We start from the raw sequence: 107,366 nt of genomic DNA, 5'->3' as shown, positions 1-107,366 counted from the left end.
ACAGCCAGTTCACCTAGTCTCACCCTCTGAACTCCCTTGCACTGCTTTACATGCTTCCACCTCACCCTCATCCCTGTTGCTGACTTCTTCCCACTTCTCTAAATGCTTGTATCAATGTATCAATATAGTAATAACAGAGAGTTGGCTTGTGCAAAGGAACAGCACAAGCAGAGTTTATTTCTGGCTCCACCCACCTGCCCTGCTCTGCTTCTACTCTCCCTGATGATTGGGAGAGCATTTTTACTTTCTTTCAGACAAGCTTCTGTTTTAAAAAGAAGCCTCTCTCTCTTGCAGCAGCAGCAAGAAAGAGATTGTATTGTGAGAAGGGAGGGGAAGAGAATATCAGCGAGATCTGGGTCTTTAAGGCTGTTGATGAATGGAGTTAAGAAAAGCAGCAAAACGAGCAGTCTGTTGAGACTTCAGCAAGCAGCTGCGGGGCAGGCACTAGACTGCCTCCTAATGTATAAACAGTGAATGTGAGGAGAACTTTCTGCAAGCCCACTGCACAGAGAAGAGTCCTAGGAAAGTGTTCTCTGCATAATGGGCCGTAGATTTCAGAAAATGCTTTCAGAGCAATTTAGATCACTCACCGTGAAGTCAGCACTATTAGAGTAATTCTGTTCAGGATTACACTGCCACTTAGCATCTGGATGACTAGCTAACCTGACCTGATTGAAAATTCTTTCTCACCCTCAATACTACAAAGACTTGGTATGTCAGCAAAACTCACCTACTGTCATTTCAAAGGTAATTATTTTGGCCGCTGCCTTCACGATGCCATCAACATCCTGCCTCTAGTTGTGAAAGTACTTAATGACTCAAATAAGTTGGAGTCTGATTCTCTTAAGATCACATGATCTTACAAGCTTCATTGATCCACAACTGAGAAATCAGAACAGAAATCTGTAACATGGAATGAAAAATGCAGTTTCACAGTTAAGAAACATGCACTGTGATTCCTATTAGAGCCGCTGACGGCACAGCCTTGACAAAGGAACGTGGCGCTCTTGTGAGATGAGAGAAAAGCTGCCCAGTAATGTGAGCTGCCCAATGGCTACCCAAACAGAAGCACTGGGTGCAGCTGAGCACATAACACTGCATGTGCCGTGAGCAAAAGCAACAACTGCTCTTAGGTTATAGGGCTGCAGGAGGCAGCCATTGTGAACTCCCTACCTCATGGGCACATTTAGGGCTTGGTGCCAAACACCTGTTGGGGCAGAAGTGCACCAGCATTGAACCTACTGAAAGGTGGGATTTGAACTTTGTGTTGATGGAATGGAGTGGATGCCAGGAATGTCCCTTCTTTGTGAATGGGACATAGGAGGTTGGGTGACACACTAGCAGTAGCTTCTCAGCACTGGAGAAATAGATGGAGGAATTTGGGAGAACAGGATCCCAGCTATAGGGGGCAGATTTGTTTTTGTGTGGACCTTCTCTCTACCCTGCTAATAACAGCTGACAAGCAATGATGCCAAGAGTGAAGGGTCCTTTGGTTCTTGCCCCTGGACCACTCCCAACTTCAATACCTGCCACAGAGCAGGAACAGAAACTCTGTCCAGTCCTCATATAGTTGACACAAAGATGTTGCCAGCCTTCTTCCCCTGCCAGTACAGAAAGTGAATGTGTGAAAATGCAGAAATTGAGGCATAGAGCAATGGCATGACAGGCCCACCATCACAGTGAGGCAGGTAATCAGTTGCAAGGTGAAAGAATGAAAGTGTGCCCTTTTTAGGCCCAGAAGACCATTCTTGGCCAAAGGAAATTCTTATCTTTAGATTTCTTTCCTCCCATGTTCATCAGCCTTTCTAAAGTGGGAAGGGACTGTGGCTCAATTGTAGTACTCTGTTGGTAGCAGATCCCAGGTTCAGTCCCTGGAAGTTCCAGTTAGAGGTAGCAGACGGTCAAACCAACATTTATCTGCTTGAGAAACACTAGAGACCCACGGTTAGAGCAGGCCATGAGCTAGATCAGGGGTAGGGAACCTGCGGCTCTCCAGATGTTCAGGAACTACAATTCCCATCAGCCTCTGTCAGCATGGCCAATTGGCCATGCTGGTAGGGGCTGATGGGAATTGTAGTTCCTGAACATCTGGAGAGCCGCAGGTTCCCTACCCCTGAGCTAGATGGACCAATGAGCATAAAGCAGATTTCACTGAAAGTTGCTTAACTGGGTGTTGGATGCTTCTCTCTCAGCTCACAAAATATTCAATACCACTTAAAACTAGTATAAATGCAATAAGAATATATAAATCAGTATCAATACAGATCAAACATTTAATATCATTCCAGATTGAATGGCACCAGTATATACGTATTTTAAGGGGTGCAGGGAGGCTAGACTGATGGAAAACCCATAGCCGCCTCAACCACATGACAAAAAACATGGTGTAAACCATAGTAGTCAATTGTACTAAAAATCAATCCCCACCCCCACCCCCCGTTGTGGCCATTCCTATAAGGGTCTGTGCAGTTTAGGATGTTGACTATAGGCATAACCAATCCCACCCCTCCCTTGCAATCCCTCTCCAGCACCAATCACATCTCCCCCTCCCCCAGCCCTACATAACCCCTGGCCAGAGCACCCCACAATTCGTGCGGCACATGACACAGGTCAGTGTCTCTTAGTTGCACTTTGATGGTGGGAAAAGCACTGTGAGGACACTTAGCACTTCTGAGCGAACGCTTTATACTAACATCCAACGGGTAAAGTGAAGTCCATACTCTGCGGCTTACCTTTCTCATTTCAGAACCTAACAAGTACCCATCACTGGAGGCTAAATCCAGAAGGGTGCCCATGCACCAACAGATAGATGAGGCCTGTGTCCCAAACCCTATTCCCTTTGCTTGTGACAGGGAGATGCTGTGGCCATGACTCCTCCCACAGGCAACCATGACACTAGGGGGAATTGGTGCACTGTAAGTGCTGTGAAAGAGATGCTGCAGGGAGGGATTCCACTTTTTCAGCTCCTCACTGGGCTTTAAGCGCATTTCTTTGGCAGGCTTCCCCACAGACAGGATGCTTTGTTGTGTGGGGGGAGCCCTATTCTAAGAGGAATAGGCTGCTGCACAACCCTTGAACTCATTCTCTTGCAGGAACAGAGCCTTATGCAGCAGCTCCCATGGTGGTTGGATTGTTAAGATCTGGTGCCATGTGGTTTGGATGGCATCAGCCTGTGCTGGTTGCAGTGGAGTTCTGCCCCATGGGCCATGGAGTAGAGTCCTTGGTGGGCCATGATGGACATCGCTACACTTAGCAAGGCAGGTCACTTGTCACTGCATCAATTCCTATTTTGCTTTCCTGCAAGGGAGGGGGGATTCAACAGGGAGACACCAGGGTGTGGCTAGTGCCACCCCCCCCCCCCACACACACACACATACTCTGCTCAGTCTGCTGTCCCACTCTGCCTCCTGGAGTAAAGTGTTGCACCCAGCCAGCACTTCCAAATTCCACCTGAGAGTGCACCCCACTTAGACGCATGCCATCCCAGGGAAGGCTCAGTCATTTTCACATGGCCCCAGGGAGGTGGCAACTTGAGTTTTGAGACCTCACCATGATAGCAGTTCAATAAAGTCTACCATGTGCCGCAACTGCACCTCTGTCTCTTTGGTTCTGACTGCATGTCAGGAGCTCCATTCTTCTCCCCAGTTCATCTGTGACTCACCCTGAGGGATGCTCAATTACATACCCAAGAGGGAGGGCTCTTGGGTGCTTTGGGTGACTGGGGATGGTAGTGCCAGTGCCATCATGGTCATCTGGCAAACACAGCAGGGGTCCAGCAGCACCTACAAGGCCATTCTCATACCTCGCTGGCAGCTGTGTAAAGGGGAATGGGCCAGGGGGTGGTCTGGGTGAAAGAACCACTGTGGCATGGTGGTCAGAGTGCCAGACTAGGATCTGGGACCCTTGGGTTCAAATCCCCACTTGTTCCACAGAGGCTAGCTGTGTGGCCTTGGACCAAATAAACAGGCTTCGCCTAACCTATTTCACAGAGTTGGTGTGAAGATAGACTGGACGAGAGGGGAATGATGTAACATTGGATTCCCATCGGGGACAAAGGCTGGCAATTAATACTGTAAATGAATGAAGTAAATGGAAGGGGGGGCTCTGCCACCTGGGGAAAGATATCTAGGGAGGTACCTGTGGGGAGGCAGACATGATGTCTCTGGAGGGTGTGTATGGATGTCACTGGTAGAGGAGGCAGGCAGGTTGTGGAAGCTGTAGCAGGGCAGTCAGAGCCCATGCTGGGGCCCTGGGATGATAACTGAGCAGGAGTGGCTGGAGACCTGCCATGAGGGGAGGGATGCATTCACCCAGGACATGGAGGGGTTGGAAGTGTCTGTGGCTATAGCTGCCAGGAGCCTGAAGAGGCTGCTGGATGTCACAAGGGACATCCAGGACAGCCAGATGTGTATCAAGAGGGGATGTATTAAAATAAGTGACAAATTTTCCCTTTGGGGATAATGGGACATATACTGGGAGCCAGGAATGCCAACTGACTTGCATGGGCTCTACTGAAATATATTACTGCATGCAAAAGTTACAGTGAGCACAGAATGGATTCATAATGATAGTTTCTGGATTCAAATAGATTACTGTGAAACTGGAATGACAGCACCCAGAGCAGAATAATGGTCATTCCCGTCCCAGAACACTTCTGCTCCACTGAGGAGGCTATTGGAGGATTTGTTGCCAGTACTGCGTGCCACCATATCTGAGCACACTCCAGTGGCCTCCTCTCTTGCTCCACCACTGGCAGAGATGGCCGGATATGGCCTAGGGTGCCTTTGGCAGCAAGGCTGGGTTGCCAGGAGGAGCTCCTGTAGGTGAGTGGTGGAGGGTCTTGACTGGGCATACTGTCCTTGTCCTTTCCCTGTTGAAGTCCTGTGTGGCTGCAGGGAACCCGAATTGGGTCTAGGGAACTTAAAACTCTGTTGTGGGTTTTTTTGGCTATGGCTGTAGTTAGGTGGTTTTTGCTCCTAATGTTTCACCCACATCTGTGGCTGGCACCTTCAGAGGTATGTCACCGTGAGATGTGTTTCTCTCAATGGCACAGAAACACACCTTGCTTCGACATATCCCTGAAGATGCCATCCATCGATTGGGGCAAAATGTGAGGAGCAAAAACTACCGGACCATGACTACGTAGCCTAGTAAACTCACAACATTCAGCTGATTCTGGCCGTGACAATACATTGGACCCAATTCTTTAAAACCTAAATACATAGTTTGGCCCTGAGAGAACAATGAAAGCTATGACTCATTAAAAAACTCATACTCTGCCAGAAATGTTGTTAAGTCTTTAAGGTGCTACTAGACTCTTGCTCTTTTCTACCACTGGAAAGGAAGTCAAGGTATAATGAAATAAAGGGTTAAGAGCTATTAAAAGCAAAAATACCATGTTACAATTAATCTCCTACTCAGTAGTGTAGTCCTGTAAATTTTGGACTCATGCTGGCAGAGTGTATTTCACTCATGAGGCCACTTAGAGTTCCAATTACCTTGATGTATGTTTGTGTCACAGTTTCAGCACTGACAAGCTGAACATGGATCTCTTTGAGCCCCCTCTCTCTCCCTTCCCTTGAAGTGCAGTCAATCCCAGGGCTTTAGATCCCAGATATAGAAAGCTGTTTTTGCTTGTGTGGGAATGATACCCGAGGCCTGGTTAAATCCTTGCCAGCAAATCCTCTGCCTAATAGGATAAAATCTAGTGTTTGACTTCTATCCCAGCCTTCATCTAGTCAGTGTGGTGAGTGATGATTATAGTCCACCTCCCTACTTCTTACGGCTGGCTCCATCTGCTTGGCCTCCATCTGTAGAAAAGCAGCTCAAAAGGACCAGGCCAGGTGGCTCTATAGTAGCCATGTGGCTGATTTTAATGTCCCCCTCCTCCATCTGTTTACATTGGCCATTAGTGTAGTTATCCCTTGGGTGTTTAAAAGAATCCATTTCTGCAACAACTTGAGAGTGAGCTGGCTTTTTTCTATCTTAAACTATAGAAAAAAATAGACAATCTAATCCCATTTCTCAGGGGAGAACAGAGAATGAGAAGAATCAGTGTGGTTATGATACAGGAAAGAAAATGAACAGAAGGCAGAAGGCATTTGGACCTGTATACTGCACGGGTCAAAAAAAGGGCTGTGAAAATATTTACTGACCCCTCGCATCCTGGACATAAACTGTTTCAACTCTTACCCTCTAAACGTCGCTACAGAGCACTGCACACCAAGACAACTAGACATAAGAACAGTTTTTTCCCGAATGCCATCACTCTGTTAAACAAATAATTCCCTCGATAATGTTAAACTATTTATTATATACTTATTATATAATTACTGCACTACTTTTTTCATCATTCCTATTACCCATCTCCTCCCACTTATGACTGTATGACTATAGCCTGTGCTGACATTTTATTTTATTTTATGATTTTACATTTTATGTTTTCATTACTACTGATTGTTTCCTGATTGCTTACTAGACCTATATGACAATCATTAAGTGCTGTACCTTATGATTCTTGACAAATGTATTTTTCTTTTATGTACACTGAGAGCATATGCACCGGAGACAAATTCCTTGTGTGTCCAATCACACTTGGCCAATAAAGATTCTATTCTATTCTATTCTATTCTATTCTATTCTATTCTATTCTATTCTATTCTATTCTATTCTATTCTGTAGGTGTACATGGAAGCAGCTTAGAAGACAAACTCCCTGTGTGAAAGAAAGTATCATAGAAATCCACTTTCCCCCAACACCTGCTCCGTGAATTAACCTCATTCTGCTTGTAATGTCATAAACCAGTCCCTTCAATATGTGGGTCATGTCAGTGCAGTGTGGTATAATGGTTATAATGTTGGAGTAGAACGTGGGAGATCTGGGTTCAAGTCTCTATTTTGCTATGAACTAACTAGTGATCTTAAGCCAGCTGTTCTCTCTTCGGCTAAACAACCTCACTGGGTTGTTGAGAAGATAAATGAAGACAGACCTGTCTACGCTGCTCTGAGTTCCTCATAGGACGAATAAGATAAAAAATGAAATATAGGTGAATATAAAATTGACTGTTTTTCTTGCTTGGTATTTCAAATCTTTCCTATTTCAAACCATACTTATTTTCATTTATTTTCTTCATTTTAACTCCTGCAGGGGACCCACAGTAACTTGCATAAATTTTCCCACCTCCATTTCTTTTTTACAACAACAACCTGTGAAAAAGGTTAGGTTGAGAATGTGTGACTAGGCCAAGGTTACCCAGCAAGCTCCTGTATGGCAGATTTGGGGCTTGAACCTGGGTCTGCCAGATCCTAGTCCAACAGTCTAACCACTATACTACACTGACTCTCTGAAGCCCATTCGAATTCTACAGTCAGTACACTTCTGGGAAGCGGGGGCTTAACCTGAATTATTAATTATATGGTACTCTGTAGCCTTCAGAAGATCTAAAGCAGGGACTCCAACCTATGGCCCTCCAGATGTTAATGAACTACAATTCCCATCAGCTCTGCCAATTGGCCTTGCTGGCAGGAGCTGATGGAAATCATAGTCCATGAACATCTGGAGGGCAATAGGTTAGAGACCCCTGATCTAAGGCATTTCGGCTAAGGAGTTATGTAGCACACTGCATTAGCACATCAGCACAAGACAAGTTTATAGAACAGTAAGGGAAGTTGCAAGAAAGATAGAAATGTGATCATATTCTGGACACATGCAGTTGAATCCAGGAGTGATAATTTGCATACACTCCTCACAACTGACTATTAGTCAATTACCTCTTGCTCTTCACAGCGGAATGTATGACACCCATTCTGCTGCTGCAAATCATGAGGCTATGCCACCTTCCAGCACTAAAATCAAAACCAGTTCTGTGATCTGTAGCTGCAGACTGAATTCTCTCCCATGCTGTGCACCACGTTTCCATGAGTTAGCAGTGAGAACATTTCAGTTCCTCTCACAACATTCCCAGTTCCTCTCACAACATAAATCAGCCAAGCAGCAAAAGGAATCAAAGGAAGCTTGAGCAGTAGAGTGCAAGGAAAAGGATGTCTCACAGTGTTCTGCTCCAGCTCCCCTGGAAAAGAATGCCACATTAGTAAACAGTTCATTGATAAAAATCGAAGCTTCATTTGAACACAATTTATTTCTTTTGATGAAGAACTGATCATTCGGCAGGAACTCACATGGATCACCTACTGTGTACATAACCCACTGTCCTGCACAGCTGATTTCATTATTTTTCTTTCTCCCCAGCTCACAGCTGATTTTATTAGTTTTTTTTTATTCTTCAACTCTATTTTTAAAAGCCTGCCCTCTCTGTATTAACCCAAAGGATTCTTTCATTATACCCAAGAGAAAATGGTTTGAGTACGAAGCAGCAATGGAATGTTATCCTTTCTGTTTTGAAGTGGATGAGCAATGCTTCTTCTCCAGAGTGCCCTGACCTTTCACTTTCCTTGGCAAGACTATAGAGAGTTTCCTCTCCTTTTTTCTCTATTTTTGCAACTACAGTCAAACAGTAATCAGGATATGTCCCATTAACCAGTCATTACACATCTTAGATGGTTCCTTCAACTACCTAATTTACTGCATGAAAGACAATGATCACTGTAACCATGAAATTCAAGAGCACCACACAGTAAGCCCTCACAAATCTTGGATGGTCCAGTCTGCGGAAGGAGAGTGTCATTTAACATATACACATCGTTGAGGAACTCAGGATGGGGTGCTTTAAGATGTTAAGGATTCTGTCACACAAAACAAGAGTCTCTAAAGCCAGTGAGGGTGAAGTCAGCATTAGCTGCACTCTCTGATGGCTGTTCATCACAAACGAAACACTCGTCTGCTGCTGCTGGCTCTTCGTTTCAGACTTACACAGTTTTGCTGCGCCAAGGCAAGAAGCAACATGATCTGACACACATGTGTGTGAAAAACACAACGAAGAGGCTGAAAGTTCTGTTGTCAAGGGAGAAGTGCACCAGGAGAAATGAGAGGCAATGTTAAGGACTAACAGCCAAGGCCAAGAGGGACTGACTCAGAACGGCTATTCAGTTAGGGAAATGTCATGCCCCCACAGAGGCTTTTGTTATTTCCCCATTAAACTTCAGTTTTCCCATAGTTAGCATGGTTTTAGTTCATTGTTAAGTCTTCTAAGGGAGGGTATTTTAGTTAGCCCCTGTCCCTTTAAGACATTTCCCAATAGGCAGTTTCCTTTCTTCACCCAGCAATCCCCTGTTTTAGTTCCAGCCAGTCAGTCAGAGTGAGGCGCCAAGGGTAGTTGGAGACTGGAATGTTCAGAGTACTGATTATTATATGTACATATTAATATATGGTGGTCCACAGAGCACAAGTTAAGTTTAACAGCAGTTAGAACTAGACAAAGACGAACGCAGATTCCGCACAGACCAAAAACAGCAGCGTGAAAATGGTGTGAAACTGGTATAAAATGGTTTAAAATGGTGTAAAAGGGTTTACACTGTTTTCACACCATTTTCACACCACTCTTTTTGGCCCATGCGGAATCTGCCTGAGAGAACTGAAAGGAAGCAAGACACAGTGGACTTTCTTGAAAGCAGCCAAGAGAAGACACAGTCTACAGCTTCAAACCTGCTCAAGACAAGCAAGTACTCTGATTTAGATAGACCCAAGGGAGGAGTTAGGGTCTTAATTATCTCAAGCAATAAACCTATTGTTGAACTGTTGAACCTGGCTTGTGTCTCCCCCACTCTGTCCTAGCCAAGTACAGGGCACCAAAAATAGATTCACTTGGGGGGCAGAACAGGAAACATACCTTGCTCTTTGTTACATCAATCTTAGCCACTTTAAAAATAAATAAGGAGAAACATGCCACAGTCATGGCTAAGAGTTGGGAACAAAGATGAGACTGATTTCATGACTAGCAAAAATTACAGCACTAGTCCCAATAGATGTACAGGGCAAATTCTAACATCTTAATATGCAAAAAAAAAAGTGACCTAGTGCATCTCATGGCCAAAAGAGAGAACAGTATACTCACTTAGTCTACTCACTTAGTCTACATCTACATAGCCAAAAATTAGGCAGCAAGCACACTTTGGTTGTAACATCGTGCATTTGCTAATCCACTTCATTCTGGGATTACTGCATGGTCCAAAAAGGCTGCTGACTGAATTGCAAAGAGAGAGTGGTCCCAATCATCTAAAAGCACGCACCAAAGAGACAGATGTGGAAGTGGACTGATGATGGCTCAGAAAGCACAGAGCCAGTTTATTCTTCACTCCAAGCTCTTTAGGAAGTTTAGCAGACCAAGGTGCCACTCTTCTGGCTTGTCAAGGTAACAAGCGTGGCCTGCCCCTTCCATCAGCATCACCTTGTGATTGGGTATGTTCTTCAAGTTGTTCAGGCTGACCTCTCCCAGCTGGACATCCTGGTCCCCATATACAATGAGAGTTGGTGTCTAGTGTGGGGGGAACAGAGAAATCAACTGAGGTCAAATCAATCAAAATAAAAGTTTGTCTTCAAATGCTACCAGTCTAGAAGACCTTAAGTAGAGAACCATAGCAAAGGCTTTGCTTGCAAATTTTACTGACTAGGGATGGCAACTTTTTTGTGGGGGGTAATTGTTGGGTTTGGCTTTGAAAGACCTGAACATTTTCAGGGTTTTAAAGCCAAACCTGAGAAATATAAGCCCTGCAAAGCTGAATGCTGGGATTGGCTGAGCCAGCTTCACAAATGGGGAGGAAGGGTTGCCAGTGGAGACTGGGGTTTCTGATCTCTGCAGGCAGCCATGATGGCCCCCTCCAACCAGCAAGGTTAGAATCGGCTTTGCAAGCAGAGAGAGAGGGCTTCCTGCAAGATCAGGAATCTCCCAACGCTGTAGGCAGTTAGGAAAGCCATAATCTATTTGGCTTTTTTGGAGGGGTTTTTTTTTTTTTGGGGGGGGGGGGGGGCGACAAAACTCCCTAGAAAAGCTGAAATGGCTTTTTGGGGTTTTTGGGGTCATCTGGATTTACCAAATAATCAGTCCTATTACAATTATATAAACAGAGCTGGAAGGGACCTTAAGGGTCATCTCGTCCAAATCCCTGTAAATGTAGGACATTTACAGCTACTCCCCCGATGACCTGTGCTCTATGCCCAGAGGAAGCAAAAAAACTCCAGGATCCCTGGCCAATTAGAAGTGATGCAGCTGCCAGCTGCCTCTCTGATAGTTGTTGCTGTTATTATTATTATTTAGTTATTTATAGTCTGCCTTTCTCACTGAGACTCAAGGCAGATCCCATAGGGCAGTGATGGCGAATCTTTTTGAGACCGAGTCCCCAAATTGCAACTGAAAACCCACTTATTTATCGCAAAGTGCCAACACGGCAATTTAACCTGAATACTGAGGTTTCAGTTTAGAAAAAATGGTTGGCTCTGAGGCATGCGTTACTCAGGAGTAAGCTTGGTGGTAGTGGCTTTGCTTTGAAGCAACAGTGCAACTCTTTGAACGGGTGAATCATGACCCTAGGAGGGTTTACTCAGAAGCAAGCCCCATTGCAAGCAACTGTAAAGGTACTCTCAAGTAAAGGAGCGCACTTTAGTTCTTCCCATGAAAATCAGTGGGGTTTAACAGTGCTTCCCCCCCCACACACACACACACACGACGCACTCTGTGTGCACGTGCCCACAGAGAAGGCTCTGAGTGCCACCTCTGGCACCCGTGCCATAGGTTCGCCACCACTGCCATAGGGCAAGTCAAGTACAATCAACAGACTGGACAATGAACAGTACAATACACTTGGGACTACAGATACCTAAAAACAAATAAAAATCTAAAATGGAGTTGATACAAAATATGAACTTTTAAACATGATAAAGTGATGCAGAAGTACTTACTTAGGAGCCTACTTACAGCGATAGGAAGCAATACAATAGTGTAGGCCACAATCCTTCTCCCTTTATCAATGCAACTTCGTTTATCATTTCATTGCAATATCTATCTGTGCAAAAGCCCTTTTGAATAATTCCATTTTGCATAGTTTGTGGAAAGTCAGGTGTGTGTGAGCCTTCCTGACCTCATTAGGATAACCATTCCATAAAGCGGGAGCCACTACAGAGAATGCATGACTACAAGCAGTTCTCGATTTTGCCCATTTGTGGGATGGTACCTGCAGAAGATCCTGCAGGCATGATCCTGCAGTTGGCACGGCAGAGCACAGAGAGACAGGTGGTCCTGAAGAGAAGAAGGACCAAGGCCATGAAGAGCTTTACATATGTGATAGTACCTTAAACTGAGCCTAGTAATTGATGGGATTGATTGCAGAATGGGAGTGATATGGCTAGCTCCCAATAACAACCTAGCTGCAGAGTTTTGATCTAACTGGAGTCTCTGAATCAATTTTGAGGAGAGACCCTCGTAGGGTGCATTACAGTAGTCCAATCTCAAAGGCTGCTGATAGATCCAGGGAGAGCAACAAAGAAGCATGACCTCTGTCTACCTTCTGATATGTCAGAGGTTAGATATCTGGAATTTTTTTTCTCTGCATGTTTCCAGATAGTGATGTGGAAGAGGGACACAATATCCAATACTTCCATAGGAGAAAAAATTTGGGCACTGATCTCCTCTGTGTCTAGAAGACAGGCAATAGTGAGTGCAAAATCAATGTCAACTGCACAAAAATAAAAAAATATACCTAAATGTTGCTGTTCTTGCTTTGCTCATGTCCCTCCAAACTTGACCTCTTTGCCTCACAATGGATTGCTTAGTGATTACCTCTGTTAAGGTTATGAACATGTTCAAATTAGTGGCTTGGATCCCACTTAAACATTTCTTCCATCCACTCAATGTGACTTCTCTCCCCTGCAGCCCCTGAAGTACTGCTCGTGGGGGATGGTGGATCCCTAAAACAACTTAGAAGGGAAGTGCCATGCCACAGGAGGGGGGAATTAGTGAAAATCACTAGCACTTCCATCCACAGAACTTTTAGGCAAGCTCCAACCCACTGGCATGTATCTTATCTTAGTTCTCAGGAAGTTCCTCCAGGATAAGGAGTCTTCCTGCAGCCTAAATGGCTCTTCCATTGAAAGAAGGCTTCAGTCTTTGCTCAGTGGAGTGGTAAGGTACATGTAGTATTTTCCTAGTAGTAATACAGAAAGAAATCTTTTTCCAAAGGAGAAAAAAAACCCTTTTGTATTTGCAGAGGCTCTGTAATTTCTGCAGCTAAAACACTCAGGATTAATAGAAGTACAGGGAATTCTCACTGCTGTCAAAGCTACAGCTTTGGAGTGTCACACTGGCTAAAAAATCTTGGCAGGTCACATTTGCAAGGGCAATGGTATGTGATACAGGATACTAATATTAGGAAAAGGCTAAAGTCCAAAGGCCAGGAATCTGGAGAAGGGTCAGATTGTGCTCCCTACATTTGCAAGAGACATTATAAGGGCAGTAATACACAATCATATTGGGATGTATCATGACAGCATGTATCATACTCTCAGTGGCCTGGTAGCTGCATCGAAGAGCACATTTAATCCCCCTTTGCACATATTGTTGATTAGGCAAAAAGGGACTAGTTGTGGGTGTGCTATCTAGCAACATGTGTTGCTTGGTTGTGGAAGATCTGACATGTTGAAAATTAAGATGCAGTTCCCCCAATACCATGGAGATTTTAGTGTAGATGGGCTCACTGTTCATTTATTGCCTGAGAAGTACTGTCTCATATCACAAGTGACAAAGGACTTAGAAGTTCGTTAATGTCCAGGAATTTACTGCAATTGGAACTCACATATCTCCACCTATAATGCTACAATTTCTGATAAAGAAGCTGGCACTTGGAGCAAACAACAATGGAACTTGTGTCATTAGTCCAGTAATGCAGAGAGGCCTGTCACAGGAATTCTCACATTTTTATAGTTCTTAATAAAGGGGAGTAATGAAGGAATTCCGGCTTCCTACTTTTTTTTTTACATTTTTTGACAGTCCCTAAGGTGCTACAGTTAGCCAACACAAACAGAAACATTCTACAGAGCCAGCGTGGTACAGTGGTTAAGACTAGATTCAGATCCCCACTCTGCCATGGAAACCTTGGACCAGTCACACACACTCAGTCCTAACCTTAGGTAGAATTTGGATGGGAGACCTTTGTGACTAGGGTCATGACAAGGAGGCAGATAATGGCAAACCACTTCTTAATGTCTCTTGCCCTGAAAACACTACCGAGTCGCCATACGCCAGCTGTGACTTGAGGGAAAAAAAGAAAAGAAAAAAGAAAGCTTGGATAGAAGCCTGTTCTGCCTCTTTTAGTGTGTCTGAGAATGAAGAGGTGGGCAGTGCCCTCTAGTGCTCAGCTGGGAAACCCCTCATTTTATTATAAATCTGTGCCTGCTGTGTACTGTCATAAACAGCTCCCTGTTCAGTTTCTCCCTCTCTCTTCTGAAGCCTTCGCAACTTCTCTCCGTTGGCTGTTATGGGTTTTCCAGGCTGTGTGTCCATGGTCTGATAGTTTCTGCTACTAACATTTAGTTCGCATCTATGGCTGGCATTTTTAGAGGCATGTCCAGTAAGATGTGTATCCATGACACAGAAACATATCTCACCGCAACATGCCTGTGAAGATGCCAGCCATAGATGTGGATGAAAGATTAGGAGCAAAAAACTACCAGACCACACCCACACAACCAGGAAAAACCCACAATAGCCAGTTGATTCTGGTTGTGAAAGCCTTCGACAGTACATTCTCTCTGGTTGTGAAAGCCTTGCAATTCTTCCTAATTATTACTTATTGAAATAAAATCTGTTCCTGTTTTAACCTTAGAATCCCTCTTCAAACCTAGGTGGCAGACATACCTTGACACCAGCATACTGTGTGGCTGAGAACTTCTCTGTACAGATGGGTGCCACTGGGATGTAGGCCTTCAGCAGCTCTTTGTGCTGGAAAAGGAATGGAAGGGAATACATCCCGCTGAGAGATGGGCTGATGACCACAGCCTGGTCTAACTGAAGGGCCTCAAATACGGACCTCAAGAAACTGCTGGGTGCTGGCTCTCCAACAGGAGCTGGAGCAGTAGCTTCTTTGGAATTACCCAGACCTGCACCACAAGAATTAAGACACTGAGTTTACAGTCAGTAGATGAACAATGATAACAAACGTCATATAGGGGCTCAAAGGCAGAAACCAGTCTGCAACAAGTAGCATTAATAACAAAACAACGACACTCCGAGACTTTCTCGGGGTGCAGTCAGTGGACCTGGCCTGCATCACTGAGACCTGGGTGCGAGAAGGCGAAACGGTCGCCTTGAATGAAGCCTCGCCCCCAGGTTTCGCTTGTGTCCACCAGCCTCGAACACAGGGCCGGGGGGGAGGTGTGGCGATGTTCATCCGGGAGTCTATCGCCTTCAGGGCAGTCCCTGCCCCTCAAATCTCCGGGTTCGAGTGTGCCGGACTGGAGTGGCTGTCTGGGGAGAGGTTGGCCGTTCTCCTGGTGTACCGGTCGCCTAGTGCACCCGGTGACGGCCTGCCACGGCTGCTGGAGGCGGTGGCTGAGTGGACGTTGCAATTCCCCCGACTTATTGTCTTGGGGGATTTCAACGTCCATGTGGACACCGCCTCATGTTCAGCAGCAGTGGACCTGGTGTCATCCATGGCGACGCTGGGTCTCTCCCTATTACATACTGGCGCCACTCATGAGGCCGGTCACACTTTAGACCTGGTTTTTGGGGCGGGAGTGAATATGGTCGTATCCTCTGTTAGCAGAGTGCCATGGTCCGACCACTTTGCCCTGAAGGTCCGGGTGGATTCGCCACGCCAACCCTGTCTAGGCGACGGACTTATTTATGTCCGCTCGCGGAGACTTATGGAACCGGATGGGTTCCTGAATGCTCTGCGGGACCCTGAGCCTCCTGGCACCCTCGATGAGCAGGTGACAGACTGGAATTCCAGGCTCTCTGATGCCATCGAGGAGATTGCTCCCAAGCGCCCTCTGCGCCCCCGCTTACGGCGGGCCCCTTGGTATACCGAGGAGCTGCGCCAAATGAAGCGGGAACTCAGATGGCTAGAGCGAGTGTGGAGGAAGCTCCGTGACGAAGGGACGCGAACAACTTATAGGACGTTTATAAAGGCCTATGAGTTGGCGACACGGAGGGCGAAGAATGCACATTTCTCGCCCTCCCTCGCATCTACTAGCTCCCACCCAGCACAACTTTTCCGGATTGTCCGATCCCTCACCTCTCTGGTGGAGGGGTCTACAAATTCTAAATTGGCAATTGGCTGTGAGGCATTCCAGAGCTTTTTTGTAGATAAAGTCGCGTCCCTCCGCCGGGACCTTCCGGCCACATTTGATACAGTAATGGAACTCAAGGCTCCCTCGCCGGCTTCAGGTCCTAGTTTGGACCGGTTTTCCCTACTCTGTGAGTCCGATGTTGACAGGGCCCTAGCTGCTGTTAGACCTACTACCTGTCCTCTGGATCCGTTCTTACTCCTGGCTGATTAAAGCCTGCCGGGGTGAGTTACTACCTCACCTATCGAATATAGCTAGCTGCTCCCTTGAGCAAGAGGAGTATTTCGAATTGGGTTGAAGGAGGCAGTGGTCCACCCACTCTTGAAAAGACCATCTTTAGATCCCGGAGATCTGGCCAATTACCGTCCCGTTTCGAACTTGTCGTTCCTCGGGAAGGTAATTGAGAGAGTGATGTTGGAGCAGCTTCAGGGCTTTCTGGAGGACACCTTGGCGCTCGATCCCTTCCAGTCCGGCTTCCGTGCTGGGCATGGGATGGAGACCGTTCTCATCGCTATCACAGATACACTCCGCATGCAGCTAGACCGAGGCGGATCGGCGCTGCTGGTGTTGCTCGATCTCACAGCAGCGTTTGATGTGGTTGACCATGACCTTTTGATCCACCGCCTGGCTGCCTCTGGAATACGAGGCACTGTCCTTAAATGGATTGCCTCGTTTCTCCAGGGTCGAGGCCAGCAGGTATGGTGCGGGGATGAGGCCTCCCACAGAGCCCCACTTAATTGTGGGGTTCCTCAGGGGGCCTTGCTTTCCCCGCTTTTATTTAACATCTACATGCGACCCCTTGCTCAGCTGGTGCGGAGTTTTGGGCTGGTTTGTCACCAATATGCGGATGACACCCAGCTCATTCTGCTGATGGAGGGGGGAGCGGACCTCCGCCCTTACAGCTCTGGCACTGTTTGGAGTCAGCTGCTGATTTGGATTTGAAGACGAAGTAGGTTAAAACTTAATCCAGCGAAGGCGGAGGTCCTTTGTGGCTGGGCCGGGAGGAGGGACCGAGGGAATTTCAGCCGCCCTATTTTGGAGGAAGTCGCGTTGACCCTAACATCCCTGGCTTCGCAGCCTGTAGGGGTCGCCCTAGACTCTTCACTATCAATGGAGAACCAGGTGGCCCATGTTACCCAGGTTGCGTTTTTCCATCTTCACCAGGAGCGGCATCCCTATCTCTCCCAGTCCGACCTGGCCACTGTGATCCATGCGGCGGTCACCTCGAGGCTGGATTATTGTAACTCGCTCTATGCAGGCCTTCCCGCTGCGACTGATCGAGGAAGCTGAAGCTGGTCCCAGAATGCAGCGGCGCGGCTTCTAACAGGTGGTGGTTATTCAGATCATATCGCATGCTGTAGCCGTCTGCACTGGCTTCCGGTGGAGTTCCGGATCGTTTTCAAGGTGCTGGTGTTAACCTTTAAGGCCTTACGCGGCATGGGGCCCACATACCTGCGGGACCGCATCACCCCTTATGTCCCACATAGACCGCTGTGCTCGGCAATGGCAGATCTGCTGGTGACCCCTGGTCCCGCGATGATACGGCTGGCCTCAACCCGGGCCAGGGCCTTTATGGCCCTGGCCCCGGCCTGGTGGAATGCTCTATCTCCGGCTGTGCGGGCCCTGCGGGACCTTAACGAGTTCCGCAGGGCCTGCAAGACGGAGCTTTTCCACCGGGCCTTTGGGGAGGCCGGCCGTGGACCTACTGCCCCCTACTGAAACTGTGATCGAAACTGAAATTGAGACTGCCGTTTTCATCTTATTATGGCCGGGCCTGATTTATTCATTGACTCCATCGCAGGCCCTGCCTACTTCCCTCCCTTTCTTTTCCTTTTCTTTTGGCCTTCGATTGGGCGCCTGTTTAAACTACTTGTTCCATAAATTGGGTTGTTTAATTTATAGCTTTTAATGTGGTAAACTGCTGTTTAGGTTTTAGGTTTTTAATGATTTTAGTGTTTATGCTGTTGATCTGCTGTCCGATTCAACAGCCATACTGTGAGCCGCCTTGAGCCCTTCGGGGATAAGGCGGCCTATAAGTCTAATAAAATAAATAAATAAATAAATAAATAAATAAATAAATAAATAAATAAATGATGTTTGGGTGCGGTGTGGTTTCCGGGCTGTATGGCCGTGTTCTAGCAGCATTCTCTCCTGACGTTTCGCCTGCATCTGTGGCTGGCATCTTCAGAGGATCTGATGTTGGGAAAGCAAGTGGAGTATATATACCTGTACATATATCCAAGTAGCATGATGTTTTGCAATGGAATAGTCCTCAAGGAACAAAGAGAATTCAGAAGAAGCAAAGAACCATTAGAGCCATTTGACATGAATAAGTATCAGAATAGTATGGATTCTGGCTCTGTCTAATGGTCATTTCTGCATTTTCAGATCCAAATATGAATATGAATGTCAGAAAAAAACCAACATGGTCTGAAAGTACATAATAATGTTGCATTATTAAAATTAAGCAAGCGTCATGCTGGCCAATGCTTGAATCAGAAACTGCCTGTGAACCGCACATACACTCCATTAAGTTTTCCAAAAGAAAAACAGGGTATAAGCACAATGAATAAATGCAAACCAAGAACACTGTGATAATGCATGAAACTTGCGTTGTAGTTATAAGTGTCAGGATGCTGTATATTCCAAACAAAGGGAAAGGAGAAAAGGCACTAGGTCCTCCCTGAATGCTCTACCTACAGGAATGCTATTACTGCTAGGTCCTAGCAGTTGCCACCCATGTAGGTGGCCATATTATCTGCCCATGGGCCTGAACAAACTGTCAGCCTGTACCAAATGCAGCAGACTCACCTCCATCCCTCACAGCTAACGAGAAACCATCTTCTGCATACTACATAGTTTGTGCCCATAGCTGGCCTGAACACAGGCCTGTTTTGCCCCTTGAAAGATATCCTAGAATGAAGTGGTTGGCATGACCTCCATTGATTAATTGAGGAATCCTCTCTAGTTTTATAGTCTGTTGAATGATAGCAATGATATCAACTTATTCAGTTTTGCTAGATGAGGCAAAATGGGCTAGTGCATCTCTGCCACAAGAAGTGGTGCCATTTGGAAAGGCACAGAAGGGCAAAGAAGGAAAATGGTGGAAGCAACTGAGGCATTATAATGACTGACCAGGCCCAGCCTGTAGAAAAGAGGTAAAAAGCCATGGTGTGAGAATAACATTGGTCAAAAGAGAACATAGGCATTGGTCTTGATTAGGCACCTAAGGGATATGGGCAATTTTGTTTAAAAAGTTTGTAACTAACAGGGCATGAATAAATAGCACAAGGATTTTTCTGCAACTTATTTCCAAAATCTGAGCAGTGAGGTGGTCTCCTCACCCACTGAGACGTACCTGGTAGGTCAATAGCTACAGCATGATATCCAGCTTCAGCTAGTTTAGACAAAGTCTGTAGTTTGAGCCAAGTTTCCGATGAAAAACGAATGCCATGCAACAGCAAGACAGAGAGACGAGGGGCCAGCTGAGCTGGTTTGGCCTGTCTATAGAACAGAGTCTGCCCACCCACTGTTATGGTACTCTCTGTCAGCTGCGTGGCAGCCATTTTGCTTGAGGATTGTATTTTCCAGCAAACCTGAAGGGAAGAGCAACAAAGAAGAAAGGAAAGAAAGTTAAAAGGTGAAAAAGACTCTGACCCACTAGCTATTTTTGGAGAAGGAAACTGGATTTTTTCATCCAATGCCATGAGTAAATGGTACTAATTCTCAGGTCCAATTCTTCAGTGTACATTTAGAACTCAGGAAGAGTCCTGAAAAATATTCACACCTTGTTGTCTATACTGAACGGCAGGTGTAAAAAATGCAGCTGTCCCATTAAAACAGACAGAAACTAAAAAAGAGCCAGATCTCCAGTTCTGAATATTTTTAAGAAATATGTGCCATCTTCTAAATGGCCCTTAGATTGGATGCATGTATCTTCTACCCGGATATCAAGTGTAAAAATGTAAAGTACACAAATATAAGAGAAAGTTGCTTGTGAAGAGCTTGGATTGGTCTCCAGACCAATGACAATAGAAAATTAGAACTTAAAAATGAGCCTTTCTATATTGTAAGCATACTCATAGGCATCTTCCTTAAAATAAAAGAACATTTACTGGATTTCTGGGGTCTGAAGCATGGAATACTTGTCAGCAGTGGTGGGATTAAATAATTTAACAACCCACCACTGCTTGTTAGGCTTTGCTTATCACTGTGAGATCTTTTTTCATTTTATAGTGCTCTTGCTGATGTTTCCTCTCCTAGAACATGTACCAGATATGTGTGTGAGTTGGGACCGCACTGCCTTCTGTATAACTGGTTCCTTTCCTTTCCTCTGCCTCTGTAGCCCTTATATGAGCTCTGAAACCCTGAGGGATGCAGCCTGGGGAATGAGACCAGGACACTCCCACCTTCAATTTGGGAGAAGACAACTGGCAACAGATAGCTTGTGGGACACACTCCTTCAGAATCCCAGACCTGTTAGGATTTGTAAGGGGGAGGTTATCAAAACAGTCCTAAGCAGAGGACACTCATAAATCCACTGAAGGCAACTGGCTTAGAAAGGTTAGCAGTTCACTGTAAATACGTTACAAAACACACTGGAATATGCCCCATTTTTGAGTGGAAGTCTTGCAGGCTCTGGCCTCCATGTGTTCTTGTGGAGTTCAGAAGTGACAGAGTGGAGAAGAAAAGGGTGATTTCCATAATTCTTCAGCTGCTCAGGTAAGTATGAACCATGACACTTGATGAATATAAACAAGTGAAAATCTGCCTGAGAATGGACTACCAGAATTGTGAAACTTCTATCACCTTTCACACAGGATGCTTTTTAATGGAGTCAGTTCACAGCTTCGCCTACTAGTGACCAATTACAAGTACTTATCCCCTGACTTTCTTGCAGAGAGGACCAGGTGCAAGTTAGATATAATATGTAATTAGGGCTGGAGGGCTTCAGACATGGAGTATGTGATCCATGGAACTCCTGTTGGTTCGCCCCATTATTTTCCTTTGAAAAGGTGACCAGTAAGAAGAGCCCATTTCAGCAACCACGGATTATATTTCCCTGAGAAAACACAACATAGTTAGAAATCAGGGAAATGCCTGTGAATTACAATGAGCCTTCTTTTCTCTTTAGTATAATCCTAAACAGATTGATCACTGAAGCCAAGGGGCTCAGAAGGAACAGCGCTGTTGATTATACACACAACCTCAGTACTTCGTCCATCTTTAATATAATGCTATATGCCCGTTCACCAGAACAGCAGGTTGCAATTGCCCAGACAACATTTCATAGCAGAAGGTTACAATCCTGGGTGTACCTCCCTCGGATCACACTACAACGGTGAAAACCTGAGAGCACTTTCTTCGTAGTAAACCACGAAGAGCACCATAGTGAGTAGGCCTGCTTCAATGGCTCTCTCAATTGAGGCACTGTAAGCAAGTCTATGCAAAAATGAGTCCCGTTGCAGCCTAAGCAGCTTCGGTGAAAAGTAAAGAAGCAGCATGATGCGAAGGAAAGTAAGTCTTACGAATTGCAGCAGTCAAATCGCGTTGGGGGATAGTTACAGTTGAACCTCGCATTTTGCTGCCACGACCCGTTCATCAGAATTGATGGAGAACTTTTTGGAATGTGCAGACCAGAAGAAAAGAAATAGCCAGAAAAGTCTACCGAAGTTGTTTCCTTTCCAAAGCAAAAAGGTGCAACGTGAAAGCGTTAGAGATACGCTACCTGATGGAAAGAGAACGCAAAACGAGTCCCGAACGATCTGCTGCCTGCTTCTCCGAGCTTCCGGGGTCCAAAGGTTCTCAAGGAAGAGTGAGGAGAGAAAGGGCAATAAAAACAAATAAGCGGAAAGTTACAACACTTCTAAGTAAAAGTTCACGTGAACACTAGGGACCCCTAGTGGACAGAAATACCTCTGTGCTGTAGGCACATCTTGAAGGGAATTTATTTTAGTGGAGTATACGGCTTAGAGATCATAATGAAAAATAATAAAAGACAGGAAGTTTAACCTGGACTTGATCGCGTTTTTTAAAATTAACATTAATTATTCCAAGGCAGACGCAAAAGACAGATGTCTTTTTTCAGTAAACCTTCGTCTTTTAACTAAGTGCCGGCATTTCTGTGCCACGTTCCTATGACCCAGGGAGGTGTTTATAATAATTCTGGGCACCTTGCCTGGAAGACAGCCTTTACCTTTGTAAAAGAGACCATCCCAGTCCAATCCAGGGAGGCGGGGGAAGGGGGGGTGAAGAGACTCCTGAAGGTGGGGGCAGGGCATCAGTGACAAATTTGCCCTCCCTGGGGACTTGCCTCAGTAAAGGGGCAAATCTGCCAGTGGACAGCCACAATGGCCCTCCAAGTCACGCAGAGTCATCTGGTACAACAGAGGCATTCCACAGGCGTGGCTAGGATTGATGCTGACAGCATTATCTCCAGGTACATGGGCGCCTTTTGGGTAGCGTAGTAAGTCCATTAAGCCCTATGGAGGGCTTTCTGGCAGCAGGTTTTTTTGGAGGGGGGGGGGTTACCCATCCACCCTGCGCATCCAGAAAGCTCTCTAGAGGCACAGGCCAGCACTGCAGCGGTGCCATTCTGCCCAGCACTCTGGATTGGGCTGTAAATCTCCCTAACCTTGTTTTATTTTACTTATAAATTACTTAGTTTTTGTTACAGTGAGTTCAGCTGACATCTATGCGAAAAGGTTGTTTTTGTTCCAGTACACTGAGCTATTGCAGGGCATGTCATATCCCAAAGGGATATGGCAGAACCTCTAGTGAGATTCTTTTTAATTGGTTCTGTTTATCTTGGTTAATAGTTATTGATTATGTGCAAATGTATTGATCTCTAAGTCACTATGTCACGACCTCATTGTGAAGTCAGACTTTCTATAATTTTCTAACCTGTATTTTGCTTTTAGGGACACCTTTGAGAGCACAGCTCTGGTCTCCATTTGACAATTCTCTGTAACAAAAAAATAAACCTCCTATATGTAATGCATTGTCGAAGGTTTTCACGGCCGGATTCAACTGGTTGTTGTGGGCTTCCTGGGCTGTGTGACCATGGTCTGGTAGATCTTGTTCCTAGTGTTTCACCTGCATCTGTGGCTGGCATCTTCAGAGGTGTATCACAGAGAGAAGTCTGTTATACACTGTGTCCAGTGAGAAAGGAATGTTTGTGTCTAGTGAGAAGAGACTCTGAGAATTAACAAAACTTGGCAACCAGTACTTAAAAACACCAGAATCAAAGGCCAAGGGCATGCTGGATTCATGGACAATGGACTCCACCCAGACACAGGAGTTGCATTCACCAATATTGCTGCTGCTGCAGGGAATGCAAAACTTCATCCACAGTCAACCACATCTTTGCATAGCAAGTCCCACTCAAACACTTGCTGGCCGATTTCCCACTTCAATTGAAAGCGGAAGTAGACCATGCTCATAAGAAACGGGTGTTCTTGAGCACGAGTTAATGCCTCCTCACCCCAGCCAGCCTCCAGCCTCCCTCCCTCCCCCAATCATTCTTCCCTCCTGCGCTCTCCAGCCCACAGCACCGGTGACTCAACCCAAGGGGGGGGGGCGGAGGGCAATCCACGCCCAGAGCCAGCAGAGGGGAAAGGCTCTGCGCGGGGTTTTGCAAAAGGCGCCCTTATGTGCAAAAGCGGAAAAGACGCGCGCTGAGGAGCCAGAAGAGCAGCAGAATCAGGGTGGCTGCATTGTCACCAGTGGTGCAGTGGGGAGTGCACCGCAACCCCGGGTTACTTGCCGTGAGTACCCCGCACCAAACAGTGAGTGGGGAAACGGCCAATGATTGGTTCCCTACCCTGGGACATGGACAATATATACCCCACTAAACATTCCCTTCTCACTGGACATAGTTTATAACAGACTTCTCTCTGTGATACACCTCTGAAGATGCCAGCCACAGATGCATGCGAAACGTTAGGAACAAGATCCACCAGATCACGGCCATACAGCCCGGAAAACCCACAACAACCACTCCTATATCTATTCCTTACTTATACTTCTTTATTCTCACAAACACCCTGATGAAGCAGGATCTAATCCTCAAAAAGTTTATACCACAATAAATCTGTTACTCTTTAAGAAGTCTCAAGCTAGTAAGGGGATTTTTTCTTAATTAACAAGTACATGCAATTTTCTTAATTAACAAGTACATGCAATGTTTCTTAATTAACAAGTACATGCAATATCAGCACTGTCTTCAAGCTTTCCTTGCATGAAGCTACTTTATACTGAGTCAGATTATTGATCGACCAAGTTCAGCACTGCCAACTGGCTGACTGATCAGTGCCTCTCAGGGTCTCAGGCAGAGGTCTTTTACATCACCGGCTACCTGATCCTTCAGCCTAGAGATGCTGGAGATTGAACTGGGAACCTTCTGTGTGCAAAGCAGATGGTCTACCATTGAGCTGTAGCAGCTCCCATCTTCTGAAATCATGAGAATTAGAAAATTGGCTGTTCAGTCATGTGTGTATTTTCTATAGAATCATAGAGTTGGAAGAGACTACAAGGGCCATCAAGTCCAACCCCCTGCCATGCAGGAACACACAATCAATGCATTTCTGACATAAGAGCATCCAGCCTCTGTTTAAAAACTTCCAAAGAAAATGACTGCACCACTCTCCAAGGCAGTGAATTCCACTGTTGAACAGCCCTGACAGTCAGAAAGTTCTTCCTAATGTTTAGGTGGATTCTCTTTTACTGCACCTTGAAACCATTACTCCAGTGGTTCCGGTGGGGTTTCCGGTGGGGGAAGATGCTCCGTAAGCGGCGGAGAGTCGGAGTTTGCCGTTCTCCTCCTTTTTGGGGCTCGAAACTGGAGCTTCTAAACTGGAGGGCTTCTAAACTCAAGTAAAAAAGGCAAGGCTCATCTGTGGGTCGGGTTGTGGCGAGACGGCAGGCGCGCTTGGGAGAGACGGCGGCCTTCTCCGTTTTCCAAAACTTGGGAGGGCGCAGCGCTCCACAGAGAAACGCGTGAGTCATCGTAGCCGGGAAACGCAGGAGTTTCAAACTTCAGCGAAGCGACAAGCGAGTCCCGGTTTCATCGGAGGACTCCCTCGGAGCACCGATGGCATCTCAACCCCCCCTGCGGTAACGTCTCAACTCTTCCAACTCAAGCCATTAGGTTTTAGCTTCCCGGTTCCCGGTCCCCAGGAAGGGATGGCTGCGCAGGGGAAAACCAAGCTCGCGACTGGTTGCTTTTCCCTACCGATGTAGTGTGGATGTTTTGTGTTTTGTGTTTTGGGCTGTGTTTTGTGCTTCTTAAACAATGCTTATGTCGGCGGAGCAAGGAGTTTTTATAGTCGGCAAGTCTTAATACAAAATTTGGACTACGAAATGTCGAAATGGCTATTACGGAAGATTTACATGCGCTCTTCACAATATACCGGGCAGAGGCAGCTAAGGACCACGGGGGAACCCTGGATTACAATTCCTGGTAGGAGGTTGAGACGGCTAGCGGATAAAAGGAGGAAGAGAGGGGGCCGGGCTGAAGTGTTTTACTAAGCTGGGAAGATTAATGTCGTTTCAAGTCTGCACTTCCAAGCATTTTTTCTTACTAATGCACAATCTCTTTATCAACAAAATGGATGAATTAAGGGCTACAGAGCGCTGTGAAGAGCAGGTTTGGCAAGAACAAGCTGTGTTTTATTAATTACACAGAAACCTGGCTTTACACTCACACACATTCCTGATGCAGCAGTTGAGCTTCTACCTGGTTTCACTTCTTTCCGGCAGGACAAGAAAGCAGTAAAGATACTGCGCAAGCAGAAAGGGGATTAAGTCTCTCTATGTGAACAAGAGCTGGTGCACTAATGCAGAAGCATCACAGGGGGTCACTGCTCAAAGGATTTGGAAAGTATGACTATTAGATGCAGACCCATATATCTGCCATACGCGGAGGTTTAGTGTGGTTATCATCTTTCGCGGTATACATTCCACCTGATGCTAATGCCTGCCATAACTTTGAGCTCTCTTGTATAACATTGTTGAAAACCAGCAGAAAAAGCATCCTGATGCTGTGCTCATTATAGAGGAGACTTTTAATCATACCTAATTTAAAAAACAGTGCTCCCCTAAACTCTACCAGCGGCATGTTAGGTGCCCTACTAGAGGAGCCAATACATTGGATAAGGAGGTGTAAACTAACATCAAGGATGCCTCTACAAGGTGATACAATTACCACACTTGGGTCCAGTCAGTACCATTTGTCACTTTGTTTCTGGCACCAGCATTATATTGTTGTTATTCCACTCTGGGTAGGCGTGGGTGTTGCCTGTAATAAAAGACTGTAAAATCCCTGGCCTGATGATGCCTCTAAATTACTTCAAAGATTGTTTTGAGACAACAAATTGGGATGTTTCTACCACCCAGATCATGGAGGAATATACCACCACTGCTGTTCTGGAGTTATATCACCTTACTGCTACAGTGACACTCTTACTGTGGATACCAGTGGGACTCCGGATTTACTCCAACCATAAACCCTGGATGACAAAGGAGGTTCAGCGAATTTCTTTGCATGACAGGAATTATTGCTTTCAGATCTGGTGATGAGGCAAAATATAGTGCGCGCAGAGCCAGCCAATCTCAAGAGAGGTAATATTACGACAAGCCAAGATGAGTTATAAGAGAAAATTGAGGGATTATTTTAATAACAACAAGCTTGCCCATGAGGCAGGTGTGGCAGGGGATTCAACAAATTACCAATCATAAACCAAACAATGACATTTCTGTGTAGATGGGGATTCTTCTCTGCAACCGCAGAGGAGCTAAATCACTTTTTTGCCCGCTTTGAAACAGGTCTATCAGAAGGAGATGACACACAGCCACTGGGTGATTGCAGCTCACACCTCGCACTGTGGAGGAACATGAGGTGAGACGCAGAGTTTTGAGGAGCTGTGAGATCCAAGAAAGGCTGCTGGACCGGATGGTATTCCGGTTAAGTGTTAAAGGATATGCTTAACCAACTGGCTGTGGAGGAATTGTTTTACTGGGATCTTTAATCGATCTTTATCCCAGTCCACCATCCCATCTTGTTTGAAAGCTTCCACCATTGTTCCACTACTAAAGAGATTTCCTGCTGACAATCTTCAGGATTATAGACCACTGGTACTCACCCCCATCATCATGAAGTGTTTTGAAAAACTGGTCCATAGGCATATTAGTTCTTGCCTTCCAGATACATTTGATAAACATCAGTTCGCATATCGGACTAATAGATCTACGGAGGACGCCATTGCCATTAGCCTCCACACTGCTTTGACGCATCTGGAACAACAGGGGAATTATGTGGTGGAATGCTCTGCTAGCGGACTTTTAGTTCCCAAGATTCTAATGGCCAATCTCGCCACAAAGACTGGTGACAAAACTTGTGGATCTTGGACTCTCACATTCAATCTTTTGCTGGATTAGGGGATCTCCTCTTTTGTCTGGGACGTTCCCAGAGGGGTTAGATCTGGGAAATCGGGTTTCCACCACCTCAGTTCTTACTCTTAAATATGGGAACGCATACACAGGTGGCTGTGTTGAGTCCTTTACTGTTCACCCTTTGCTATACATATGACTGTACTCCTGTCTATCATAGTAACACCATTATCAAATTTGCTGATGACTTTGCAACGGTGGTGGGGTTCATCTCTGGAGGGGATGGAAGGTCTGCCCTATCGGAATGAAGTGGACCCGGACTTCTAACTCTATATGGTGTGCAGGGAAAATAACCTGGTTCTAACACTAACCAGGGGTAGGGAACTATAGCGGCTCTCCAGATGTTCAGCTACTCCTATCAGTTTCGCACAGCATGGCCAATTGGCCATGCTGACAGAGGCTGATGGGAATTGTAGTTCCTGAACATCTGGAGAGCCGCAGGTTCCCTACCCCTGACACTAACAAGACAAAGAAGCTCATAGTGGACTATAGAAGGAATAGCTCAGAAATTCAGCCCTTGACTATAAATGGAGATCAAGTGGAGCGGGTGGCTAGTTTTAAATTTCTGGGCGTTATGATTAAAGAGGACTTGACCTGGGCGCATACAGACTGTCGCGGTGGTTAAGAAAGCCCAGCGCAAAGACTGTAATTCTCTGAGACTTTTAAAGCGAAGCCTTAACAACTGGATGGAAAAACTTCTGGTGTCGGCTTTTACACGCTGTGCTATAGAGAGTAGTCCTAACCTACTGCATCTGTGTATGGTTCTCCAGTTGCACAGTGGCCGACATGGGAAGGTGCTTCCCAAAGGGGTGATCACTACTGCACAGAAGGATTATCGGCTGCCCTCTTCCCTCCTTGGAAGAAATCTATAATTCCCGAAGCCTAAATAAAGCCCAAAAAGATATTCTAGAGGGGACCCGGCGCATCGTCGAAATCCAGCACACTTCTCTTTTTAAACTGTTACCATCTGGCAGGACGATACAGGGGCCCTCAAGAACTAGGACAAAGAGGCTTAGAGACAGCTTCTACTCTAGAGCTGTGGCTATGCTAAACTCCGCTGCTTCATATTGATGTATTTGGGGCTGTGTAGGGATGGGTGGAGGAAGGGGAAAGTGAGGATGATGTATGAGTCTGAAATTGTGTGCATCGAGGAATGCTGCTGTAAATTTCGTTGTGTGTGCACAATGACAATAAAATGCTTATGCTTATGCTTATGTCCTAGTCTCTGAGGCAGCAGAAAACAAGCTCGCTCCCTCTTCAACATGATGTCCCTTCAAATATTTAAACATAGCTATCATGTCCCCCTTAACCTTCACTAGACTAAACATTCCCAGTTCCCTAAGTCTCTTTTTGTAGGGCAGACTCCAGACCTTTTACCATTTTTGTTGCCCTCCTCTGGACCTGTTCCAGCTTGTCAATATCTTTCTTAAACTGTGATGCCCACAACTGAACACAGTACTCTAGGTGAGATCTGACCAATGCAGAGTAGAGTGGTACAATCACTTCCCTCGATCTAGATGCATACCAGATTTGCATTGGCTTTCTTGGCTGCCATATCACACTACTAACTCATGTTCAGTTTGTGGTCTACTAAGACTCCCAGATCCCTTTCACATATACTGTTGGCAAGCCATGCGTCACCCATCTTATATCTGTGCATTTCATTTTTTCTGCCTGAGTGTAGAATCTTACATTTATCTCTTTTGAAATTCATTTTGTTAGTTTTGGCCAGCTTTCTAATCTGTCCAGATCATTTTGAATCCTGCCCCTGTCCTCTAGGATATTAGCTACCCCTCTTCATTTGGTATCATCCACAAATTTGATTAACATGCCCTCTAATACATTATCCAAGTCATTGATTAAAATATTGAATAGCACTGGGCCCTGGACAGAACCCTGTAGCACTCCACTACTCACTTATCTCCAGGATGAAAATGAGCCAAAGATTATAGCAAGCAGTTTTCAAAGATTATAGTAAGCGGTTCTGAGATTACTTTTGCCAGTTCTTTTAAAAGCTTGGGATGTAGTTCATCAGGCCCCGGAGATTTAAATTCATTATTCCGGTATTCCTGTACTAGCTCTTTATTTATTCTGTGCTGAATTTCCCCTACTGTATCTTCTGATCCATTTCCCCCTGTTGAGCACTGTTTTTCTTTTGGGAGAAAACTGAGTCAAAGAAGGTGTTGAGTAGTTCTGCCTTTTCTCTGTCCCCTGTTAGAATTTTACCATCTTCTCCACACAGTGACCCTATCATATCCTTTTTCTTCCTTTTGCTATGAACATAACAAAAAAGCCCTTTTTATTGTTTTTAACATATCTTGCAATTCTGAGCTCATTGTGAGCTCAGATTTTCTGACTTTCTCCCTACAAGTCTTGACTATTTGTTTTAATTCCTCTTTAGTAATTTTCCCCCTTTTCCATTACTTGTACATGTCCCTTTTATATCTGAGCTCACTTGAGAGTTCTGTAGACATCCACCCTGGTTTCTTTAGACACCTCCCATTTTTTCTCCTCATTGGAACTGTTGGAAATTGTGCCTTCAAGATCTTACTTTTAAGAAACTCCCATCCATCTTGTACTGCCTTCTCTTTTAGTATTCTTAACCATGGGATCACTCCCAGTAGTTTCTTAAGTTTACTGAAATCAGCTTTCTTAAAGTCTAGAATGCGTGTCTGATTAGACTTGGCATCCCCTTTTCATTGTATAATGAACTCCAGGGGACATGGTCACTCCCACCTAAGGACCCTACCACTTCCACCCCTGTAATCAGGTTATCAGGAGGAGGAGATCTAAAATAGCCAATCCCCTTGTTGCCTCATCCACCTTCTGGACCATAAAAATGTCAACAAGGCAAGTGAGGAAATTGTTGGACCTGGTAGTCTTGGCAGAGTTTGAATCCAAGCAAATATCTGGATAATTTAAATCTCCCATTACTACTATTTCTCCTCTTTGTGAAAGTTTGGCCATCTGCTCCAGGAAGGCGTCATCCAAATCTTCAGTCTGGTTTGGGGGTTTGTAATAGATAGACCCTACTTTCTTGTGATACAGAATTGTTACATACTTTCTGCCATTGCATTTTGTTTTGGGTAGACTTTTAAAATGAGATACTATAAAATGGGTAGCTGAGTTAGCAGAACAAAATTCTCTAGTCCAATAGCACCTCAAAGAACAACAAAAAGTCCACTTTGTCAGATACAAATAAGAATGAAGTTCCATCAGCTCTGATTTCCAGGTCAGAAGTTGGGAGGGATGTTACAATGAAGGGTCAGCTGGAATCAGGATGCAGAGATAAAAAATATAAGCAGCTTGATTAGAACAAGGAGATATGTATAGAGATGGGAATGCAGAAAATTAGAATCCATAAATAAGAATCTCATGTCCCTATTCAGCCCTGGGGCTGTTCATTATCCCAAACTTCAGGTTTAGCAGTCTCATGTTGTAATCTCCCTTTGAAGTTTCTTGTAGGAGAACTGCCAATCACACCAGCAATAGAACATCTAGGAAGATTAAAATATCCTCCCACTGGTTTTCGAGTATTGTGATTTTTAATGCCAGATATATATCCATATATTCTTTTGCACAGCGACTAGCCTCCTTGTGTGATGTAGAGAGCAGAAGGGCATTGCTGAGACCTGATGTCATATATAATGTTGGAAGATGAGCCACTGAGATGGTTGTGGTGGTGGTGTTAGTTGTGGTGATTGTGTTGTTAAGAGTAAATATGCACACAATTGGTGTTTTGTTTTATTACAGCTCCTGGCTCCAGACTCTGTGTGTCCACATTAGGTAGTGCATTATTGTAAGTGAGAAGTGGTTTAAGACTGTGGGGTTCTCTGCATGCAAGAAAAGGTCTGCCTCCCAGGGCATGTGAGAGAAGTCTCTCTAGCATTGGCTGTACATCATTAATGATGCATTGAACTGGTGTTTTCATGAGAAACTCTCTGTTTTGACCAGCTAGAGGTCAGGAATCAATTCAAGAGATGTTCTTCTAACTTGATGCGGAAAGGCTGATGTTCGTGAAATTCTATTCACCAGTGCTTCAACTAAAGGCACAGAACCCTCATCAGGAAGAACGTCCTAATCTTGCTATTGTCTGTATGGATTGACTTAAGCCTCCATGTGTTCTGTTTAGTTCTGTGCGGGGCAAGAAATACATGAACAGCATCTTCTGTTACTATTTTCTTAATAAGCCAGCAGGTATTGATGGTAATTTCTAAAATATTGATGCCAAAATAAAATAATTTCATATCCCTGGGAAGGTTCTGAAATGTTCTAATGAGCTTTTGCAATGGAAACAAAACTGGTTGCCCAGGGAGCTAGGTTCACTTCCCTCGGGTCATCAGTGATCTGCGACAACTTTTGCCAGCTGGAAATATGGAACTTGGTTACTTATCTGTTATTTCACTCCCAGACTTGCAGAGAGATTAGAAAAAAATACTCCATTTTTGACAGCCAGTATGACATAGGACTTTTATGCATCTATACTTTTATGCATCTATCTACTTTGCATTGAGCAAACATTCCCTGTGGATTAGATTTTTGTTCGCGTATTCATTTTCCCTCCCTCCTGACTGTGCTTCAGATTCAAGAATCCTCATGTTTTCAGAAACTTCTTAAAATGCAACTTTTTTCCACTCCAAAGGAAAAGCAAACAATGATTTTGGTCCACTCCCACCTTTCCCCACACATACCACTGCCCACCTTCCTCCTAGGAATTCCTTTTTTAACATTGAAACCTCCAGTCTATCAGTGCTGCAGTGAACCCATCCAAGTTGACAAGGCTCAGGTAGTTGTAAAAGTGTAGCTGAGCCTCCTGAGTGCGGGAAAGCATACTGAAGGAGAAGGGGGAAGCAGCCAGGAGCCTTTTAACATTGGAGTAAGGGCCAATCGTGCAACCAGGGTCTGCAATTGGCCATGTTGGCAGGGGCTGATGGGAATTGTAGTCCATGAACATCTGGAGAGCCGCAGGTTGCAGATTCCTGGGCTAGACACACCTGCACACACCAGCCCCCACTCCAAACCTAATCCTGAACTCCACAGCCCCTCTGTTTTTTTCCCTGACAATTTTTTGAAGACAGGCAACCTCCCCTCATGAACAGGGAGGAAAAATGAGACTGGAAGGCAAAATGGCAGATTGGGCTTCAGTGGAGACAGAATTACCTGGGGAGTGGAGGCCTGTACGCAGGAAAATTTCATCGCGACAGGATTGCCTGCTTATCAACTGTGTCAAAAGCAGTAAATGCACAAAAGCCCTTAGTGGTTAAGAGTGTCATATCAGTATCTGGAAAACGCAGGTTTGAATCCGCACTTGTGCCATGGAAGCTTGCTGGGTAGCCTTGGCCCAGTCACATTCTTTTAGTCTAACCTACTTCACAGGGCTGTTGTGAAATGAAGAAGAGGAGAACGATGTAAGCTACTTTGGGTTAGGCAGGGTATAAACACATAAAATAAAATATGTAACAAATTTGCCCTTGAAAGCGATCATTAATTAAAATATCACACTGATCTGATGTTTCTACATAGACTCTCTTGATTCTAGCATCCAGTAGGAAATTATCATGAACCACTTAAGAAATTTCTGTTAAAGATTCAAACAGATGACTACATTCATAACTAAGCATATTCTATTGAGTAATGTACAAAGAGAGAAACGCTAAGCCTGTTTCCTCAGAATCCAATTCAGATCTAACCCTAAGCCGAAAACAAGTAGATATCAGAACTTCAGATTTACTATAGAACTGCAGATTCCTAGACATGCTCAACAAGTCCTATTCCAATCCAGCTGGCCTTGGTGGGCTCCCATCCAAGTAAACCAGGGTTGACACTGCTTACCTTCTGAGATCTAAGATCAGATCTCATTCCTCCAGGATTACTTTTTTAAAAATACCAACAGCACACATTTCCCTTTCCCAACTGTTTCCCTGATCGTACCTGCAGCCTCCAACAGCTAAAATCAGGAGATCTGTGGTCAGCTCTCCTTCATCACATGTGCTTGCTGACTTGATTCTTTTTCGCAACTTTCTTTCAAAAGACTGCAGCCACGAGAACTGTACTTTGAAGGGGAAGGCCAGAGTAGGTGATGTGGGGCTAATTCTCTTTCTCCTGCTAAAAATCTTTTTCAACTGAAAATCACCACTGAGCCAGTTATTACCCAGACTGAGGAAAATATAGACAAACCAATTAGAGAATTATATGCAACTTGTAGTTCCAACTGATTGAGATGAATTGTTAATTTCAGGCAGGTAAACATATTGGTCTGAAGTAGAAGAGCAAGATTCAAGTTCAGTAGTGCCATAAAGACCAACAAGATTTCCAGGGTATGAGCTGTGAAGAGTCAAGGCTGCCTTCATCAGATACAAGTAGGAATGGAAATCCTTGAGACCATTTATCAGTCAAAAGGTAGGAGGAGCGTCGCAAAGGAGGGAGACAGGATGCAAAGATACATTAGAACAGAGAAGAACTGTTTATGGGTGGGAAATGCACATGTAGTGAGATAATAACCTTATGTCCCTATCCAGCCTCTAGGGAGTCATTTACTTTGAATGCCACCCTTAGGTCAGCAGCGGGCTGTCTTGGAAGTTTACAATGTGAATTATATTGAACACATGAAACTACTTTGAGTCAGATCACTGATGTATCAAGGCCAGTATTCTTTACTTTGATTGGCAGTAAATCAGGTAGACAGGCTGACAGTGCAGGGAAATGGAAATGGACCTTCTGCAGGCAAAGGAGATGCTCTGCCACTGAGCTCAAATTCCCTTTGGTTGTGCAAAATTCAGAGTCTGAATTAGAAGATTGATGCGGGAGGGGAGAAAAGAGAAGGGCTTCTTCACTCTTTCTCTGGTTGCTTCGTTCTCCCGCTCACCATCGCCTTCCCCCACCTCTTGCAGGCCCTGACGTCAAGAGCTACGACCACGCCTCCTGCCTTCCTGCGGCCTGAGAGAAACGCAGTGCCTCCATCGGCCGGTAGGTGGGGATACGCGCTCGGATTGGTCGGCCGCGGAGGCTGCGGGGAGGGATTTGCTGTGTCGCCGCCCGCTCAGCGCCAAGAAGCAGGCAAGAGGGACAGGAGAGGGGCGGAGGGAGAGAGAGCGGCCGGATCCAGCTGTTGCGGCGGCGGCTGCTGCTGCTACTAAAGCGCAGGTACTATCGGCCGGCCGACCGGGCCCGCATTGCCTTGCTGGGAGGAGCTCAGTGTAGGGCGCGTTGTTGTCACTGGGATGGCCGACCCTCTGCAAAGTCAATGGCTGGTTGGCAGAGGCTACCTCGCATTGGCTGCAGAGGAGAAGGAGGTGGGCGAGATGTTTGGCGGCCTGGGTCTCGGGCTGGGGCTGGTCAGGTCAGCGGCCTGCCTTACGGGCGGGGGTGGAAAGCAAGGGCTGGGGAATTGCTCCTTCTCTGAGGCCCTGGTTCGAGGCTGAGAAAGGAAGCCAGGTGGCCAAGTGTCGTGTGCATACTTTATGTGGATATTACGTTTAGCTTTCTCCTCAGTGTTTAATGGGGGAAACGAGTATTTTAATCGGGCAGCGTAAAGGAAATATTACCCTTTTGTTCTTCCCCATAAATCTTTTTAGCAAGAATTCTCACTTCCAATTCCATTATGTTTCCTCTTCTTGAAATTCTGACCAAACATCATATTCTGAACCAGTGGTGACCGAGAGATGAAGAATTGGATGTATATATATGCAGAAAGAAAATTGGGTCCTTTGGGCTTCTGAGTACCAGTGGCTGGACCTGAATAGGATGGGTCTGCCAGCTAAAACTTGTGGCGGCGGCGGCGGGGTTGATGGTGCTGGAGGAGGGATGTATTATTGGTGTGGATCAGTGAGTTCTTAATGCACTCTTTTGCTCTTGCTTGTCAAATGGAGGAGCTTAAATGTTGTTCCATCCCATTGGAAGTAGCCTTTTTAAAGTGCCTGTGATGCTGTTGGAGGATGGAGAAAGGAAGGTGTGTACATAGTAAGGAGGCAAAACGGCTTGTAAACAAGGGTGCGTCCTGGTACATTTAAACCAGCCAAGAGCTCTGGGAAACCATGAGCTTGTCCCAGCAGGAATTGTACAGTCTCGGTTACTTGGTGGAGGTGTTAATGTCTCCTCTTTCCTGAGAGGGAATTAAAGAATGGCTGATTTTCAGAGATGTCCAAAGCCCAACACAGTAATGGAGATGTCAGACTGCAACCAACCTCGCCGTGTTTGCCTCTTGCCAAATGCAGCAAATTCAATAGAAGATTTGTTGGAACAAATTATAACTGAACAGGGTTCCTTTGGCCAAGACCTGATTTCTCTCTCATCTGAGTTGGCGAAGTTTGAGAAGCACCTGGAAGACACAGACCACAGGGTAGTATCTCTGGAAGCAAAGATGGTGTCCACCCAAGGTTGTGTAGTAAAGCACTCTACTCTGATGAGAGAGCTGGCAGCAGGACACCAGATGGTAGACTGCAGGCTGGAGACCCTAAAGAACAAAGTGCGAGCTCGGAACTTGAGGATCACTGGTGTCCCAGCAGCTGTCAAAGATGTAAATCTCATTCCATTCATAGAAAATCTAGTGCCAGCTGCCTTGGACTTAAATGGGATAGCAGCTCCTGTCTGTATAGAAAATGCATACCGTCTCCCAGCAAGGAATATCCAGGAGGGTAATGGCGGTACTGTACTAATAACGCTCTTTGATTTAAGGCATCGACTGAGAATACTGAAGGCTTCCCAGTCTGCAGACTTCCAGGGACATAAGATATCCTTCTTTCCTGACCTCAGCCCACCCACATCTGTGCTGTGTCATCTCAAGGAATGAGGGATTATTGGTCCCTTCTAGTATCAAGCAGTCTCTTGTTAATAGGATAATTTACCCAAATGGACAGGGCACCTAGTTCTCTATGCCAGTCTTGAGCCCTGAATATCCAGTCTTTTTTTTTTATTATTAATTAGGCTTTTATACCGTACCAAATGTCTTGTGTCTGGGCACACCTACTGTATCCAGTCCTCTTCCTGAATAGAGCCTCTACTTAAATTGTTGTCATTCCCTGTGCTTTTATGACAATATGGCAGCCGTCTGGTTTTTCCTCCTCAACAAAAGCTGTATATGGGATTCATGTCTGACAAGAAGGCCTGAGTGTTGATTTTCTTTTTTTGCTTTCCATAGGTTGATTATGCTAGTTCTTCATCTATGTATTTTTCTTGTATTGCTTTTCACTTAAGAACAGCCTAAGGCAACTTTGATGCAAGAGATACCACATATCTAGGGTGAAAGCCATGGTGATGGGAAAAATTTACTGGCCCTCTTTAAACAAAAGGCAATAGACCACATCCAAAATTCCATCCTTTTTATTGCTGAATCAGTTAATCTTTCATAAAATTAGTGACTTTGAGGAGAACATATTTGTGTTCAAAAGTGATTCTGTGTGAAGTAGAAACAGAAGTAGCCAACTATGCACTAAATAGTATTTGCTTCTACATTACCAGGTACTTCGCAACACAGAAAAAAAAGCACAGCTTTTGATACCTTAATGGCAGTTCAAATCTCTTGCAAATATAATTTTTTTAAAAAGGCATTAAATCACCCTTATGAAAAACTGAACGTGCTTTTGAATGTTTGGGGTCTTGGTAACCTCATCCGAAGCAAATGGCTGATTACCTGGTTTCATTTAATGATGTACAGTGTTGGTCTCAAGGCAGCTTATTGTTTCCTTGTTTGCAGGCCCTGAACATAACTGTGATAGTGGGGAAAACCTTCACTCTGATTGCCTTTTCCTCCTTGTTAATTTCAGGGCAGTGGAGAAACTGTGTCATTGTAAACCAGTGAAATACATCAAGACGGTAGTTCCTAATATATGTGAACATAAAAAGTAAGCAAGTGATGCTTACTGTCTTCAGATCAGCTCCTAGCCCAGATGCTTATCTAAGATGTTTTCAGGTAGTTGGAACTGATGTCCATAATGTGCAATACCTCTTTGCTCTCTAAGCAGGTTTTTCATGGATCCCCAAGGGCATGTCTTTAGCTATAACTAAGTAAGAATGGGGAATGGCTTTGGATAGAGAATCCAATTTACATCCCTGGCACCTGCAGTTAAAAGAATCAGATAGTAGGTGAGTACTTCAGACCCTGGAGAGCCACTGCCAGTGAGGGTAGTCAGTACTGACTTCAATAGTCAAAGGGTCTGATTCAGTGCAAGTTAGCTTCATAAGTTCATGTGCATCTTCTGTCCTCATCTCTGCAAGTAAAATCTGTATCTCTATCAAAAACAACAACAACAACCCAACAATGGATTTTGTTGTATGTGTTTTTTTTATAGTTTTAGGAGATGTGTGGGGTGGGTTTGATTATCTTTATTCTCCTACTGTGAGAATCAGACATATTTGGATATGTGAGAGGCCAATAAACCCAGCAGAGACTTCCCTCTTTTTAATGGTAACTGGGCTGCAGAGTCTAAGGACTTAAAAAAAAAAGTAGAAGTAAAAGAAGGAGTCTAAGTTTGTCCATACCTAACTTGGCTTTGGCACCAAAGGACCATAAAATGCATGTCAATTCTTGTCTTAGAATCAGCTGAGAGTGCTTTTGGTTTAGCTGCAGAAGCAGATACCAAAGGTGTGTGTGTGTGAACTTAAAGGAAAGTTGTGTCATCGTGAATGTCACTGGGGCCTAAAAAATGGAGCAGTTTGGAAAAAAGAAAATGCTAGGAAATTGCAGAAATTGCAGTCTTGTGTGTACTCTAGGTCATTGGGAAGGTCAGAAAAAAATAATGAACTTGACTTAGAAGTCTCCTGAGGCTTTAATATCTGCCTGACAAGCTTTACCTGTAGAATTTCTGTCTTTATTACCATGGAAATGTAGTAATTGGGATGGGGGAAATAATTCATTTCTGAATGCAGGGCACCCATGACTCAGGGATGGAGTATCTGCTTTGCACATAGTAATGGATGCAATTGCTGACATCTCTAGGCGAAAAGATCAGGCAGTGGACAATATCTAAAATATGTTCTGAAGTTCTGAAGAGCTGCTGTCAATCAGAACAGACAATGTTGACCTTGATAGACCCCTATCAGGCTGTCCGTTTTAGGCAGCTTCACGGGTTAATCAGCATTTTTACCTGTTATGCAGGAGCTTGATTCGATTCGAAAGCCTTTATTGGCATACAAAACAGACTAATTTAAAATACAGTTAAAATAGTAAAGATAACTTCACATTGATCAAGAGTTCAATTTACAGACTTCGGTCAGGAACTTTGCCACTGTGAGACAACCATTAAAATCACTACAGTTTAAAAGAAGAATTACTTTATCTGACTCTGGGAGGCCTAAAATGGGTGTGTGGTGGGGGTCAAGAGCTGGGGGGAGTATCAGTTCCTACTGTCACCTGAAATCAAGTGATGGATTATTTTTTTAAAACATACACTGTACTTGCAAAGTATCCCTTGACCATAGTCCTCTTAATACTTTGCATGTCTTGTCCTTTTGTGGATCCTGCAGTTTTTACTGGTGAATGGAATTCACTGGCCTTGTTGGTCTACCAGGCAGTCCCTGGTCAAGTTCTCTGATCCCAGTGGTTCTCTCTCTCAAACTCTTTCAGAAAAGATGACTGTGAATTTGATCCGGAACAGGCTGGGTCTTTTGGTACTCGGAGTTCTTGTTACTTTTGTCCTGTACCTCCTACTTCCTGTGATCCAACCCGAGAGATTTACGTCTTCCGTAGACATCCCCAAGCCACTAGCTGTGGAGGAAGATATGAAGAAAGGTCCAAGCATCAGCAATGTCACCATCCTGACAGGGACAGTCTTGCAGAACCCTTCTGTTTTCTTTAGAGAAGCTATACTGGTACAGAAAGACGGGGCTGCCAGCACTGAAAGGTAAGTTGCCCTCCGGCCTCCAGGTCTGAAGGACATAAAATAGACTTTGTGTTCTTCAAGTATACCTATTGTGATGGCCTGGATTGTCGTTCTGGTGAGTCTTTGGGAGTGTAAAGTCAGGGATGTCTGTGGCTGGGTAAGAAGATTACTAAGGGGAAACAAACATTGATAAACTTTTTTTGTATAGCCCAACAACACTACGCCAAAGGTTCACAGTTGGGGATGTGGTTTCTGATGATCTAGCACTTGGATGCTGGTCACTTTTAATGGCTAATATTTTTAATAAGCCAGTGCCCTAACTACTAGAAATGGCTCTGGTGGCATCTTATTTTCCCCCCTGATTCTTAGTGACTCCTAGAATTAGCTTACTTGAATTTTTCCCAAGTGACAGCATTTCACAGGTTACTGCAAAAGACCAATTGGTGAGCAGGTTAAATACACCTTACCTGTCCACTTATTATGCCAGGTTGAAATCTACCACTGACCTCTGGGTCAGTTGCTCCATATTATTTACCTTCACTGCAAAGAGGACAACAGTTGAAAACTGCAATAGCTTGGATTGAGTCTTGGTGATGCTGGAACTTCTCTCATCCTTCGTTATATTGACCTGTAGGCTTTTAAAGACACAAGTTTCTTTCACAATAAACGTGAAGTTCTGCTGAACTGTTGCAGGAGGTTTGAATATTTGACTGTTAGCATACATTGCAGAGAAGTCTTATTTTCCGAAAGGAAAGAATAATGTTTCCATCAATGGGAAAATTTAAAATTCCCCATCCCCCAAGTACCATTTATTAGCAATGGAAGGTTCTCTGTATTAGCTGTATGGGTGCCATGGGTTAATGTGGGTGAATGTCTGTGACATCATTGCGGACAATCCATGTGCTTCTTCCTCGTGCCCACATCATTTAAAATGCTGAATTTTTCCCCCTTGAATGTTTACTGCTGTACCAGTACAGCATGAGTGCTTGTATAACCTTCTAAAAATTGAAATGGAAAACTTGGAGAAAGCAAACAAGCCTTTCTTGTTCCACACAGCAATTTCCTGTAATCCTATGCCCTTTCCTTTCCCCATTATTGTTTTGTTCTAGACCAGGGGTAGGGAACCTGCGGCTCTCCAGATGTTCAGGAACTACAATTCCCATCAGCCTCTGTCAGCATGGCCAATTGGCCATGCTGGTAGGGGCTGATGGGAATTGTAGTTCCTGAACATCTGGAGAGCCGCAGGTTCCCTACCCCTGTTCTAGACTGTGTACTCCTTCTCTCTAGTATTGGAGTACACATCTATTTCCACTGCCAAGGACTGATCTGAGCTAATAATAATAATTTAATAATAATAACTTTATGTTGGGGGGATGGACCCTATTTTGTTTCTCTACAGGAGTCCACAGGCTTTCTCTGAATGTTCTGTTTTTCTTAGTAGGCTGGAGGTCATCTTCCTGCACGGCCAGTCCTTCACTTCCAAAACATGGGAGGAATTGGGGACATTGGCTTTGCTCTCTGGTAGTGGGCATCGTGCAATAGCCATTGATTTGCCTGGTAAGAATGAGCTGTTTGAAGCTCATGTTCAGTTGTATATGTTCTTAGACTGAAGTCAAGAATAACCAAGCAAAAACATAATGCAATTGCTTAGTTGGTACGTTAATTTTAACTGGGGCGTTGAGCAAGGGTTTATGGGCCAGCCACAGTAGCCATAGCCCACAAAATCATTTCTACCCCAATCAGGTCACACAGGCAAAGGGTTTTTTAACCTCCACCTTCCCAGTGTAACCCAACAGTAAGACGAGTCCAGCTTTGCCATTCATATTGGTGAGAAAGTGGCTGAGGTGTTTAATGAGAGGGACTCTGGAGAACCCCCTAAGCCTTCATTTGTCCTTTACTAGTCTGGCTGGCTTATTTCTTAGTACTGTGTTTTCTGGAGGCTGTGTGCCCAGCAGCATAATGAAGCACAGTACTGCCCATATTTCTTGGATATAATCCTCTTTCAGATTACACTTGGTGTTTACTAAGGGACAATACTCAGTCCCTGCTCAGGGATTCTTTGTCATAGTAACTCATTGCCTTGGAGACATGGTGGAACTAGACTATGAAGGTTTGGCTTGCATAACTGTATAAGATGGCTGCTAATTACCAATAAATGGGAACCAGGAAAAGACTCTCTAATGCCTAGCTGAGTCATTTGAGCTAAATGGCCAAGTCTACTCAGTCTGATTGTTAGGAGGTGCAGGTTAGAAGTGACTTTAAATAGCAACAGAGTCATGTCATTTTTCCTCTTGAATAATTAGAACCCTGCACCATCAGCTCCCTAGAGCCTTTGTTTCAAGGAACAAACCTTAGCTTTGCATTTTGCAGCAAATTCTGTGGCTCTGTGACTTGGAATAATTCCACTTCATGTTGGTGCTCTTTCTTTCCAATAGAACTGTAGTACTTAGTGTTATAACATCTTTTGAGCCAACAACAGTGCGACTACAAGACAGTGACTCTCCTAAGGCCACCTAGTGAATTCACAAACTGATATATGAAACAGAGATTTCCTGTCTTATGATTCACAGTCCTCACCACTAACCAAACCAGGTCTGCAGAATGTGAATAACTGGCAAAATAATAGTATATTGTAGTCACTGCCCCTCCTGTGTCCATGAACCAGCACTTCTGCCGCCTTCCTGAAACCATAAAATAAGAAAAAGGAAGTCCCACTCTATTCTTATTCTTTCCTTTAAATATAGTTTAAAGCAGGAAAGTAAGCATTTATGATGACTAAGGACATTAGTATGATGAACTTGTCCAAAGTATTGATTTCTTTACTTCTTGGGGCGGGAGTGAGTGAAAGTTAGCGCATAGAATCACTTTGCTGGTTCTTTGCTAGAATAATTCCGTTGTTTGTAGTTTCCTTGCCATCCAGTAACCCAGTTCCTTATGTTTCTCTCCAGGCTATGGAGACACCTCACGTTCAAGCACTTTGGAGACAGCACAGAGTCGTGTGGCCTTTCTGCAGCAAATCTTCAAAGAGCTAAAGTTGCAAAGGCCTGTTCTGATAAGTTCATCCATGAGCGGCCGCTATGCCATCCCATTCCTTCTGGCCAGTGGGGAGCAACTGAAGGGCTTTGTGCCCATTGCACCAGTGGGCACCAAGGACTTCACTACTCAACAGTATCAACAAGTCCAGGTATGCGGTTTAGAGCAGTGCCGTGGAGCCACTTGCTGCTGTAGTCCAGAGCTCATTTGATAAGAGTATTGCAGAGCCAGCTTTAGCCTGTAATTCTAGTGGGGAGGTGGGAAAGGGTGAACAGGGATATACTGCAGCTGTGGTGCCTGCACAGGGGAAAAAATCACCCATTCGCCATGGTGCACTATGAGTCCAGTATCTAGAATGTCATTCGGCATCTGGGAAAAGTAAAAAAAAACATACACAACTCAGAAGAACATTGGAATGTGTGGATAAGGGTTGAAAGACCAGAAATCAATGGAATTTTTTTATTCCCCACATTCAATGGCTTTGAACTGTAGCAAGGCTACTTTTTTCCCCCTCAGCTCTGTTTCTGGACAGCCAACATCTGTCCTTTCCATTCTTACTGTGCCCCCTGCCGTCCACTCTGAAGCCTTCAGTCCTTTAAATAAACAGTAACATCATGTAATGAAATGCATGCCAGCTTGTTTCATTTGTATAATTTTTTCTGCCTGAGTTTTAGAGGGAAACCCTGTTGTAGAGTACAGCAGGGACAGCATTGTTCTATCAGTCACGCTTATTCATCTCTTCCTTATAATCTTGCTTTTGTATATGTTTATATCTTTTCACTTGTCAACTGCTGCAGTGAAACCTTTTCCAAATTAAGTTCAAGTTTAGAATAAATCTGTAATCATGTGTTCCTGCTAGAGAGACCTGGTTCCCAGCACTCCTACCTCCCCCTGAATGAATGCTAGCATGTATATTTCTCAGCAGCAGGCATCTTCGTGTCACGTGACGTGGTCCCATGACACTGTACATTATGGTGAACTAGGAAAGAGAAACAGAACTGGAAGAAAGTAAGGCAAAAGCAGATGATTTGAGGAGCAGTTACTCTGTTCTTAAAACCCTGCAAGAGAGAAGCTGGTGGAGATGGACACTGTTGTAGTGCACTCATAGTTCATGCATTTGCTGGACCTAATCATTTCTCCTTGTGAGGGAGCTGCTATGTAATGTAATGGCTACATTCCAAATAATGAAGTTCTTGGATCAAATCCTTTCTGTGCCACAGGCTCTACAAGGTGGTTTTTGGGAAGCCACTCCTCAATTTCAGGACTCTCCCTTTCATCTGCAATATAGAGATAATACTGATTAGCTTTATATTACTAGAAGATTTGAATCTCATGAATGATGTACAGTGTTTATGTATAGGCTGGGCATATAAGCTGGGCATATAGGTGTTCCTGTAGGGTAGCAAAGCACTCTGTTCGCACAATCTCCACTGTCTCCCAGTGTGTGCTTTCCTGTGCCTTGATGTTATCTTTCTCTAAGATACAAACTAAGAGTGCATTGCAGGGTCTTTACAACTTTGGCCTTCCTTCTATGCAGCTCCCAACCAAGAAAACTCTCATTGTTTGTTTGCTGTCAGTACAAATCATATATTTTCTCAGTTTTTTAATGATGTTGGTTAGGTTTAAGTTTTGCTTATCTTTCCATTTCTGCTGGTTCCCAGCACTATATATTAGCTTAGTTTTAGTGTTGTCCCTATTTTATTTTATTTTATTTTCAACAGTCCCTGGACTGCTTTATTTGTTTTTATAGATGCTGGTTTGCATATTTCCATCATGGGAAAAAGGCACATTGAGTATATTCTGTGGGTCTTTCAAAAACCTGCCTGCAGGATCTGGTAAAAAACTGCTTGAGGATATTCCTAATGTATTAATGTTTTGATCTTTCTAGACTCCAACTTTGATTATTTATGGAGAGCATGATACTTCCCTGGGGCTTCAGTCTCTGCAAAGCCTTCAACAGATACCCAAGTCCAGAGTGGTCATGTTGCCCGGAGCTGGCCATGCCTGTTACCTTGATAAACCTCAAGAGTTCCACAAGGCGCTCCTGAATTTCCTGGGTGAACTCAATTGACTGTGTGGAGCCCTCTTTACCCTGCCATCTTCTTGAGGGGGCAGGCAGAAGACAGTCTGTACCTACATGACTGGGGTGCTGTGTGTTTGAATCTGTTACTCCATATTTAAAGGGCTGCGGGTTTTGACCACTGTTCATGGGAGGAGCTTTTCACTGCTTGCTTGAGGGGCTATTTCCAGTATGTCTGTTTCCAGGCTTGACTGGCTAAATCCTGCAGTCTTAAGCAGAAAAATTGGATCAAGGGGCAAATGGAGTAGAATGGCTCCTTTTTCCCTGAAGCTGTCTGTTACAAAGGAGTCTGGAGAATTCAGTATGTGCTTCAGGGTCAGCCTCTGATCCTGTTTAAGAGCTGATCTCTCTTGATGAAGATGTGGCTCCAGTGTCTTATTTCAGGAGCACAAGCCATTTTCGGAGTGCTGAGGTATCACTTCTCTATCATCAGCGGACTTCTACACTCCTGCTGTAAGGCTTAAGTTCTCATCTGCTTGTTAACTTACATCCCACCTTTTTCTTGGATGGCACCTTCTAGAACTCATCCATTGATGGAATGAGACCTGGTGTATTAATGATTGTCCCTGTGTGTGTATGTGTGTGAGAGGGAGAGAGAGAGAGCATATGCATGTGACTGACCTTATCTGGAATGTCTGGGCGTAAGGAAGTGGTTTTAGAATTGGCATGGATGCCTTTAGGGAATTCTTTTAAAAATCCATATTTAAATGTTTTTCTTCCAGCCCCTTCCCCCTCAAACAGACACACATACACAGAAATATTTATGTGTTTCTGAGGCTCCAGATCTAGTAAGGTGGTTGTTGAATGTGAATGGCTTTCTTTTTGGGGGATTGTTTGGGATTGTTAAATGAGCTATTGTTCAAAGTAGAGGGAGTGGGATATTAGGTGACTGAACTGATGAGTTGTCCAGAGAATGCAGCCTACATGTTGGGGAAGAGAATAATTTATCCTGCTCGCAAAGTCATAAGCTTTCTTAGGGTTTGAAGCATTGCAGAACTGTCAATAATTTCTGTATATGTGCTTGTTCTACACACTAAATGGAGCAAGGAAGCCTTGCTGGGCAGGACGCATAATTGGCAGTCATCTTCTGAAATGGATTTTCCTGTCACCCACTCATCTTGGAGTGGGCTTCCTCTCTGCTCATCCACATTAGAAGCACTGAATTGGCCATATGTGTCTCGCTCACTATCCTTTGCCATCAACATGATCCATTATCTTACAGTTCAGGCTGTTCAGCTTCTGAAGGCTGACCTGAACTGAGACTGTGGCTGACATCGTTGTGCCTGAAGACCTGAGGACACCTGTCATGAAGGACATTCGGCTTCACAATACCACTCTGAATAAGGCACCAATATGGATCTGGGGCATTCCCACAATGCTACAATAATACAACCAAGTTCGCCGGTACCCTTATTCCAGTGAAATGTCACATGGCTCATTGGGCAGGATGTTTCTTCTGTTGTTGTAAATATGCTTTCTGTTCTTCTCAGTTCTCCGAATGTTTTCAGATGAATTCTTTTCGTGTTCTTCAGCACTCTGAATCGTTCAGATTGAATTGTTTCGCACTGTTAGACAAATAAGACACAAGGTGGTCACTTGAGTCAACTTGTGGTTAATTTCATATGCTAGGGACTTCAAACTGTTATAGCTTTGCTTGATCTACTATAACTGCTTGTCTGAACAATACTGAGTATCTCCAGGTGTCAATGAGTAGTGCAGCAACCCACAGTGTTGTGTGTTGTGTGGCCTTGTGCCTTAGAGAGCTACTTCCCAGCAGCTCTGCTAATGCCTCAGGGGCCACTGGGCTCAGACCCTTCATTCACAATGGCAGTTGGCGACAGCTCAGCATGCCTCACTTCTGCAGTGCTTCCAGTTTCAAGAGGAAGCAAGAGGTGAACTGATGCTACTTACTAATGCTGTTGAGCCGAGTGGCTATTGTAGCACTGGTTCTGGTAGCACCCTGCTGGCTGCTTGGCTTGCTCCAGGGCCATTTTTTACTTCTCAGTCCACTGCTGGCAGTATGGGAGATCTGTGAATTATTTTCCACAATGTATACACTGGGTGGATTGGAAAAGTGTGATTTTAACTGTCTATGAAATTAGTAAGGAGTTTTCCCCTGGCTTTCAGGCCTAAACACCTGAAGCTAATGCTAGGGAGAAATCTGTCCTATAAATGCAGTAGATGGCCGCCTCTTTCATGTGTGTTTGCGGGGGAGGTCTTACTCCAGTGGTCCATCTTTAACCACTCCCTCACATAACCTTTCTGGGTGAGCATTTCAACACAATCAAGCATTCAGACTTGTGAATGCGATGGGAGAGGGACGGTGCCTCAGATAAGGAAGCTTGGATCTATAATCTAGAACATGGAGATTTCCTGCTCTTTTCAGAGACACTGAGATTTACCTTTACATGGTGAAATGGGCTTTTGTAGGCCTTTTGGCCATCTGATCTGTCCAGGAAAAAGAACATTTCTTACATATAGAACATGAAAGAGTGTAGCTTTCAGTTCAATGCTTTGGCTCTTTCTTTTTTGCAAAGACACGATGGAATTTGGACATAAGGCTAATTTTCAAAGTTCAACAAAGTCTAGAAGAGGTTTATATAAATGCTCAAGATAATTATTAAAGGACTGGTTAGGCAATAGTTGTTTTGTTGATTGTGAATAGAGCAGAGCCTGCCGCATCCAGGATTTATCTTCAGTGTCCTGCATATGTGATGAGAAAACCTTTCATGCCTCTGAGTTACAAAGGCAAATTCTGGTGTAACTTTGAGTAGGAGTGTGCTAGGGGCATTGTGCAGTATGTAGATGTTGATATGTTCTGGTAGCTCTGAGAGATGATATGCTCTTAATATGGAATATGTTTGCTGTACAAGGCTGTGTACAAAGATTGTGTAAACCCAATAGCCAGTAAAGCAGAGATGTGGGATTGTCCTCTTTGCAGTGACCCTCACACCAAGGCTGCTTAGAGCTCTCTGTCCACTCACTATGTGTTATAAATGTATACCTCAACTTTACTCTTGATAATGTTTACCATGCTAAATACCCCAGTTTTATGTCACAGGCCCTGTAGACGCAGAAGTACGAGCTTGTAGAATAGCCCTGGTCCGTAGTCACTGAATATTGACACACTTCTCAGTAATAGACATTGTGAATTAGCCTTAAAAGCCATGGACATCTTATATGTAACAGCAGACATTTACACAGAGGTATAAAGTCAAGTTCCTCCTTGCTCCAGTGCAGTGAGTTCCTCTCAAGAAACATCCGTCAGGTAGGTACATTACTTAAATGTATCAAAAACTTTTCCACTCATTCCTTTTTCTTAGGCCACATGCCTGTATCCCATGCAAAATGGGCTCCAAAAGTTTATCATATTCAAGTCTTGCTGTCCACTGTTTAATACTGTTTGGTGTTTGTTATGCTTGAACCTCTTGTAATGAATAAGAAGGGCAAGTCACTGCATTGCCCCCAATGGCTTTTGTAGAAGTGGAACCTTCCAACTTCTCCTTGGAAGTTGGCTGCTAACTTTTTTGGAACAGAGCTCAGGCGTGCACACAGCAGAGCTGCCAGAAGATACTTAAAATTCAGGATATGGTGCAGTAGCGTTGAATGAGGACAGTGACCTCGAGAGGTTCTGGGAAATGCAGCATATAACAATAGGGAGTTTGGAAATCTGCCTGGGAACCTGGAGGTGGGGAGAGTGTTTATTTATTTATTTAATCAAACTTGTATGCTGCTCTCCCCCATAGGGCTCAGAACGGCTTACATTCAAGATTAAAATAAAATACATTAATAAAATACATTCAAATACACACTAATAAAATGCATTAAAAATACAGTACACTAAATCCTATAGCTGGCAGCATTCCTCACAACTCTCTCCCACCCTTTCCTGAAGAGAGACTGGCTGATGTTACGTGGAGGCCAATTGATGAGGCGCTCTCAATCAAATGCCTGGTGGAACAGCTCTGTTTCACAGGCCCTGTGGAACTCTTTCAAGTCTCGCAGGGCCCTGATGGAAGTAGGGCCCTGATGGAGTGTTCCACCAGACTGGGGCCAAAGTCATAAAAGGTAGGTAGAGTGTTCCACCAGGCTGGGGCCAGAACCATAAAAGCCCTGGTCCTACTTGAGGCCAGTCACAGCACAGGGGGGCCAGGGGTCGCCAGTAGATTTGCCTCCACTGATCGGAGGACATGTGTGGGGCAATAAGGGGAAAGCCAGTCCATAAGATAAGAGGGTCCCAGCCCACTAAAGGTTAAAACCCAACACCTTGAACCTGGTTTGGACCTTCACTGGTAGCCAGTGTAGCTCCCAGAGCACCGGTGTAATTTGCTCCCATGGCAAAACTTCAGACAGGAGCTGTGCCACCGCATACTGAACCAGTTTTAAAATGCTGAATCAGTGACAAGGGAAGACCAGCATAGAGAGAGCTACAATAGTTCAGCCAAGAGGTGACTGTTGCATAGATCACTGTGGCCAGGTCGCTACGGGAGAGATACAGAACCAGTCACTTCGCCTGGCGAAGGTGGAAAAATGCCACCCTTGCTGTATGGGCCATCTGGGCCTCCATTGACAAGGACGGCTCCAGATGGACTCCCAGGCTCTTGTCTGAAGTAGCCACTTTAAGGGCCAGTGTTGGTCCAATGTTGACAGCTGGAACTCTGCTCCCCCCCCCCCCCCGACCTACCCACAGGACCTCCATTTTTGCTGGATTTAATCTCAATCTACTCTGCCTCAGCCAACCAACTACTGCCTCCAAATAGTGCTAGAGAGCTGCAAGGGCGGTGGCTGGCTGGCCCTCCATCAACAGAATGAGCTGAGTGCAATCAGCATACTAGTGACAACTCAGCCCAAAGCTCCACACCAGCTGAGTGAGGGGATGCATATAGATGTTAAATAACAGTGGGGACAAGAGAGCTCCCTGTGGTACCCCACATATGATAGGGCTCTGCTGGGAGGTCCTGCCCCCACACATCACCTGCTGTCCCTGACCACAGAGAAGCGAGGCCAACCAGCATAAAACTGTGCCCCGAATCCCCATGTTAGTGAGGCAGTGGGTCAAAAGATATGACTGACCATGTCAAATGCTGTGGTAAGATCTAAATACCTGCAGCACTGACCCACTTCGATCAACCTGTAAGCAGAGTTGATCTGTGATGACAACCAGCACAGTCTCCATCCCATGCCCAGCACAGAAGCCAGACTGGAAGAGATCCAGCACTGAGAAAAGTCTGTAGCTGCTCCAACACCAAGCCTGTAGCTGCTCAATTACCTTCCTCAGAAACAAAAGATTCAAAACTAGGCGGTAATTGGCCAGATCGCTAGGATCCAAAAATTGACTTTTCAAGAGTGGGCAGACCGCTGCCTCCTTCAGCCAACCTGGAAACTCTCCTTGCTCAAGGGAGAGATTGATGATATCCAACAGGTGCCCTTATAGCCCCTCTAGACTGGCCTTTGTCAGCCAAGAGGGGCACAGATCCAGAGGTCAGGTAGTAGGTTTAACAGCAGCTATGACCCTGTCTACATCAGTCTGTGAGAGTAGAGAAAAATGTTCCAGGATTGAACTGGAAGATGGCCAAGGGGCCTCTGGTTCGCTAATTGTATCAATTGTGGCAGGAAGATCTCAGCAGAGCATGGAGATTTTATCTGCAAAAAAGCTCGAAAATGCCTCACAGCTTATAGCCAAATCCTTGTTTTGAGCCCTCATTTAGGGACGCTAATGACCAAATTATACAAAACAATTGTGCTGGGTGAGAGCATACTTTGCCAATAGAGGAGGCAAAGTAATCTTTCTTGGCCCCTTTATCGCCAACTTATAGACTTTCATAAGCATCCTATAAGTTATTCTTGATGCCTCATTGGGATTTTTCCTCCACACTCTCTCAAGTCGTCTGAGCTCTCGTTTTCTCGAATGTAACTCCTCTGTATACCAGGGAGCACACCAGGGATGAGAGAGCAGAGGATGGCGGGGAGCAATTAACTCGATGGCATCAGACAGCCTGGAGTACCAGTCATCAACTTGCTCATTGAGGGCGCCAGTGGGCATAGGGTCCTGCAGAGCATTCTGGAAACCAAGTGGATCCATAAATCTCCACAGGTGAGCTAAAATCTTATCTCCTAGATTGGGATAGGATGGTAACTCCACCCAAACCCTCAGGGTGAAATGATTGGACCAACTCTACTAATAGAGGATATGACCATATCTATTCCCACCCCAAAAATCAAATTCAGGGTGTGACCTGCCTGATGTGTGGGACCAGTGTTGACAAGAGAGAGGCCAAGTGCCGCCATGGATGACGCTAGATCCAGAGCTGCATGGCACGAGGCCATATCCACATAGACGTTAAAGTCCCCTAGGATGATTTGCCTGGGGAACCACAACGTCCACTCCAAGACATCCTCCAGCAGCTGGGACAGGCTGCCTGTCGGTGCACTAGGCAGCCAGTACACCAAAAGGACAGTCAGCCTCTCCAAGGCCACACACACCCCTCAATCAGACCAACACACTCTATCCTGGAGACTGACGGCACAGGAATTGCCCGAAAGGGAATAGAATCACAGGTGAAGATTGTCCCCCTGCCCTGTGTTTGGCACTGGTGAAGGCATGTGAAACCTGGAGGTGCCAGCACCCTCAGAGCAACTGTCTTGCCCTCCTTAACCCAGGTTTCCGTGATGCAAGCCAGGTCCATCTGCTGGTCCTTGAGAAAATTCATGAGTACACTGATCTTATTGTTGATGGACCTGGCATTCATCAACACCAATGATGAAGCAGGGAAAATTCCTTGCCCACAACTCTCAGGTCTGGGAACAGGAATGAGATCAGAACGGGGACAAGTCATATATTGTCTCAACCCCCTTCTCTCATTCCTTCCCCACCCTATAAGAACTTGGATCTCTGACCGTTTATCGGCCCCCATAGTGGCCAGTCTCTCCCCAGGAAACAGGTTCAGGTTGTATTGCTTTGAGTGGGCATCTTAGCCCGGCTCCGACATGGATCCCCCAGCCCTACCCCAAACAGGCCGACAACAGGCAGCGCCCTTGTGCTGCTGTCCTCTGACCGCTGCTGCAGTGTTTTATATAGCTGCCAGGCCCCACCCTCCACAGGTGGGGAAGGACTTTCACTCACTCCCTGTGGCCATAGGTGCAGGCCACAGCTCACCAGCTCTTCTTCAGGTCTTGTTCTGCTGTCAGGTAAGCAGGCCCTCTTGCAGGCAGGACTGACATTATGTTGACTGTTGAGTGGTATCATTGCTGTAACCCGAGGAGGTCTTGGGCTATGCAACATTCATGCCAATATATTGCTTTTGACCATATTGCTTTTGTATGTACACACAGTACATGTAAGAACATGCTTGTAGAAGGTCTACAAGGTTCAGAAAAACCTGGATGAGGGAGAGGTCTGTCCTTAAGTGGAGATTTGGACTAGATTATTATTTTGGTCCCTTTCAGCTCTGCTTAGGGGGATTCACAAGGCAGAGGGTACCCACATCCCACTGGAAATATGGTAACCCCATTATTAGAAATAAAAGCCCTATCTAGCTTTCTTTAAAAAATATATTAAATATAGCTGCCTCTGATTGGCAGAGTACTTAGCTCTGGTACTTAGCTCTAGGAGGAAGAATTTGCGGGAAGAAAGTACATGTTTAATGGGTATGAACTTGAGCTGTATTTTCTATGAAGTTTCCTGCTGCCCACCTGTCTTCTGGCCTCTTGTTGGCATGAGCTGGGTTCTGAAGCTGCTGCCTCCCACATCTTCTTCCCAACCTGTTAGACAAAGATAGGCTGCAAAACCAGGAAGGGCTTGTGTTCCTCTGTGTGTGTCCGTGTTTTGTGTCTGTGGGGCATTTGTCTGGCAGTAGGGACAGATGCCTTTATCTTTTACATACACATGCACTGAAAAGCATATGACTGAAATGTCGGTAGGCCTGCTAGATGTGAAAGGGGCTTCATTGGCAGCCTCACCCTGGAAACAACGATCGGGCTTCTGGTTGCTTCCAATCTCATGCCAGTTCCATGCATGTATTTGAGGAAGATGGGAACTGCAGAGAGAAGGGGTACTTCCCTCTCCCTACATGTTTTATTATCTATAGGCTATCTATAACTGATGGCCAGTTGACATCAGTTTGTCTTCTAGATTAATATTTGTCTAAAGATGGTGCATAGAATGCAACCTGAAGACAAAGGGTCTCTTTCAAGACAAATTATATCAATGCAAGTGGCCAGTCATGTCAATCCGAAGCAAATCCAAAAACAAAAGCCGTGAAATATTGTATAGACTTCCCACAATAATACAAAATGATTGTGCAAGTTTTGTTTTTGTGGTCTTAATAAAAGATATTGTATAGCTTTTGTATTGTAACTGAGGGCAGTGAGCTTTAAGTATTTAGTTATAAAGTTCTAAAAGGATAGCTATGCTAATCTGTTTCAGCCAAAGTAGCACAAGAATCTTGTAGCACCTTAAAGATTAACCTCTGTGTTGTGTTTTAGGAGCCAGACCCCATTTGATCAGATGTATGAAGTATTATGTTAATTATCAAAGTGCATCCAGAGAACTGGACAGGCTTTTCACAGCACTGAGTAAAAGAATTCCCATTCATTATGTATTGTGTGAGCAGTGTGGAGACTAGCTAATAATTTAAAGAGAAAACCTAACATGGCACTGTAGGTCATTGCCCCCAATTGCTGCAATGTGGTCACATGTGAGTGCATCTCAGACCCCTAAGGCTGCTAGTTTCACACTTCTTGATGTTGAAATTAAGAAGAAGAGTGCTATTTCCCGTCAGTGAGCTTTCAGGAGAGCAAAGGTTAGTGGTGAACAAGGTAAAAAAACAAGCCAGTTCAATCAGGATAAGCCAAACATCCTGGCAACATTTTGTTGAGTGCTTTTCTGAATGTTCCCCAGTCTCATAAGTGATCTATAACTTGCTAACAGGAAAATGAATACTTATGCATTCATACAAGAACAGGCAAGAATTTTAGGTTTTACACTATGTATGTTAAACCCAGTAAGGTGGCATATTTGCATGATTGGGATATATCCCATTGAAAAATGAGGAAGTTGAGCTGCCTTCCTGAACTTGGCTGCTTCCTCAAATGAAGAAGGGTTTGGATTTATATTCCACCTTTCTCTCCTGTAAGGAGACTCAAGGTGGCTTACAAGCTCCTTTCCCCTCCTCTCCCCACAACAGATATCTTGTGAGGTAAGTGGGGCTGAGAGAGTTCTGAAGAATTGTAACTAGTTCAGGGTCACCCAACAAGAATGTAGGAGTGTGGAAACACATCTGGTTCACCAGATAAGCCTCTGCCACTCAGGTGGAGGAGTAGGAATCCAACCTAGTTCTCCAGATTAGAATCCACCTGCTCTTAACTACCACTCTGGCTCTGAACCATGTGGCATCATCTGTCACCCCAGAGGCCAGTTGTACCTGTGGTTTACCTCAGTCTCTGGTGCTTTGAAAATTATGGGACTCATAACTTATCTGGCCCTTAAAAATCATTTTGTTGACTATGAGTATGCATGCCTAGAGGCCATCACCCCAATGCAGCAAAGGTGGCGCATGCTCGCAATGGATGGATCACTGTGCCAGCCAACTCTCCTTTGGACTTGAGAGCTGCATGGGATGCTGGTAGGATTTATGATCATCTCTGCAATTAAAACTTACATTTTAAACCTAGTGTGAATATATATTATATTATATTCAGTGCTGTGAAATATATATATATTTTAAAAATTCTTGCCATTTCCCCAAACATCAGAAAAGTGTTAAGTTGGTTCCTTATACTTTCTTCTTTTATAGTCCCTGTGTCATACTGCTGGCTGTTTGAACATGTGTACAGCCTGCCTGGGAAATATTTTGTTTCAAATCATAAGGTATTTTTTTTCATACTGTTCTTTTTTTCAAGAAAGTTGGGGTATTATGCATGGTTCCTCCTCCTGGCCATGCAACAGTCCTGTGAAATAGATGATGCTCTGAGTGACTGTCCCATGTCTCCCTAGTAAGTTTCACATCTAAACAGGGATTTGTGAACCAATGTTGATCAGATCCTTGTCTGGCAATCTAACCTCACATCATACTGCTCTACCAGTGAGCAGTGAACTGAAATTGATTTTTACATGCACCCCCCTCTGCTGCCTGTATATGCAAGAAACTTTTGTGAAATTTCATTTAAGGAATGCCTTAAATGCAGCATGCCTTTTGGGTGCTCTGCTTATGGACACCCCCATCTAGAGTGGTATGGCGAACAGAAGGAAGAGTAGTGAGAAAAGTGGCATCTGAAGATTTATAGACTAGGGAAGCTGCAAGAAAGACATGACCAATCTTGGCAGTTGGGCCATTTTGATTGTTATCAACCTCTGCATGAATTTCTATTTATAAATAATTGAGAAGCAGAGTTTGTGTCACATGAAATCACATCTCCAAAAGTTACTTACTGAAAAATCTATTATGCATTAAATATAGGCAGTGCGGTTTTGTTGTGGGTTGTGCTGAGTAATAGAAAGCAAGCCTCTTCTTTCTTCTGGGGATATACATTGTACATGCCAGGGGTAGTGTGCAGCAATTGAAAAAAACCCTATGTATTGTTAATGCAAAATTGTTCAGGATTCTTAGGAAAATGCTAGAATGAAAGCTGCCTGCCAATAGTGTTGTCTGGATTCTCTGATAAAACTGAGTGATCAAGTAATGACAATTCTGTATTACTTTATTTATATGTATTTTTATTCCGCCCTATACTCAAAGGTCTCAGGGTGGGTTACAACACAGTAGGGGGGAAACCATTTCTTCAGCCAAAGGCCAGCAAAAATAGGTGCTTCTTTACCAACATTCTGAAAGCATATAAATGACTATTTGTGGAAGCGACAAATACCTCAGTAATATGGTAGGAACAGTACTGGCTAAGGTGGCATTTTCAGCCCCTGTATCTCCTACAGTGAGGATAATATTGTAACCAAGTGTGAGTGTAGACTCAGGTTGGCCTTGAGAAGTCTGAAAGCCTGAGGACCTGTCCTGAAGGGGATTTCTAGGCCTGCATTTCCAGAACAAAGTTGTCCTATTATTTCTGATCAGTAATAGTAATCCTTTTCTTGTCCTAACAAACCACTGTTTCCACATCTCTGAGAAATAATCTGCCTTGCTGTAAAGACCCATTACATACCTTTTGGACTGCTGCAAGGTTTACAAGAAGTTGACGTACGTCTAGTTCTTTGAACAACTGAACAGTGCTGCACAAGTGCTAAGTGTTATTATTGTGGGTCTTGTCACCATTCTGCAGAGTGCACTGAAACTCAAAAGACAGATGTTGGCCTAAACCCAGTTGATTCCACTGTTTTATATGGCAGTCCTTAAGCAGCAGCCTGCAGCCAAGAACCAAGGCGCGGGTCTAAGCGGCAAAGTGTTCAGTGTAGCACGGTCTGACTCCTGGGTCTTGCAGCCAGGCTTCATTCGTCTGATCCGGGAGGGAAGGGAACGCAGCTGTCACTTCCGTGTGGGGAGTAAGCCTGGGGACTTCTTTTCAAGGTCAGCCAGAGGCACGTAGAGGAAGAAGAAGCCCTGCATAGATAGCGCTTTCCTGCCCTCACTGAGTAACCCTAACCCGCTCCCTTCTCCTCCCTCCCGCCCGCATGCTCTGCAAGACTTTTGCAAGCACAGCGCTCTGCCTCTGGCATGGGTGGCTGCAGAAGGCCCCTGGCCGGCTCGGGACGGGGCAGGGCAGGGCTGCCTGGGGGAGTGGCCCTGGATGAGGCCAACGGGCGGGCGGGAGGCAGGGCTGTCCCCGCGCGAGTGCGGCGGACTCGGCGAAGAGGGCTGGCGCGAGGCGCTGGCTAAGGCTAGCGGGGAGGTGAGTGAGCAGACCAGCTTGGAAGCGGCCGGGAGCAGCACCCCTGGCACCGCCTGCGGCCCTTTGCCTGCGGGAGGGAGAAGGAAGAAGCCGGATTGCCCGCGCTCTCGAGGTGCCTGCAGAACAACTTGTTTACTTAACAGCTGCGCCGGGACAGGGAAGGTAGGCAGGCAGGCAGGCTGCGGTGGAGAAGGGAGGAAAACACTCTGCCAAGGGAAGGGGGAGGGTTGCCCTGCAGTGGCCCTGCGCAGGAGACTTCATCGCTGAGAGTCACAGCCGCCCGTCTCCTTCCTCCCCTCCCCATTGACACACCCAGTCATAGACCTGAACCTTCCCATTTAATTGCCCATCCCCACATCACCTTCTTCCCCCCTTTTTCTTCGCTGCCCATTTCCATGCTCTGGTCTCCCTTCCTCTCGAACCGGTTTTTAGTTTTCCCGAATTTTGTTTTCTTCTATTATACCTCTCTACCTCCAGTTCCCTATACATCTCCCAGCCTTCTGCATCTCCATGGTTAAATCCACGTTGCTTAATCCCAAAAGTTTCTCTCCCAATCCATGACTTCTTATAAGCTTTGCTCTGTTCTCTCTCCCCCCCCCCCCTTCCTGCTTATACTCCTTGCAACATTACAAAAGTTAACAGCCCACAATTACTTTCATTATTTTACTCATTGGGGTCCAGGTTTTTTTTTTTAAATTGATAGTCTCTGTTATTTTTTTCCAGTAGGTGAGTGAGTGGCTAGAGTTTTTTTCTTTAATGCATCTTTTCCAAAAGATTGCACTTATTTCCGTCAGTTCCATTCCTCCTGTATACCTTCCTTCCACTCAAGCCACTGCAATAATTTTGTGAAAGAGACAGAGCATGCACTGATTTTACAATTGCCCCAAAGTGTGTTTTGAACCCACCTGTTAGGCTTATGCTTCCAACATGTCACCTTTCCCTCTGCATAACGTTCTTTTTCAAAGCCACCCAATATGCAAAAATTCAACAGGTGCAGCATTCTCCCGTACTATAAAGCAAGGCTCTGGGTATGCAGTTTCTGCCCTGAATGTGGCTGTTACAGGCATAGAGTCTGTGTCAGGAACACTAGGTTGTAAAGTCGGTTTGGTAGACTTTTGTGTATGTAACATTCATGGGCCTTTTGCCTGATAGCAATTTGAAGGTCTTCACAGAGTTCCATGCAAACACATCATCAGTTACTCTATCAGTTGTATCAGTTTCTTATTTCTATAGTAAAAGCTGTCTTCAAGCCAAGCCTTATAGCTCAGTAGCAGAAATCCTCTCCAGGTGTGGCTGCTGTGGAAGATACAGAATTTTTGTGGCCTTTATAATATGAGGGGTTGCAGAATGGAAAGAAACCCTCAGTCAAGACTCTTTTGAACACTTTGACGATTTCCCTCCTGTGGCTGAACTCAGCTTTGTAGTGAATGCTGTGGAGGGATGTCTTTTGAACTGTTATGATTTTGGAGCAAAGCCTTTCCAGGGTAAGTTTGAAATAACTGATAAATTGCTTGTGCCACTTGGTGACAGATGGCAATTTCCTCCTGTTGCTTTAACCTCTGAAGTGAAATAGAAGACACAGCTGGAATTGAGTGTAGCTCATACATGTTATTACCTGTAGCAATACATTCCACTCTAAACAGCGTATGAGGAACAGAGGTGTTTCCCCCCTACTTCTCATTCCCACTTTTCCTTTTGCTCATTTTACACAGGACTCGGCCAACATGCTGCCAGAGAAAGACTCTAAAAAGCTAGGAGAGAAGGACCCCAAGGAAGACCCATCCGTCAATCTTTTCCGGGAGTACTTGAGAATCAAGACTGTCCAACCAGAGCCTGATTATGGTATGGAGGCTGATTTTTTTCTCCCTTCATTTTGGTTCTACAATTGATTTGATGGGTGTCACTACCAGTCCTTTGCTGGAAGTGAGCAGCCAATTGGAGCACTGACTGCTTGTGCAGTCAGTATACTGCTTGTTTACTGCTTGTGCAGTCAGTAGTGTTTTTCCTTCAATAGCCAAAATGAACAAAACAAACTGATTCCACTAAATTATCCATCCTAACCTTGATGTATTCAATGCATGTGCCTTATACAGAGAGGCTAAGCTTCATTTTTAAAAGGGTGAGGGGGGAAAGTCCATTCATTTGGAACTCAGCTCTCAGGAGGAATATGTATGTGTGCATGCTGACAAGTCACAACTGAGCTTTGGTGACTGTAGGGATTTCAAAGGCAAGAGATGTTCAGAGGTGGTTTGCCATTGTCTCCACATCACACTTATGGTATTCCTTGGAGTTTCCCATCCAAATACTAGCTAAGATCAGGACTATGTTTGTGTGACTGGCTCAAGATCACCCAGCAAGCTTCTATGATTCTGAGTTTCTGAGTTTCCCAGATCCTAGTCTGACCCTTTAACCACTATGCTACAGAATATTTAACCCAGGATATAATTATAATTATTGGGGTCTTTTATTTGATACTGGTTGCTGCGAATACAGTTCTGCAGTTTTTTCCACATGTCTGTCTCAACTTGGCTGGGTATGTGTCATTGTATATATTCATTTTCTGGCTATATACATTTTGCTCTCATGTTAACAAACTCCAAATGTCACTTTATCTGAAGCTTGTTATGAAGAGTGAGGAGGGAATCCTCTCATCTCATGCCTTCAATTGCTCTGTTCTTAAGAACAACATATAACCAAGGTGTATTAAGATTTGATTTATCCATATTGATTGATTTTTGAGCAGTCAATGACCTGGCCTGAGGTAGAATGAGGTAGTAGAAACCTAAATGATTGCTACATGATAGCCAAATGAGAGTGTTTTAAGTGTTCCTTCTCTTTAAAAAATCTCCATGCAAGTAGAAATCCAGCACATGAGGGAGAAATGCCCAATCTGTTTCTTGCTGTTCTAATTTTCTATTTACAGCATTTTTTTAAAGGTGGTATGACCTTTTCTGCCATTATCTTCATTATCGTATATGTCTAGACCAGGCTGCAGATTGGACTTACATGAAGTGTCTCATTTTTAAGAAATGACTGCACACAACCGCAGTCATTTGAAAGAAAAGTATTTACTGTTGTTTGGTCTAGCAGTGTTTTATTTATGCCATTTGTCACCTATCTTTGGAAATAAAGGCTGAATTTTTCTGGGTAGAAGAACCTTTTTCATGTATGCGTTTTGTTATTTATTTGTTACATTTGTATCTCATTGCCTTATAATAACCCAGAAGAAAGGTTTTTTTAAAAGATGATGTTATTTAGTTTGAAAACATGCAACCAATATGACAGATAATTAATAGTATTTATTTTACATGCCTCCTTCTCAATAGTCATTTAAAACAGTTGCTTATAAAGCCATCTATACGCTACAATCCAAACCTGCGTGCCAAGCAAAAACTGTCAGAAAGAAAACACTAACCCAGCACCAGAACTCAGAAAGCAAAGAAAAATCTTTCTGGGATAAGGCTGTCTTACAGAGTCTTTGCACCTTTCCTTGAGGGGCACATTCCATAGGGTCACAGCTGTCACTGAAAAGGTCCATGACGTTGTCGAGGACAGTCTCACAGTCTTGTGGATAAGAATGGCAAGCGACAGCTTCTAGGTGCAGTGACCTATAATAGCCAACAATAATAGTAATATAAAATGATGTGAGACTTGCTGGCAATCTTTCATTATTAATCCCGGTTCTCTCACAGATTTAGAGAACTTCTGACACTCAGATTGTAGGATAAAATGGCTACCATGTAAGGAAATAGCACTCTCTTCCCATTTGACTGGGATTTGAGCTCATGAAAAGGATTAAAAGTCAGTTGCCCAAGACCACCAAGTGAGCATCACAGCTGAGCAGAGATTTGAATCTGACTTTCTCATATCCAAATCCAACACTAATGAAGAACAGTGTCAGAGGAAGGAAGCCGAGGGTATAATTGTTTTAATCCTGTTAGTATGCAGGTCTCTTGGGTTTTCTGTGCACTGAGTTGGGAAGGCTGTGTCCTGGTTGTACCTCTTCATAGTGCACATGTGGCTTGCATAATGGAATGTTCCTGTTAATTAAAAAAACTTACTCAAAGAGAACGAGCCTTTTGTGGAGTAGGCTCTGTGGATGATTTCTTTTTTGCATTGAGGAACACAACGCTTCCCCCCCCTTTCCCCCATGCTATGTGAAATGGCACAGCCCAGGTGCATTTTTAGGGGCCAGATTCTCCAGCAGTAAATCACATGGGTGCATGATGTTCAAAATCCCTCAATACTGTGAATAACACTATAACTTGTGGGAAACACTTTCAGCATCTGGAAACATGTAAGTTACATGTCAAAAATGAAAGTGCACCAGGAGTTACTTAATTACTGGATTATGCTTCGTTATCTAAGTAATAATCATGATCTGCTTCTTAAGACAATTACACTTTGCTGTGACTAAGCAAGCTTGGGTAGGGTGGTTCCACAAGGTATTATGTTGCTCTGAGCACAGTACTCCAATCTCTTCCTCCAGCACTGCAGCTGGTGGAGTCCATGCAGAACCTTTTTGGGGTTTGCTTGGACCCCAGTGGTACCAGTATAGATCCAGGAGCCTATTTATAATAAATAGCATTTATTTGCAGTCACAGACCAATAAATCAGGGAGCCCATAATCTCCTATGCCACTTAGGGCTTGGACCTGTCTGCACTTTGTGACCCCAGGCAGTTTTTGGGATGCCTGCACTGGAGCTTGGGCAGACAGAGTTAGGTAGGTACAGGTTTTAGAGCAACACAGAAATTGAAACATAGGCTACATGATTATTCTCAAAACTGTCTAATGGATGTGGCAAAATTCTATTTTGTACTTTGCTGTCAAAAGTTTTAAAAATGGGTGTATGGCTGTTAAACTAAAATAAAGAAGAGTAGTAGTAGTTTGGATTTATACCTCATCTTTCTCTCCTGTAAGGAGATTCAAGGTGGCTTCCAAGCTCCTTTCCCTTTCTCTCCCCACAACAGATACCTTGTGAGGTAGGTGGGGCTGAGAGAGTTCTGAAGATCTGTGACTAGCCCAAGGTCACCCAGTAGGGAGTGCGGAAATACATCTGGTTCACCAGATAATCTTCCACCACTCAGGTGGAGGAGTGGGGAATCAAACCCGGTTCTCCAGATTAGAATCCACCTGCTCTTAACGACTATACCACAATGTACTATGCGATTATTCCACTGATGAAGCCTTATGGCAAAGAGTATAGGTTGTGCTCTGGAAGGTCCATAGTTCAAAGCAGGGGTCCCCAAACTACGGCCCGGGGGCCAAATCAGGCCCCCGGAAGACATTTATCCGGCCCGCTGGGCAGAAGCGGATCTCCCCCTTCTCTATCTCCTTTTCCCCAGGTTTACAAACAGCATTAAGCACGGGCGACTCGCTGCTCATTCCAAGCGGCTGGAGGGGACCGTACCAATGCAGCAAGGGGGGGAGAGAGAAAGGTGGCCCCTGGAGCTTGGCACCCCGACCCGCAGGTTTACAAACAGCCTCAAGCGCGGGCGACTCGCTGCTCATTCCAAGGGCCGGAGGGGACCGTACCAATGCGGCAAAGGGGGAGAGAGAAAGGCGGCGGAGCTTCAGGGCCTGATTGGAAGGGGACCGCGGGGGTGGGGGGCTCGGCCAGGGGCGGGTCGAGGGCGGATGGATGGCGCCCCCCCCCCCGCGGGCGGCACTTGGTCCGGCCCCCGGCTGGGCTCTGGCCATGCGTGAACTGGCCCCCTGTTTAAAAAGTTTGGGGACCCCTGGTTCAAAGGTTACCTCTTCTACAGACTAACTAGGTGACCTTAGATAGGCCACTCTTTCAGGCCCAGCACCCACTGTCCCACAATATGGGGATAATACTAGCCTGTATAACAGGATTTATCTTAGGTTAACAGCAAGTTACCGTGCATGAAGTTTTTCCAGCATGTGCAAGTGCTATATAAACTCTAAACATTATTAGTGTGTGTTGTGCAATAACTGCTTGCAATATGTGTATTTAGTTAGACTGTAATAGAATAGAATAGAATAGAATCTTTATTGGCCAAGTGTGATTGGACACACAAGGAATTTGTCTCCGGTGCATATGCTCTCAGTGTACATAAAAGAAAATACATTTGTCAAGAATATTCACTTTGATGAGATTTAATACAATAAACATTGATTTGATCTATAGTTTATAGTTTTAAGAAGACACGTTGCACTTTTAAATATAAATATAAAGGCCTGATACCCATATATAATATGTGTATGTATGATTGAGTTGTAGTAGGATGGTCCCTCCCCCTTTTTTCTTGTTGTAGTGTTGCAGAAGAGTCAAGCTACTAACAAGCTGAGGAAGTGGACTGGCTTCATGAAATGGGAAATGAATTGACCAGAGAACTCATACTTGGACTGTTTTGAACCTTGTTGTTCATTTTATTGGACTTTGCTTTCACTATAGATGCTTCTTTTGGCTAGTTCTATGCAACACGTAGCTTTTGGCTCTAGCCAATTTTAGACTAGATTCTCAGTTTGCGTTTATGTTCCTGGCTGCCTGCTACTTGCCAGAGCTGGTGAATAACACGTAGATTGTGGGTGTAAGAGAACATGATTTAACATCTGACATGCCCTCCCTCTCTCCCCCCCCCCCCCACGCACACATACACATGCCTTTACAGACAGGTTTCTGGCATTGGAAATCTGGCTGTGATCATACCTGTGATTGCCTCCTCAGAGCCTTTTGTTGTCATTTGAAAAGAAAAATGTGCAGTCAGGTCAAACCACCATTTTGCACATCAGCTGTCAGAACTGAGAAGGAATGGAAATTACTGCTCATTTAGAAGAGTCGACTGCTACTTGAACGTTGGTGCTCAGTGAAGTCCAAATTCCAGGTCTTAGTGCAGATGTCCTTTTGTTATCTTGAAGCATTATTGACTCACAAGGACTGAAGCCTTGTTTTCATGGCAACATGTGAAAATCTGTATTCACTGGGCACTCAAATAAGTTAAGCTGGAACATAATTTTTTGTTTATACTATGTGTTGGCTCTCATCCACTTTGGTCAGGCAGACGCTGAGTTGCAGTCATGTGAACTCTCATTTGCAGTAGACTCAGCATTTAACTTGGCAAGTTTGCTCCTTGCTAATCACCTTGTACAACATGCATTCCAGTTTGAAGTAGGACTCTTGAATCCAGTGAGAATGCTCTGGAGTGAGATATTTGGAGATTGCTGCTCCCATTAGTTTTGAATAACATGAGATTATTTTTTGTGACAGAGGAAAAGCTCACATGGGGAAGGTGTATATTGACTGGAAAGATGTTATGAGTACGTTCATACTTCCATCTGGTACATGGTAGCCATGGGAAAGTTCTTGGTAAGGCTTTGTGTGGTTACTCTCAGCCAGGAAATATTTGGTCTCTTTTACCTGCCACTTTTGTGCAGGATTCAGCACCGGCATGAATTAGAATATACCTGAAAAAATGACTCCTCCCAATTCACCCTGAAAACTGAATCCTGACCTTCACATGATGGCGAGTGATGAACATGATGAACACCAGGCTTATCATAAGCCGATTCCCCACAATCAATTAATCGCATGATACTCACGTGAAATATCAAGGATTCAGGAAGAACTTCCCACTGCCTGATCGACAAACAAGGATTCATCCCGGTTCTGGCATTCATTTTCCCCACTTATCCAATGTCTTTGCTGAACCTGCTTGAAAGTACTACTTTTTCAAAAACCACGTATTTGATCCAGTTTGGAGGGGAGGATCAGGGGTCTAATCCTGGTTCAAATTTCCCACCATGGAGTGTGATGCAAATGCCTTGCAACCAAACAGTACGCGCGGTGCTGTTCTCATGAGAGCATGAGAGCACAAGAACCAACCAGAAACTTGGGCGGGGGAGATGTGATGACGTGCTGACATCATAATGTGAGCACGTTTTTGTGGGAGAAAAAAAGGTCCTGCCCCAACATGGCATGACAGCCAATCAGGAGAGACCCACCAAACCGATTACGTGGTAGTGGGGATTGCTACATTTCTTGAATCCAAGATAGGCCTAGATGTCTTCATTGGAAACATGCTGCGGTGGGGAGGTTGAAACCTCAATGAAAAGATGCAGTTTATTTTCAAACTTAGTTTGATCTAGATTGAATTTCCCAGTGGGGATTCGGCCATAGGCTGGGAGTAATCTCAGATTTTTCAGAGTACCACAGCATGTCCTGATGATTGTGTGTGTGCGTGAGTGCTAAAAAGTGGGATGGTGATGGGATGCTGCCAAATTGTTTTGAATCAAACTTCAGTGGGCTTGATAGCCTGTATGGTGTAGTGGTTAAGAGCAGTGGCCTCTAAACTGGAGAACCAGGTTTGTTTCCCCGCTCCTCCACATGAAGCCAGCTGGGTAACCTAGGACTGGTTACAATTCCCTCCAAACTTCCTTAGCCCCACCTACCTCACAAGCTGTCTGTTGTGGGAAAAGGAAGGGAAGGATTTTATAAGCCACTTTGAGATTCCTTTCAGTTGAGAAAAGCAGGGTATACATCCAAAGTCATCTTCTTCATGATGTTTATAACACACCTGCCCTGTTTTTAACTCACCAGTGCTCAAGTTTTATGTCTAGTTTGACCAAATCAATAATAGTTTTGTAAAACTGTAGACTGTATTGTAAACTGTATTTTTTTACTTGTGGTGCTAAAGACTTCTTTAGAATTGAATGTGTCATTTTTCTTCCGCAAAGAATGTTTCACTTGTGGGGAGGGGCAGAGGTTCCATGGAAGAGCCTCTGCTTCATATGCCAGAGGTTCCAGATTCAATCCCCAGCATCTCCAGTGAAAGGATCAGGTAGTGGACCAGGTGCACAATTTCTGCCTGAGACCCCCTAGACAGCTGCTGTCAGTCTGAGTAGACAGCACTGTCTATGATAGACCAAAGGTTTCATCCGGTATAAGGCAAGGTCATGTATGTGAGTAGAATGTGTAAGACTGTCATATTTAATGTCGTAGTTGCAGTGGCGAAGACACCAGGGGGCAGGGGGTGCACAACGTACCGGGCACGCCAATTCTGGCACGTGGGGGGTGGAAAAAATCCCCCCGCGGCCCCCTTGCGACGCTCCCCCTTCCACGGCGCCCCCCCCACCCCCACGGCGCACCCACCTACTTACTTTTAGGAATGGAACGTCCCAGAGGAGAAGCCTGCCTGTGTTGCCTGAGCCAGGTGGGAACTACATTTCCCAGGGGCTCCTGGGAAATGTAGTTCCCACCAGGCCCAGGCAACGCAGGCAGGCTTCTTCGGCCTGCTCCTTTCCTAAAAGTAAGTGGAATATCGAAGATATACTTCTGCCGGGGGAAGAGGCATGCCACAGCTTTCAGAAGTGTTACCAGGCACACTCTGACTTAGCTGGAAATGCAAAAGCTCTGTTAGGTTGTCCTTGTGGAAAAATCCTTGCGGATAAAGGCTTGATCTCTAGAGAGTGCATAATGAGGCAATGAGTTTCTTACTAGATTGTCAATGCTGCACGATTCTAACATTTCTGAGTGGAACAAGGATGCGACAATTAGCATTGTTCTTTCTGTCCCAAAAAACAAGGGTTGTTGGAGGGCTGGGCTCAGAAACTCTTGCAAGAAAGAAAAGGTTTCATTCCCATTTGCATTTTTCTGCCTGTTTTGCTAAAGGGGTCCTGCTGGGAGAAGAATCCTGCAGAGGAGTCTTTTTCCATTTGCTTTTCCAAGAACATTACTAAGAGGAACCCCAGTGTGCAACAAAAAATATTTTTCTTTTTCTTTTTTACTGGTTAAAAAGTTCTGAAGTAGAGGGAAGGGCTACCAAAAATTATAATAGGACAGAGTCTTGTTTAGGATCCTTGCGGAAATTGCATTCACCATCTAGTTATCCTCCCTTTCTCAGGGAAAAAAGGGTAACCCTGCTCCATGCATTTCCAAATCCTTGGAATATTTCCACAGTTGCCTGTGTGGGCATCTTATATTTGCTGAATTAGAGAGAAAAAGATGAAAGTTTGCAATATTTCAGGAAGCGTTATAGGACAAGATCTGAGAACAGCCCAGTAATAAATGGCAAATATGTTTAAACTTTTGGCTCACAGACATTTCTGTGCTTTGTCTTCATTAATCTGTTCCTCAAGGAACATTCCATTTAGTAAGAAAGTTGAAAGAACAGAAAACATCCTTTTTGTTTACCTTGTATTGAGTTTCTTCTCATCATCACCCTCTTCTACAATGTCTATGGCCTTCTACAAAAAAGAGAGGGGTTGACCATTCCCGTCCCTTCAATATTTCTGCAGTTCATGAAGAATTGAGAGGTGATTGCCATTTATGGCTGTGCGAGTGGAATTGTGGAGTTCTGTTTATAATTAAACGCTGAGATGATATCTGAAATTCCGTGAATTGTGTCTTATAGTTGGGGGTCCAGATCCTCCCCTTTGTTCTGTAGGTAAATGCAGGTTGTCATGGATTACAGCACTGCACCATCTTGGACAGCAAAGAACAAGTATGTTTCACAGCTGTTAGTGCTGTGGATGGGCTTCAAAGGCCCTGCATGGCTCAGTGTTTGCTTGATGGCTTTGAGCAAGTTGCTGTTCTACTTGAGAAAGGCAAACATGATTTTCCCAATTAAATGCTTAAAGGAAAATACATAAATGGTTAAGCAAAGTTTGCTTGGTGTAAAACAAGGGAGTCAAGTGGAAACAAGGCACAAGTGTCAAGCTACTTTTTTGGATCTGGTCTATCAGTACTTCACCTCCAGTTGCCATTTACCTTGGGGGTTACTGTTTTACTGTTTAATGCTGCACAGTGTAGAAGGGCTAGGTTTGAAAAGGTTTATATTGATGTAATAGATTTGAAAGGTTTTTGAAATTAAGAAAAAGCATGTTGCATAGGCATATATAATTTTTGCTGTGATTTCCTTCTTTCTTCCAGATTCAGCAGTGAAATTCCTGGAGAGAATAGCTTCTGAACTTGGCCTGCCATGTCAGAAAGTAGAGGTAAGCCATATGAAACCACATTCCTTGGATCTGGAGAAAAATGTCCTGCCTCCTTAATGTTTGTTTGTTTGTTATTTCTGTTATTAATAATCTGCCTTTCCCTCTGGAACTGAAAGCATATTACACAGAGTAAGTCAGTACAGTCAATAGGATGGGATATCCAGTAAAGAATGCAATAGAATTTGGAGTGTAGAAATCTGGAACCACCAAACCAAACCAAATAATATATGCATGGGTTGCCAATCAAAGCTGCATGGATATTTTTATAATTATTTTACTTTGTATTGAACTTTCATATGTAAACACCTATTGTGAAATAGCATAACTAATCTTATCAAAAATATCAGTACTACACTCTACAAATTTAATCTAAATAATTTAACATAGATATGTAATAAAGTTCAAATGCATTGCATTCCTTTCCTGGAGATATATTATGTCTCCGTTGCACAATTCAGAGTTCCAGAAGTGCATGTTCAGATTTCCCAAATGTAATTATGCCGTCAATATATTCGACCCGTGTGTGTGTGTGTGTGTGTGTGTGTGTTTATTTATTTATTTATTTGAGGGCTCTGGGCGGTGTACAACATAGTCATCTTAAAATACAAATAACAAGAGGGGCAAGGAAACAGCAACCAATAAATAATGAATTAAACCCCATAATGTTCATTCTCCATATGGATGTTCACTCGAAATCTGTGCAGTGCTACATGGATAGTATTCCCATCTCTCTTTCTTTTCTGTTCTCTATTATTTGGTTTGGTTCGGTTTTTCTTGGTTGCACATCGATATGATCTATTATAGAAATCTGGAACCAACCAGACAACTGGAAACTGAGCTGAAGCCAGTCACGTAGCTACCACGGGGACGAGGGGGTGCCGTGCCCTGGACGTGCACCATTGTGGTCATATGGGGGGCGGGAAATTGCCCCCCACACATCTTCCCCCCTTGCCTTGCCTTGCCAGCCTTGGCAGAAGCCACTGCTGAACCGACTTCACCGGGCTCAGCCCGGCTGAGACCACTGCTGGGTGCCCCTGTCCAGCAACACCCGACCAGCCAGGCCCCGCAGCCCAGAGCAGCCTGATGGGGCCAGGCTGCTTTTTCAGTTGGCTGCTCTTTGCAGCTGGCTGAACTAAGGCAAGTGGGGGAGGGGTGTGGTGGAGGGAAAGGAAAGGAAAGGGCGGGGGCCCATGGGGGGCAAGCATTACACCATCATAGACTAGTAGCTATTTCATGTAGTAGAAACTTCAGTTGTTCCAGTTCTCATCTATTCTTTAGGACCCCTTAAATCAAATCCTTGATTTCTGGTGAATGAGGACCTGGAATTTACTCTTTGGTAGAAATTGGATTAAGAGATGCTGTGTGAAAAGTTTTTATAATGGTAGTGTTCCAACTGGCTGTTCACTGTTTGCAACAAACCTTTTTCTGTCTCTTAATCTCTTGCAGAGCTGGTATTCTATTAATCCCTCAGTCTATTCTTGAACAGATCCAGACTGACCTTTCTAGCTTTATGTGCCATATTTAGACAGATAATTATTACAAATGAACACTGTGCAAGAGATTGCAAATGCCTTAGCAGACTAGGTGCTTGGGAGCAGCAGCAGCAGCAGCAGCAGAAGGCCATTGCTTTCACATCCTGCATGTGAGCTCCCAAAGATATCTGGTGGGCCACTGCGAGTAGCAGAGTGCTGGACTAGATGGACTCTGGTCTGATCTAGCAGACTCGTTCTTATGTTCTTAACAGGATTCTGAGATGTCTCCTTATGAGATGAACATTATTCCAATTAGGGGTTATACCTCTGTATTTACATACAGTTAAACAGATTTTATTTGGAGAGAATATCAGGTTGCAGGAATTCCCAGTTGTCTTTCAGGGCAGAATCAGGGCATGTTCCTTTTGTCAGTAGTCAGATTGGTAACAGCTACCTGACTATGTTCTTTTGTGTTCTTGCTGAGTCAGCTAGTATACCTAATTTGTTTGTTAAGTGTCACATGGTATGTAACTGCTGTAAGCATTGGTTCTTGAACTGTGTATATATGGTAAGGTTCAGTGTGCTACTGTCCTTGCTGAGAGCAGGTTTCAAGCCGGAGGCTCTATCAGTTTAGTAAAGGATACTATGTATATATGCAACTACTCTATTACAACTTTTCTTTGGCTGAACTCCTTGTTTCCAGTCGTTTATCCTGCGCTCTACACATGCTCAGAGCTGCTACTGCTGTGAACTCTGTCAGGTTATGGGTCCAGGAATAGTGACCTGCTGGTGAGTGACTTTGCCTAGTGGGTGAAACAAGTGGTGTGAATATGGCAGGACATAATGAATAATAGCCCATTCAATATCACTGCAGAACCCAAGGTATAAAAGACAGTATCCCAAACCAGGTCTCCCACGGTAATCTGCCAGTTCTCTTGCTATCTTTATTGCCAGTATGCAGAACCCCTTGCTTTCAGAGAGCGGTTTTGCAGTGCAGTATATAGAAACTTCTTATAGAGCTTTCTATCCACACAGCTTCAAAGAATGGAAGGATAATTCTCCCCAATCTAATTTTCCATTGCAGGTTTGTCCTGGCCGTGTGATCACCATTCTGACCTGGAAAGGCACAAACCCACAGCTGTCTTCCATCTTGCTGAATTCCCATACAGATGTTGTGCCTGTGTTTGAGGTTAGTGGAGGAGGGGAAAGTTGAGGAGTGAAGACTTTCTGGTTCTTCCTGCTCCTTGTGGTTTGGCTTTTGCAGGTCTGAATGTGTTCTTGTCTAGAATTCCCTGTGACAGTCAGGAAATATTGCTTCAGAAGAGAGATTGTGGCCCACCAGGAAATTCTCCTCCTCTCTAACCTGTGTTTTGAACCTACAGTAGATGTAGGTTATTTTACTTACGTAGGTATGATACATTTTGATACATATATCAACACCAGTGCTATCCTAAGTGGCTAGTACAACAAAGTCAATTCTTTGTTTAAAGGCACTTTAGATCAAGTTTAGTTCCTGTGTTTTTGTAAACACAGTGCCACCTACAGAGGAAAAATAAAGATGTTCAATACCTTTGAGTGGTTTCTTTAATAGCCCATTGTAGCTTATGGAACATCTTTTCTAAAACAATTATACCAGGCTCCCAATAACTCTTTCCCCATAAAACGGTGAGGTAAATAGCATTATTTTAAAAGTCTTATTTGTTGTGCTCACCCACTGGGAACCATCTGAATGAAATTAAAAAGGTATTCATAATTATAAATCTGATTCACTATGTAGCCAGCTTTTGGTCTGGTCCCGAACTGTACCTCCTGCAGATCTCCTTCCACTGAGTGGCAATGGGAAACCATTTTGGGGTCTTTGTGTCAGTTACAAGAGTATCAGTTAACTTTGGAGTCCCTTTCCTGATAGACTTGATGGTTAATTCACAGCAGCTCTTCACCTGAAGAATTGATATGTGTCATGTTAGACATGTGAAAAATTGTGTTGATTTTAGTCCCCTGCATTTGAGCCATGAAGAGCTCATTAAGAATCTTTGAGAGAATCTGCTCGTCTATATAATGCTTTGCTTCTGCTGAGAGGCACTCTTTTTGAGTTTGCCTTGGCTTGTGTTCAGGTTCAGGCATCTCTAGTTCAGCCTCTTCATGGCTGATTCTTCAAGGCAGAGGGAGATGAGCTCCCCAACCCACTCCAGTGCCAAGCTTTCCTTATTCAAAGCAAATAAATCCACCCACCCCTCCATCCGTCCGTCCGTCCGTCCGTCCGTCCGTCCGTCCGTCCATCCATCCATGGCTATGAGCCCCAGTGGCTAACTGGAGTTTGGGAAGGTATAAATACCAGTGCAGGGAGGCAACAACGGGGTAGGTATGAAACAGGAGGCTGGAGTAGATGGACGGTGAGCGTAATTCAAAATGGTTGTTCTTATAGTCTTACACAGCTGTCCTTGACAGCTGTCTCCACCTCACTTTGTTAAATGGTAGATTGCCACTCTGGTCCATAAGTGGCTCTGGATGTTGCCTTCACCTCTTCACAGCTTTGCTGCATTCCCTAGGATGTCATTCTTGCCCAGCTTTGTATCCTCCAGCATCCCTAGCCGTCTTCTAAGGGTGCTCTGTGCTGTTTTCCTTCCTGCAGGAGTACTGGCGTTATGACCCCTTTGCAGCTTTCAAGGATTCTGATGGAAACATCTATGCACGTGGATCTCAGGATATGAAATGTGTTTCCATTCAGTAAGTTCAGTCACCTACCTGCCCTGCCACATATGTGCCATGTAGTGAAATTTTCCTGCATTAATTAAAAGAGCTGCTGAGCCAGTTCTGCCCTAGAGAGTAATGGTGGGGAGTAACGGCTGAATCTTTTCACCTAACCACAGTATTCATTTTAGTTGCATCCACATGGATCTGTGGAAGGGGTGAAAGACAGTAGTTAAGGTAATCTTATGATTTGCTTCAAGTAACTATTGCTAGTCTGGTACCCTCAATGAAACTGGAACAAGATCGCCTCCCAGACACAACCGTGGGCTGAATGTTATATTCTTGGGAGTGGAAAGAGATGTTTGTAACTATTGGAACTATATTATGTATAAAGTGTATAGGAGCAGGTTGCTTGTGCTTTGTCTTAGGAATGATGGAATTCTGTTCAAGATTTTTGCAGTGATCATCCTGATGTTCCCCCTCATCCTCTGCACAGCTTTGCTTTAAATCAGATGCTGCATCTCTTTCATATTCATTGTCAGCATGGTATTGCGGTTAAGGCAGCAGATTCTAACCTGGAGACTTGGGTTTGATTCCCCGCTTTCCCATATGCAGCCTACTAGGTGACTTTGGGCTAGAGAAACTCTCTGAGAGGGCTTCAGAACTCTCAGCCTCACCTACCTCACAAGGTGTCTGTTGTGGGGGAGGAAGGTGATTGTAAGCTGCTTTGAGACACCTTATGGTAGAAAAGAGCAGGGTATAAAAACCTACTGCTCTTCTTCTTCTCTGGGCACAGTTCCGGCTAGGTATAGGTCATGTATCTCTGGGGCCCCAGAAGTTCTGGAAACCACTAAATAAAACCTCTATCTTGTTAGGTACATAGAGGCCATCCGGAGGCTGAAAGCTGAAGGGAGACATTTCCCACGAACAATTCATATGAGCTTTGTCCCAGGTAAGTTACGTGATGGGACATACAGATGCAGCCAGTTGTTTCCTCGCATCTGTCCAAAGTGGTAGATACTGAAGGCGGTTGAGCTGGAAATGGGGTGATTCACAGTGCAATCCTAAGGAAAGTTACACTCTTCTAGGCCTGTTGGTTTCAGTGGACTTTGAAGGATATAACTCTGTTTTGGACTGAATTGTTAAGTTCTTTGGATTTGGGGAAAATTTTACCAGAGACAGCGAGAGCTTACTGGAAAGCCAAAAAAGCAGATGTCAAAGGAAATGCATAGAAATTAGGAAAGTATACCCGTTTAGCATGTATGTTGTTGAACCAACATACACCAGAATCAGTTATCTTTATTTTCGGCACTGCACATCCCTCCATCATCCTGAAGTAGGTAGCCAATTTTGAGGCTCCTAGCTTTATTTCTGGAGTGGTTATGGCTGCCACAAAGAACCCTAGCTTCTAAAGCCAAACCAAGGTGAAATTTCAGGGGATTTTACAGGCCAGACCCTAGGGAATGTTAAGCTTTATTATGTCATGTATTAGTAAAGCTCTTCAGCAGGGAACAGCATTCTTAAAAACTGTTGGATATTAGCATAGGTGGGCTTGTGAGTGGCAAAAACTGTTTCCATCAAGTGGGACATGTTTTTTTTTGGAGGAGGTGGTCTTTGCTCTAAAATGGATTTTGTTGCCACCAATTACACAAGTCTGAAGTAGCAAAAGGTATATACACATAAGCAGTTTGAAAATCTGCTTATCCCCCTCTGCCTAGCATCCCCCTCTTCCTCAAAGGGAAAAGCCACCCAGGGGAGGAATTGTAACTAGTACAATTGTGACATGGGGGCTCCTTCTTAATTTTTTTTGTGGGGAGGATCTTAACACTCAGTTGCAGTTGCTTTGCCACACCTCTCACCGCCCTTCTTGTACTTTCTCCTTTGTCATTCTCTTTCTCCTCCTTTTCTTCAGCAACCTCTTCATCATTGGATACCCTCTGCGGCACTCTTCCTTCCACACCTCCTTCTTGTCCAGTACGGTCTCCACTCCCCCCTGCCTTAGGCTGCACAGGAACAACCACACCTCCTCCCTTCTTATCTGGCTGTCCCGGGTTCCCTGTATTTCCATGCACCACTACTGCGTTATTTTGATTGGTGGGGGGAGGGGTTCAGTGGGGGCACAACTGGTGGTCCCCAGCAACAGAATGAGTACACAGAAGGTTTTCAACAGGTTCAAGCAGCAGTCCCCCTTAAGGGCAAACTGTGAAGTGAACCACTCACAGGGGACAAAATCTTGAGTCCCTTAACAGAACAGTTGAGTTCATACAGTCCAGAAATGTGAGGGTCAGACAATGGAGGCTCTATTAGTTTAAAAAATTGGACCTCAAAAGGGCCTTCAGGACCCTGTAAAATCCAAGAAGCTTTCCAGGTCAACACATGACATACATGATCAGGAAGACATTGAATAGCAGAAAGAGTACCAGGCAGGGCCAAACCTGTTTTCACTAACAATCTGTCTCCCCAACTGCTAGTCCAACAAAAATCAACAAGGTTGTGCGAATCAAGCATGTGGAATGTCCCAGTCCATCTAAGAGGAAGAAAAACACACACGAAGCAGATAGGCACCAGGAGCCAGAACAACAGGCTGCTGATCACACAGTGAGCAGGGCTGCCTAACAAGTCCAACAGGTTGCGCTCAAAACAGCAACTCCTGCAGAACTTGGGAGACAAAGCCAATGGCATAAAGCAACAGCTGGACAGCCTCCATGCTCAGTCTGAACCTGACCTCAGCGAGGCTTGGATCAAGGTCTAAGCTGCAGGCTGGAAGTTTAAAGCTGCAGTTAAAAGCTGGACCCAAGCCTCGCTGAAGCCAGGATCAAATGGGCTCTTACTGCACCTGAACTCCATGTAGAGACAGGGGCGGGGCGAGCCTGGATGGCCCCACTCCAACCTCCAGGGTTCTACTGCACCCCTGCCCTGAACTCCACCTTGCACAGTTGCTTATTTTGGACTGCAGCCAGAATAAACTTTTCTATACCTCTCACTCTTGGTGTCTGACTGCTGGGGGTTTTGTACGGCACCAAGCCCGAATCTGAGGTCCCCCACTGGGACATCAACTTCTTTCCTTTTCTGTACCATTTGCCCCCATCTTCCCTGTTCTCTTATCCCCTTTGTTTAGGTGCTCAAAGTACTATTCCTATTCCTTCTGAAGATTTTTAAAAAGTAAGAAATATATATGCTAGATATAGCATCATTTAGCTGTATTTACAGTTTAGGAAAAAGGCTGAATCCCAGCTCCAGAGGAACAGTAGCAGCTGTAATTCATTTACTCTGACACCTGCCATACACAGGCTATGTATCATCTCTTTCCTCTCTTAAGACCCCCACCCCCCAAATGCACAGCAGTTCCCAAAGGATTGGTTCCTCTTGATGGTTGACTATCCAAGAGATTCTGCAGAACAAGAGAGGGCTGAATGAGGTCAGAACTTTAATAGCTGCTGGTGGTGGCAGTTTTGTGTCTGGAACATTTTGAGTCTTTAGGTCTGAACTGACCTGATACTAAGCCCAGTATTTCCTGGATTAGATTGGCAACATTCAGCACTATGGAAAGTTTTCCTGATATTTCTGGGGTGGGGGAGGCACTTAAAAATGATGATTTTTTAAAATTATCATTTTGTAATGGAAAGTCAGGATGGACAGTATGAAGAGAATTGTTGGATGGATTTCAGGGAGGAGTCAGGAGCCAGTATTGTGAAAACAACTCTACTTTCAAGGTAGTCTCAGTCAGTTTCAATGAGCAAAAGCTTTTTAGGTTCTTGCTGGGAGCTTTTTGTTGCAATGGTCTCTGGAATCTATAGATGTGGTGATGTTTCTTATCTAGGCTCTCTCTTTTTATGCAGATGAAGAGATTGGGGGCCATAAAGGGATGGAAATGTTTGTGAAACGACCAGAGTTCACGGCTCTTAATGTTGGCTTTGCCTTGGATGAAGGTGAGAACTGATCAAACCCATCAGTGATTCTTCACCTGGTTTGGTTTATGTAGATCATTTATTGCCTGACTTTCCATTATTTATTTATATTGCTTACTGACTTACCTGTGTATTGTTGGTATCCTGCCTTTTCCAGGCTACAGTCTGGCTCAGGACAACTAACAACCACAGATGCAGTAAAATTAAAATAACATACTTTATATTAATTATACTTAAAAACGTTATTAATTTTAACATTCCAGAGCACACCTTTAAATAACACTTCCAGGAATAACCAGTCAGAATAACCCGTAAAGGGGGAGGGGGAGGAAAGGGAGGGACAGGAACAGAGAAAATACAAAGGGAAACAATTAAAGGGAGGGGAGAAGAGAAGGGTAGCGAGGCCAGATAAGATGAAAATAATTGCAGTCCTCAACCATAGGCCTTGCAGCACATCTCAGTCTTACAGTCTCTGAGAATTTAGCAAATTCCTGCAGGGTCAAGGTTTCACTTCATGGAGAGTTTCACCAGGCTGGGGCCAGAGCTGAGAAGGCTCTGGCTCTGGTTAAGGCCAGCCAGACATTTCTTGGGCCAGGAATCACCAGCAGGTTGTTACCTATTGAGTGTAACACTCTTTGGGGGATGTATCAAGAGGTGGTCCCATAGGTTTGATGGTTCCTGACCATTTAGGGCTGTTACGGCCAATGCCAAAACTTTGAACTTAATCCAGTACTTGATCTGGAGCCAGTGCAGCTGGTGGAACAGTGGTTGAATATGCTCTCTCCCTGAGGTCCCTGTAAGAACCCTCGCTGCTGCATTGACCAGCTGGAGTTTCTGGAACAGCTTCAAGGGTAACCCAGCATAGAGCGAATTACAGTAATCTAACTTGGAAGTGACCATTGCATAGATCACTATGACTAGGTAAGGGTGAGATAGGTAGAGCATCACTGCCTAATCGGATGAAGAAGGAAAAATGCTACTCTGGCTAAATTTGTTACATGAACGTCCATCAAAAGGAAAGAGTCCAGCATCATACCCAGGCTCTTGATGGTTGGTGTTTGTCACAAATCCTCTTTTGCACAGAGTCAGGAGCCAGTATTCTAACCCTGGATATCCTTGGCCCAGCCCAGGATCTCTCTTTGATGGATACAATTTCAGCCAACTTTGTTTCAACCACATCAGTCTGAGGGAAAGAGAGAAGAGTCCTGTTTGGGCACAAGCTTGCAGCCCTAGACAAAGGAGCCTTCTGCCCCTTTTTGAGGCATGGGGATGGGGACATTTTCAGCTGCCTGAGATTAATGAATGCCTCATCCACTTAGCTGATTTCAGAGATGCCAGTGTTGTGGCTTTCTTTTTTAAAAAGGCCTACTGTATATTTTAGCTAAACTTATTGTTAATTCTGTCTTTTGTTTTCCTGAAGGCCTGGCGAACCCATCTGACACCTTTACTGTATTCTATGGTGAAAAATGCCCATGGTGTGAGTAACACTTGGAATTCCATGTAGAATGAAACTGCATAGTCAGTGTTCCATTTTGCACAATATCACCTGCTCTGACTGACTGGCTCTGTGGGATCTTAGGCAGTTCCAGATCTTTTCCTGCTCCCGCTTCCCAGGAGAATTTTTAGGTGGAGATCCCAGGGATTGCACCTGGAACCTTCATGCACAGTGCCAGTGAGCCACAGCCCCTCTCCCTGCTTGTAATTTTGAAAAACACACCTCACCTCTGTTTCTTGTTCTTTTTAAAGATATGCATCTTAAGAACGGTACTAAAATGCAGATAAATGATATGAAAACTCATATATGTGTGTCTTTCGCAATTAATGCATGAATTCTTCCAAACTGTTCTGGAGTTTTGCCATTCCTATGTCATAGTTGTGAAAAACACCTATGTAATCTTTTAAGATTTTTATCTTATTGCGGGAGCCAGAATAGATAACTGGGTCAGCTTCTAGTTGATATGTTCAGATTCTTAGCCACAGGTGTTTTTTTTTTAACTTTTCCAATAACTTGTACTCTTGATTTATAGTTATACTATTGGGATGTACTTGGAATATAAGGTCCTTTCAGGGACAAACTGCATGCGATATTGGAATTTTGTGATTGAAACCCCAGATGTGTAATTTGCTATATAGAGCAGCTTGTGGGGATGCCTCCATATGAAACATGGTCATGACATTGGGGAAGCAGAATTAAACTCTTAAAGGTAAAGGTGGTCCCCTGTGCAAACACTGAGTCATTCTGACCCATGGGGTGACATCACATCACAATGTTTACCTGGCAGACTGTGTTTACAAGGTGGTTTGTCATTGACTTCCCTAGTCATCTACACTTATTTATTTTATTTATTTATTTATTTATTAGGTTTATAGACCGCCCTCCCCCGAAGGGCTCAGGGCGGTGAACACACACAGATAGAGCACAATAACAATTTAAACCACAGCATCAATAAATACAGGCTCTAATAATTAAAAATAAACCCTATCTCATCTTAAAAGCAGCATTAAAATTGGTATTAAAACAAGAATGGCATCTATTATCAGTTCCTCTAATCCCAGAAAGAGGGGAGAGACGGTAGAATCCACTTGATGTTGTATAGGGAGGGGGCCCCCATCAACGGCTAGCCTCCCCCCAAGGCCCAGCGGAACAGCTCCGTCTTACAGGCCCTGCGGAACTTCGATGAGATCCATGCAGGGCCCGGACTGCTGGTGGAAGGGCGTTCCACCAGGCCAGACCCAGGGCTGCAAAGGCCCTGGCCCGGGTGGAAACCAGCCACATTATCATTGAGGGGCCAAGGATCACCAGTAAGTTGGCCTCTGCCGAGCAGCAGAGATCAGTTTGGGACATATGGGGTAAGGCGGTCCCGCGGGTACGGAGGTCCCAGGCAGCAATGCATTAAAGGTTAACACCAGCACCTTGAAGATGATTAGGTATTCAATCGGAAACCAGAGCAAGAGGCGGAGCACAGGTGCCAATGTGTTCTCTAATGGCACCGTAGCCGGCAGCATACTGGGCGCTGCATTCTGGACCATTTCCAGTCTCCGAATCAAACGCATAGGAAGGCCGGCGTAGAAGTGAGTTGCAATAATCCAGCCTGGAGGTGACCGTTGCATGGACCACAGTGGTCAGATTGGCCAGGAGAGGAAGGGAGCCAGCCGTCCGGGCCTGTCGAAGATGAGTAAAACGCGACCCGAGGTTATATATGGGCCACCTGGGTCTCCATAGAAAGAGGCGAATCCAGGTGGCCCCCCAGGTCATGGACAGAGGGGGCTGGTGCCAATATAGCCCCCTCCCACACCGGCGGCTGGAAATCTCCCCCCTCCCCCTCGCGTCTCCGACCAGAGGGATCTCCGTCTTCGATGGATTCAGCTTCAGCCTGCTCTGTTTCAACCAACCAGCCACAGCCTCCAAACAATAACAGAGCTGCGAAGTGGCGGCCGCTACTCCCCCCTCCATCAACAGGAGTGGAAGGCTGAGTGTCATCGGCATACTGATGACATGTCAGCCCGAAGCTCCATACCAACTGAGCAAGGGGAATTGCATATAGATGTTAAATAATAGCGGGGACAACAAAGCTCCCTGGGGAACACCACAATGAAGTAGGAAGGCACCTTCCGGGATGCTTGGTCCCCACACACCACACTTGCTGAGTCCGGTCCGCGGAGAAGCGAGGCAATCCACTTAAGAACAGTGCCCCGCTTTTGAGCCCGTAAGCGGCCAGGTGGTGCCGGGTCAAAAGGTGGTGATCGACCACATCAAGCGCTCGCGGTTAGATCTAACAAAACCAGCAGCGCCCGATCCGCCTCGGTCTGGTTATGGCGGGAGCAAATCTGTGGCGGCGGCGAGAACGATCTCCGTCCGGTACTTAGCACGGAAACCGGACTGAAAGGGATCAAAAGCCGATGTGTCACTCCAGGAAACCCCGAAGCTGCTCCAGCACCACTCTCTCAATTACACCTTCCCCGGAAGCGAAAGATTCGAGACGGGGCGGTAAGTGGCCAGATCTCAGAAGGATCTAGCGATGGTCTTTTCAAGAATTGAATGGGACCACCGCCTCTTTCAACCCACCAGGGAAAACTCCTTGCTCAAGGGAGTTATTGATGATACTCAACAGGTGGGGTCGTGGCTCCGCCTGGTAAGCTTTAATAAGCCACGAGGGTCATGGATCCAGAGGACAGGTAGTAGGTCTAACAGCAGCCAGGGGCCCTGTCAGCAGCGGCTTCCGAGAGCAGGGAGAACTGCTAAGGTCAAACAAGGGCCAGAAAGGCGGCAAGGGAGCCTCCGGCTCACTTATTGTCTCTAAGGTGGCGAGAAGGTCTTGGGGCGGAGCAACATGACTTTATCTGCAAAAAAGCTCATAAATGCCTCACAGCTGATAGCCAATTGACAATTTGTAGACCTCTCAGACAATGAGGTCAAAGACCGAATGTCTGGGAACAATTATTGCGGGCGTGAGCTAGCAGACGCGAGGGAGGAGGAAAAGAAGACTCTCTTAGCCTCCTTACATTCGCCATCTCATAGGAAACCTTCATAAGCGTCCTATAAGATGTCCGTGTAGCCTTGTCGCGAGCTTTCCTCCCACACTACATCTCTAGTCGTCTAAGTTCCCGCTTCATACGGCAGTAGCTCCTCAAAGTATACCAAGAGACCAGCCGCGAGCCTTGTGGCCGTAGAGGACGCCCGGGGAAGCAACAACACCGATAGCATCGGAAAGGCGGGAGTTCCAGTCTTCCACGAAGTCATCGAGGGTACCAGTCGGCGCGGAGTCCCGTAGAACAATAAGGAATCCAATAGGATCCATTAGTCTCATGAGGCCGGGCCCAAAATGGAGCCCATGCAACCTGGAGCAGGGGAGCATTGTGGCATGTCCACCCGAACCTTCAGGGCATAATGGTCAGACCGTGGCACTCTATCAATAGAGGACATGACCATGTTAACCCCCGACCCGAAGACCAAGTCCAGTGTGTGCCGGTGACCTCATGGGTGGGGCCAGAGTTTACCAAGGAGAGGCCCAGTGCATGCATGGATGACACTGGAGTCTGCAGCTACCGCACATGAGGCAGCGTCGACATGGACGTGAAGTCCCCCAGCACAATAAGGCTGGGGAACCGCAGCGTGCAGTCCGCCACCACCTCCAGCAGCTGCGACAGGCTACACCTCGATGCGCTAGGCGACCGGTACACCAGAAAGAACAGCCAACCTCTCCTGGGCCAACCACTCTAGGCCGACACACTCCAGACCATTGATCTCCGGGTTGGGGGCTTGCCCTAAAGGAGGATGGTTTTATGGATGAACATAGCCACGCCACCCCCCCGGCCCTGTGTTGCGTGACCGGTGCAGACACGCTTGAAAACCTGGGGGTGAGACCTGCGCCTAAAGGTAGCGGTCTCCCCTTCACGCACGCAGGTCTCGGTGACGCATGAGCCAGATGGGATTTGTAGGTCCCCGAGAAAATCCCAGAGGACCATGGTCTTATTATTTATGGACCTGGCATTAATCAGCACCAATGACGAAGTGGAGTCTCTCTGAACCCTACTACCTACGTTCCTCAGGATAGGTCGGAGGTCAGAAGGTGAGCGAACACACCTCTCCCCCACCTTCTCTCATATGGCCCCCACCTACCGTCATATCTACCCCGTCCCATTAACACTGGGATCCCTAGACCCCTAAGTGGGGCCCCCATTGTCTACCGTCCTCTCTCTATCTATCCCCCGGCGAAGGCTCTCCACCGTAGTGGACTCGAATTCGCCACTGACAACTAACCCTAAAGTCTAAACTAACTAAAATTACAATGTGGACTAATAGCCAACCTATTAGTCTCTAATTGAGATCTAAGCGCCAGCAACAATACAAACTTTACAATATACAATATACCCACGTCTATTAACTAGCTAATTGTCCCACTATCATCTATCATCTACAACTACAAGTACACTCCGATATAAGTTTGGTATAATGACTGTATATGTCATGGTCAGTGGCAGAGCCAAAGTCCAGATTCTCAGTCAGATGGAATGGGGATGACCAGAGCAATATAGGTCTCCTTGGAGAGAGTCCATGCCCAGGGCTCACACCACCCAGGCAGGCCCTTCCAACGTTGATCTCTAGAGGATCTCATTATGATCAATGGGATCCAAAAAGTGTAGGCAGGGGTAGGTGCACAGCGCAGCAGTTGAGGAGTCACTGCCACTGACTCGGGTCTCAGCTACGCTGTTGCCCACCAGTAGTTTAACATCCACCAACAATCGGTTCCCAGACAAGTGATAATCCCACTGCTGGACTTCCACTAGGCAGGTTATATACTGAGGAACCGGTTTTAACTGAATCAAAAGGTGTAAAATTGTCTCCTGGCTTGTTCCGGTGTCTATCAAGCTGCGCTGATGCTCCGTCATCAAGGTCACCTCTTGCGGCGTCACTGGGGCGTCCTGCGAAGCCCCGCCTCCTCCGTCAGGGCCCGTCTGCGCGCTCGTCGTTTTTGCAGCCTCGGGCTCAGGTATCGCAATGCCCGACGCGATCGCCGTTGCTGGCTCCGCCCGTCTGCTCCTCTCCGGCAGTTCCGGGCCTGCCCAGCAGACAAGGCAGCGGTCGGGAGGTCTCTGCCACCGACACTCCTTTCGCCACCCCAACTCTCTCTGGTCGCCGTAGATGAAACAAGAAGCAGCAATAAAGGGCAGGCAGCCCAGGCAGCCCAGCAGCATCAGGAAAGTCGGTTGCCGTCCCCGCCGCCGCAGCCTCGGGCTGAAGTTCTGCAATGCCCGGCGCAATAGGGGTCGTTGTCGGCTCCACCTACCGTCTCCGTCCCGGCCACTCCCGCACTGCCCAGTGGTCACAGCAGCAGCGAAGGGTTTCTGCCACCAACACCCCCGCTGCCGCCGTAGTTCCTCAATCCCCTGAGGCCGGCAGAAGGCACAGGGAACAGAAACGAGGGGCGGACGGCTCAATGGTGCCAGGCGACCAAGAATCTCACAACGCCATGCCGCTGTCTCAGGACGCGTTCGTCCTCGTCCGGACTTGCTCAGGCTCAGGCTCAAGCTCTCAGGCGCTCGCAGCAACCTCTAGCAAGGTGGGTACCTCTAGCAACCTCTAACCTCTAGCAACCTCTAGCAACCTCTAACCTCTAGCAAGCTGGGTACTCATATTACCAACTTCAGAAGATGGAAGGCTGAGACACCCTTGAACCAGCTACCTGAAACTGACTTCCATCAGGATCCAACTCAGGTCTTGAGCAGAGCTTTGACTGCAGCATACCACTCTGTGCCACAGGCCTCACTGATTAACTCTTACATGTCATATTTATCTGATCAAAGTGCCCCTCATCAACTGCTCTGAACCCCAATAGACAGGCACAATAAAGGCATCTTTCTTTTCCCCTCCTGAAAAGAGCACGTAGGGGATATTTCCAATTGGGGGGGGGGGGGATGGTAGCACCCACTCCCTAGTGCAATGACCTTGATTCAGATCAGGGGGCCCATGGCTGCCACATAAGACCATGCAGCACCTATGAAATTGCAGTCACAGAAGTCCAGGTTTATGTGTTGTTTGGCTCTTAGCTATGTCTCTCTTTTTCAGTGTTTTTGTACTTCAGAATATTCATCTTACAGCTTTTGTAACCGCCTCTGTTGAATTGTAAATTTATTAAGTATCCTTATCTGTATCTTGCTGTCTGTGTGCATCCAAAAGTTGGCATTTATGCATTAACCCCAGTGATTCTGCACCTTTTAAAACGAATATTCAGAAACTGAGAAATACACCAGTGGGTACTGAGAATCACCAAAACATTATTATAATATTCACTGATGCATGTTTTAAAGGTAGAAATATGTGTCTGTGTGTGCCATCAAATCACAGCTGACTTATGGTAGAAATATGGTTACATTCTAATGAGAGAGCAGTTGGATCATGTGGCCATAAAGATGTGCTGGAGCTGTGGGTGGCAACACCCGACTTCTCTTCCAGCTGTCTGTGACTTATTTTTTGGCCCATTAGCAACAGCTTTCTTCCCATCACTTCCCTAAATCTTTCAGTATAATAATCTGTATACAGTTCCGGACTTAATTTCTTTTAACAATGCTTTGCTTTCTTAGGGAATTATCTGGAGTCAGAGTCACACTGGGAGTTCTAAGTCATGAGCTGCCGGTGTTTTCACCTGATGTCCTGGCCCAACTCAAACTGGAACCATTGCGCAAGGGGAAGGTTTTTTAAGCATTTCCCCTGCTCTGTTTCCCAACCTGAAATGGCCCCAGTGGGTTCCTTTTAGCCCTGTTATGAAGTTTGCATATATTAACCGGTATGTGTAAGTCTTCATAACAGAGCAAATAGCAGCCCTGACTGTTTTCAACTGGGCCCCTTCCGCACAGCAAAAGTATAACAGGTTGCAGTTGGGATGAAGTAACCCTTTTTCCTGTTTTTGTATTTGCATGCATTCATGCAGGCAGCAATTGGAGCCCACGGAAACAATCTGGATTGCTGTCACGCCTTTGCACGGAGATGCGTCTCTTTTTAAAAATTTACTTCCCACCCATGCGTAGCAACACAGGCATGCACAAATGAATCCCCACAGCCATGCTGATGTCTCACGATATGACCATCTGCACCTGTGTAGCTACGCAGATGTAAGCTGCAAAATTTAGAAAAAAGGAAAACAGGCGAATAAAGCAGCTCCTGCCTGGCTGTTCACTTGTGAGCGGCTGCAACCAGGGATTTTTGAAAAGACTCATGAATAGCATGATTCTCAAAAAACCTGGTTTGGGGGAAATAACACAGAGCAGACTTGTTTTAGGAGTGGGATTTGTGTGAAGCCCCCCCCCCCCCCCCCGGATGGTTTTTTTACTGTTATGCGGAGGGGGCCTGATGTTTTAAGTCAAATTTCACGACACCTTCTCTCACAAAGCTTTGTGAATTGTTCTGTTGCAGTCTTTCTCATTGCTGAAGGAAGGTGGTCTCCTTGACAGTGGGGAGTATGGTAGCAGTTCTCCGTTCAGTGTGGGTGTTGCTCCTTTTGATCATGACCTGTGCTATGAAAGTTGGGCTGGACGTGCTTCTAGCTCCCTTTTTTGCTGAACAACAAGATGCTGCTCTGCCTGTTTTGCTTGCCTTTCATTTTGTTTGTCTTCTCCTTAATATTTTCAGGGATTAAAGTAAAAGTAGAGGGAAACCCCGGACATGGATCTAGATTCATTGAGGACACAGCTGCCGAAAAGCTGGTAAGGCCATGCTCTGTAAAGACTAGAGGCAGGGTGGGAACAGAGGCTGCTTATTTGAGACCGCAAGCAAGAGCAGCCATGACAGCAGATGTCAGGCTACCTTCATAGGCATCGCCTTGCACAAGCCAGAATCACTGGCTCTGGAGAAATGTAGACTTGACATCATCCAGGTACTGGTCATCTTCAATTAAAAAAGCTGATATTTGCTTGCTCAGTTGAACTATATTTGATTTGACTCTTGTACTTCCTTATCCACAGCACAGAGTGATCACTTCCTTCCTAGAGTTCAGAGAGCGTGAGAAACAAAGGTGAGGGGAAAGCCCATAGTGTAAGCCAGATTTTTCTTCCCTTATCTCCTCTGGGGCTTACTGTCATTCTCTTTTGCCATAAGAATTAGATTCAGGTATAGGGCATAAGCTTTCAAGAATCAAAGCTCCATCAGAAAGGACTTGAATCTTGCTCCTCTTCTGGAGACCAATGTGGTTACCATCTAAAACATTTACCATAAGATTAGCTAGGTTTGCCAGCAGAAGCGCAAAAAGAAGAAAAAGTGTTTTTGGAATTCAGAAATGAAACTGATTATGGCACGGCCCTTCCTGTTCAGAGACACACTTCATCAAATGCCTAAAGTGTGCTGTTCTTTAATCATCAGTGGTCATCTGACTAAAGGCAGAATCCTACACAATAAAGTTTTGCTTCCTGCATCAGCCATTGATAGTTTATGTGACACTGGACCAGACAGTTCCATTTTTTTGTTGCTCAGTTTATCCTTTCATGTAATGGAACTGGGAACTGGGTTAACATAATCACTAAGACGTATACGCCCAAATTTCAGGTTCAAATCCCATGAACTCACCAGGTAGTCATAGACAAAACATTGTCATCCTTCCATGTACAATGGTGGGGTAGTTACCAAATGAATGGTAGAGTAGTCTGTCAAATGAAACCGGGGCCCTGTGAGATGTATCGCAGATTGTAGGACCTGTTAAGACACAACTGTTTCGCCAGGGTTGTAGTTGAGGACTGCAACAGTGTCCAACCAGCTGGCCAACTTTTCCCTGTTCCCTTCCCCTTTCCTCCCCCCCACCCCCTAGCCTGGTATATTTTATGGGGTGGGGACTTGTTTATCAATATGTTTTACCCTCGGGTTGTATTTATGGTGCTGAGACACTGAATGGAAGGTTTGCTTATTTCTTTTATGGTTTTATTGAATTTAATAGCTGTAAGTCACCCTTAGTATGAAATTTATGGCCATTAACTAGTCCTATGCACATGTTATTTATATTTGTAGATCTTAAAGTGATTATCCTAAAAGTGAATCTCAAAAACAGGACACAGAGTCAGAAGCTGGGTATCTGATTGCACCAAGCACTCTTGCCAAGTACTGTTGTCATGTATGAGATACATGTTTTATGTAATCCTGTATTTGTGGATAAGGCTATTGGTTTCTCTGCCTATTGTAGATGCCAGTGGTTCACTACAGATGCACAGAAAAATGAGCTTCAGTTCCAGAATGTTAGAGTGGCTCGTCAGTCTCTGGAAGCTACAAAGAACCTTCCAGAGTTTCACCAAGATGGGGTAGAAAATTTTGTCCTTTCCTTCACACAGGTTGAAATCCGAGAAGCACCTTACCTTGGGCGATGTAACCTCCCTTAACCTAACCATGTTGAATGGGGGCATCTCCTTCAATGTGGTCCCTTCCGAGATGTCTGCTGCCTTTGACATCCGCTTACCACCCACGGTGGATTTAAAGGTACAATGGAGAAACAGCTAGAGAAATTATGACCATTTTTAAATCTGTGAGATGCTTCCTGGATTCTATAAGATGTCCCTACTGCAATCTGCCTGGAATGTATCTTGGACTGTGAAGCATGCATCCGGATTTCCCAGTGTCCTTCACATTTAAAAAAAGGTTGAAAATGTGCTGTTAAAAAGCTTGGCCATTAAGCAAGGTCTCTCCTTGCATTGGTTGCACTTGATGATGTTCCTTGGAGCCATGATTAGCTACGGCTGAGAGAACTTGAAGGACTTTCCCTGAGGCCTTGAAGCCCAATCCAATCCCAACATTCTTTGCTGTATTTGAGATACGGCAAGAGCTGCTGGTCTTTCCTCCAAATACAAGAAAACCTTGTCAGCAATAGACTACAAGAAAGAGCAAACAATGAAGGAATCCCTGGAGGTCTAACATGACCGTAAGCCAACTGGGGACACTAATTAAAGCTATTGCTTCAGAAGCATCTGGTTTGTACAGATGTGAGGGCAGAATTGGTCGGAAGGAAAGCAGAAGCTTATGGGATAAACTGGGGGCGTGTGGAGTTACAAGGCAGACTGAAATCAGGATCTTCACTCAAGAATCACTCACTTTTCCTTGGTTTGTGTTGTAGGCATTTGAAGAGCAGCTCACAGCCTGGTGCCGGGCAGCTGGGGAAGGTGTTACCTATGAGTTCCACCAGGTAACTGCAGAGATGAGGGAGCTTTCCAGCAGATTGTTGCTGTCCCGTAGACTTAGAAGCATTGATCAGTTCCTGGTTTTTGACTCCGGTCTCTACCTCACCGCTGCCACAGTCTTTCTGCCATGGGTCTTTTGTCTCAACATGGCTACCCTCCTGTTCTGCACTGTGCCCCTCATTCTCTTGCTCTCCTGCTGCTGCTTCTGCTATGCCCTTGCCACAGACTCTTGCACTGTGGATCCTCCATTGCTGCCTCCTCCAAGCTTTACCTTCTACCCTTCTTTTTGGGCTAGAAATACACAGATCAGTCGATGACCTCCACAGAGGAGTCTGACCCCTGGTGGAAAGTGTTCAGTGGCACCTGCGGGGACATGTGAGTAGGATGCCATACTTCCCCACTCTTATACTCGCTCTTTGGGCCCATGTTGGTGGATATTTCATTTGCAAGACCCAGAGGGGGCAATGTCAGTCAAGGGAGAGGACATTCAAGCCATTCAGAATAGACTCCCCTAAGCCTGTATAAAGAGTAATGGAGTTGCCCAGCGACCCTGAGCCAGCACCTCTCCTGTTCTCTCTTATGAGGCATCCTCAACTCTATTATAAAAACGCCCACTATCTGAGGATCCTGCCTTCAAACACCATAGAATGAGGAAAACAGGATAGTGCAACAGTGGGAGCTGCTTGTCATAATGTCTCTGTCTCATCAGGAACATTAAATTGAAGTGTGAGATCTTTCCGGCTGCCACAGACAGTCGCTATATCAGAGCGGTAAGTACAAGCGTATGTCCTGGGTCTCAGTCACTTGGTGGCTTCTCGTGTACTTTGTTGAGGTCTTGGTTCTGATTGTTTGTTCTCCTTTCACTGTATTGCAGGCAGGCCACCCAGCCATTGGCTTCTCCCCCATGAACCACACTCCTATACTGCTGCATGACCACAACGAATTCCTGAATGAGCAGGTCTTCCTTCGTGGGATCGAGATCTATGCCCGCCTCATTCCAGCGCTGGCTAGTGTCCCCCCTTTACAAACAGAGGCCTGAACGAAGGTTATAAGTGAAAGGCAGCCATCTGAAGGAAACAGGCATAGAAACCAAAGAGAGAGAGAGACAGTTGAAAATTTATATTCATTCCTGTCGTGACACAGGACCCTCCTGGGAGGTGTACACCTTAGATGTTGTGGTTGAGAACTGGTGTCTTGCTTAGGTCTGCTGGTATCCCAGGACAAACTGTGGAACTCCAGCATTCCTGAATGGTCCCACCAGGGGCAAGGAATATTTAAAATAGATATTTACACTGACACAGCTGAAGCCAGGTTCTTTAGGTGACCATGACTCTTTTCTCGTTCCTTACTGAAATACTTGTACTAAGTATCCTTATTTTCCAGTTCCTGGACTAGTGCTCAGTATCTAAGCTTTTTCGTTGACACCTGCTTGTTTCACAGAATCCTGCTGGCTCCCGATTCTTACCATAGATTGCCCTCCATTGGGGTTGGCCACACCCCTAATTGCAGAGTTGTTCCATTCTGCCATGTGACCCTCATAGAAAAGCATCAATTCCCCAGCTGCTAGACCCAAAAGAAAGGCAACAGGAGTAGCCAGATAAACCTTAACCTGTAGGCGTAACTGTGCTTTCTTCTCTACTGGGGCACCTCTTGTTGACTCTTAGCTGCTTTGGTGGCTTTTGCTGTTGGCCTGCATACCAAGTTCTGCAGTCCAAGATCAAGTTGAAACTTTGTGGAGGGTCCAGGCATCACAGGAGAGTGTTAAATTTAGCTCTACTGTCCATATGCCTTATGGTTTTGGACAAATCACTTCACCTTTTTGTTAGATTTGAGCTCAGTAGTATCTTAAAAACCAGCTGGATTTTTTGGGGTATAAGCTTTTGAGAGTCAACGTTCCCTTTGTCAGATATCTGATGAAGGGAGCTTTGACACTCAAAAGCTTATGCCTCCAAAATCTTGTTGGTCTCTAAGGTGCTACTGGACTCAGATCTAGTTCTACTGCAAACCAGCATGGCTACCCTCTGACACTTTTCTTTTTATGTGTCAGATTTTCCATTGGTAGAGGTACATGAATGATGAAACTACTCCCTGATTAGTGAAGATCCCCCAGTGGAAGATGGTGTTTCTAAAAGGGGTTGGGAGTGAAATCTAATACATAAGTGACTCAGGGCTATATAGAAAATGGCAAATCCTCGAGAGGGAAGGGATATCATATTTAATGTGGCCATTACATTTGTACTATTCTCCCCACCCGCCCCTGCCTACAGCAGAAAGCTGTGAATTTCTGCTTTCTTGGGAGTCAACAGCACAGTTACTGGCTGCGTCACACTGCCTTAAGTTTCTATATTAAATTGCTGTCTTAACAAATGCCAAGCAGGATGAATGAGTTGGATGAACGAACTTTGCACGCACGAGCCAATGAATTGAACATCTGAATGTCCAGCATTGTGAGTGAGTTGTTTTCCGTTTGGGGTAAGGAAGAGGTTTGTGTGTGTATAGCTATCCCATCAAACATTTGGAGGAGGTATGCCTTCCTTTTCCCAATGCACTGTTGGTTAAGGATCATTGCTGAATAGGCAGCATACTGCTGGAGTCAGTGACTTCCATCATGGTGTTATTTGACCATCATTGCATTTGACTTCCATCAGAAGAAAACATGTGCATCCTAATCCTTGCATTGGATGACCAGGTAGCTTGGAAGGCTCAGCAGGGGTATGGAGTAACGCCTCCACTAGGTGCTGTTACCTCTACTCCAACAACAGCTAACTAGAGGTGTATTGCCTTTGAACTTACAAGTCCTATTCAGCCATGATGACTAATAATCACCGATGGATCTGTCTTCAAGACATTGCCTAACCCCAGTTATAGCCATCTAAGTTACTGGCCATCATAACAGCAAGTTATTATGTGTAGAAGAATTTTCTTATGTCAAGCTTATCTACTATCTGGAATTCTATAAGTGGAAGCCTCTGCCTTTCCAAAGCCGGAGGCAAACTCTTGAACTGTACAAAATGAAAGAAATTTGTTGGAAGACTGACCTCATTCCTGGGCTTAGCATCTAAGAGTGGAAGAGGCTGACTTGATTGCAAAGATTACCCTTGCACAGTAGTGGGGGGTGAATGTGTGTGGTGGGAGATGAAGAGGAAAAGATGCTCCGTTTTGGCCAATGACATCACCATTAACCAAACTTAGAAAGAATTTCTCATGTGGTGTGCCTGTGTTCCCCTACCCCATGGATAGTATGAATGGTTTCTGATTTAATTTTGCTTTCAGAATGTCTGCCAGAGCCTCCAGCTCTTTTGTCTGCCTCCACGGTGTCTGTGACTTCACTAAATAAAATTGTTCATTTGGAATGAAAATGGAAGCTGTCCTCCAGATTGTCCGTGTTTCACTCGAGCCCTCCTATCTCATCTCTCCTTCCTTGTTAGCAATTGATACACTGGTGTGGCGATTATCTTTCATGCTATGCCACAAGCCCATTCCTCAGCTGTAGGTACACTTTGCAGATCGCGTTATTTTTATATTTGATTATTGCGTTAGGAAATAGCAACTGTATTCCCTAGGAACTATGCTCATGATTGCTGGCTTCATGCATCAACAAGCACTTAGAGAGTAGGGAAAAATAATTTCTTATTAACCACTTGGGGAATAAACATTAATTTGAGGAAAGATGTGATGCTTTGATTTGCTAAGCATCCTACTAGTATGACCTTGCAGTCCTAAGAAGAATTACACACTTCTAAGCCCATTGATTTAGCAGGGTTCAGCTCTGCACAGGGTCGCACTATGAGCGCCAAACTACATTTTAGTGGTTTTTTGTAAATGACTACACACCAGTTTCTAAATGAAGAATCCAAACAGGCCTGGAGGGCCGCTGTTGTGGGAGCAAGACTTTTGTTTCTTCCTCCAAGCTGCCTTTCAACATAAAAATAGCAGTAGGAGGGAGTTATTCCCCCCATTTTGCTACTCTTCATGAAGTATTCTGTACATGTGGAGGAGCAAAAATGGAAAAATACCGTCTCCCCAGGTCTTCCTCACAGGAAAATGTGTTGGAGCCATTCCACTCTCACCCCCATCCCTGTGGTGGCACACTGAGCGTATTTGGGCTCTTTCTTTAAAGCAATTCCTTGCAGGTGCTGCGGGGAGCCAAGTTGGGCCCGGGGAACCCAGATACAGCCCTTTGAACACACTGATGTGTATCTTGGCCCTGAATGTTGCAAATAAAGGCTCATCTGCCAAAGCCTACCACAAATCTTTGGACTACATTTACATTCTTGTGTCCCCAGATCTTCATGTCCCATGATAGGCATGCAAAATCAGCTTACTTGCTTGTTTTAGACATCCTGGTTTAGAATTGTAGGATACTGAGATTCATGGTTCTGTAGCTTGAGTGTGAATTATTTATTACAAGAGTCTCTTGGTATGAATCTTTTATGGAAAATGGGACAGCAGGTATGCATACATCAGCATCCTTATTTTACAGTTGCTTTGATGTTCATCCCTTGTCCTCTGAACCATCACCTTCAAAGGAGGCCTTATTACAGCCCTTGAGTGTACTTGGGAAACAGCAACTTGCTGTTCATAAGAACATAAGAACAAGCCTGCTGGATCAGACCAGAGTCCATCTAGTCCAGCTCTCTGCTACTCACAGTGGCCCACCACTTGAGAAAGTAGTGGGTCCTGCAGTCACATGCAGCATGCAGGTCTGTTCCCTTCATTTCAGATGCTGTCCGGGAAGCTGCTCCCTGTAATTAGGAAGATCTGCTTAGAGGGCTGTGATAACATGGCATGGACAGTTTGTTGCACTCTGATATACTAACAGCATGTGCAAAACTGGTGAATAAAATTAGGCAGGTATAGCAGATAGCATGCCCCATTGAAGAAATCTGAAATCTTTAATCTCATAGGGCACATTCCACCAGGAAGGTCTGAGCAAAACTGGTCAAGCCTGCTCAATGTGTATCTTCCTTAATACACCATCAAGAATCTGCATGGTGCAATCCGGTTCTTTCTCTCAGTATAGCTTTTAGGATTGCAAAATTAGGAGAAATCTGATCTTCCCTGCCACCTAAACCTCTCTATATGATTGTCATTCTTTAATTGCTTCCTCCTTGATGGAGCCACAGGTTTCTCCAGCTTTGGAAATGTTATGAATTGTTCTGCTCAGGTGGTAAAACATCAGAAATATATAAGAAGGTATAATAGTGATTCTGCTTGAAAAACAGATTCAGGATTCAGATATTAAATTTTTTTCAGTTGTAAAAACCTAAAATGTGGTCATCTTGTAAGACTGTATTTTGGCCAGGAAATGGATCCCCAGTTGTTTTGTGCTCCACCAGGTGGCAGACTGCACCTAAGAATCCTCCCTTAATCCTCCCGTTCATGCTTTGCTAGGGCGCTGTCCGATGTTTGTGACACTAATCACAGAAATTATGAAGGGCTGGAGCCCACCAGTGAACACACAGCTGCTGCTCAGTATTAATATTGCAACTCTTTCAGTTTGATTTCAGTCACCACAGATGTGCTATGTTTCAAGAAGAGATTTCGTGTAGATTTGGAGAGTAGGTACAACTTAACAAAAGCAGACAGTAAGATTCAAGTCCAGTGGAACTTTAAACACCAACAAGGTTTCCAGGGTTTCAAGAGTAAAAACTCCCTTTGTCAAAAAGCAGTAGGATCTTGCTGTTCTAATGTAGCTCAATACATCTGCTCACCTGAAGCAAAAGCAGACACTATCTGCTCAGCAGTTCTAAATGATTGGGAAATGACTCAAAGGCAACAAAACTGGCTGTTGTGGATTTTCTGGGCTGTGAAGCTGTGGTTTGGAAGTTTTAGCAATAGATGTAGGTGAAATATTAGGAGTTAAAACTACCAGACCACGGCCTCAGGGCCTGAAAAACCCACAACAGCAAGGTGATTCTGGCTGTGAAAGCCTTTGACTGTACATTGAACCACAACTGATTGTTATAAGACTTCTCCCTGACAAACCTTGTGCTCTGTGGTTTTATAGGGCAAGAAAACGACAGGAACAAGTATAGTTTTTGCTTTCCTTTTGCATGTTTAGTATTGTGCTAGCAGGGCTTGGAGGATCAGTCTGGTTGTATTTATGTTCGGAAATATTATGTTGTGGATACTTGAAATGACAGTGAACATTAGTTAGCCTGCACATGGATGGAACAAAATAATTGAATAAAGCATTTCAATGCATTGATGGAAATGTTCACAGTGACCTGTAACCCTTTTCAAATGCAATGATCTTATAAGGTGAATGGGAGGGGCGCATGGTTGCAGTTGCGGAACCCTCCTTCATCTTGAGGCATTCAGCTGCATGTGGGTGAAGGAGGAAGAGGGCTTAGTTAGAATTCTCTGTGTATATACTAGTCGTGTGACTAGGCCTTGTCTGTGCAAGTGGGTATACTCCGAGGCTCTGCCTCTCAATAGCTTTACTCAGGCTGTAGTCATATTATATAATTCGAGACTGTGGCTGTTTGCAAGCTAGAAGATGAAAAAGGGAAAGGAAATAGAAAGAGTTGGCTTCACAATTAAAATAGAAACATAGCATACAATTCCTGCAGCATGTTTGTTGACAATCTTGAAAAGGATGTGGAGGCAAAATTGGTGGATGATACCAGAAGTGTTCAGCATATTTGCCTTAGAAATAGAACAGGAAAAGTACCAACAACTGGAAAAGTTGGTAACAATTTGTCAGAGAAAATTTAAATTAATTGCTGTGTAAAGTTTTTTAAAAGTGTGCCCCCAACATCTTCTTACTATGGAAAACAAACTAGTAGCTATGCTCTTTTTATGTTGGGTCCTAATGAGCAATCATATACATTCCTTAGGCGGGGAAGAGAAAATATCCTGAAATACACATGGTCAGCTAAGTTTGCTGCAGCTGTCAAACAAACAAATGAAAAAGCAAAAATTAATTTTAGGGACCATGTGAGAAAGGTTGGAGTGAACCAGAGGAAATGGAGTACTTTTCTATTGCTGCTCAGTGCTTTGTTATGGTTTCTCTGACTGATGCATCTGGTGTTTTCTGAAGAAATAATCAGACTTGTACCACTTGTTGGATCCATGAACATATTTCTTACTGTATTGTGTGAATACACACAGGGGACCCTTATTACTAAACGATATTGGGTGGGGCAGGAATGCTCTGAAGCCATTTGATGAATATGAAACATAAGTGTGATCAAAGCCTCCTAAAAGAGAGACAGCCTAGTCACATCTGGGATTTGACCTGGATCTAGCTGGGTCTGAAGCCTGTACGTCATGCTGGACATTTCCCCCTGTCACATAAATCAAACCAGGTGTGCAGTGGCATAATCCTGAGTTCAGCATCTTCCCATGTCTCATGCCACAATGCAAAGCTCCATATGGTGCGACGTGATGTTTTGGGGAAAGTATCACAGGGGAACAGCATGCTATCTGTCTTTGGAGGGAGAGCTGTTTCCACAACAGCCTGTTGAGGTTGCGTGCAAATGTTTGCAGAAGCCTTTTAGCCTGCCGCCCTGCTGTCTCCACTCTACTCAAAACACAACAGCAAGCAGAGTAATTTAAAGGCAGCCATCAAAATTGAAATCAGATGAGATGCAAAAATATTTTGCTTTGGGTCTGAACTTTCCCTCTTCTCACATATGAGATCCATGTCTTCCTGTTTAGGGGTTCTATCTTCAGGCCCCCAACCTGTTCAGTTTGATAGAAATTGATGACTGAGCAATTATGATGACAGGCCCAGTGGGGTATAGTGGATTAGTGGTGAGCAGGTCTTATAATAGTTCAGTTTCCTGACATTTAGATTGCCATAGGAGGTCTAATCCCAAAGAAGTCTACATTGGCTCAGTCTTCTTTGGAGAGAGGTGCAATTGGCCAAGAACTAATACTAGAGAGATTGCTGGGTTTTGTGGGACGGTGAGGGTGGTTAGAGTTCAAGAAAAGGGTGATAACTGCAGCATCAGTGAATTTCAAGGGCCTTCTGATCTCCTAAAGAGCCTGAAATAAAAACCCTTGGTTTGCTGAGGAGCTTGGATCAAGGAAATAGTCACACAGAGGGCTGCGGTACAGCTTCAGGAAAACAGCGAATGTGGCCAAGCACAGGTGAGAGGATGTTATCCTGCCTAGCAATGGTGGTAAAACAAGCTGACTTTTCTGCCGTCATTGCACCTGCACAATGTCATCCAGCAGAGCTCTTCCAGGTTGTGAAGGGACTCTTATCCCCTGAAAATCTAGACTTGGGAAACATGCAGGTCCACTGTGATGGCTTTGTGCTGCATAAAAATTGCTTGCATCCACTGTGATTTAGATTCCATATTTGGTGGAGTCCAGTCTGTGGCTGCCCCTGTGTGGTCTGGTCCTAGCTGAATGGATGACTTGCAGTTGGGGAGCCTTTATAAAGCATACCTTTGCCCTTTGTGGCTGCTAACATTAAGTCAGACTGGGCTGTCAAATAAGTCTGGAAGGTAGTCAGTATTTCTCTTCAAGAGGATGTGGTTCTGACTGTCTTGAAAGAGAGAGTCATGTGACCCTTCTTAAGAAGGCATTCCTGGCCCCCACTGATTTGAACCACTACCGCTTGGTGGTCAATATTCTATTTTGAGGTAAGATGGTTGAACAGCTGGTGGCCAAACAGCTTCAGGTGGTCTTGGAGAAGAGTTATTTAAACCCATTTTGATCTGGATTCAGTCTGGGTTTAGGATGGAAACAGCTTTGGTCTCCTTGATGAATCATCCTCATCTGCAGAGTGATGGGGAGTGTATCCCTGTTGATTCTCTGCAGCATTAAGTAACATCAGCCATGGTATCTCCCTGGATAATTTGGTTGAGTTTGGAAGTGCATTGTAGTAGCCTGGCCTTTTGATCCCTTTGATGCCCTCACTAATTGATTATGCTATCTTCATGGTTACTCACATGCTAAATGGGTGGCTCCCACCCAACACATGCAAATCAAGCTTTCTAATTGCACCCTTTACACTTGTTAACAGGCAAATGGTTCTTTCCCCCACCCTGGACATCCCACAGGTATATATACACCACTTGCTTTATTACCATCAGATCCTCTAAAAATGCCAGCCCCGGATGCAGGTGAAACATCAGGGGAAAATGCTACTAAAACATGGCCATACAGTCCGGAAACCACACAACACTCCAAGGTTTGAATTAACTTAAGTCTCCATTTCATTTAACATGTTCAAGGGGTAGATGTGAGTTGAGTTGACGGATCGCACCAATCCATCACATAAAATCAGGTGATGTTGATTCACACTTTTATTCAATCAAGTAACTGGGAAAGTCAGTTAAAGTAAGGGGGGGGGGGGAGAGAAAGGAATGGGTTTGAGCTCTTTAAAAGCTAACAGACGCCCTGAACACCTGAAGCTATCTTTTGCTGAGTCAGTTCATTGGTTTGTCAAGGTCCACTGGCTGTAGCTCTTTAGGGTCTCAGGTCTTTCTGTTAAAATCTCCCAGGGTTTTGTAGTCAGGGTCTGCGAGTACACCTTGCAAATTATTGTAAACTGCAGGAGCTTTGTTCCCTATGCAGTGAAGCAAAATTGCAATTTGTACTCCTTAGACTCTTTATCAGTTCTGGTGACTAAATTTTCTCCTAAACTGCCCGCAAAGGATAAGTCTAATGGAAGCTTAAAATGCTCCATTGCTTTATAAAGAGTGTAACCTGAAAAGTTCCTGTTTGATGCTGGAGACCCAAAGAAGATCCTGGCTCACTTCTGATATCATGTAGTATCCCCTGGACTATACTATTCACTTAGGCACTGGTTCTCAGGTCCATTCAATAGAGACAAGCTGATCCAAAACAACAGCAATTTATTTAAATAATCCATCAGTTTAAGCTAGCATGCAAGAACCGGGAACCCAATGGGGCCAAACTAAATCACACAAATAATAGCATTATGTGTTCTTTTATGTACATATTTACACAGTAAATATACCATGACCTACTACTGGATCCTCTTTTTAGATGGAGACGACAGGAATTGAGCTCAGGACCTTCTGTATGCAGAACAGATGCTTTACCACTAAGCCACAGTCCCATAATGTTTTTGTGATCACTGTAAACTTATGCCAGATTATATCTGCTAGTCTTTAGAATGCCTCAAAACTCTTTGGCGTTATTGTCTCTATCAATTGAAGTTCACAATTTAATTCAGCAACTCTTTGGTCTATTAAATGACCCTAAACATCAGGAATCTATGTGGCTGAAACATCTTCCCTTATTCATTAAATTGGAGAATAAAAATCTTAACAATTATATAATTTTCTAATCTTGATCATGTAAACAAGCCTGCAACTTACAATGCTTGCAAAAAGGAATTTCCATATTTTAATATTCCCCAGAGCAGTGGTGGCAAACCTATGGCACATGTGCCAGAGGTGGCACTCAGAGCCCTCTCTGTGGTCACGCGCGCACAGAGTTCATCATGAGGGAGGGGCAAAAAATCACCCCCCACCCCACCTACCCCCCACACACATAGGCTGGCCTGGGCCACTGGGCACGACCCGTTCAAAGCGTTGCATAGTTGCTTCATCAAGCTTACTCCTGAGTAATGCACGCCTCAGAGCCAACTGTTTTTTCTAAACTAAAACCTCAGTATTCGGGTTAAATTGCCATGTTGGCACTTTGCGATAAATAAGTGGGTTTTGGGTTGCCATTTGGGCACTTGGTCTCGAAAAGGTTCGCCATCACTGCCCCAGAGAGTGAATTCCAAGAGTATTCAAAAAGACATTCCCTGTTAAGCCTTTTGCTCCTGCCTGTCCGTGCAACAAGAGTGAATCACTGTTTGGATTGCACCTAACATGTTTATTCTATATTATCAGTGACGGTTAGAGTAACCAGGTGCCCAGGAGATTGCTATACTTTGAAAACTTTGTAGAAGCGGGAATCCTTTACCCTTGCATCATAAGCAACCAACATTCTCTTTCCTATGCAACAATTTAAAATATAGCAATGATTTGTGTTTGGCCTGTGCAGTGGTGATTGGTGCTGCCTTTCTCATGCACATTGCCCTCTGCACCACATTAAGGATTAAATGTTTCTGTTTCAGTTGCAGCTGGAGATTATTTAAAATGTAACCTTGGTTTCTCACTAGAGATGGCTGAACTTCACTCCTTCCCTTCTTCTCATGGGCTTACCACTATGATGACTAAAAATTTCATATGTACCTGAGGGTTCAAGAATTAGATCCCAGGATGTAAACTTTATCTTTAAAAACACTATTTTAACTTTTCCCTCTGTGCCCTTGCTGATTAGAAATAGCCTGCCTGGTCCTCTTGAAGCCCTTTGAAGGAAAATACTCCAGAGGTATGAATCTCTGTCCTTTTTTTAATCTCCCAAGGCTTAAAGGAGCCTGTGGGAGAGATTCAAACATTTATCAAGGGAGTGTTGTGGGAGAAAGCGTTAACCCTCTCCCCTATCCCAACACTACAGTTCTGATCCCTTCAGTATTTTTGCTGCTTAAAATATGCATTGGATCTCCAGCATTATGTGTGGTTTGGCCCAAAGTTGAAGTTAACTCACATATGTAAGTTGTCTGAACTTTCCTTCTGAAGCTTTCTGAGAGGAAAAAACCCCAGTTTTTGAATAAAAATTATGGTTTCTGCAGTGTGAATAAGCCCTCTCCTAGGTCTGTATTGCATATGAACTGTTATTGGACCACAGCAGAGTAGAAAGTTGATTATGGAAAAACAAATATTTTGAGATAGTTTCATTTATCCACCAGAGAAAAGAAACATGAAACTCACCTGAGGAAGGGCAAGAGGGTCAAGTCTCCAGCTGTCTGACAGATGACTAGGTTACCAAAGCCACAGGACTCTTGCCTCTGGAATTACTAGCCAAATAAACTCTGGGTTTAGAAAAGTGTTAATTAGGTAGCTCAAGGAGCAGTTGTTGAGCAATGAAAAGGGCATTTACCAAGAATAATAATTTACCAACTAGGAAGTTAACAGCTCTCCCATCTAAAACTAACCATGAGTTATCTCATGCTGTGGAGTGGCCAGGCAAGTATATTTAATTGCTATAACCAGTTCCTGACATAAACAACTGCTGTTCCTTTCTCAGAAAGCTGGAACCAAGTCACTGTGTGGGCAATCTGAATTATGGGTATTTTGCTTGCTGCTGGGGTGATATTCAGTGCTTGATGCTAGAAATGTGGCCAGAAATAACTTATGTGATAAAAAATTATCCGTCTCTACTCAAGTCTACATGTTCATTAGAATCATTATATTATTGTAGAGGGGTGCCTAGTTAGTTCAGGAAGTCAAATCCTTCTTATTTCTCCATATCCTACTTCAAGTACATTTATTTTCATCTTCCACATGCAGCCTGTTGGGTGACCTTGGGCTAGTGACAGTCTCAGGTTTCTCAGAACTCTCTCAGCCTCACCCACCTCACCTCACAAGGTGCCTGTTATGTGAGGGATAAGGTGATTGTAAGATGCTTTGAGATTCATTTCAATGGAGAAAAGCAGGGTGTCAAAACCAACTCTGTTTGTTCCATTGATCCTACTATTACATCTGATTAGGGTGGGCAAACACACAAAAGCCATTTCTTCAGCAGTTTGTAAGGGAGGAGGTTTTGTTCAGATTGGCAAAGTCCTGTAGATGACAGAACCAAATTTTTTGGGGTGGTGGTGAGGAGGGGCAGGTGCACTGTGGGATGGGAAGGGGGGGGCAGCAGCAGGAGGAGGGTGTGGCTCAATTGTCCAGAAGAGATGGCTTGTTCTGTAGCATGCATGCCCATTTCCCTGATTAGGCTGTTGCTAATAGGTGGGGGAGACTAAATTGCTCAGTAGAGATACTTGTTTTGCAGTACACATGCTCTGCTTCCCCTGATTGGTTTGCTGTTAGGAAGTGGAGTAGGGAGATGGAGACCCTAGGCCTCAGAAAGGAATTGCAGCCCTTGGTAAAGTAGAAGCTGCAACTGATAATTGGGCAAGCCTACAGTTCTTTCCACGCCAATCGCCTATAATGTTTGTAAAATGTTTTCAATTCTCCCTTTTGTTTACACTCACCCCCTTGAAACGATTCCTGGCTACTATTATGCAATTTCCCCCTCTTTATTTTTTAGTTTTGTGATGAATTGATGCTTCAGTGCTTCATAGCCTTGTACTGCATTCTATGCTCCTACACTATTCAATGCTTCAAAGATCCCCCCCAATAAAAAAACAAACCAAAAATGTTGCAAATAAACAGGCAAGGGGGGACTGAGCGAGCTCAGAAAATGGCACTGTACTTAAGCTGCTTGAGGTATGTTCGGTGTTTTCTGTCTAAAAATTATGGGTGCTGTATTTTTTTAAATGTCCAGGAAAAAGTAAGGCTGAAAATCTTTCTCTTTGGGTTGGATTTTTATGCGTGCAGAGGGGTTGGGGGAATAGTCAAACAGTATATATAGATAAAATAATGTAAAGTGTAATTATTCATTACAGAGGCGTAGCTGGGCCAAACTGCGCCCGGGGTGCATTCTAATTTCCCCCCTTCCCCCCCTTCCCTCCCTTCCCCCCTTCCCCCCCTTTCCTTAATTCCTTTCCTTTTCCAGAACTTTTTCAGGCTGCAAAAGGCCTGTTCTCAGTAAAAACAGCCTGATGGGAACTATACTTCCCAGGAGACCTTGTGAGCTCCAAGGTCTCCTGGGAACTGTAGTTCCTGCAAACAAGCCTTTTGCAGCCTGAAAAAGATCTGAAAAAGGAAAGGAACTAAGGTAAGTGTGGGAAGGGGGACGCCGTGGGGGGCGGGGAAAGGGGGAGGTGCCTGGGGGTGATTTTCCGTGCCCCCCAGGCGTACACCTGGTGCACAGCGCACACACACCGCCCCCTTGTAGCTTCGCGACTGATTCATTAACAGTTCACAGAAGTCAACATAATTTATTCTAATTTAAAATAGTTGTTGTTTACATATGTGTATATAAAGAAGAATATTTGTATAGTTTGTGGAGGGTGTCATTTTGTACTTTTGGCTACCTAAAAAAATGTAGATCAGGCCATGCCAAGGATAGGGTGGGAAGCTCAACTGGGTGTGATTCTATAGAGTCTAAGAAGCTGCCATTTCCTCCAAGGAAATTAATCTCTGTAGGCTAGAGATCAGTTGTAATTCCAGAACTCCAGGCCTCACCACTATTTTGAACTGTAGGATAATAATGTCTTATAATATCTATAACACACAAAACAAGCTTCCTCCTTGGCCTTCCAGTGGGCCAAGGATAGGCCACTGCAGTTTAACTAAATATGGCCTACAACCACAGAGTCTTAAGCAATATAGAATAATGGGGCATAGCATGGACAGTGAATACGATTGTCACTGGTGAGTCCCTGCTTTACCTTTGACATATTGGAGACCACATAATCATACTTTGAAACTGGCCAGAAATGCCTAAAAATTATATTTGATATCAAGGAATATTGAGTTTGTAAGAATCAGAGAAATGAACCAAAGATTTCTAAGAATCAAAATTAGATCTCTGTATAGAGACCAGCAGGCCTGCATGTTAGAAGCTTGTCAGTAGTTATGCAGACAAGCCAAAGATAAATATCTTTAAGATCTTGTCACTAAAGGTTAATACGTGACAGAATGTTACCGCCCAGGAAAATAGCCAAAATATTTTCCTGAGTCAAGTTACCTGACTACACTGGCTCCATGTCAGGACGCAGAGACCTGTGTGGCTCAGAAGCCTCCATAAGGCTTGCAAAGGACGTATGTGTGGTTGTGCCAATGTTATATGGTTTCCCTCTTGCCTCTGCCCCTCTTTAAGGATGTAATGAAAGCCCTCTTAGTGTTGAATTTATGATTTGCCCACTGTTTAGGATTATATTTTAGCTAGGTTCTCTAGTTGGTTTAAGGTTTTGTCATTGTTAATTTATGAAAATTCTTATGTGCTTATGCTGTATTGAAGACTTTCTAAGGTTTTCTCTAATGTTTAGGGTTAGAAATGTTATTTTTGATATGTGTGTTTGTTAGTAAAAGCAGTAGCCTGTAGAGGCTGATATTAATGGACAAGGAAGTTAGCCCTGGAATGCAGTTTAGACCAACACCCTGCCAACTCCTTAGCGAAGACAAAGACCCCCTTTGGTTTTGCAAATTAAATCTGATAGCAGCACCCAGAGGTTCCAGCCGTTGGAAAACGTGTCAGGACCACCATTGGACAGTTTTGAACTCTCTTTTGTTGCAGGACTGAGGCGCGGGAGCCTCAGGTCATAACAGAAGGAAATAGCCATCTGATAACGCAGATAACTGGATGCGGTAGCGAGCCCACCCAGGTTCTCTGAATGGACCTTTTCCACTCTCCTTTCAGCACCATTGCGAAGTCTCGTGGGAAGACGCTTAACAGCAGGATTTTGGGATCCCATTCACAAAAGTTGTAATTGTATCTTCCTTTTGTACTGCTGTTTCTTTATTGGTGTTCGGTAAGGGACTTGCCCCCTTACCTGCCCCCTTTCCTTGCCCCTTTGCCCCTTTTGATGTATGTGTATAAAAGTTCTTGCGCTTGGTTATGAGAGCGCGATTCTCCTGCCCGAGCTGTCACCACCGCTTCCAAATAAAACATTTTGCCTTGAAGAAAACACCGGCTTCCTGCGCCTCAATACGTTGCTGAGCTGAAATCACTTATTGTCACCCGGGCAGCAGCGGTAACAAGAAGACATATACTTTATAATTTTGTCAGAACTAGCTATAGGGGATAGCTACATGAATAAATAGAGCAATAAAAGAGATCAGAGGTTAGAATAGAAAGGAATGTGATTAGTTAATAGGAAAATGTGTGTGTATATATATATATTTCATATATTTCAATATATTTCATATATTTCTATATATATATATATTTCAATGGACACTGAAATGGAAATGAGAGATTCATATTTACTGGTATTCCACTATAATTCTAATATATATGTATTAGAATCAAATGGTATAATTGTTAAAATCAATGTTTGTATATTTGTTAAAATCATTTCAAACAGGAAAAGGGAATAAGATGTGTCTCCATGGGAATGCCCCACCCTAAGAAATGTATGTAAAATCTGTATACCTTGGAGGTATTTCTCTCTTTAGGAGCAAACTTAGAAAAGTAGAAAAACTGGTTATTCTTGGAAACCAGAAAAGGCAGAAGTTAGTTTATTGCCCCTCTGCATAAGGGAGGGACAAACACAGGAGCTGACAGAGAAAGGAAAATTCCAGCATTTGTGTATGTGACACGTAAGAAATAGGGGCAGACAAGCCAATGGGATTTTAAGGTTCATGCGCATAGCACAAAAGGGGAATGATCTTATGGGATACGTTTACAGGTATGATTGTATGACGTATGTATTCTTTGTATCTATAAAGACTGAGGTCTTTTCCTGGTTAAGATGTGTCTCTCTCGAGAGCACCCGGGGTGACTTTGCTAGAGAGTTACCCTGTATGAGAACTATCTCAGCACAGAAAAATTGTCTTTTTGTATGGGTAATCTATGCTGTCCAGTAAAGCTATCTTTTCTGTTCCTTACTTTGAGTTATGTGGGTTCATTTCCTTACCAGTTTTTAATGACACACACAGCTGCTGATGACCAGACATGGGCTCTGGTCTCACAATACTGTCCTGAATAGTTGGCTGTTCCTCCAGGTTACAGGTGGCAAATCACATTTTGAATGATCTCAGTGTTTTTTTAAACATTCTTGTCTGAAGAAGAGTAGCTCAGCATAAAGAGACCTGGACTTTTTTCAAGAAGCGTTTCTCTCCCCTACCTTTTAAAAAAAGACAATAATTCAAAAGTCATACACCCTCCCGACATAACCCTAACCCTCCCTACATATTAAGTGGCGCAGTTTATTTTATCACTTCAGGCTTCTGCTTCATGAGCAAATCCCTTTTAAGGCACTTTGTATCACAGTGGTCTAGTAGTGAGCCTTCAGGTTGCATGCAAAGCCAGAAGCACAAAACATATGGTGAAAACAAAGAACAAAGGAATTTCCAAAAGCAATAAGGGAGCAGATAAGAGGGCAGCTTAAAAAGGTAAGGTCAATCAGCAGACATTGATAAGTACAGTTGCAGTATATTAGGAGGGCTGGACATCTGGTTTTAAGTGTTCTGAACGACCTACTTATGGATGTGCACTTGTGGTGGCGCCCATAACCAACTCCAAATGGTGCTAGCAGACGATCCATTTCAAGACCATCAAATTCACGCCTGTAAAAACATAATAATCTGAAATCTAAGCAAGAAACAAAGCCTTTTTTGTCCATTCTGTTCAGAGGCAGAAGCACCCCTTGTCTAAACAGCTTTGCAGTGTTTGATTTTGTTGTCAGGTTGGTCAGGCCTAGATCCAAAGAAAACACTGAGCTGCCTTGCTTAAATGGATTGGCATGGATGGATTCAGGCCTGTGATGCTAAGCAGAGTCTTTATGTAGGCTTTTGCCTCTTGGCACAGAGTGGAGGGGCCTAGCTAAACTACTGGCTGCTGATTTGGATCCCTGTGTTCTGAACTTCCAGGAAACTTACATGCCAGAAATTAAAGAGTTCATAGAAAAAAGAGGGCTGATCCTTGCTACAGAGGAAATAATGTTCTGAAAGCAAGCTTTCACTTCCTTTGGGGATGTTGCTTTTTTGATGAGCATAAGAATTGCCTTGCTGATGACACCCAAGGGGCAACTAATTAAACATTCTGCTTCCAATCAGTCTCAACAAGGGATGTAGATGGTGAGGATCTTCCTTTGTTTTTGGTATCCCACAACTAATAACCAGAGGTAGATTGCCCCTGAGCTGGTTGGTGAATGTTATGGTTAAACAGCTAAACCTGCCATGTGGAAGAAGTACCCTATTTCTTCCATCTGATAAGTCAGTAGAATGAAATCTTTCACCTGTTCTCAAGGAGATTCAGCAGTGGTTATGGAAAAGCATCTTTTCAGATCACTACATAAATTTGGTTTGAAAATTCCAGGAGAATGCTACAAGTTCCTCCATCGCTCTCAGCTTGTGACAAAAAGGTTGATTATGGTTAATATGTGTAATATACAGCAAAGTATGATTAGTTGCAACTGTTCTGAGCTAGATTCCAGTCAGCATCTTAGAAACAAAAAGTTTACTTAAATTCTCTAACAATAAACCCTGATTCGCAAACACTGATTTTTATTTTTCTTGGGAAGACTAAGGTGGTTTTTTTGTTCAGAGATATTTTTATCACTGAATGAGACAATCTCTTTTCCTCATGCACAATTCCTTTCAATGCTGCTGGCAGCTTGAACCCAAGCCACTGATACCAATGAATCATAAAATTCTCCACTGGCATCTGCTTCTCACTTCCATCTTCTTTCTCTGACGAAGCTATTAATTGTGGAGCAAATGGATGCACATGAGGGAGAGCTGATCTGAGGTGAGATGGACTGCAAATATGTTCTGGACAAACTCACCTTGCCTGGAACAATAAGGCCATTGGGGGTGGTGTTTGGAGATTAGCTGACTCCTGTCTTGATCACTGAGAGGTAATTTTAGGCTCCATTGGTGGATAAGAAATATTAATGGGCAAGGTGAAAGCTTCAACACATGGGTAGTTGATTTCTATCCTTGAAGGAGGTTGAAATTAACCTTGCTGTATCTCTCTTTCATTATAATCAGAGACAAGTTCTTGACTTTTGCTTTGAGACAGTGAGAGTAAATGAGGCATCTTTCTGAAGAATCCTCCCTTGCTTTATAGCAATTGAAAGTAAAGAGTAGACCTGTCCCAAGTGCTTCTTAATTGGAAGTAGACCAGGCTTCTGAGTGGCTGCGATTCTCAGATGGTGTCTGCAAGGTATAAATACATCTCCCTCTAAACAGAAAAGGAAAAAAATACACATGTGCGGGATTGCCAGGGGAAAAAAACTTTATTTGAGAACTTTTTACAAGGAAATAGCAATTAGATGAGCTACAAGCAGAGGAAACCTCTGTAGAAAACAAATACAGCAAACGGTGGCAGCCAAACTCTCAAGCTGCAGAAAATGGCAGACACAGAGGTGGGATCCAACCAGTTCTCACCACTTCTCTAGAAGTGGTTACTAATTTTTTCAGAGTGCCGAGAAAGGGTTACTAAAGCAACCTCCCTGCCCAATAGGGACTGGAGGTACGTGTGTGCGGCGGTGCCACTGTTTGAATCCCATCACCATCGGAACCGGTTATTAAAATTTTTGGATCCCACCACAGGGCAGACACAAACTGCTGCAAAAATGAAAGTAACTTCTGTAAGGGAGGGTGGGGTGGAAGGCAGGAAAAATAAAACATCCACTATGCAAACAAAAAAGCCAAAATGGTTGTTTTTAAAACATCCTACGGACATTTTATTTGTGCTTTACAAAAAGATAAAGCCAAGATGGGGTTTCTCAAAAGTCCCAAGGACATCTTACTTGTGCTGTGTGTAATGAGTAGCTAATATTAGAAGAACAACTTAAAACACTATATTTGAAGCCATAGTTACAAATTGGTGGCTAGGATCCCAACTGATATTGGGAGTTGGGACACTTTTGGTGCATTAAGAAAGGCCGTTTCCGCACGGCCCATTAATGGCGCCCTGGGGACGGGATAAACGCCGTCCCCAGGTAGCTATTCGCACAGGCGGCGCTGCTGCAACGCAGCAGCGCCGACCTGACTCCGCTCCCTCTCCCCCACGGCGGCGTCAAGCTGCCCTGAAAAACAACCCTTTAAAAGGTTGTTTTTCCTTCAACAGCTGTTCCCCGCGAGCCAAAAAGTGCTAACAGCAACTTGCACTGGGATGACACGCTAGCTTCCAGCTTCCCTGCATTGCCAGCCGGGCGCTCGTTGGCCTGCTGGTTGAAGCCTGCTACCATGCTTCATCCCTCCGACCCCTAGGAGGTCGGAGGGCAAGCTGTATGGGCTGCTTATCGCCATGATCAGGCCGATTTCGACGGGACAATAAGTGAGTGGACGGGAAGAGGCTGCTCCGGCGGAGATTTCGCCATCTGTCGTTTCCTATGTCATGAGGCCGCCACGCAAGATAAGCTTCCTATGCGCTTAACGGCTCCGCCTCAACACCGGCCGTGGCGGAAACGGCCAAAGAGATTTATTTGTTTTGGACTGTTCCTCCAAGACTTGCAACAGATATATACAATCAGAACTTGCTGAAGTAAACCTGCTTCAGGATAGAGATCCAAGAAAATGTGGAAGCGAGATAGCGGTGCTAGCAGTAAAGCATTTCTTTACTTTGTGTCACAACAATGAGATTCATTGCTGCCATTTGACTGCACCACATGGCACGGAAGCTAATTGGGATTTCAATTCC

The 107,366-nt window shown here is 44.6% G+C and overlaps 3 protein-coding genes across 11 annotated transcripts; 2 read left to right on the top strand and 1 right to left on the bottom strand.

Moving 5' to 3' along the window:
• Nucleotides 1-10,198: 10,198 nt before the first annotated feature.
• Nucleotides 10,199-22,111, bottom strand: LOC125430146 (protein ABHD14B-like). The gene is made up of 4 exons (XM_048491934.1): nucleotides 21,959-22,111; nucleotides 19,589-19,826; nucleotides 14,801-15,042; nucleotides 10,199-10,429 (listed from the first exon to the last, which is right to left on the bottom strand). Exons 2-4 carry the CDS (start codon nucleotides 19,794-19,796, stop codon nucleotides 10,247-10,249), a joined length of 633 nt encoding a protein of 210 aa, XP_048347891.1. The 5' UTR covers nucleotides 19,797-19,826; nucleotides 21,959-22,111; the 3' UTR covers nucleotides 10,199-10,246.
• A 12,512-nt stretch (nucleotides 22,112-34,623) lies between these two features.
• On the top strand, nucleotides 34,624-46,207 carry ABHD14A (abhydrolase domain containing 14A). Of its 7 annotated transcripts, XM_048490495.1 has the most exons (6): nucleotides 34,734-34,821; nucleotides 37,440-37,517; nucleotides 39,239-39,515; nucleotides 40,933-41,051; nucleotides 42,443-42,678; nucleotides 44,416-46,207. In XM_048490495.1, the coding sequence occupies exons 3-6, from the start codon at nucleotides 39,244-39,246 to the stop codon at nucleotides 44,596-44,598; spliced, it is 810 nt and encodes a 269-aa protein (XP_048346452.1). In that variant the 5' UTR covers nucleotides 34,734-34,821; nucleotides 37,440-37,517; nucleotides 39,239-39,243; the 3' UTR covers nucleotides 44,599-46,207. The 7 variants fall into 7 exon arrangements, with proteins under 7 accessions (XP_048346454.1, XP_048346451.1, XP_048346452.1 ...); XM_048490497.1 differs by lacking the exons at nucleotides 34,734-34,821; nucleotides 37,440-37,517 and adding an exon at nucleotides 34,624-34,644; XM_048490494.1 differs by lacking the exon at nucleotides 37,440-37,517 and having other exon boundaries at nucleotides 34,707-34,821.
• A 10,142-nt stretch (nucleotides 46,208-56,349) lies between these two features.
• On the top strand, nucleotides 56,350-90,478 carry ACY1 (aminoacylase 1). 3 transcript variants are annotated; one of them, XM_048490859.1, is made up of 15 exons: nucleotides 56,350-56,442; nucleotides 58,155-58,284; nucleotides 67,335-67,399; nucleotides 69,956-70,060; nucleotides 71,504-71,598; nucleotides 72,438-72,514; nucleotides 75,402-75,491; nucleotides 76,891-76,947; nucleotides 84,598-84,671; nucleotides 84,930-84,979; nucleotides 86,280-86,424; nucleotides 87,056-87,124; nucleotides 87,415-87,494; nucleotides 87,829-87,889; nucleotides 87,994-90,478. In XM_048490859.1, the coding sequence occupies exons 2-15, from the start codon at nucleotides 58,167-58,169 to the stop codon at nucleotides 88,156-88,158; spliced, it is 1,251 nt and encodes a 416-aa protein (XP_048346816.1). In that variant the 5' UTR covers nucleotides 56,350-56,442; nucleotides 58,155-58,166; the 3' UTR covers nucleotides 88,159-90,478. The 3 variants fall into 3 exon arrangements, with proteins under 3 accessions (XP_048346816.1, XP_048346815.1, XP_048346813.1); XM_048490858.1 differs by having other exon boundaries at nucleotides 56,363-56,554; XM_048490856.1 differs by having other exon boundaries at nucleotides 56,363-56,604.
• Nucleotides 90,479-107,366: the final 16,888 nt, after the last annotated feature.

Source organism: Sphaerodactylus townsendi, linkage group LG03 (assembly GCF_021028975.2).
Source record: "Sphaerodactylus townsendi isolate TG3544 linkage group LG03, MPM_Stown_v2.3, whole genome shotgun sequence".
NCBI lineage: Eukaryota > Metazoa > Chordata > Lepidosauria > Squamata > Sphaerodactylidae > Sphaerodactylus > Sphaerodactylus townsendi.
This window is presented reverse-complemented; position numbering and strand designations above follow the sequence as displayed.

Excerpts from the sequence above, each read along its gene's own strand:
- LOC125430146 (XM_048491934.1), bottom strand. The coding sequence starts at position 19,796 with ATGGCTGCCACGCAGCTGACAGAGAGTACCATAACAGTGGGTGGGCAG. Across the intron at positions 15,043-19,588 it reads TGTAGCTATTGACCTACCAG|GTCTGGGTAATTCCAAAGAA; the intron begins GTACGTCTCAGT and ends CTTGTGGTGCAG. Across the intron at positions 10,430-14,800 it reads CACAGTATGCTGGTGTCAAG|ACACCAACTCTCATTGTATA; the intron begins GTATGTCTGCCA and ends CCCCCACACTAG.
- ABHD14A (XM_048490491.1), top strand. The coding sequence starts at position 34,922 with ATGGCTGGTTGGCAGAGGCTACCTCGCATTGGCTGCAGAGGAGAAGGA. Across the intron at positions 34,971-39,238 it reads TGGCTGCAGAGGAGAAGGAG|AAAAGATGACTGTGAATTTG; the intron begins GTGGGCGAGATG and ends AAACTCTTTCAG. Across the intron at positions 39,516-40,932 it reads GGGGCTGCCAGCACTGAAAG|TAGGCTGGAGGTCATCTTCC; the intron begins GTAAGTTGCCCT and ends TGTTTTTCTTAG.
- ACY1 (XM_048490859.1), top strand. The coding sequence starts at position 58,167 with ATGCTGCCAGAGAAAGACTCTAAAAAGCTAGGAGAGAAGGACCCCAAG. Across the intron at positions 58,285-67,334 it reads CCAACCAGAGCCTGATTATG|ATTCAGCAGTGAAATTCCTG; the intron begins GTATGGAGGCTG and ends TCTTTCTTCCAG. Across the intron at positions 84,980-86,279 it reads AGAGAGCGTGAGAAACAAAG|GTTGAAATCCGAGAAGCACC; the intron begins GTGAGGGGAAAG and ends TCCTTCACACAG.